Genomic DNA, 134,495 nt, shown 5'->3' on the forward strand with positions numbered 1-134,495 from the left:
GAAAAACCCCTACAAGCACAACAAACCCTTACAGAAGATGGCGCAAAAAACAATATCAATAACATCTCTCTATGTCAATGGTCTAAATTCAACAATTAAAAGACAGAGTGCCAAAATGGATTCAGAGACTGAACCCAACATTCTGCTACCTGCAAAGAACACATCTGAATAGCCATAACAAACAAAAACTCAAAGTAAAAGGATGAAAAACAATACTGCAAGCAAACAACTCCCTCAAAAAAGCTGGGATGGCATTACTAGTATCAGAAAACATAGATAACAGGATGAAAAAGATTAGAAGGGATAGTGAAAGGTATTTTTAATTAATCAAGGGATATATGCAGCAGGAAGAAATCACACTTCTAAAAGTATATGCACCCAATGAGGGACCAGCTAAATACCTACAACAACTGCTAACAAACCTTAAGAAGGACATTGTGAGCAACACAATAGTAGTTGAAGACTTCAACACCGCCCTATCGCCTGTGGATAGATCAAGAAGATTAAAACTCACCAAGGAAATACTGGGTTTGAAGGAAGAAGTAGAGGTGACAGGGCTAATAGAATTATACAGGGCATTATATCCCCCAAAAGAATACACATTCTTTTCCACTGCACTAGGAACATTTCCCAGAATAAACCATGTACTGGGCCACACAACATACCTCAACAGAATCAGGAAGATAGACATTGTATCAGCTATCTTTTCAGACCATGATGCACTGAAAATAGAAGTTAATCATGTACAGATGCAGAAAACCAAATCAAACACCTGGAAATTAAACAACTTGATGTTGAACAATGAGTGGGTCAGGAAGGAAATCAAGGAAGAAATCAAAAGATACCTGGAAACAAATGAAAATGAATACACGAGCTACCAAAACCTGTGAGACACAGCTAAAGGTGTGTTAAGGGGGAAATTTATAGCTCTGCAAGCATTTCTCAGGAAAGAAGAAAGGGCCCACATAAATAACTTGACTTAACAGCTCAGGATTTTAGAAAAAGACCTAAAAAAGAGCCCAAACCAGACTAAAGGAAAGAAATAATAAAATTTAGAGCAGAAATCAACGACATGGAAACCCAAAAGACAATCTGAAAGATCAATGAAACCAAGAGCTGGTTCTTTTTTTAAATTTTTTAAAATTTTATTGAATCAGGGGCTGGAGCGATAGCACAGCGGGTAGGGCGTTTGCCTTGCACACGGCCGACCCAGGTTCGATCCCCAGCATCCCATATAGTCCTCCAACACTGCCAGAAGTAATTCCTGAGTGCAGAGCCAGGAGTAACCCATGTGCACTGCTGGGTGTGACTCAAAAAAAAAAGCTTAAAAAATTTTATTGAATCACCGAAAGATAGTTACAAGCTTTCGTGTTTGTGTTACAATCTCACAATGATCAAACACCCATCCCTCCACCAATATCCCCAACACCTATATCCCTGGTATTCCCACCCTTTCCCACCCTCCCCAACCTCTAAGGCATACAATATTCCCCATACTCTCTCTCTACTTTTGGGCATTATAGCTTGCAACACAGACACTGAGAGGTCATCATGTTTGGTCCATTTTATCTACTTGTGGTATGCATCTCCAATCCCGACTAGTTCCTCCAGCCATCATTTTCTTAGTGATCCCTTCTCTATTCCATCTGCCTTTTCCCCTCCATTCATGAAGTAGTCTTCCAGCTATGGGGCAATCCCCCTAGTCCTTGTATCTACTCTCCTTGGGTATCAGCCACATGTGATGCTACCCTGCACTCCACAAATGAGTGCAGTCCCTCTATGTCTGTCCCTTTCTTTCTGACTCATTTCACTTAGCATGATATTCTCCATGTCTATCCATTTATAAGCAAGTTTCATGACTTCATCTCTCCTAACAGCTGCATAGTATTCCATTTCCTTAAATAAAATTTTACCAAAGTTTCCTTAACCAGTCATCTGTTTTAGGGCACTTGGGTTGTTTCCAGATATTGGCTATTGTGAACAGTGCTACAATGAATATATAGATACAGATGTCATTTCTACTGTGCTCTTTTGCATCCTCGGGATATATTCCCAGAAGTGGTATTGCAGGGTCATATAGAAGCTCAATTTCTAGTTTTTGAAGGACTGTCCATATTGTTTTCCAGAAAGGCTGGACCAGTTGGCATTCTCACCAACAGTTAAGGAGCATCTCTTTTTCCCCACATCCACACCAGCACTGGTTGCAAGAGCTGGTTCTTAGAGAAAATAATCAAGATTGATAAACCACTAGCAAAACTCACAAAGAAAGATAGAGACCACTTATGAACCGAATCAGAAATGAAAAGGGCGATATCACAACAGAAACCAAAGAAAATCAATAGATCATCAGACTACGTTGAAAATCTGTATGCCATAAAACAAGAGAACCTAGAAGAAATGGATAAATTCCTGGATTCCTATAATCTCCCAAGGTTGAATCAATAAGAACTGTAATACGTTAATAGTCCTATTAACATCAAGGAAATTGAAACTGTAATCAAAAGTCTTCCCAAAAACAAAAGCCCAGGTCAAGATGGATTCACTAGAGAATTCTTCCAAACATTCAAAGAGGACTTATTGCCAGTTCTTCTCGAGATTTTCCAGGAAATTGAAGAAACAGAAACCCTCCCAAACAGTAATCTTGAGGCTCATATCTCCCTAATATTAAAAGCAAACAAAGACACCACAAAAAAAACTACAGGCCAATATCCCTGATGAACACGGATGCAAAGATTCTCAACAAAATATTAGCAAACAGAATTCAACAACTACTCATCAAAAAGATCATACACCACGACCAAGAAGGATTCATCCTGGGGATGCAAAGATGGTTTAACATTCGGAAATCAATCAGCATAATCCATCATATAAACAAAAGAAAATATAAGAACCATATGATCATATCAGTAGATGCAGAGAAAGCATTTGACAAGATCTAGCACACGTTAATGATGAAAATTCTTGCCAAAATGGGTATAGAAGTGACTTTCCACAATATAGTCAAAGCCATCTACTACAAGCCTACGGCAAGCATCATCCTCAATAGAGAAAAACTAAGAGCCTTCCCTCTGAGATCATGGACAAGACAGGATGCCCACTCTCTCCACTTCTGTTCAATATAGTACTGAGAGTACTTGCAATAGTGGTTAGGCAAGAAAAAGATATTAAGGGCATCCAGATAGGAAAGGAAGAAATCAAGCTCTCACTATTTGCAGATGATATGATACTATACCTAGAGAATCCTAAAACCTCTACCAAGGAACGCTTAGAAACAATAGACTTGTATAGTAAGTTGGAGGCTATAAAATTAATAGTAAGTTGGAGGCTATAAAATTAATACCCGAAAGTCCATAGCTTTCCTATACGCAAATAACGAGAAAGAAGAAAGTGACATAAAAAAAGCAATCCCGTTCACAATCATGCCTCAGAAAATCAAGTACCACGGAATCAGCTTAACGAAGGAGATAGAAGACTTCTACAAAGACAACTACAAAATGCTACTTCAAGAAATAATAGAGGACACGAGGAAATTGAAAAATATCCCCGTCATGGATTGGGAGAATTAACATTGTCAAAATGGCAATACTTCCCAAAGCATTGTACACATTTAATGCGATCCCTATAAGGATACCCATGACATTCTTCAAATAAATGGAGCAAACACTCCTGAAATTCATGTGGAACAATAGGCCCCCACGAATAGCTAAAGCAACTCTTGGGAGAAAGAATATGGGAGGAATCACCCTCTCCAACCTCAGTCTCTACTACAAAGCTATAATAATTAAACCAACATGGTACTGGAACAAAGGAAGAGCCACAGACCAAGGGAACAGAGTTGAATATCCTGACACACACCCTCAAATTTATGATCATCGAATCTTTGATAAGGGAGCAAAAAAAAATGTGAATTGGAGCAAGGAAAGCCTCTTCATCAAATGGTGCTGGCAAAACTGGACATCAACGTGCAAAAAATGGGCTTAGATCTCTACTTAATGCCATGTACAAAAGTCAGGTCAAAGTGGGTTAAGGATCTCAACATCAGACCAGAATCCATAAGGTACATGGAAGACAAGGTTGGCAAAACCCTCTACAACACTGAAGCTAAAGGTATTTTCAAAGATGACACGCCACTGTCCAAGCAAGTGAAAACAGAGTTAAACAAATGGGATTACCTTAAACTAAGAATCTTCTGCACCTCAAAAGAAACAGTGACCAAAATGCAAAGACAGTCTACAGAATGGGAAAGGATGTTCACCCAATACCCATCTGATAAGGGGTTGATATCAAGGATATAGAAGGCACTGGTTGAACTCTATAATTAGAAAACTCCCAACCCCACCAAAAAATGGGGGATGGTGAGGCTGGAGCAATAGTACAGCGGGTAGGGCGTTTGTCTTGCACGCGGCCATCCCGGGTTTGATTCCCAGCATCCCATATGGTCGTGTGAGCACTGCCAGTGGTCATTCCTGAGTGCAGAGCAAGGAGTAACCCCTGTGCATTGCCAGGTGTGACACAAAAAGAGAAAAAAAGAAAACATGGGGGATGGAAATGAACAGAAATTTTCTCAAAGAAGAAATCCGAATGGCTAAAAGACACATGAGAAAATGCTCTACGTCACTAATCATCAGGGAGATGCAGATTAAAACAACAATGAGATACCATCTCACACAACAGAGACTGGCACACATCCAAAAGAACAAAAGCAACTGCTGTTGGCGTGGATGTGGGGAGAAAAGGACTCTCCTTCACTTCTGGTGGGAACATCGACTGGTTCAGCCCTTTTGGAAAACTATATGGACAATTCTGAAAAAATTAGAAATTGAGCTCCCATTTGACCCAGCAATACCACTCCTGGGAATATATCCTGGAGAGGCAAAAAGGTATAGTAGAAATGACCCCAGCATTTGTATGTTCATTGCAGCACTGTTTACAATAGCCAAAATCTAGAAAGAACTAGGGTGCCCAAAAACTTTGGCACATCTACATAATGGAATACTATGCAGCTGTTAGAAAAGATGAAATCATGACTTTTGCATATAAGTGGATCAACATGAGAAGTATCATGTTAAGTGAAATGAGTCAGAAAGAGAGAGACAGACATACAAAGTTTGCACTCATCTGTGGAATATAAAACAACAGAGTGGGAGACTAACACCCAAGAGTTGTAGAGATAAGGACCAGGAGGTCTGCCCCACAGCTTGGAAACTGGTCTCACATGCTGGGGGGAAAGGCAGCTCAGATAGAAAATGGAACACCAAGTGGAGGATGTTGGGAGGACCCATTCGGGTTGGAAGATGCGAACTAAAAGTAGACTATAGACCGAACATGAAGGCCACTCAATTCCTCTATTACAAACTACAACACCCAAAAGGAGAGAGAACAAAAGGGAGTGCCTTGCTTCAGAGGCAGGGAGGGGTACTGGGGGATGGGGTGGGGTGGTGTGAGCAATACTGTGATCATTGCTGGAAGTGAATGGGCACTGGTGGGGGATGGGTAAACGATCACTATATGAGTGTAATGAAACATATTGTTTTTAACTTATTGCCATAAGTTTATAACTGTACATCACAGTGATTCTCTAATAAAAAAAATTTAAATAAAATAAATAATGTGGAGTTCATGCCCAATTCAATCAGCTTAACCAGTGACTGAATAAATAACAGTACCTCTACATTATTAAAAAATTAAATAAAATATTTTAAGTCAATGCATGAATGGTGATTATGGTCTTTGGCAGCCTAAGACCTCTGGAACCCAGCCACAGCCATGCTCAATGCCCCTCTTCACACGTTCGGACAAGCCTCAAGCATGAAGGAACTGGCAGAGGAACCCAGGTGTGTGGGACCCGGGCTGAGATATCCAAGCCTGCTCAGAGCAGGACTGGGCCTCCTCCACCCAGATCCCCATTTTCCAGTAGCTTGGCATCCACACCCACAAACTGCCCCTGGTGCCATATAATCCCATCAATGGCCATCATCCAGAGACTGTAAAACAACGCTCCCGGAAGAGAGCAATGCAGAGTCTCTTGCCCCCGCGCCTGGCTTTCTTCAGCAGGGCCCCTCAGAGGGGGGCGGGTTGAGTTTCCCTCCCTGCCCCGAACAGAGCCCTGGCAGCCGAATACTTTTGGAACCCAGCCACAGCCATGCTCAAGGCCCCTTTCCATATGTTCCAATGAGCCTCACACATGAATGAACCGGCAGAGGACCCCAGGTGTGCAGGACCCGGGGCTGAGATCTCCAAACCTGCTCGGATCAGGACTGGAACTCCTCCACCCAGAACCCCCATTTTCCAGTAGTTTGGAAGCCACAGCCACACACTGTCCCCAGCACTGAGTAACCCCATCAATGGCCAACATCCAGAGACTACAAAACAATGCTCCTGGAAGCCGCAACCTCTTATAGCCTAGGTCTCCCTCTCAGAGAACCTGACAAGGTACCGAGAACATCCTGACCACAAGGCAAAGCCTGGCAAGCTCTCCGTGGCATATTCGATATGCCAAATAGAGTAACAATGATGGGTCTCATTCCCCTTACTCTGAGAGAGCCTCCAATGCAGCTCCGCTGTGAAGAACAAGTAAAGAGGCTGCTAAAATCTCAGGGATAGGACAAATGGAGACGTTACTGGTGCCCGCTCGAGCAAATCGATGATCAACTGGATGACAGTGACACAGTGATACAGTGATTTACAAAGTTATTCATAGTTGAGTCTTAAGCAAACAATATTCCAACATTATTCCTATCACCAATGTCAATTTCCCTCCACCAGTATTCCCATGCTCCTAACCACCACTGCCTGCAACATTTCACATAGTTTGGTGGTTGTGGGTTAGATCTCATGTTTTTAGTGTTTTTAAGTCTTTACATATATAGCTATACCACTCTCTCATGTTACTAATATAGCTGAGGACCCTGAATCCCACCCCCTCCATTACTTCCTTTTCTTATCTTCTTCTTCTCCCTTGATTTCTTTCCTTCACTGTCCTTCTCCTCCCTATATTCTGGGTTCAAAAGTGATCTAGGCATTCCCACTATACTATATTACACTTCCTTGCCCAGTTATTCTACCACAGATAAGTGAGATCGTCCTGTTTTTCCATCTTCTTCTAGCTAACTTCTCTCTAAACACGATATTTTCCAGTTGCAACCAGGTTGCAGCAAATTACATGATTCCATCATAGAATAATACATTTCTAAAGAATTCTGATGCTCAAAGGAGAAGAGATACAAGACTTTTATGGCAGCAGTGAAGACTTGTAATTGTGAGCTAGATCCATGAAGTCACTGGAGACCATAGAATTCATAAAAGCAGATGGCAACGACTGTTATTCTGCATTCCTGGCCCAGCCAACTGTCATTGTTATCACCATACTATCTTGACTAATTATGCAACATTTCTTCTGAAATTACTTATTTATTCTAAATGTATAGTTGTTAAATGTAAAATCAAATTCACCATCTTAATCCATTTTTGGCATATAGTTCAGTAGTGTTAAGTATATTCCTGATGTGTAACAAATTTTCAGAACTGAAACTCTACATCACTTCCCTTTCATTTCTTGGAACTACCATTCTATTGGTATCTGTTAATATGTAGAATAATACAAGTTTCAATATCACTTAACCCAGTCTGAACCTGACTTTTAATTTTTTCATAGGTTTTTAAATATTACCATTTTTGCTTTTTTTTCTGCTTTTTGGGTCACACCCAGCGATGCACAGGGACTCCTGGCTCTACACTTAGGAACTACTCCTGGCGGTGCTCGGGGGACCATATAGGATGCTGAGAATTGAACCCGGGTCGGCCGCGTGCAAGGCAAACGCCCTACCCGCTGTGCTATCACTCCAGCCCCATAAATATTACCATTTTTGCTTTAACTGAGTATTCTATTTTAGTTTAAATAGAATAACCGAAACACAATTCACGTATTGTCTAGATAAACTAAGAGCAGATGATGATACTTATTTATCAAATAATTTCCAAAATTTAATCATTGAATTTACATTTAGTTGTTCCCAACAGGATTCTAGCACTTCTCCAGAGAATAGATTTCCAAAGACCAAAGTTCTTGTGCTGAAGGCCCTCATAGATTGGGGGAGGGGGAGCGAGACAAATTTGTTCAATAGATGTAGACTTTTTAAGTGCTTACTTTATAGCAGGCAATGTTTAGATGTCTGAGATATAATAGTTCACAAGTCATGAAAGTAACCCTATCCCCCAAAGCTTCTATTTTCTCGGTAGCATTTGAAGCTAGGACAGCTCCTAACTCACTTTTTCACCACTATATTTACTATCTACTTATATTGAGAGTTCATCATTATTAATATTAATATTGCCCTGCCATTTCAATGATCCCATATCCACAGCTTCTAAACCTCTGATACCTGAAGTATTCTACCAAGTGAAATTAATCTCCAGTCTCCATACTCAACCACTGTCATTTCAGTGAACCCATATCCACAGCTCCTGAACTTCAGCTCCCTGCCACATCCTACAAGGTGAGATTAATCTCCAGCCTCAAGACACTACCTCTGTCATTTTAAATGAGCCCACATGCACAGCTCCTGACAGATTCTCATTAGATTTCTCATTTCTCACAGTAATATTTCCTATCACTTACTGAAGACAGAATGAAAAGAGTAACTACAAAAATAATTCTTCAAAGAGTTCTAGGAGGATAACTACAAAAATACACTCTCAGCACAGTAGAAGCACTGCAAACTCCACTGAGTTTGCAAAGGGGGGAAAGACATACAAAATCCCACCGAGTTCAATGAGTGAAAACAATAACACAAAAAGCTCAACAAGAACCAAGCAGTTCAGTAAATCCTTAATGACTTCAGTGACACCATGGTGAGGATGGCTAATGAGCTCAAAGAAACAATGACACAGGTGTTCTGCAAAGCACAAGAACGTATAAGAGCTAAAATAAAGAAAACTATAAGCAAAAATGAAGAGTACCATAGGTGCTATAAAAATTCAATATAACTTCTGAGTATCAGAATAACAGCACTGAGAAAAGATCGAGATGTGATGGGGGAAACTGCTAAAAAAAAAAAACAACCAGAAGGTGGGGAAAAGTCTGAAAAGAAATGAGCAGAAAACCAGAGAACTGCAGGTTGATATCCAAGACCTATAAAACTCACTAAACCTACCAACAAAAATCCAATGACTCCATCAATAAATGGGGTGAGAAGATGAACAGATACTTCTCCAAAGAAGATATTTGGATGGCTAACAAGCATATTAAAAAGTGCCCATTGTCACTCATAATTAGCATAATGCAAATCAAAACAATAATAAGATACTATATCACACCAATAAGAAGAACACATATCAAAAAAAACTGGAAATAGCCAGTGTTGACGGCATTGTGAGATAGGAACCAACCCTCATACACAGTTGGTGGGAATGTCATCTGGTTCCATCTCTATGGAAAGCAATATAGAGTTTTCTCAAAAAATAGAAAAAGAAATCCCATATGATACAGCAATATAACTTCTTGGTACTTCCAGAACACAAAAACTAATTCAAAAAGATGAGAGAGAATAAAGTGATGTGAAAAAACAGTCCTGTTCACAATCATGCCTCAGAAAATCAACTACCTCAAAATCAGCTTAACTAAGGAGGGAAAGGACCTGTACAAAGAAAACTACAAAACTCTACTTCAAGAAACAAAAGAGGACATGAGGAAATAAAAATACGTCCCTTGCTCATGGGTTTGGAGAATTAATATTGTCAAAATGGCAATAATCCCAGAGCATTATACAGATTCAGTGGAATCCCTATAAGGATGCCCATGATATTCTTCAAAGAAATTGATCAAACACTCCTGAAATCCATACGGAAAAACAAGCCTCCACGAACAGCTAAAGCAATTCTTGGGGGTAAAAAGACAGAAGGCATCACTATCCCAATCTCAAACTGTACTACAAAGAGTTAATAATTAAAACAGCATGGTATTGAAACAAAGAAGGATCCACAGACCAACGGAATAGGGTTGAATATCCTTACACACACCCTCAAATATATAATAATCTCATCTATGATAAGGGAGCAAAAAATATAAAGTGGAGCAAGAAAAGCCTCTTTAATAAATGGTGCTGACAAAACTGGACATGCAAAAAATGTGTTCAACCTCTATCTAACACTATGCACAAAATCAGATCAAAATGGATTAAAGACCTCAACATCAGGCCAGACTCCATTAGGCACAGTGAAGAAAAGATAGGCATAACCCTCCACAACATTGAAGCTAACGGTATCTTTAAAGATGAAACGTCACTGACCAAGCAAGTGGAAGCAGAGATTTAAAAAATGGGACTATCTTAAACTAAGAAGCTTCTGTACCTCAAAAGAAACAGTGACCAGTATTCTTAGACAGTCTACAGAATTGGAAAGGAAATTCACCCAATACCATTCTAATAAATAAGGGACTAATATGAAGGATATATAAGGCACTGGTTGGACTCTACAAGAAAATATATCCAATCCCATCAGAAAATGGGGCGATGAAATGAACAGAAAATTTCTCAAAAAAGAAATTCGAATGACCAAAATGCACATGAAAAAATGCTCTTCATCACTAATTATCAGGAAGATGCAGATCAAAACAACTATGAGGTATCATCTCACACCACAGAGTCCGGCAATATCCACAAGAACAAAAGCAACCGGTGTTGGCATGGATGTGGGGAGAAAAAGACTCTCCTTCACTGTTGGTGGGAATGACAACTGGTTCAGCCTTTTTGGAAAGCAATATGGACCTTTCTCAAAAAACTAGAAATTGAGCACCCACTTGACCCAGCAATACTTCTGGGAATATGCCCTAAGGGCCCAAAAACACACAGCAGAAACATCATCTGCACTCCTTTGTTCATTACAGCACTATTCACAATAACCAGAATCTGGAAAACAACCTGAGTGCCCAAGAACAGACGAATGTAAAAAGAAACTATGGCACATCTCCACAATGGAATACTATGCAGCCATTGGGAAAAAATGAAGTCATGAAATTTTCTTATAAATGTCTGCACATAGAGAGTATCATGCTGAGTGAAATGAGTCAGAAGGAGAGAGACAGAATTAAAATAACTGCATTTATTTGTGGAGCCATAGCACAGCAGTAGGGCGTTTGCCTTGCACTCAGCTGACCCGGGTTCGATTCCTCCACCCCTCTCGAGAGCCCAGCAAGCTACTGAGAGTGTTTCGCCCCCATGGCAGAGCCTGGCAAGCTACCCATGGCGTATTCGATATACCAAAAACAGTAACAACAAGTCTCAAAAAAATGGAGACGGTACTGGTGCCCACTCAAGCAAATCAGTGAGTATCGGGATGACAGTGATACAGTGATATAAAAAATATATGTAGAAGATTAATAGCCATGACCAGGAAAAACAGGGGCTAGAAGAACTGGTCAATGATTGCTATCTACCAGAAGTGTGTGTGGGTCTGAAGATAAGTAAGATAGAGAAGAGACTAGTATGACAATAATAGCTAGGAATGATCACACTGAACAAGATCTGAGTAAGTAGGTACAAGTGGAGGATGGGGGAGTGCAATTAGTATAGCAAAGAGACCACTATAAGAATGATAGTTGCGGGGCTGGAGTGATAGCACAGCTGGTAGGGTGTTTGCCTTGCATGCAGCCCACCCGGGTTCAACTCCCAGCATCCCATATGATACCCTGAGCACCGCCAGGGTAATTCCTGAGTTCAGAACCAGGAGTGATCCCTGTGCATTGCCAGGTGTGACCCAAAAGGCAAATAAAATGGGGGGAAAAAGAATGATAGTTGGAAATAATCACTCTGGACAAGAACTGAGTGCTGAAAGTAGGTAAAGGGGTATATATGATAACCATTCAGTACCTGCATTGCAAACCTAATGCCCAAAAGGACAGAGTGAGATAAAGGGAGGGAGAGAGAGAGAAGAGAGAGAGAAGAAAAGTGCCTGCCATAGAAGCAGACCAGTGGTGGAGGGGGGGAAGGGAACTGGGGACATTGTTGGGAGGAAATGTACACTGATGAAGGGATGGCTACAAAAGAAAGAAAAAGAAAAGGAAGGAAGGAAGGAAGGAAGGAAGGAAGGAAGGAAGGAAGGAAGGAAGGAAGGAAGGAAGGAAGGAAGGAAGGAAGGAAGGAAGGAAGGAAAAAGAGAGAGCAAGTGGGTACTTGATCATTTTATGACTGAAACGCAAGCACAAAAGTTTGTAAATTTGTAACTGTACCCCACAGTGATTCACTAATAAAAAATTTAAAATTTTTTTTTAATTTTAAAAGAGCAATGCCAAGATTCTCAGAATAATTATGAAATAATAAATGAATTGGGAAGAGAAAAAAACAGAAAACTGCCTGCCATAGAGGCAGGTGGGGAGAGGTGGCAGGATGGAAACTGGGGACATTGATGGTGAGAAATGTACATTGGTGAAGGAATGGGTGTTAGAACATTCTATCACTGAAAGTCAACCATGAACTGCTTTGCAACTGTGCATCTCATAGTGATTCAATCAAAAATAATAAAAATATCAACTTCCAACACCTGACCATGTCTTCTTTTTTCTGCTCTACCGTACTAGTTGAAAGTAAGCTCTATGAGGATGTAGTGGGTAAACGGAGCAGAAGCAGGAAACTAGATTCAGGACCTCTGAGTGACCACTTCTCTAAGAGCTGGGAAAAGATCAGTAAATGTATGACCAGAACAGAGCAGGTGAGCCAGACAGGTCCGGATGCTTGAGTAGCAACAGAGCAGTCACAGAAACAATAAATGTCTATATGAAAACTAAACCAATGTATTAATCACTGATTCTACCAAGCATTACATATGTTAGCAACTATTATTAATGAAAGAGGAGAGAATTGTTCATAGAGAATTGGTGAATCCTATATCTAACATATATAAACCATGAGAATTGCATTCAGGGTTCTACCCATTTTGGTCTAGTCCACATGTATAAATAAGACACGGCTGTCCCTCTACAGTCTCGAGTGCCTGCTTATGGTTATGGGTCAGATTTCTGTAACAGGGGCATACGTTTTGTTGTTTTCCACATGAATCTATTTCTAACACCTAGAATAACGCCTGACACAGAACTGGAAGAGAGTGAATGACAATGACTCCACGAATGCAGAGCAGTACCGAGAGGCTGTTCCACTCTGAAAAAGGGACTGGGCCCTGCTTCTGCGCACATCGGGAGTCACAAGCACGCAGCGCCCAGCACAAAGAAGGGGCCTGTGGGTCTCCCTGACAGCAAGGGGCACTCAGCGTGGGAGCCACTGCAGGGACCCGGGGCTTTGCATGCCCCCCCCCCGCCCTCCCGCGCAGGGAGCAGCAGGGCGCGTCCCCCGGTCACCGGCGAGGGGCGCTCGGGAGGGGCGGCGCGGCCGCCGGCTGCACGCACGGAGGCTCTCGGGCGGGCCCACCACTCCCGCAGCCGCCACCGGGGCTCGGGTGACCCCGTGTGCGTGACCACCGCGTGCCGCCCCACGTTGTCCCCAGCCGCGCTGTCCTCGCCTCTTGCAGCCCGAGCGCCCCGGCCCCGGCCACACGGGCCCGCGCAGCTGGGGGCCGCCCCGGGCCGAGACCCTTTCCCGGATGTGGGGAGCGGGGCCGAGGCCGCGGGGCGCCGATTGGCCGCCGGGAGACGGCGGGGTAAGCGCATCCGGGGTGCGGGGTGGCCCCGGATGGACGCCGGGCCGGCCCCGCCCCTCCCTCCCGCAACCTCGACCTCGGCCGTCCGGGGCGGCCGCTGCCGCGCGCGGGCTCAGGCTGGGCCGTGCCTGCGGCCCCGCACCCGGCGTCCTCCCGCGGACACTCGGCGCCCCGGCCGCCCCGCGCGGGCAGCGTGAGGGGCTGTGAGCCGGCTGCGGGGCCCGCCCGACGCTGGACGCGCGGTCCCGACCGCCTCCACGTGATCCCGTCGGTGTCAGCGGTCCCCGGCCCAGAGGGACGGTGGCGCCGCCCCCGCAGCCTCCCGCTGCCCGCACCCACCGGCTCGGGAGAGGGGCTGGAGCAGGGCGCTGCCCCGGCCCGCGGCAACCCCCCAGGAGCCTCGCAGCCTGCCTGTCGCTGGGTAACCGACTCAGGAGCGGTCGGGGACAGTGACAGCCCTGAGCCTGTGGGACTTGGCCGGTGAAGGGGTGTGTTCGCAGAGGGCGTTTGTCTCCGTGGGGTAAGATTCTTAGTGGCGTGTCCTGTGGACCTGCTTGTGCCTTTTCTAGTTGCGGGACTTCGTGCTGACTCTGCGCCAGTCTGTGCCCCGGGCCTGTTGCAATGTCTGAGTTGTGCGGGATTCCGGGACCCGATTGGGACTGTGGGAGTTGCTTGGGATGCAGTGGCGGGGCTGTGTTTTGCCTGAGGGTGTGAAGGACCCGAAGAGATCGAGGTTTGGGTTCAGGGGCCAGAGACTGGGATTTTTCTGGGGACCTTTTGTTGATGGTGAGAGGCTGAGCAGTTTCTTGGACTTGGTCCTTGTGTGCTCTGGGAAGCGTCTGTTCTGGGAAGTGTCCTGAAGGTTGGGAGCGGGTGTCTAGTCTGCCAAGTGTCTGAGCCGTTTTCATTTGATTCGTCCAGGAAGACTTCGTTCTTGGGTGGTGCTTGGCAAGGGCCTGTGTGGGAAGAGTGAGCCCCAGCCCGGAGTCCTGGGCGAGGACTCTTGTGAATCTCTTTAGGCTGTGTTCGGTGAGCCGGCGGGGCTCAATGTGTCAGGACTGCAATCTCTTCCATTTGGGGCGGGAGGTCTCTGTCCTGGGAGTAAGGGTGCAGGCAGACTGCAAGTGCACACCCCCAAGTCCAGATGAGGCTTGACCGGACAAGCCACATGTTTCTGGTGGCCAAGTGTTTCAAAATCTGGAAAGTTGGGCCAGTGTTTGTCTCCGCTGCGCATCGTACCATTATTGTCAAGGGTCTGCACCCAGCAGTTCTTCATCAAGAGTCTTGAAAGCATCTGTCAGGGAAAGAGCCTGATTTCATTTGGTGTGGCCACTAAATAGGTATCTAGTGCATCCAAGGGGGACATAGCGCCCCATTGAAAGATATGTGGACAGGGGGAAAAGGGTTTTTCTTTTCCCCTTCAGGTTTATTTCGGGGGATGTTGTCACAAGTTGATCTTGTAGCAACTTGCCTTCAAGTTGATCAGGAATGTCTCCCTGAAAAAGGTGATCGCTTCACAGAGACCAGGAAGAAGGGAGAAAGCCGCCATGGGATTACCTGAGGGAAGAACGTTTGGTGAGTTCTAAAGCTGGAGGCATCACGATGCTGCTGAAACTCTCATCACTTCCTACAGCACATAGTGCTCATTGAAGTGTGGTGTGCAGTCTCCGTGTGTCTGCAACCTGGGAGGGTGGTGGGGCCAGCCCCAGTTCACAGCAGGTGAGCAGCTCACCCCCAAAGTTGCTAACCTGAATTGCTATTCCATCCTGGAGATGGGGACTGAGAGTCAGAGATGCAAGGAGGATATATCCACACTAAGCATCAGCCAGGGAGCCAGATTCAGGAATCAAGCCCTGGAAACATGTGTGCTCTTGGTGGAGGGCAAGGCCACAGAGCTAAAAAGAGATGGGGCAGAAGAGCAGGAAGGGCGGCGGGCCTCGAGAAAAAGATTTGGCGTCATAATATTGCTTGTGTTCTGCCCACTTCACCTTGCCTAATTGATCCTATTATGAGCTAGCCCCTAGCCCCTTTCCTGCCTTGTCTTCCCTGTCCTTCTGTTTTGTGCCTTTGCTTTTCCCCAGATGGATTTCCCCGTGGCATATCAAGGGAAGTGTGTTGTGTAGGGCTCTTCAACTTGCAGGACAGCCCAGGCACAAGCATATGGCACAGCAGCAGTGGGTGACAGAGTTCAAGGGCTTTTTTCCCAGTGGTTTGGTGAGGCGTGGGGGTTGGGGAGGGAAGGGGAGGCTAACTGGCTCAAGGTTTCTAGGTGGAGGATTGAGTAGGTGTGGAGGCCAAGAGCGGGAGATGGTTCAATAGAGCATATGGGAAAGGCTTCTGCGTTCCAAACGTTTGTCTCATACGATAGAGTTCATCAACTGAATAAATGGTTAGAGACTCAAGAGTCCATTCCATCATGTTTGGAAAAGGGAGTTTCAGGTACAGAAGAGGAGAGAACCAGAAAAACCTCCAATGAGTAAAACTAGAACTGTAGGTCTCCTTAAGAATTATGGTTTTAAACATATTCGTTTATATATATGGAAAGACTGATAGATGTCAAGGTAACTCTGTATATGTGTGTTTAGTCCAAACATGTATTTCAAAGTCCCTGGAAATAGCAATATGATGATAGTCATAAGTACACCGAACCCTAAGATTTTGGCTTCTGAATATTGTTCTACAGTAAATGATTTGGTTCCAGGGTCCAGGAAGAATGGCTGATGGAGCTTGGCTCAAAGAGTGGCCTCAGTAATCAGGGTAAGTTGAAGGGTTGGTGGGGAGAAGGATGTCAGAAGGACACAGGAAATAGTGTGTAGGTACTCCTTGTGGATAATTGGGCGACAGTTTTGTTTTTCTAGCTTTATTGAGATGTTATTGAATTAGAATATATGTTAGTTTTAGCTGTTCAGTTAGATGATTTGATATAGGTCTATGATATAAAGTGCATACCACAATAAGGTTACTAATAACTCAACTCCCATAGTGAACATTTTGTGGGATAACATTTTAGATCTGAATCATATTTACCAGGCGTCTCCACCGGTACACATCCATCCTACTTGACACATTTTCTTCATTCATCCTTCAATCCATTGTTTCCTTGTATTAGCTATAACTGCATAATATATCCTAAATTCAGTGTGCTCTTCCAATATTGTTCTTTTTTTAAAATTTTATTGAATCACCATGAGATAGTTACATGCTTTCATGTTTGGGTTAGAGTCACACAATGATCAAACACTCATCCCTCCACCAGTGCACATTCCCCACCACCAATATTGTTCTCTAAAAAAAATATTTGAGGGGCTGGAGCAATAGCACAGCCAGTAGGGCGTTTGCCTTGCAATCAACCGACCTAGGTTCGATTCCCAGCATCCCACATGGTCCCCTGAGCACTGCCAGGAGTGCGGGTGTGATGCAAAAAAAAAGAACAAAAACTATTTGACCACATTTTTTCCATTTCCACATAAGTTTCATGGTCACATTTTCCCCCAAAAGAGTAAGTAAAAGGGGCTGGAGCGATAGCACAGCGGGTAGGGCGTTTTCCTTGCATGGGGTCAACCCGGTTTCGATTCCCAGTATCCCTTATGGTCCCCTGAGCACTGCCAGGAGTAACTCCTGAGTGCAGAGCCAGGAGTAACTCCTGTGCATTGCCAGGTGTGACCCAAAAAAGAAAAAAGAAAAAAAAGAGTGAGTAAAAGAGATATTGCTGGGAATAAAATTCTGGGAATAGGGTGTGGGGGCAGTCTGTGTGTGGGTTTCTGTGTGTGTGTATGCTCCTGGGGATTAACCATGAGCTACTTCATAACCAGTCAACTTTTATGAATTTATCAGCCCATAAACACAATATATAAGTCTTTTATTTCTGTCTTCACCGTCTTAAAATTTTCACCATAAAGATCCTGCCTATATTAAAAATGTTACCTGTGAATGGTTTCTTTAAATTTTTTAATTGCTCACTGCAGTTATATTTTAAAGTATTCTAAATTTTGTGTGTCTGTTGTAGTTATATTCAGCAACATTGCTTAATTTATTCCTGGAGATTTTTATTCCATTTTATTTTATTTGCCACACCCAACAGTTCTCAAGGATTACTCCTAGAGCAGTGCTCAGGGATCATCAATCAGGGAGATTCTTAGAGTATATCTAGGATTGAACCCAGGTCATGCCTGGGATTTAACCCAGGTCAGCTGTGTGACAACAAGAGCCCTACCCCTTTAACTGTCTTTTCACACTCTTTAGGAGGATTTTTAAAATATGTATAGATTTAATGGAATTTTTTATTTAGAAAATCATGTTATCTGTGAATGGTAGTTTTCTTCTTTCCCAGTCTGTAAGCCATTATTTTTCTTGTTCTTGCATTACTGATGTGGCTAAGATTCCAAGTACACTTTCAGATTGCCTGGCCTTGTTTTGTCTTAGGCAGAAGTTTGTAATTTTTCTCTGGTATGTAGAATGAAACGTGTGGATATTTGTGTAGAATCTCAGTTCACAAAGCTCTCTTTTACTCTTCATTGGCTGAATGCTTTTAATCAGAAATGGATGCTAAATTTAATCAATTGCTTTTTCTGCATCAATTGATCAGTCAATATGACACATTGTTCTTTTTCTTTCATGCTCTAATACAAGGATACCTTACTGATATTGTGTATACCATGCCAGATAAATACATCATATCTTACTGTTGTGGGTACTTTGCTCTAATACAGGCTTACCTTACTTGTGTGTGGGTGGTACTGTGCCACAATAAGCAAATAACAATATAGTAAGTCACAGATATTTTTGGTTTCCAATACATAAAAAAGTTATGTAAATAATTTAAATATGCTTACAGAGACATAGAAAAATGGTACCACAGACTTGTTCAATGTACAGTTGCCACAAACCTTTAAATGTATATAATTTTAAAAGAACAATAAAATGAAGTATGATGGTATGGTAAAGGATAAAATAGGACTTTATTATTTTTATTTTATGTTCATGATTTACAAACCTGTTGATAACTGCTTTAAATATTCTTATTTCAAGGGTTATGTAGTGATGGTAGAGTGGGCAGGGTGCTCTCCTTGTACGCGGACCACCCAGTCTTGATCCCCAGCACCCTATATGGTCCTTGAACTGGCCAGGAATTATCCCTGAGTTCAGAGTCAGGAATAAGCACTCAACACCACCCAGAGTGACCCAAAAACAAAAAAGAATTCGTCGACTTTGGGGTTATAGTCCACTACCACCCAACTAGCAGTGGTAGCCCCTATGTACTGCTGAGTGTGGTCCCAAAGCTCCCCTCCAAAATTGAAATTTCAGGCTTGCTCTTCAAGCCCCTGTTCTCCCTTGAAAACTTGTCACACTTGCTTGTCTCTTGTTACTTTGCTTGCTAATTTCCACTCTGGAGAACCTTGAACTCTCTCAAACACATTCTTTCTCTTTTCTCTTCTCTCTAAAGATGTTTCTCACATCTTTGTAAATAAGTTTCAATAAAAACTTTCTTGCTTCATAAAAAGAACATACAATTCCACGGCAACCACCAGTATCGGTGTCCCTCTACTAAAGATCCACACAGTTCCATTCATCTCCCTACCCTGCCTCCTTACCAAACTCTTTTCTCTTTCATTTATTTTCTATAGTTTGGGTTATATGCTTAATGTTACATGTTAACATTAGTGTTTATTCTTGTGGTTTTGATGTGATAGTTAATCACTTCCACGTCACTGAAATGTAGAATTGAACTAATAGTAGGCTTCATGTCATGTAAAGACATAATTCATTTTTAATTACACACACCTGAAACATATATAATTACATAATGCAATATTCAATAATTTTTTTACCTTTTGGTCCACACACAACTTTGCTCTGGGAATCACTCCTGGTGTGGTTCAGGGGATCATACACAATGCTAGGGATCAAAACCAGAGTGTCTCTATACAAAGAAAGCACCTTACCCTTGTTCTGTGTCTCTGACCACTTCAATAACATTTTTAATTAAATATAAAAGAAGTCATAAGTAAAATTATTTGAAAAATAGCCTAAATATTTCTCTTGTGTCCCAAGGTACAGGGTAGATTTTGGTTCTTGGAAGATAGTGTTCACTGCTGGGATGTATATGTACTTAGCTTGCAACCCCATCATTTCTTGCAGTACTTCTGAACTTTGGGGCTCATGAAGTCGAAGCACACTCATTCAGAAAAAGAGAGAGAACAGAGTCTGGTAATAAATGGCTCCCCTAATAAATCCACACATAGAATGTGAGATGTAGGACAGTTGTGTATTAACTAAAATACACAAAAGCTAGCACGTTTAGCTTGGTGACATGAAGTATTGTGGAAATGAAGGCAAATGTAGGGAAATGTATTCAAGGAGATTCACAGCTAGAATTCCATGGTCTAGCACAATATTTCTACAAATATGGTGTTTCATTATTGAGGAGAAAGGGCTCACTGGTCTGTGGTCTACAAGAGTCTGTGGTCTGCAAGAAATGTGGTCTGCTCATCTCTTCAGAGATGAGCCCCAGAGCACTTACTATGAGCTATGATAAGGTGGCACTGTTTGTGCAGAGAAGAAAGTTAACAGACCAAGAACTTATCTCTGCTAAGTATAGTGCCATGGCACCTTCAGAAGTTTGAAGTCAGCTCTAGAAGAACCACCAGTGATTTCCATTGTCCTAATGTGAGTTAGGGCGAGTCACTGCCCATAATATACTCAGTATTTTGTATAACTATGAAATTAACTGTGTGCGTATGTTTATATGTAGAATTTAATTATTTAACATTTCACCAAACTGATCATAATCTAAGCTCTGTGCTGGTTGCATGGTGTATAGAACGAAAACACACACACCCCCTGATCTTATGGATTTTATGTTAGAACATGAGAACAGTAAAGTTAATGATCGCACAGATAAATGTAAAAATTCTGTGAATGAGGTAAGATTCCTAAGTCAAGCTGCAGATACATAATAAAGACAAATTGTCTGGCATGTATGGATATGTATACTATCACTACTATCAAAGACATAGATGTAGCCATCACTCTCAGAATTTCCTCACACCTTCCTTAGTACTTATAATAGTAGCAGTAGTAGCAGCAATAGTAGCAAGAAGAGGAGTAATGGTATTGGTAGTAGTTTTGGTGGGAACCAAACATAACATTGTAGACAAAAGCATAAAAAATGACTTTGTTGTGCCCATGTCACCTTAGCAGTAAAAATAATAACAGTAAAGTAAGGTAACCTCTAAGGAAAAGTATCATCTATTCTATTGGTAACTACAGCCATAGTATAATATGTATGTCCATTTCTACTTGCCCCACCCCACAAATGGCAAGCATGTTTTACTCACAATGTGCTTCTAATATGCTTGTATGCATTGGATACTTAGCATCCACATAAATGAAACTGAAAAGCACTTCTAGTCCTGTGTCTAGTGGTTTTCAGTTAGTGTCATTTCCTTCAGGTGCCAATGACATGCTCCTATTCATTGACAATCTTATGATATGCCCAAAAAATTAGCACAAGCAAAGATTCAGTAGTATTGTCTTCATTTTCAAAAGATAATTTTCTTGGTGTCTGATTCATGGTTGTTAGTATTTTCCTTTAAGCCCTTGGAATTTGTTTTCCCCATTCCTTCTTACCTCCCTTGTTTCTGCTGAGTAAACCTACTGTTAATCTCACTCACTTTTTCTTATAAGTGAAGAGTCACATTGCTCTTCTCATTCTCGGCATTTTCACTTTGAGGTGGCCATGGATTACTTTTTGTGCACTTCTTTGGGCAGTGTTTCTTTGAACATGTTTCTGTTCCTTTTTCTCTCTCATCTCCTTCTGGTACTCTCCTTACATGTAAACTTAAGAGTTTCTCCCATTTCGGGGCTGGAGTGATAGCACAGCAGGTAGGGCATTTACCTTGCACGTGGCCGACCCGGGTTCGATTCCCAGCATCCCATATGGTCCCCCAGTACCGCCAGGAGTAATTCCTGAGTGCAGAGCCAGGAATAACCCCTGTGCATCGCTGGGTGTGACCCGAAAAGCAAAAAAAAAAAAAAAGAGTTTCTCCCATTTCTCAGAAGATCACTTTATTGGACTTCATTTGTTTTTCCTCTTTGTCTTAGAGTTTACACAGTCTGTATCAATCTGTTTTCAGGATTGCTCAGTCTTTCTCAAGTTATTAACTCAATCTTTCTCAGGTTATAACTACCTTATCATTTCTGAATCTTTCTCAGTCATTCATTATGAGCCTTCTGATTCTCAGCTACACCATGCAAGTTTTATAAGTATTCACCCTTTGTCATATGTTCAATCATTTGCTGGTTTGGGTGCTTATTTAAAATAAACTAGTGAAAACTTGAATGAATTTGATTGTTTATATGGTGATGGATTTTTATTATTATTTAAAATTTTTATAACCCCAGCCAGCCAACATATCTTTCTTAGTGTAGTAGGGGGCAACCATAAGCACCATGAATGAGTTCCATATTCCATGCCACGTACTGAGAAATTTTTCTTGTCCTTTAAAGAATCTCCCTTAATGCTTCTTGAAAAACTGTTATGTGTTCACTCTAACCATGGTTAGATTAAATGACTCTCATTAAGAAATTTTCCTTGTTACGGGGCTGGAGCAATAGCACAGCGGGTAGGGCGTTTGCCTTGCATGCAGCCGACCCGGGATCGATTCCCAGCATCCCATATGGTCCCCTGAGCACCGCTGGGAGTAATTCCTGAGTGTAAAGCCAGGAGTAACCCCTGTGCATCGCCAGGTGTGACCCAAAAAGCAAAAAAAAAAAAAAAGAAAAAAGAAATTTTCCTTGTTAAAGAGAGAGTTGGGGTGTGGAGAGGGAGAAGAGACAGATGAGAAGCTACAGGGGCCAGGACAGGGAAGCCAGGTACACAGGTGATGTTAAGGAATGATAGAGCCAAATATCCAAACCACAGAGTCAACAACACTGAAATCAAGAGACCCAAACTTTAACAACCAAACTTACAAAGGTGCCCGTCAAGAAAGCAGGCTGGAGGGTGGGGATGAAGAGGGGGCAATACGGGAGGGAACCTGGGAACATTAGTGGAGGGAAGTTGACACTGTTGGTGGGATCAATGCTGCAATATTGAATGTCTAAAGCTCAACTATGAATGACTGTACATCACAGTGCTTTAATTTAAAAATGTGGGAGAAATTGTCCTTGTTTTCTGGGGCTGGGAAGATAGTACAATGGGTAGAGCACTTACCTTGCATGCGGCTGACCCAAGTTCTATCTTTGGCACCCAATGTGGTCCTCTGAGCCCCATCATGATTGATCCTGAATGAAGATCCAGATATAAATCCTTAGAACTGCCAGTGGAGACCCCTCCAAATGTGATGGGGCCAGAGAGATAGATGAAAAGCAAAAATGAATGTTTTACATGAAGGAGGTTCGGGAATCATGCACAGTGGCACATGGTCCCATGAACATCTTCAGGAGTGCCCCCTGAGCATAGAGCTAGAAGTTGCCCTCACAACTGCCAACTGTGGACTGAAAACCCTTGGAATAAATTAATAAAATTGATTTTGCATATACAATTGGTATTACATTAACTAATAAATGTCAGTAGTACAGCTTCATGTGTCTGAACCTCATAAAAGTTCTAGCGACACTTCCTTTATGATCAGTTATATTGTGTAAAGTGCCTGATGTAGATATCTGTCCTATTATGTTTTTCAAATTACCAGGAAACTGCAAATAAATGCCCTTTAAATAATTTTATGTGAGGGGCCGGAGCGATAGCACAGCGGGTAGGGCGTTTGCCTTGCACGCGGCTGACCCGGGTTCGATCCCCGGCATCCCATATGGTCCCCCAAGCACCGCCAGGAGTAATTCCTGAGTGCAAAGCCAGGAGCAACCCCTGAGCATCGCTGGGTGACCCAAAAAGCAAATAAATAAATAAATAAATAAATAAATGAATAAATAAATAATTTTATGTGATTTCCTTCAGAATTGCATGAATAATATTTTTGTGTTTAGGGTTGTAGTTTTCATTCAGGAATTACGAATTTTCATGATGTCAACATTCTCAATTGTTATTTGGAATTGGGACCCAAATTACTCTTTTTTAAAAAAAAAACTATTAAGAGCTATAATTTACAAAGTTACTGATAGTTGCATTTTAGGCATACTATATTTCAATATCAATCTCTCCACCAGTGTCAATTTTCCTCCATCACTGTTCCCAGATACCTTCCCCATGCGAACCCCCACTGCACCTCCACCTGTCGACTTGACGGGAACATTACAAAGTTTTAGTGGATGACTCTTAGTTCCCATGTTTTCAGTTCTGTTAAATATATACTTGGAGTATATGGCTATACCCGTCACTGATATCATTGGTATAAGTGAAGCCCTGATGCCTGTCAACCCATTACTTATTTTTTTAATTTATTTATTTTTTAATTAGTGAGTCACAGTGAGGGTACAGTTACAGATTTATACATTTTTGTGCTCATGTTTCCCTCATACAAAGTTCGAGAACCCATCCCTTCACCAGTGCCCATTCTCCACAACAAATAAACCCAGCATCCCTCCCACCCCCCCAATCCCATCTCCCCCCACCCCACACTACCACTGTGGCAGGGTATTCCCTTTTGTTCTCTCTCTCTAATTAGGTGTTGTGGTTTGCAATAAAGGTGTTGAGTGGCCATTGTGTTCAGTCTCTAGTCTACATTCAGCACGCATCACCCTTCCCCCGCGTGGCCTCCAACCACATTTTACTTGGTGTTCCCTTCTCTTTATGAGTTGCCCTCAACCCAGAATGTGAGACCAGCTTCCAAGCCATGGAGTCAACCTCCTGGTACTTATTTCTACTATTCTTGGGTGTTAGTCTCCTACTCTGTTATTCTATATTCTACAGATGAATGCAATCTTTCTATGTCTGTCTCTCTATTTCTGACTCATTTCACTTAGCATGATACTTTCCAAGCTGATTCCACTTATATACAAAGTTCATGACCTCATTTTTTTTCTAACAGCTGCATAGTATTCCATTGTATAGATGTACCAAAGTTTCTTCAACCAGTCATCTGTTCTAGGGCACTCGGGTTTTTTCCAGATTCTGGCTTTTGTAAATTGTGCTGCGATGAACATATAAGTGCAGATGTCATTTCGACTATACTTTTTTGATTCTCTGGGATATATTCCCAGCAGTGGTATTGCTGGGTCAAATGGGAGCTCAATTTCTAATTATTTGAGAAGTGTCCATATTGTTTTCCAAAAGGGCTGAACTAGTCGGCATTCCCACCAGCAGTGTAGAAGGGTCCCTTTCTCCCCACATCCTCTCCAACAGTGGCTGCTTTTGTTCTTTTGGATGTGTGCCAGTCTCTGTGGTGTGAGGTGGTATCTCATGGTTGTTTTGATCTGCATCTCCCTGATGATTAGTGATGTAGAGCACTTTTTCATGTGCCTTTTGGCCATTTGTATCTTTTCCTTGGGAAAGTTTCTCTGTTCATTTCTTCGCCCCATTTTCTGCTGGGGTTGGATTTTTTCTTCTTGTAGAGTTCAACCAGTGCTTTATATACCCTTGATATCAACCCCTTATCTGATGGGTATTGGGTAAATATCCTTTCCCATTCTGTAGATTGTCTTTGTATTCTGGTCACTGTATCTTTTGCGGTGCAGAAGCTTTTTAGTTTAATGTAGTTCCATTTGTTGATCTCTGTTTCCACTTGGTTGGCCAGTTGCATGTCATCTTTGAAGATACCTTTATCTTCAATATCGTGGAGAGTTTTGCTGACCTTGTCTTCAGTGTACCTTATGGTTTGTGGTCTGATGTTGAGGTCTTTAATCCATTTTGATCTGACTTTTGTGCATGGTGTCAGGTCGAGGTCTAAGCCCATTCTTTTGCATGTGGTTGTCCAGTTGTGCCAGCACCATTTGTTAAAGAGGCTTTCCTTGCTCCACTTCACATCTCTTGCTCCCTTATCAAAGATTAGATGATCATACATTTGGGGTTGTGTGTAGGGATATTCCACCCTGTTCCATTGGTCTGTGGCTCTGCCTTTGTTCCAGTACCATGCTGTTTTAATTGTTACCGCTTTGTATAAAAGTTAGAGGTTGGGGAGGGTGATGCCTCCCATCGTCTTTTTCCCAAGAATTGTTTTAGCTATCCGTGGGCATTTGTTGTTCCATATGAATTTTAAGATTACTTGATCCGTTTCTTTGAAGGATGTCATGGGTATACTTATAGGGATCGCGTTGAATCTGTATAATGCTTTGGGGAGTATTGCCATTTTGACAATATTGATTCTCCCTTTCCATGAGCAGGGTATATGTTTCCATTTCCTCATGTCCTCTTTTATTTCATGGAGTAGCGTTTTATAGTCTTCTTTGTAGAGGTCATTTACTTCCTTGGTTAAGCTGATTCCGAGGTACTTGATTTTCTGAACCCATTACTTCTTGTTCTCATCTTCCCCCTTAATTTCTTTCTTCTGTCTATCTCCTCTCTAAACACTGGGGTCAGGGCTGGAGCGATAGCACAGTGGGTAGGGTGTTTGCCTTGCACATAGCCTACCCTGCTTCGATTCCCAGAATCCCTTATGGTCCCCTGAGCACTACCAGGAGTAATTCCTGAGTGCAGAGCCAGGAAAGCCAGGAATAACCCCTGTTTATTGCTGGGTGTGACCCAAAAAGCAAAAGGAAAAAAAACACTGGAGTCGAGGATTACCTAAGTATTCTCCTTTTACTGCATTTCCTCATCCAGTATTCTGTGTTCCACAGATAAGTGAGATCATCCTGTATTTGTCTTTCATTTCCTGGCTTACTTCACTCAACATGAATGATACATTCCAGTTCTGACCACGTTGCAGCAAATTGCATGATTTCATCATTCGTTGCCACTGCATAGTATTCCATTATATATATATGTATATATATACATATATATATGTGTGTGTATGTGTTTGTATATATAACATCTTCATAATCCATTCATCTGTCCTTTGACACCTAGGTTGATTCCATATCTTAGTTATTGTACTGAGTGCAGTGATGAGTACTGGTGTGCATATGTCCTTTTGAGAGAGTGTTTTATGTCCTGGGGATAGATGCCCCAAAGTGGAAATGATGGGTCATATGGCAGTTCAATTCTAAATTTACTGAGAACTCACTAGACTGTTTTTTCACTAAACAGCATTCCCAGCAGCAGTACATGAGAGTTACTTATTTAACACATCTTCACCAATATAAACTGTTCCTACTATTTTCATTATGTGCCATTATCACAGGTGTGTATTTCATTTTTGTCTTTATTTGGATTTTTCAGATGATAGTGATGCTGAACATTTTTTCACATGTCTATCGGCCCTCCGCCTGTCTTCTTCAACAAGCAGAACACGTTATAATTTATTAGTCTAATAATATATGTGCACTTAGAATGTTACTTCACTGGTCATACATTGCCATCTCTAATATATCTGTTTGTACATGTATTAAACTAGACATGCTTGAGAAAATATATAAAATTCAAGATCCCTTGAAGTTGATGGGAATGAATGGGTGGTGTGGTAGCATGGATGCATTAGTGTCTATGCAGTTTGGGGCTTGAGAGGACTTTGGGAGGGGCTTTGAGGGCCTGGGGGGTCCAGAAAGGGGTCACAGGCAGTGCAGGAACCACGGGGCAGGATCTGTTCTGTGTTTGTCTCTTAAGAAATATGAGAACTGTGGATATTTTGGTAGCTGCAATAACCAGTAAGATTCAGGATGTTGCTGTAGAATAAACATTGGGTTCCCCATCAACATTCCTGTTAAAAGCATATTTGGAGATGATGCCTTTAAATGGTGATTATGTCATGAGGTGGAGCCTTCATGAGTGGGATGGCTATGCTATTAAATCAAACTCAATAGAGGATCCTCATTACTTTTGCCTGGGAAGACACAGGAGATAGAACTCTATGGAAGAGCAAGTGAGCCCTCACCAGACTGCAAATCTCCTCATTTGGCCTCTCCTGCTTTTTTGGCCTCCTGTAAGGAATGAATCTCTCTACATAATCCACCCAGTCTATAGTATTTTTTCCACAGCAGACTAAGGACTAACACAGAAATCCCCTTCTCTATATATACCCAGAATGCTTTCTCTATATTTACCCAGAATGCTGAGTTTCAACCTAGGGACATTTCATCAGGGTTCTTTTGTTTTGCTTTATTTTGCTATGTTTTGTTTTGTTTGTTTTGTTTACATCTGTTGAGAAGGTCACACTTTTTTAAAAATTTTTTAAATTTTATTGAATCACCGTGAGATAGTTACAAGCTTTCATGTTTGGGTTACAATCACACAATGATCAAACACCCATACCTCCACCAGTGCACATTTCCCACCACCAATATCCCCGGTATACCCCCACTCCGTTTACCACTCTCCCCCTGACTCCATGGCAGACAATATTCCCCATACTCTCTCTCTACTTTGGGGCATTATGGCTTGCAACACAGACACTGAGAGGTCATCATGTTTGGTCCATTATCTACTTGTGGTATGCATCTCCAATCCTGACTAGTTCCTCCAGCCATCATTTTCTTAGTGATCCCTTCTCTATTCCATCTGCCTTCTCCCCTCCGCTCATGAAGCAGTCTTCCAGCTATGGGGCAATCCCACAGGCCCTTGTATCTACTGTCCTTGGGTGTCAGCCTCATGTGATGTTATTTTATACTCCACAAATGAGTGTGGTCCTTCTATGTCTGTCCCTCTTTTTCTGACTCATTTCACTTGGCATTATACTCTCCATGTCTATCCATTTATAAGCAAGTTTCATGACTTCATCTCTCCTAACAGCTGCTTAGTATTCCATTATGTAGATGTTCCAAAATTTCTTTAACCAGTCATCTGTTTTAGGGCACTCAGGTTGTTTCCAGACTTTGGCTATTGTGAACAGTGCTGCAATGAATATATAGGTACAGATGTCATTTCTACTGTGCTTTTTTGCATCCTTGGGATGTGTTCTCAGAAGTAGTATTGCGGGGTCATATGGAAGCTCAATTTCTAGTTTTTGAAGGACTGTCCATATTGTTTTCCAGAAAGGCTGGACCAGTCGGCATTCCCACCAACAGTGAAGGAGGAGACACTCACACTTTTTATAAGTTCTTTTGGTAAACTACAGTGATTGATTTTTATGATGAAGAATGTTTAGTGAGGGGAAGAAGTGATGGTACAGCAAGCAGGGCATTAGCTATGCATGCAACTAATCTGGGTTCAATCCCTGGCATACCATATGGTCCCTGGAGCGCGGCCAGGAGTGATTCCGGAGTGCAGAGCCAGGGGTAACCCCTGAGCATAACTGAGTGTGACCCAAAAACAATAACCACCAAAAAATGTTTAAGCAATCTTGAAGATAAAGAGTAAACCCATTTGGATCTAGAAGTCCATCTTTGTTATAAATTGCTGACTTCAAACTGAATTTCTCTGATTATTGCATATATATTTATGAGTTATATTTTTCATAATTTTGTTTACATAAGAAAAGTTTCTAGTTTTGCCATCAGGGTTTTGCTGATTACTAAGAGATAATTTAGGAAGTATGATATCTTCAATTATTCAACAACCTTTTTACAGAATTGCCATCACTTCTTAATTTTGGTTGCTCATTTATGATGGTGAAAGCATCGATTATAGATTTGACACCATTCATCTTGTCTGCTAAAATCATTTAATGAATAGACTATAGGTATATATTTCCTGTATTTTGAGGCAGCTGCACAATTTGTAGTTTTATCTTTTTAGTAGACATCATTCGTACATAACAGTCACTATGTCCCTGTTCAATATTCCTCCTTCTAAAATGTATCTGTGAAGTATTCATTTAGCCCCTCCAATCCACCTTCATATTTGCTGAATGTATCAGTCTTCTTCCATTGTTCGCTAAAACAAAAGACATGCCAAAGCAATAGTGTAGTAGATAAGGCACTTGCCTTGCACACAGCAACCCCTATGGTTGGGCCAGATCGCCAAGAGTGACCCCTGAGCTCAGAGCCAATAGTAAGCCCTGAGCACCCCTGGCTGTGGCTCTACGCACAAAAAATAATCCACAAAGACCACTGACTGGGGGGAATTATCAGCTATAGAAGTTTATTTCCCACACATCTGAAGTCTCTGCAGTCAGAGTTCCAACAGGATTGATTCTGGTATATGTTTCTGCTCCATTTCTAATTGTATTCCCCACATAGTGAAAAATAGGATGAAATAGAATTTTATTTGTTTAGAGGATTAAACTCTTGAGTGAAACTTCCATCCTATACCCTATTGCCACCTAGAAACCTCCATAATATTCCTCTCATTTTAGGGTTAGGATTAGGAATAGGAATAGGAATAGGAATGTTGAAATGGGCACATTCAGATCATAGAATGTTTTTTATTCCTTTACTTTTAAATTATTAGCCAATTGGTTTGGTTTAACATGGGGGAAAAATCAGAGAATTACTGAGGTTCTTCTACTTTTGGTTAACCTAACAAACTTGACCTTTTTTCCAGATTTTAAATCACACCCAGAAGTACATAGGGATTACTCCTAGCTCTGTACTTAAGAATTACCTGGGCATTGCTCATGGGCCGATATGGAATGCCAGTAAACAAACTGAAGATTCATACATTGAAAGCAAGCACCTTACCGGCAGTACTATCTCTCCAGTCCCAAATGTGACCATATAATTTATGTGTTTCCTTGAGATGTCTGAAAGGAATATTTCTAAGCCTGGCTCCCTAGCCCCTGTAAGGATGGCAGGATATTACAGCTGTTTGGATCATCTTTCCATATTTCAATCGACCTGATCAAGAGGAGGCTGTACAAAGTTGTGTGCTCCACCTCTCCCCTCAAAAACACAGATCTCTGAAAGCAGGATTCTGGGCCAAGGAGGAGTAGGCATCTCTACCTGCGTTCAAGATTAAGGAAAGATACAAAAGACATAATCCTCCCCTACAGGGAAGAGTATATGACCGAAGAGATGTCCAGTTAATTTCATTATCGTGTGTGACCTATACTCACAAGTGACGGATATAATTTTGAAATAGTTATTCTTTAGAGACAAAAGCACACTTGATGAAGATCATTCATGCCTTAAAGAAACATACTTAAAGCCCCACTTGGACACAATGTCTTACTTTACAGAGCCTGGAGACACACAAAGGTGATCTACCAGTACTTACCTGCCAGACTTTGTAAGACAAGAGCGGTGGAAGAGTTTGAATCATCAAGCACTGGGATACAGAGGCAGCCTCTTCACCCTACAACCAGGGATGTGTGTGTGAGAGTGTGTGATTTGTGGCTTAAGCACTTGAATTATCGAGTGTACAGACATGTATGTACGCTGAGCAGCGCAGCTAGAGCCTCATTTCGCTTTGCTCTCTATTGAGCTCCAAGCCACCTCTGGAGTTTGATCATCCCCAGAACTGTCATGCAGCCACTATAAATACTTAGTCTCCCTCATCTGGCCGGCCACTCATTTCTTAATATATATTAAATAGAATGATACTGGTGGGGATGTTATTAGGGGGAGAGGTCTGCTTACAGAAGTCTCTAATATGGCACAGTGCTTCCCAAAAGAGAGCCCAGAGAAATGAGAGCCCAGCTTGGCAGTTAGCTCTGAGACAAGCTCTTTGGTGCAAGAACTCCCAGTTTCCAGGTTACTGAGTAGACAGCCCTGCAAGTCAGACACTAGTTGTGGTTGCCAAGGAGAGATGAAGGTGACATGAACTAGGGAACTAAGTGTGATGATGGGAGGAAGGTACATGGCAGTATCTAACTTTAGAAGATGTACAGTTGAGACAAGCATGCCAGGTGATGGAGGTGGTATCAAGAGAGAGAGGCAGCAACCAAGGACTGCTGTGAGGGTCCCTGGCCTGAGCAGCTGGGGAGACAGCCTTTGACTGACTTGGGCAACACCAGAGGCACAGATGTGTGGGGATTGAGTGGATGGGTTCACCATTGGATTTGCTGCCTATTTCATGCCTGTAAGATTCAACCTCTATGACCGGAGTGACTTGAGGCAATAACATACACAGTCTAAGGTAGGCAAAAGCCTCATCTGGGACGCCAGAAATATAATTAGAGAGGAAATGATCACTGCTTAACCCACTCAGTCTATAAGAATGTTCTCCTTAAACTCAACTGTGCTGTTTTTCTGCTAGGCCCTCTAGGTAAAATGACATCCCTCCACTTCCCCTACTTCTCCTGTGCTCTATGTGTTTTTGCCAAGCAGCATGTAATGGTAGCAAAGAGAAATGGATGAACTGAAAGTAACATATCTTTATTATCACGTCAGTGCCCACCCCACCCACCTGACTCTCAGAGACACAGCCTGCCTTCAGATCCTCCAGGCTCCCCCCTGCAACCCCATATCCTTAGTCTCTAACCTTCAGAACCTGGTCTCTAACACGTTTCTTCTCTCTCAAAAATCATCTCCAGTGTCTCAGAGCTAGAATACAGTGTATGTGAGGACAGTCAGTTTTCCCAAAATCTGTCGTTTGGTACAAAGGATTGACCAGGTTGTGGACAGGGAAACCACTAGCTGTGACTGCACAGCAGGGAGAAGAGGAAGTCACACATAAGTACCATTGAATCAAGGGCCACCACTTCTGTGGTTGGCAGGTTACCTAATGCCTCTACAGCTATTTCTAGATGGTGAGAAGATGGCCATGATCAAATTTGTGAGTAAAACTTCAATTTACCACTACCATCATTTATAAATATCGGATATTTGGGGTCACACCCAGTGGTGCTAGAGGCTACTCCTGACTCATTCATTGCTGGGAGTCAGTCCAGCACTCCCTTATGGTGCCAGCTAGAACTCAGTCCTCATACATGCTTTGCCTGTGCTCCAGCTCTCTGATGACCTCCCCAGCCCCTTTATGTTCCAAAAATGGCTCCGCTTGGCACTTGGATAGGCTTACCACCACAGTTTGTCGTTTCTCCAGTAAGCTGTGCAATAGCTATTGGATCTCCAGGCCAGGAAGTCAAATACCTTGGCTGAACGACCAGAGAGCCCTCAACCCCAAACTAACTGAAATTTTCCTGTTCACTATTGGCCACACCCTGCACCACATAGGTGTATTCCAGCTCTATGAAATTACTCCTAGAGGTGAGAGAGTGGCTGATCTGGCCTTTTACTTCACAGGGAGGACTACTTGAATTATTCTGGGTTATGCTCTTAACCCCTTCATACCCTAAGGCTGTGCATCCTCCTGGGTCTGAAGGTTGACAGAAGCACTCTGGCTTAGGTATGACAAGGACCCTGGTCCATGGAAAAGACAGAGGGACTGAGATAGGCACTCTCTAGGTACCTTACCTCACTGCACCAGTTCCTTCTCTTGGGCAAAAGTAAGATACAACTTGAGATATTAGTTGTTTTTATTCAGAAATCCAGTTCCTCAAATATCAGAATGATGGTTTGACAATCCCTGTAGGAAGTATTTCTCCCTTTGCCTTTAGTCGGTGGTTCCCTGGTTAAAGTTGAGACAAATAGCACGGAACTTTCTATGATTATTGTCATATACCCAGGATATAATAGCACTGTAGCACTGTTGTCCCTTTGTTCATCGATTTGCTCAAGTGGGTACCAGTAAAGTCTCCGTTGTGAGACTTGTGACAGTGCTACAATAACATGATATACTAGAGGTAAAATATCTCTTCGACAGGTTCTGAATGTGTTTCTGTGGTATCATAGTCCTCTCATCACTTCCCACTTTGTTTTATTTTATTTTTTTAATTTTATTGCATCAGCTTTAAAATAATTTTATTAGTGAATCACTCTGAGGTACAGTTATAGACTTACAACTTTCTGTGCTTGTGTTTCAGTCATACAATGCTCGAGTACCCATCCCACCACCAGTGCCCATTCTCTACCCCCGATAATCCCAGTATCCCTCCCGCCCCCCCCATTGAATCCCCCCTCCCCAAACCACTTCTATGGCAGCACATTCCCTTTTGTTCTCTTTCTCCTTCTGGGTGTTGTGGTTTGCAATAGAGGTATTAAGTGGCCATCATGTTTGACCTATAGTCTACTTTCACCGCACATTGCCCAACCCAGTGGTACCTCAAACCACACTTTACCTGGTGTTCCCTTCTCTATCTCAGCTGCCTTTTCCCCCAGCATGTGAGGCCAGCTTCCAAGCCGTGGACCATACCTCCTGGTACTTATTTCTTCTGTGCTTGGGTGTTAGTCTCCCATTCTGTTGTTTAATATTCCGCAGATGAGTGAAATCTCTTTATGTCTGATTCTCTATTTCTTTTTTTTTCTTTTTGGATCACACCTGGCGATGCACAGGGGTTACTCCTGGCTCTGCACTCAGGAATCACCCCTGGCGGTGCTCAGGGGACCATATGGGATGCTGGGAATTGAACCCGGGTCGGCCGCGTGCAAGGCAAACACCCTACCCTCTGTGCAATTTCTCCAGCCCCATGATTCTCTCTTTCTGAATAATTTTACTTAGCATGATACTTTCCATGTTGATCCACTTATATGAAAAGGTTATGAATTCATCTTTTGTAACAGCTGCATAGTATTCCCTTGTGTAGATGCACCAAAGTTTCTTTAACCAGTCATCTGATCTCAGGCACTAGAGCTTTTTCCAGAATCTAAACAGTGCTGCAATGAACATTCGAGTGCAGATGTCGTTTCGACTATACTTTTTTGCCTCTCCGGGATATATTCCCAGGAGTGGTATTGCTGGGTGAAATGGGTGCTCAATTTCTAATTTCTTGAGAAGCACCCATATCGTTTTGCAAAAAGGCTGAACCAGTCGGCATTCCCACCAGTAGTGTAGGAGAGTCCCTTTCTCCCCACATCCATGCAAACAGCGGTTGCTTTTGTTCTTTTGGATGTGTGCAAGTCTGTGTGGTATGGGGTGGTATCTCATAGTTGTTTTGATCTGCATCTCTGATGATTAGTGATGAAGAGTATTTTTTCATGTGCCTCTTTGCCATTCGTATTTCTTCCTTGAGAAAGTTTTTGCTAATTTCGTCGCCCCATTTTTTGATGGGGTTGGATGTTTTCTTCTTGCAGATTCCAACATCACTTCCCACTTTATATCCAAGATTTGACAGAACCAGGCATGACCCAAATACCTCCCCCAAATAAATAAATAAATAACAAAATAACTAAACAAACAAACAAACACTGGACATGATTTCCAGGAAAAACATTTCCCCTGCAAAAACCACTGAGGACACATCCTCAGGAGATGTGAGAGAGGACAGAAACATGAGACATGGTCAGACTTACATTTATTAGGCAGTGGTTCCTTTTCAGGAGTATGTAATAATTAGAAAACTGTTACAGACCGCTTTACAATCTAAATTGCACAAACACTGAGGGAAGGTGGCGTCATTGTCCAGATGACAGGAGTAAAGCTGATTCTGGGGTGAGCCCTCTACTGCAATCAGATCTGCCCCGAAAATTAGTTACAGAATTGTGCTTACCTTTCCAATTTCATTATATTAACGGACTTTTTCTGGATGTATCAGGTTGTATGGTTGGGGTAAGATTGTGTGGGTTTAGGAATACATTCTGACACTAAGGTACATTTTCTTGTTTCATCAAAATCTGAAAAGTGAATCGCCAACCTTAACCAGAACTTCTCAGGGGACCTACTGAAGACAAAAATGATAAAAGGAAAGAATTTTTGTATTGAGGGACTTTTGACTGCACTTTTTTTTGGTAGTATCCTGGATCAGCTCCAAGGCCCCACATAAACAAAAGCAAATGCTCTACCACTGAGATACTTTCTAGTCTTTGATAACTTTATCTAGAGAGCAGTGACTTTGGCTGGTGTTGCAGTCTACAGACCCTGATTTTTTTGCTAGAACTGTGTGTGTCCCCTTCAACACTGCAGGAGTTATTCCTGAGAACAGAGCCAGTAGTGAAATCTGTGCACAGGCCAGGAGCAAACCCTGAGCAGGTGGTCCCAACCTGCCACCCTGCCAAAAAGAAGAAAAGCAATTCATTTTACCTAGATTTTCTTCGACTTTGAATTATTTGGTCTAAGTAATATTACCTGGAGAAAGTATTCCTTCCAACTAATTCCCTGGTTGAATATTGACTAACATCAAATATGAGAACCCAGGTGGTTTATTTTCTGTAACCAGCGGGAGAATGCAATCCAGACTTAACAAAATGTTTCATTTAAATTCAACCTACCTCCATCCCAAGGGAAGTTTTCCTCGAACCAGCTAAGAGATCCTGTGTTCTGAAGGAAACCGGAACTCTGGACTGAGAACTTTATAACTTTCCACATGGTGATTCAATAAAAAAAAACACAACCTGAACTCTGGAAAGCAGTTAACTGAAGAATTTCAGAGTCCGGAGAACCTGAGTTTTGTGGAAGCTGGTAAATGCAAAGCCAAACCAAGACAAAGAGTGAGACATATTGGCCTGAGGCCATTTGTATTTTACTGGTCACCACCACTACCCAACTGCATGACCTTGAATGAGTTGCTAGCACCCCCATCCCCCCGCCCCGTGATCCTCAGAGATCTAATTTGAAGATAGGGAGAATAATATATATAATATATAATATATTATATAATATATTATATATAATATATATGTTAGAGCTCACTGGGGAGAAACTACTCTGTGTTCTCTGTTTTGAGGAATGCTACCCCATGAAACATTTCTGAAACACTAAGTTTTGGGAAGCACAAGGCCTGGAGCCAGCACCCCATGGGTGCTCAGCCCATGTTTTCTTGGGAGTGAGGACAACAGCCGGGCACCCGGATCCAGAGAGAATAGTATAGGGGATAAGGTGCTTGCCTTCCAAATGACTGACACCAAATTGATTCCGGGTACCACATATGGTCCCCAGAAAGTGCTTGTATGACTCTGAAACACAGAGCCAGGACTAAATCCTGAGCACAACCAAGCATAACCTGAATACCTCCCACAAATCAATCAATCAATCAATCAATCAATAAAAGCTAGCAGATGCCCTTCTAGAACCTCCTTTCACTCATGGATTAAAGGTTATGAATCACGTGTTCTGTACTCACTCAATCTGGACTGTCTACTGTCCATGCTTTTCTCGGATGATCCTGAACTTCACCAGATGTGGATCTGAACTTGTTGGAACTGCATCCTGTAATTCTCTTAAGGGAACCATGAGCAAATATGGGTCCTTGGTCTTTCTTTCTTTCTTTCTTTCTTTCTTTCTTTCTTTCTTTTTTTCTTTCTTTCTTTCTTTCTTTCTTTCTTTCTTTCTTTCTTTCTTTCCTTCTTTCTTTCTTTCTTTCTTTCTTTCTTTCTTTCTTTCTTTCTTTCTTTCTTTCTTTCTTTCTTTCTTTCTAATTTCCTCTGTGTGTAAGTGTAGTTGAGATAACATGGCTATAATAATGTTCACCTTTTTGTGTTTGTTGTTGTGGGCACACCCAGCTGTACTCAGGGTGTACTCCTGGTGCAACACCCAGGGATCACTCCTGCCAGAATCACGGGACCACATGTAGTGGCCACGATAGAACCCTGGGTGATTTCGTGCAGGGCAAGAACCTACATGCTGTACTATATCTCCAGCTCAGTAATGTTTGTTTTTATGTTGTCCTCATCTTATTGCTTCACTTCACAGAACACTTTCCAATTCCAACCAAATTATAGCAAGAGGTGAGGTGTCATCTTGACATTCATAGTATTGCATTCCGTTTATATACCACAGCTTCTTTGGGGGGTCTCACACACATGGTTTAATCCTGGCTCCATGTTTAGGGTCACTCCGTTGGAATTCCAGGAATCATATTCCTAGCAAGCAATCAAAATGAAGTGTGTTGCATGCAATGCAGATATCTTAATACATGTGCTCTCTTTGGTGTCATCGTCAATCTTCTCAATCTCCTTCACCTTCTCCTTCTTTCTCCTTCTTTTCCTTCCCCTTATCCTCCTTTTCCTTCTCCTCCTTCTCCTTCCTCTTCCTCCTCCACCTCCTCTCATTCTACTTGTTCCTCCTCTTCCTTCTACTTCCTCCTCCTCATCATCCTTCTACTTCCTCCTCCTCATTCTCCTCCTCTTCCTCCACCATTTTCTCCATCCTCCTCCCACTCCTCCTCCTCCTTTTATTTTTTTCTTGGTGCTGGTGATCAAGTTCAAGTCCCCATAAATATCAGGCATGTGAAGCGTGTATCCCACCACTGAACTTCATTCCTCGCCCTCCCCAAGCTACTCTCTTTCTCTCTTTCATTTTGAGCTTTGTGGTTTGCAATAAATGTATTGACAGGCTATCATATATATATATATATATGTATATATATGTATATGTATACATATAGCACTGCACTGTAGCACTGTAGTCACATTCATCAATTTTCTTGAGCGGGCACCAGTAACTTTTCCATTGTGAGAACTGTTATTACTGTTTTTGGCATATTAAATATGCCACAGGTAGCTTGCCAGGCTCTGCTGTGCGGGCAAGATACTCTCAGTAATTTGCCGGGCTCTCAGAGAGGGACGGAGGAATTGAACCCAGGTTGGCTGTGTGCAAGAAAAACTCCCTACCCACTGTGCTATCGCTCCAGTCCAGTATCTACCTATCTATCTATCTATCTATCTATCTATCTATCTATCTATCTATCTATCAAATCTATCTATGCATATATATAACACTGTAGGACTGTTGTCCTGTTACTCATTGATTTGTTCGAGCAGGCACCAGTAATGTCTCCATTCTGAGACTTGTTGTTACTGTTTTTGGCATATTGAATAGGCCATGGGTTTCTTGCCATGCTCTGCCGTGCGAGAATATATATATCTTTACCTATTTTCAGCACTCAGTTCTTGTGCAGAATGATCATTTCCAGCTATCCTAGTCACCGTTCTTCCTTCTCTGTCCTAACTATCCTCAACACACCTAACTTTGCCACAGTTTATTCATTCATCTGCTGTTGCACACTTAGGTTGTTTCCATATCTTGGCTGTTATATTCAGCCCCCAAATGAACCTGGGTATGCAGCTCGCTTTTCACATTAGTATTTGTGCTCTTTGTTAAGATGGCAAAGAATGAACACTGGGCTATGCAGAAACTCTGTTTTTAGTTATTTCATAAGTCTGCATACTGTTTTCCATAGAGGTTGAGCCAAAGGACATTCCCACCAGCAGCAAATGAGTGTTCCTTCTCCACTGCAAACCGATTGAACAATAAATTCTTCTTGTCTGTATCCAGCAACCAGACCCTTTTATCTTCCAGGGAACAGGTGTAGAAGTGGCTCCAGAGTCCAAAAAGGACAAGTTCACCTTCTGATTGGTGAGTCTCTGTGACCTCTGTCACTCTCAGGACACTGTCCTTCTCCTCCTCTTGCACCTTGAACCACTTGAACCTCCTCAAAACTTGCACACCCAGAGTTGCCATTACTCTCTTTGCATACATACCCTTGGCTACCTTCAGACATACCTTGAAAAATAGCCCCATGTTTCAACCATCTCCGTATTTTTCTTTTTCACAGTCTAAAGGGGCACCTGTCAGATGTGAGCAACTTACCGTCTGTGTGTAAGGCTGCTGCAGAGAATCTCCCTTCATTGGAGACCTAGTAGGATAGAGAGCTCTAGCACCACAAATATAGAATCCTGTGTTCCAGAGACAAGACCAAAGTCTTTTCTTGCCCTGGACGATTTGTGAGGTTGGAACCAGGACTCGTAGTCCTGTGCATTGCACATGGCTCGGGGGGACTTGTAGTGGCCACACATGCTCCTTATTCCATTGCCTAGAGATCCGGAAATGCCCACTATCCCTGACGTATCAGTTCCTAGCTACTGAGGGAGACAGACATCAGCCACCTCTGACATGACAGCCCAGTGAGCAGGAGCTGGGATGAGAAATTATGGGTGTGATATGCAGTGACTGTTTTGTCGCCTGTCTGGGTTGCCATGAAGAAGCTGGAGATAATTTCTGGGGAGGAAGTGCCACCTGAGCGGAGTCCTAGTGGGTGATTTAAGGGGACACTGGAGTCTCTTTCAACTTCACCAAGCAGACTCCCCAGCTTTTCGTCATTCTGAAGGACCTCTCACCAGAAAGCTGGTTTCCACTCTGGGTCTCCCAGATGGGGTCACAAATGCAGGCATTGAGATATTGGATGCATCTCTTCAGTTCAGTTCCAGTTCTGAACAAACACAATCAGTACAGCACGCCTGGTGCAGGGGTCTCTCTGGGGTGGTGTGAAAACAAGGTTCCTTTGGTCCTGCATAGTGCCTGCTTACTTACTAGCGCCATGAGATTCCTGTGCAAGACATTGGGTTTTACTTGGTAGATGAGCCTGAGATATTTGAAGGGGCCATTTTATTTCTTCCTCTCTGCATGGAGGCTAAGGCTTTTCTGAACGCTGGCTCTGGACTTCGCCCTTGCTGTTAAAGCACAGAGGGGAGAATGGTCATCCTTGCTTCTTGTTTGCAGTCTTAGGAAACATTGCATCTTTTACCAGTTTGGAGGCGGTTATTTTGTAGGTTTTGGTGCCTTCTGAGACAGCTCAGGAGTCTCTCCTGGTGAGCCTCGGCCAACCAGGCTGGACCTCTATGCGTGAGACCCTGAAGATGCAGTGCTGCTCAGACTCTGTGAGATCAGAGTCTCCCGCACCACAGCTAGAGTTGCTTGGGAGACACAAGGGCCATACCTGGTGCTGCTGGTGGCAGGGAGTGCAGTGCCAGGGACAGAATCAGCGCCTGCTTTATCCACCGTCCCACTGTGTCATCTCCCCAGACCCTGAACGTGCCCTTCCTCACGGTCTGAAATTTGTCTCTTTCTGATTTGTGAAAGTTATTTTATCATCGGTGGGTTTTCTGTTTTGCCAAAAAATCTTCCCTGCATCTGTTGCTATGGTGCTGCCACTTCCCATCATTCTATTTGTATTATCTATTCTTTTTTTTTTTTTGCTTTTTGGGACAGGGGTCACTCCTGGCTCTGCACTCAGGAATTACCCATGGTGGTGCTCAGGGGACCATGGGATGCTGGGAACCAAACCCAGGTCGGCCGCGTGCAAGGCAAACGTCCTACCCGCTGTGCTATCGCTCCAGCCCCTGTACTATCTATCTTAATTAATTGTGCACAGCTTGGAACTGTGGATGTCTTATTGAAACACAGAAGCCGTAACATATCCTTCAAAGTATATCATTGAACATATTCATTCGTACATAAGAATACACATGTCATAGCATTATCACACTCAAGGAAATAAACATATCTCTCACCTCCAAAATATTTAGGTTTTTTCTTAACTATTCCTTCCTTTCCTTTTCTCTTTCTTTCATTCTTTCTTCCTTCTTTTCTTTTCTTTATTCTCTTCCTTTCTTCCTTCCTTCTTTCTTTTTGTTGAATCACCACGAAAAAGATTCCATCGATATACTTTTTCTATTTGTGTGTGTGTTTTCTACAAATATTTGATAAGAAATTGGCACTCCTAGCAATTTATTAGTGGATTTATAGGTGAAAACCTGGGTGTCATAATATGAGGGATATGTCCTGCCACTGAGTCATATGCTTGATCCCATTCCCAACAATGCAGAAAGCTGTATCATTAGCTACAGTCAGTCACTCTCTTTTAGAGCTATGAACACCTTCCTCCCCACTCACCTGTACTCATTTGAGGGGTGGAGGGAGTCCATACTGTGAAGTGCTCAGGGCTTATTCCTGTAAACCCAGATATATGTGACACTTATTCCTGTCTCTCTGATACGGGATCACTCCGCATAATGCTCAGTGGAACACATGTGGTACCAGGGATGGCACCCGGCAGCTGCACGCAAGGTAAGTGCCTTGCCCTCTAAACTAATTCTCTGGCCCTACATGTGCACATTATACACATCAAAAAATTCCTTGTGTCCCCTTTCCTTATCCCTGGCCTAAGGGTTACTCCTGGCTCTGCACTCAGGAATTACCCCTGGCGGTGCTCAGGGGGCCATATGGGATGCTGGGAATCGAACCCGGGTCGGCCGCGTGCAAGGCAAATGCCATACCCGCTGTACTATCACTCCAGCCCCAGAAATCTTTTTTTTTATTTTAATTTTTTTTCTTGCATCACCATGAAAAAAATCACAAAGCTTTCAGGTTCAAGTTTCAGTCACGTAATGATCAGACCCCCATCCCTTCAACAGTGCACATGTTGCTCCACCGAGAACCCCACTTTACCCCCTCCCCCTCACCTGTGTGGCTAATAATCTTCACTTTATTCACTCTATACTTTGAATACATTCAATATTTCAACAGGAAACTATTATTATTTAGAATTTTCCCCCAACAATCAAACCTGCTGTAAAGGTATCATTTAATAATTTGTTTTCCATTGCTGAGAATGAAGATTATATGAGCTTGTGCGGCCAATGTTGCACCCCTGCGGTTTTGCATTTCTGATATTTTAGCACAGTTCATAGTTTTGTTGTGCGCTGCTCCAGATCTCGTCTGGGCGGAGACCGTGCCGGTAACACAACCATCCCAAGATCTCCTGCGCAACATGTCACTGCAAGCTCGAACCTCTGGGTAGTGGGTTCTAGAGGATGGCGGTCATCACGTGGATGGCACCCGGCAGCTGCATGCAAAGCAAGCTCCTTGCCCACTATACAATTTCTCTGGCCCTACATGTGCACGTTATAGACATCAAAAAACTCCTTGTGTCCCCTTTCCTTACCCCTGGCCTAGGGATATTGAACCACTATTCTGTTTATCTGTAACACTCACTGTCTCAGAAATCTTGCAGCATTTGCTTTTCTGTATCTGACATCTTTCATTTTGCGTCATGCCGCCAGACTGACCCATGTTGTCACGAAGAGTTGGAATTACTTCCGTTGTCTAGGCTGCATACTGCCGCATGGTATACAGACATTGTCTTGATCCAGTTGTCTGTCAGGAGACAATCAAGCTGCTTCATGACCTTGGTTACTCTGCAGTCAGTCACATGTTCTAGCGCTGAGCCATGCCCTGGGATGGTAGTTACTGTGGAAATGCTTCAGTGACTTGGGAGTGCAGAGCTCTTGGAGACTCTCACCTCAACTCCTTGCATTCCAGCTCAGTGGAGTGACCATGTCATAGGGAAGGAGTCCTTTGCTCTTCGTATTGCATGCCAAAGGGATGCAGTCAGTCCACAGACCTCCTTTCTCTTGAAATGCGTGACATCTGGTAACTCACTAAGCAACCTGAGAAGGAGGTGGCATTACTATTTGCATGTGCCAGCTAGGAAATGGGCATACCGGGTAAGTCAGACGAATAATAATAGATTCCTTTCATCTCTTCTCACTGTCTGTTGCAGTTAAGGTTCTTCTGGCCAAACACAGTCCGTGAAGCCTTCTGGCTCTTTGAAAACCTTCACCTTCACCCTAGACATCTGGACCCAGAGGCCAACAGGAGCTTCAGACACAGAGTGGACCACCATGGACCCCCACCAGAAGCACAGCCCATCATTGGTTTCTGAACCCTCCACCATGACCTGCGAAGAGACTTCTCAGGAAGTCCCGCCGACCCCTCAAGTCTCCTTCTCAGAAATGCTAATGATGGGTCTCAGCGACCTGAACCTCAGTCCTGATGCAAACTCACCTGCTGCTCTACCAGAGAGGCTGCTCCAGCAGCGGTACCGAGATGAGAAAAGCCTGCAGGAGAGGTGGTGGGAAAGGCCAGTGTCCCCTCGAAGGAAGATGACAAAGATGACATTCTTGGGACACCCGAGACAGAGGAACATGGATCTCGTGGCACCTTACCGCGTTAAGAGGGAAGCCAGGGTCTTTTCCTCTAGCCATGGAGACCAGAATACCTTCCGATGTGAATGTCGATACTGCCAGAGCCATAAGCCCAGTGCTTCGGTGCTGCCTGCCGAGAGGAGCCGGGCCCCACCCGCTTCTTCCTGGGACACACTGGTTCAGGGCCTCAATGGCCTGACCCTCAGCCTGGGCACCAGCGGGACCAGCCTTGTGCAGGAAGCGGCACGCCAACAGCAGGACACAGAGGAGAAGCTACAGGTAGATATGGAGCAGGAAAGCAAGGAGATGTTTCAGAGGCTCCTGAAGCAGTGGTTGAAAGAAAACTAGGCTGACCAGACAAACTACAGGTATGAAGGTGCTTGCCTTCTAGAGGGCTGATCCCTGCCCTTTGCCTCCACCCCCAAGCACTGCCAGGAGTGGCCTCTGGCATAGAGCCAGCGTTTGTGTCAGAGCACTGCAGTATGTATCCCCAAACCCAAGAGCCGAAAAAGAAAAAAAAATGAAAAAACTGAGGTGCATGTTCCCATGTGACCGAGTCCTAAACACAGTCAGCTTTGGAACCTGCTGCTGCAGAATCCCTGTGTGCACCCTCATGCAGCAAGCAGTAAGCAGTAATCTGAGGAGGATCAGAACCAGAGCCATGACTGGATATGCTGTCAGCGTGAGACTGGCTCTGCTCCCGGAGAGGTCCTGGACCTCCCTGGGAATTTCTGGATCAGTCGGGCCCATTCTGGGGCAGGGAGTCTCTATGCCGGTGGTCCAGAACCCTGGTAGTGTAGCTGTCGTGATGCATGTTGTCACTTTGCCACCCTGGACCTTGGCTCTCCCTCCCTCCTTTGTTATCAACAGAGAAAACAGTTCCCTCGTGTGGAAGGCTCCTCGGTGTCCCTGAACTATTGAGCAATTTTAGGAACTGCCACCAGCAAGCACCACTCTGTCTCAGGCAATGCCACAAGGTGCTCGGACAGTGGTTTCCAGATTGCCCTGAACAGCCTGGAAAAGTCAGGTGACGTGTGAACTTGCGAGTGTGCCATGAGTTCTCTGAGAAAGTTATTCTGAAAGAAATGCACTATGTTTGCCCGATTCACTACAACTCCCACTTGAAGGAGCTTCACTCGAACTCCCACTGGCAAGAGCTTCCACTGGTTCCTCAGCACTGATACCAAATAAATAAGTGAACAAAAGGAAATGAACTTTAGGATTTGGGTTTCTTTGCCTGTATTCCTGATACATCACAGATCACTACACGTGGGTCCGGGCCAGCATGTGCAACTTCATGGAAAGGAATTCAGTGCAGACTTGAACAGACAGGGCGGAAGGGCAGGCTGACACATAGCACCTAGCTACTGTTTGGGCCCCTGAGGCAGGACCGGCCTTCTGATGAGCCCCTGAGCAAGTGGGAGACAGAGATGCTGTCCACAGACTTGGAAGCAAAGTCTGTTGCCTACAGCAGGGGATCCTGCGGGCTGCTGCCGCCCCTTCCAGCTCTGCAGAGGCCATGCTCAGGGTCTGCCGCCCAGTTGGTGGCCAGGAACAGCTGTTGCGTGCCGAGCTGATGGGATTGGAACAACACTGGGTGACCACTGCACTGTTAGTTTAGATTTCAGACATGGACCTTTCCATCACTGGAGGCAGCAATGATTAAGCCTACCACTCTGTGCCACCACAGTACCAGCTCACATGTTCCTAGATCGAGACCACTGTGGCATGAAGGAAAACTCGGCTTTCTGCCAGTCTGCGTCTGTAGGTTGTCCCTGGGGCTCGGTGGCTGCAAATGTCTACCTCTGATGACAGAAGTGGCTTGTCCACAGATCTCCTTGTGCAGTTTCATTCTAATCACGGGGTTTCATCAGACAACTGGGGCTCGACTGAAGCTACTGGGCAGTTTGAAAGCATTTAATCTCCACCGTGTGAGTTAGTAAAGCAAAGAACAGAGAAGTTGGACATTTTCTCAGAGTGCCACAGCAAAGAGATGAGGAGAGACAGCACATCGCAGGCTGGCTTCAGGACCTGACCCCAAACCACGTCACCGTCCCGTCACCTCCATGAGTCTGTGTAGAACGTGAGAGACGTGGCATTTCAGTGACATGGAGCAGATGGGATCAGTCCCCAAGTCTGAGGAAGGGGCATGTTGTTTCTCTTCACAAGTGCACCGGGGGCGCTCTGCCCCTCCTCCAGCTTGGCTGTTGGCACAGGTATCTGAGGACAAAAGACACAGACATATCTGTGTCCTGAACTGAGCCTGTGATCTGCCAAACGTGCCTACACGTTTCAGTGTGGTAGAGAAACATGACATGCACACGCTGTGTTGCTCGGTGCGGCTGCAAGAGGTGAGAGCTGTGAGAAAGATGAGTTGTGGCTGGGGCTTGGGGTAGCCGAGAGAGGGGCTGCCTGGAGAGGCCAGGTCTTCAGGAGGGTGCAAGGACAAGGGGTGGGAGGGTGCCCTGAGGGACTGAGTGGGCGCCCCGCTACCACCTCATCGGCTCTGTCCCCAGCCCCTCTGCCTGGGCGTTTGGAAGGGGTTAGATGGCACTCTGGCAGTTCAGAGGATCCCAGCTACACACCCAGAGATAGCAACCCGAGGACTGGGGATGACTGACTCTTTTCACCCTATCATATCTCGGAGGCCCCAGGAGACTTAAAATCTGGGGACGATCACATTAAAATGTAATGCACACATGGCAAATCCAGACAATTAGAGTCATGGATTTATGAAGGGAACATCCTTGCAACAAAAGAAAACCTGGCCCTACAGCCTTCTCCACGGAATTCTAACAGACAGAGGACAATGGTGCCCACCCTTCACAGAAGCTTAATAGAACAGGGGGAAGTAACTATTGCCTAACTCATACTCTGTGTACAATACCACCCTTGTCACCATGCAAGATATGAAAGGAGGAGAAAACTAGTGTCAAATATTTATCTTGAAACCCATGCACAAATCTGCAAAAAATAATAGCAGACCAATTCAGCAACACAGGAAATGTACACGTAAAACAAAAGCATCATTCAGCACAATCAACCGGGAATTAAAATGCTTAGTAACCACGCAATGTATACCTACCAATATGCAGTATGGACTACCCAATGACATAATGCAGCATATATACAACCTATTCTCAATGCACGATGTATCCCCAAGTTGCAGGATTGCTTTGAAACACAAACTTTATGAAGAAAAAGAAGCCATTCATGTAAAACAGAAACCATTTGACCCCAATGATACTCACAAAGAGCCTTTTTCAAAGTCAAGGCCCATTCATCTTTTTAAAATTTATGTCTGTTTATTTTAAATTGAATCACAGTGAGATACACAGTTACACAGTTGACCATGTTTGGGTTTCAGTCATAACATTTTCCAACACCCGTCTCATTACCAGGGTACATTCCGAACCACAAAAAGGCCCCAATTTTCCTCCCACCCACCCCCTGTCTCTATGGCAGGGCAGGCACTTTTCTTCTCTTTCTCTTCTATTTCTCTCTCTCTCTGCACTATGGTTTGTAATACAGATACTGAGAAGTTATCAGGTATATCGCTTTAAGGTCCATTCATCTTGATGAGATTCGCTGAGCTATAGACAGAGGAAATGAACATCCTCTATGGATCAAGGCTCTCTTCCCAAAGCCTACTGCTCATCCCGTGAAGTTGTTTTCCCCGGAGAGCGAGAGTAGGCAAGCAGGTATGCTCCCACCACTTCTGTGCAACGTTATGCTGATACTTGTGTCACTTCTGTAGCACCATCATTCACAGAAAGAAAGGCAAATACGGAGTTAGTAGAAATGAAAGTAAAGGTATACTTTATACTTTATACCTCGCGAAGAGGTATACTCCGGTGTTTATAGCAGCATAGTTCTCCTAATTGTTAAACCCGGGAGATATCCTAAAAGAATGTCATCTGATGGCGGGATAGATGCACGGTGCACTACCTATGTGATAGACACTGCCATTGGTCGATGTGCTGCAAGATCTATGAAACTCCCAAGTGTTATGCTAAATGAAGGAAAGCAGACTTGAAAGACCGCTTACTGCATGAGTCAGGTGTTTTTGGAAGACCACGCACGGCAGCTATTCAGAGCCGGAAATTAGATTGGAGGTCACTTGGGCCTGGAGAGAGAGGCTGGTGGGCAAAGGCCAGTGGGTACCCCTGCTGTGGGGGGTTGATGGAAATTGTCTGGAACTGAAGAGTAGAAATGGTTGAACAACTCTGTAGCCTTGAGGAGAGCCTCTGCATTGAGTCTGCTGCCTACAACTAGGGATCCTGCAGGCTCATGCCCCGGCTCCCCTTCAAACTCTCAGGGCCCTCCTGGGTTTCTGGTATCTTTGAACCGTATGGATTTTGTGAGACATCATTCATGTAATTATAACGATATCTAGAAACTATACTGCAAGTGTCCAGAAAAATCAAGCGGTAAGAGGTATGCCGTGGGTGTTTTAACAGTAAGGAACACAGTCACACAACCGCCCAAGGTTTTGTATTATTACAATGAGGAGCACAGATTCTGGCTTCTGCCTGCCCTGCCTCCTCCTCAAAGTGCACTACCTGCTCCCAACAGGTGAGGTCACTCTGTGCGTCTGTACAGACAGGAACTGGTGAGACCACACCCCTTCCCTGTAGGCTTTTGGGTTAGGGGTGTGTGTGTGTGTGTGTGTGTGTGTGTGTGTGTGTGTGTGTGTGTGTGTGTGTGTGTGTGTGTGTGTGTGTGTGTGTGTGTGTGTTCGCCTGTGCGCGCACATATTGCACACACATGTGTGAACTGCAGGCGGGCACGTGTGCGTGATCAATAACAGTCACTTTTGTCTCAGCTTTGTGTGTACGTGTGTGGGTGTGTGATCAAGAGATAGAAACAATAAGGTTGACTCATAACCACTTCCAGTGTGTGGGCTGTGGGTGGGCTTTCATCATCCACCTGCCCTGAATTTCCACTTCTGTGTTTTTCCATTCTCTGCAGATCCTAAGGAGCTGCCTTCTGTTTCCCTGGTAACGAGCCTCAGCCCAGGCTTCAAACCTCTTGTCACAGGGACACACAAAGAGGGCTGAGGACTGCCCACCCCTCCTCCCTCCAGCCCATCCAACCAGCCTCTGAGGCTCCCCTGTGTGCTCAGCCACCTGTGGGGTGAGAAGCAGAGCAGTAACCAAGACAACAGAACTCCAGCTGCCTCTCCTCCTGGGAGCCTCCTCCCTCCCCTCTGCCTGCCTGCCCTTCTGCTAAGCCAGGAAACCTTGTGCTTGGAAGCACAGCCTGAGGACCTGCAGCTGCTCTTCACAGAGCTGTCCGATGCCCGAGTCAGAAGGGGGCTGAGGAAGATTCGTGTCTGCTCCAATGGTCTGTGACAATTACCCGAACCACTGTATTTTGTTAGAACCTCCGGTATCAATATACACTACACAAAATGCATATTAACAGGTATCTGTAAAGTTGTAATCCCCGAGCATAACCAGCTGTGGCCTAAACTCTCAAATTAGAATGTTCATTTTGGGGGGCCGCGTTGACGGGCTCAGGGATCATTCCTGGTGGGCTCAGGGGCACAATATGGGGTGCTGGTGATCGAACCTGGTTGGCCGCGTGCAAAGCAAATGCCCTACCCTCTGTAACGCCCTCTGCCTGGCCCCTCAAATTAAACTATTCCAGTTAATTAGCACTAGCCATCCTACACGTGAGGGGGAAAGTGTTTTCATTATAATCATAACAAGCATGGCTCCAGAGCCCAAGGTTGTACTTCCTTTGTTGTTGCAATTGTTGCAATTGTTGGTTTGGGGTCACACCCAGTGGTGCTCAGGACCATACCTGACTCTGCCCTCAAGGATCACTCCTGGTGGGCTCCGGGGACCCTATGGAATGCAGGGATCTAAGGCGGGTCAGCCAAATGCGAGGCAAGAGCCCTACCTGCTGTACTATTTCTCCAGTCCCCCGAGATGATATAGCAGACTAGATGGTTAACGCTTATGTGCATCTCTTCTTTCTCAGCATCTCCCGAGCTTCTGGTCTGTCTGTCTGTCTGGCATTCGTTTGTCAACAACAGTCAGCAGTGTGCGTAGGGCTTAAAACTGGCTCTGTGCTCAGGGATCGGGGGGTCAGGGGTCACTCCTGGCTCAGGGCTGGAGAGACCATCGAGGGTGCTGGGGATTGAACGTGGGTGGGCCACGGGCCAGACAAGTACCTTACTTTCTGTACTATCTCTCCAGCCCTCCGATCTGAGCTTCTGGAAGAAAGCAGGTGCTGCAGACCTTCCCCAGGACTGAGAAGCCTCTGCCTGGAATGTGGCTCATCTTCCAGGCAAACTCACAGGCCTTGTCGAGACCTAGAGAACGTACTGTCACAAAAGCCACCTGGACAGAAAGAGAACTCGAACAGTACGAGTCTGAACTGAAGGGCTCCTCTCTAAGCAGCCCGAGAGGTTGCCTCAGAGGAGCCTAGAGAGCTGGGGGTGGGGGGCGTGACAGGCAACAGCCTTGAGAGGGGGCCTCACAAGAGCAATGGAATGATAGGGCCTAAAGTCCTAGTGAAGTGATGGAGTAGGAATTATCCAACAAGATGCCCCCCTTTCACATGTAAGGACAAGAGGAATGTACCAGTGTCAGCTGAATGGCATGTGAGCATGGGGCAGGTTTTCCTGTTTGTTGGGGGAGTTCCCACAACATAGTGGGGGGGGGATGGCGCTGGGCAGAGGACTCAAGTCTCTGAGAGCTGGGACAGGTATTTGGGCGGGGAGGGGGAGCTGGGCAGGAGAGCTCAAGTCTCTTAGAGTGGGGAGGCATGGCACCCTGACAGGGAGGGCTGAGAGCAGCCCGGGGGCCTGCAGGGTCCGCCAGACACAGGTAGGTTGGGACTGGGAAGCTCTAAGAATTCCCACCCGATTCCTTCTGTCTTCTCCATGAACTGTCAGAGGAGATCACTGCGGGCAAAGAGGCTGTGGCAAGGAGAGGGAGCGTCCTGGAAGAGGATGAGAGGGAGAAGCAATTCTCTCCTGCTTAGGGATTTCCAAGGAAACAACTCACAGAGTCAGAATGGTTCCTTCTCAGGGCTGGGGCGGATCCCGAGCAGGAGCACACGGTGCTCAATGCATAACCAGGTGAGTGTCTGCCACCACGTTTCAGCTGCTGAGACAGAGGCACAGGACTATGGCCTAGACTGGGGCATCCTGGACTAGGGAGAAAGGACAAAAGGTGCCTTGGAGGGGGAGAGTTGATGGTCTTTGGTAACCTGGGTAGCAGGAGCCTGGCTCAAAACTAGGAAGGTTTCGGCCTGGAGGCGGCCCGGGAGGGAAGCAGGGCTGGAGAGGGTTCAAGGGTTGCCGAGCCTAGGTTGATGCTGGGCCTGCACTGGAGCCTCAGCATGGCACGGGTTCCCCGGGAGCAACACCCCTCTGCACCCGCCCCTCCCCCAGCACACAGGGCAGGGAGTGGTGACCCCCAAAGCAGAAACAGAGAGAAGACATTAGATGCATGTGCGGATCAGAGAGCTCGCGCCTGGCAGGCCTAGGGCCCAGGCTTCCATCCCCGGCCCGCAGGGTCTCAGGGGCAAGAGGGTCTCAGCAACAGTACTTGCCTCACTCCCACCCCGCTCAATGTGGAATCTGGGGCACTTGAGGGGGGCTGGGAGGGGATCACAGAGGGCCGGGCTCCAAAGGGACATACATCACCGAGGGCTGGGATTTCCCTGACGCCCATCCAAGAGGTCCTAATGTCTCCTCAGTGTAAGTCATGCTGCTGTGGTCTGAGGGGACCCGAACTGTGGGTGCTGAGGGGCAGGAAGGCACCGTTCAGAGGGATGTGGAGCCACCTCTGAGGGCTGGGAGCACCGTACCCTGGGGCTGCCTAGGACCACCTCTGCTTGGTCCTAGTCCTGTCCAACAGTTTAACAGGCTCTGTTTCCTGAGCAGAAGCACCCAGCAAAACCCAGAGCAGGGGCGGAGCGATGGCACAGCGGGTGGAGCGTGTGCCTTGCACGCGGCAGATTGGGGTTCGATCCCCGCATCCCATATGGTCCCCGGAACAGGCCAGGAGTCCTTCCTGAGTGCAGAGCCAGGAGTAACCCCTGAGCAACGCAGGGTGAGACCCAAAAGAAAAAAAAAAGAAGCCGGAGTAGCTCAGAGCAAGCACGCCCGCAGCCCTTTTCCCCGTCACCTGACTCCCAGCCCGGTTGCCATGGTTCCGGGGGCGGTGCCTGAGAAGGCTTTGGAGCCCCGGAGGGTAGCAAAGGAACATCTCGGCGGTCCCTTCGGAACTTTTTCTAGTGCTTTCCCGTTAGTTTCTGTGGGCGTCATTCCAGATCTTCAGACCTCAGCGAGGAAACTGGCTGAATTTACGGCTTTTCCTTCATGGAGGTTCTATTTTGTCCTGCAGGTGGCAGTGTTGTCGCGTCATCCCAAGCCCGCTCTTTCGCCCCTCCCTTCCTGCTTAAAAAAAATCGCGGAAGGCATTTTATGAAAAAGAAAACCAATTTTCTGTTGCAATTTAGCCGTCTGACCAGCACTTCATTTCCTGTTTGTTATGAAGTACTTGTTTTCGCATTTTTAAGGTCTGGGTTGGGCTTTAATAAGAGAAATTGCCTTTCCATCTTTGGTAACAAGTTTTCATTTAACTTAGTTTCTTATATATTTAATTTGTAAGGGGGAACATTTTGTTTTGCCTTAATAGACTTTTAAATATTGATTTACCTATTCACTAGTATTCTGTGCAGTACTCTAAAATTGTATGGAAAAATGGAGAATAAAGTCGTAAATATAATTAGTACAAGGTCCTAAAAACAATCCGTGGGCTGAGATCCCAAAACCTCTTCCAGTCTGTAATTTATCAAAAGATTATTTTGTATTGTTAGGGTAGAGCAGACCTCTACCCAGGGGAGGCAGATGAAGGAGACCAAGACAACTCTTTCTGCAAAGACATTGTGTTTATTTCGGCCAGCAAGCTGGGGCTCTGCAGTGTACCTAAAAGCAGGCAGGGGCTGAGAGCCCCGAGCTCAAGAAGCAAGCAGTTTTTATACAGTATTGGAACAAAGATCACACCGTTTGGAACAAAGATCACACAGATTGTCAAATTCTTGTGGTCTTTTCTAATGCAGCTAGACCTGGTTACACATTTATGGTTCCTGGAGCCCTTTGCTTATCTAAGATGGCTGCAGCCTGTTTACCTAGCAGCATCCTGGCCTGTTTACCTAGCAGCATCCTGGCCTGTTTACCTAGCAGCATCCTGGCCTGTTTACCTAGCAGCATCCTGGCCTGTTTACCTAGCAGCATCCTGGCCTGTTTACCTAGCAGCATCCTGGCCTGTTTACCTAGCAGCATCCTGGCCTGTTTACCTAGCAGTATCCTGGCCTGTTTACCTAGCAATATCATGGCCTGTTTACCTAGCAATATCATGGCCTGTTTACCTAGCAATATCATGGCCTGTTTTCCTGGCTCTGGGCTACCTGGTGGGTTCAGCGCATTGTTCCAACCTCAAAGCTGTTGAGCTGTTACAGAAAGCAATTTAGCAGGTTAGCAGAAGCATTTTTCAAACTTCTTTAACCCTTGGGGTGCCGACCCTTTCAGTATAATAAATATTAATTTAAAATGAAAGAATAAGCCTGTTTCCCCTAGCCAACAAGATATGGGAGTCTACCGTTTCTTTGCCAGTCATTCCAGTTTTCTTCATGGACTGAGCACACCTCATCACCAAAGCCCTATCTTTTATAGCACCCCAGGATCCTACTCTTCTGTCCCAGAACTAGGAGTCACAAGGCTAACATAATGAACCCAAGGCAGGTGAGCAGAAAGACAAACTAGCCAACCACCCTGTAGATTCCCTGCTTTGTCTGTCACACAAAGACCCAGTTTTCCTATAAAAAATCTCACAAAAAGAGCCATATTTAACTTAGTCTTATACTAAGCTCCTCCCCATTTGGGAAGCAGCTTTTCTTCTCATACTTTCCAAATCTTGAGTGTGAGCATATTTATTAAGTGGGAATCACGAAAGCATACATAGACCGGCGGCCACCGCTTCTGCCTCACCTGAGAGAGGGAAAAGCCCCTGCCAAAAGGGCGTGTTGGCGGGGGGAAGGGAACCTGGGGACAATCCTGCTGGGGAATGTACCCTGGTGGAGGGATGGGTATTGGACTACTGTATGACTGAAATCCAATCATGAACGGCTCTGTAATGCTCTAAACAAGTTTAAAGATCTTAATAAGAAAATTCTTGGAAAAAAAGCATTTGTGGTTGCAGGGTGGAGCGTTGTGACACACCCAGTTTTCAGGAATGACTCCTGGCTAGACTCAGGGTACCATATCTAGAATCAGACTAGGCCACACACAAAGCAGGTACCTACAATCTTGTACTATTCTTTCTGTCCCTAAAGCAATGTGGTTTTTGTCAAGTGAAAGTGATGTCGGTGGGCCCCACTGGTGAAGCATGAGAAGTGGGGAGCCCAAAGACGGTCACTTTCTCCTGATCCACCTCTACCACCCGGGATCCAGGGTTACTAGGTTCTTGTATTGCCTCCTAGAAAAGAATTTCAGGAGTGGACAAGCAGTGAAGTAAAACAGATTTTATGTGGAGGTTTTGGAGGGAAGGAGGAAGAGAAAGTGGGAGAGTGGAGAGTATCATGCTCAAGAGAGAACCGGGGCTTCTCCAAGGGTGGAGAGAGCCCCTACACAAATCCCAGCGTCAGATGAATTTCCTTCATGGGAAGGGGTCCAGTCTCCTCAGGTCCCTTACTTGCACCAGGTGAGGGTCTTATCAGGGTCTTATCCGGCCTTAGTTCCTGTTTTCTGCAATGTAGGCCTTTGCAACTCAGCTATTAACTCCCAGGAAATTTACTGCCATTGCCTGGGGAGGGGGCCTTCCCTATCTGCCTGCCTGCCTATATATCAAAAGCAGGAGTGGAAGAGCTCTTGCAAGGAGATAGAAAGGTAAGCAATGTTAATGGACTGCCTGGCAATGGGATTCAAGCTAAGGTGCCAGTTGGAATTTTTGGTAGTGTTGCAGGTCCTAGATATGTGTGTTTTCCAAGGACAGTAGATACAAGGGCCAGGGGGATTGCCCCATAGCTGGAAGACTGCTTCATGAGCGGAGGGGAGAAGGCAGACGGAATAGAGAAGGGTGATCACTAAGAAAATGATGGCTGATGAATCAGTCGGGATAGGAGATGCATGCTGAAAGTAGATAACGGATCAAACATGATGACCTCTCAGTGTCTGTGTTGCAAGCCATAATGCCCAAAAGTAGAGAGAGTATGGGGAATATTATCTGCCATGGAGGCAGGGAGAAGGTGGGAAAGGGGGGGGGGGTATACCCGGGATACCGGTGGTGGGGAATGTGCACTGGTGGAGGACTGGGTGTTTGATCATTGTGTGATTGTAACCCAAACAGGAAAGCTTCTAACTATCTCACAGTGATTCAATAAAATTAAGAAGAAAGAAAGAAAGAAAGAAAGAAAGAAAGAAAGAAAGAAAGAAAGAAAGAAAGAAAGAAAGAAAGAAAGAAAGAAAGAAAGCAGAAAGGAGGGAGGGAGGAAAGAAAGAAAGAAAGAAAGAAAGGAAGGAAGGAAGGAAGGAAGGAAGGAAGGAAGGAAGGAAGGAAGGAAGGAAGGAAGGAAGGAAGGAAGGAAGGAAGAAAACGAGAAAGAGAGAGAGAGAGGGAGGGAGGCAGGAAAGAAAGAAAGAAAGAAAGAAAGAAAGAAAGAAAGAAAGAAAGAAAGAAAGAAAGAAAGAAAGAAAGAAAGAAAGAAAGAAAGAAAGAAAGAAAGAAAGAAGGAAAGAAAGAAAGAAAGAAAGCAGAAAGGAGGGAGGGAGGAAAGAAAGAAAGAAAGGAAGGAAGGAAGGAAGGAAGGAAGGAAGGAAGGAAGAAAACGAGAAAGAGAGAGAGAGAGGGAGGGAGGCAGGAAAGAAAGAAAGAAAGAAAGAAAGAAAGAAAGAAAGAAAGAAAGAAAGAAAGAAAGAAAGAAAGAAAGAAAGAAAGAAGGAAGGAAGGAAGGAAGGAAAGAAAGAAAGAAAGAAAGAAAGAAAGAAAGAAAGAAAGAAAGAAAGAAAGAAAGAAAGAAAGAAAGAAAGAAGGAAAGAAGTGTTTTTGATGTAGGTGCGATAGGGAAGGCCCCTCCAAAGGCAATGGCAAAATTTCCTGGGAAGAAATGGCCTGAATTTGCTGCTGATAAGACCCTCAGAAGAAAACAGGAAAAAAACAGGAATTGAGGCCTTAAAAGACCCTCACCCATCTACAGCAACAGTCCAGAGAAGCTCCTCCAGAGACAAAAGGCCAGGAAAGGAATTTCAAAAAAAGATCATCACTACTCCCAAACTCCTTAGCAATAAACTTAGACCTAGGTAGGAGCCGCACATGGGGACAGGTTGGAGAAACCCTATAAAGACCACCTTGAACAAGGGAAGGGCGCACATATGCTGCTGAAGCCCTTGTGCTGCTTGCGCCCATGTGGCGGAGCACATCTGGTCGCCCGCATCTCCCTGCTGTATGACTGAAATCCAATCATGAAGGGATTGCTTTCATGTTATGCTGGGATGTGTGTAGGGGCTCTCTCCGCCCTTGGAGAAGCCCAGATTCTCTCTTGAGCATGATACTCTCCACTCTCTGCTACTTTCTCTCCCTCCTTCCCTTCAAAACCTCCAAATATAAACTTTAATTTCACTGCTTCTCTACTCCTGAAATTCCTTTCTGCAAGTCGAGATAAGAACACCCTGGGTCCTGGGTGGCTGAGGTGGATTGGGAGAAAGTGACCCTCTTTCTGCTCCCCACTTCACATAAGTCACCTGTGGGGCCCACTGACATCATTTTGGGGAAAAGAGCCTTTGAAACCTGAACTAACCATAAGGCATTGAGGCTTTTTGATATCCACGGACCCCAGGGGTGGCTTATGTGAGGCGGAAGGAAAGAGGTCACTTTCTGCCCATCTACCTTTGTTACTCTGGAACCCACGGTTACTGGGTTCTTGTCTCACCTCGGAGAGAAGAATTTGTAGACAGCAATGAAAGAAAAACAGATTTTATTTGGAGGTTTTTAGGAAGAGGAAGGAGGAAGGGAGGGAGGAGGGGGAGAGAGAGAGAGAGAGAGAGAGAGAGAGAGAGAGAGAGAGAGAGAGAGAGGTGCTCAACAGAGAACACGGGCTTCTCCAAAGGCTGAGAAGCCACGACACACACCCCAGCATTAGAGATGAAAGTACACATGTTGAGGGGAGTTGCAGGCACCCCGTGTGCTGGACTGTCTAGGCACAAGCAGCACATGGGCTCCAGCAACATATGTATGTCCTTCCTTTTCTCAAGGTGGCTTTTATAGGGTTTATATTTATGTATTTATTTATTTATTTATTTATTTTTGCTTTTTGGGTCACACCCAGCGATGCTCAGGGGTTACTCCTGGCTCTGCAATCAGCAATCACTCCTGGCAGTGTTTGTGGGACCATGTGGGATGTTGGGAATCAAACCCGGGTTGTCTGTGTGCAAGGTAATCGCCCTACCTGCTGTACTATCACTCCAGCCCCCTTTATAGAGTTTTTCAAACCTGCCCCCAGGTGGGGCTTCTACCTGGTAAAGTTCATTGCTAAGGAGCTAGCCAAGGGGGACAGAGTAGGGAGTGGTCTATGCGATCTTTGACATTCCTTTCCTGGCATTTTTGTTCCTGCTGGAGCTTTTCTAGGAAGGGGTGGTAAGGGGTGGTGGTCCAGCCTTCTCTGGGTCTGTTGCAGGCTCCAGGTGAAAGTCCTACTGCAACTTCAGAGCTATTGATATTATTTCCCAGGAAATTCATTGCCATTGCCTCGGATGGGGGGTGGGGGGAGGGCTTCCCTATCTACCTCACTGCCTGCTTACATCACTTTGACACAAAGGACCTTTCTCAGGAGCCTGGAAAGCCAATAAGATGCAGAATTCCAGGCCTAGTGCTGAAGGGTTCCTGAGAGACAAGGTGGCAGTTAAGTTGGTGGGCCCCCACGGCTGGCTTATGTGAGGTGGAGAGGAGAGAGAAAGTCACTTTCTCCTGATCCACCTCTGCCACCCTGGGATCTACTGGGAAGATTAGGACTCAGGATGGAATGAGATTTGCTCTTTGCAGGAAAGGAGAGTCAGCCCTGGGCCTCACCCAGGGTTTATAGGCTCTTGTCTGCCTCACAGAAAGGAATTTCAAGAGTAGATGAGCACTTAAGTAAAAACAGATTTTATTGGGGGGGGGGGAAGGAATGCAAGGAATGCTTCTCCAAAGGTAGAGAGAGGCTCAGTACACATCTCAAGAAGGGAGATGTGGGCGACACATGTGCTCAGGCACCACATGTGCTCTGCCATGTGGGCACAAGCAACACATGGGCTTAGGCAGTATATGCGTGCCCTTCCTTTGTTCAAGGTGCCCCTACATGGAGATTTCTAGCTAGGCATTGATTTGACTCCTGAATGCATCAACGGGACTCTTGGATCACATAGGGTGGGGGGAAATAAGCTATGGTACAGATGGGTTAGGAAGGGCCTTTTCAGCTTTGTAGCCATGCAGAAAAAAAATGTTAGAGATAGATCACTACATTCAAATATCTGGTCTGCAGTATGACAATAATAGCATGAAATGATCACTCTGGACAAGAACTGAGTATTGAAGGTAGGTAAAGGGATATACATGATAACATTTAAGTATCTATATTGCAAACTACAATGCCCAAAAGGAGGGAGGGAGGGAGGGAGGGAGGGAGGGAGGAAGGGAGGGAGGGAGGGGGAGGGAAGGAGAGGGAGGGAGAGAGAGAGAGAGAGAGAGAGGGAGAGAGAGAAGAAAAGTGCCTGTCAAACTATCATAGAGGCAGGTGGTGGGGTGTGTGGGAGGGAAACTGGGGACATTGGTGGTGGGAAATGTACACTGGTGAAGTGAATATATGAGGTGTTGGAACCTTATATGAGTGAAACTCAGCCGGAGCGATAGTACAGCGGGTAGGGCATTTGCCTTACATGCGACCGACCCGGGTTGGATTCCTGGCATCCCATATGGTCCCACAGGAACCCCCAGGAGTAATTCCTGAGTGCAGAGTCAGGAGTAACCCCTGAGCATTGCTGGGTGTGACCCCCCAAAAAATAATTTAAAGAGGCCAGAGAGATAGAACAGCGGGTAGGGTGTTTGATCTGCACACTGCCGACCCAGGTTCTATCCCCGGCATCCCATATGGTTCCCCGAGCATTGCTAGGAGTGATTCCTGAGTACAGAGCCAGGAGTAACCTCTGAGCACCACTGGGTGTGACCCAAAATGCAAAAAAAAAAAAAAGAAAGAAAAGAAAACAGAAAAAACCAGAAGAAGAAACTCAATCCTGAACAACTTCGGAACTGTTGGTATCTCACTGTGATTTAATTAAAAAAAACTCTGATCTGAGGAAATACCTCAAAGTGCTACAGTCTACAGTGCATGCTTTGCATGTTAGAGACCTAAATTGGATCCCTGGCACCGCTGAGCCCTTGAGCACAACTGGCAGTGACTCCTAAACAATGGGCTGGAAATATAGCCCAAGCACTGCCAGCTGTGGGCCCCAAATCCAAATTATTGGTTAATTAAATTGTCTATGCATCTAAAACCACAAGCATGATTAAAAGACAAAAAATAAGAAAAGTAGTTGCATTATATTTGTCTGGGTAGGGCTATATTTCCTCTCATACAACTATTAAAATCTATATGCATATTATTTGAAGATAGTAAAAAATGCTAAGGAGGGTATGAAAAATAATTTTTAATGTGCTTCTAGATTCTTAAAAGTTTGTCTTTCAATCCAGTATGCCTGGTAATCTTTCATAGACCACCACAGATGGTAAAAAGATCTATGTATAGGGGCTGGAGTGATAGTACAGGTAGGGGGCTTGCCTCGCATATCGTTGACTGGGTTTGATCCCTGGCACTCTATATAGTTCCCTAAGTCATGCCACGAGTGATCCCTAAGGACAGAGCTAGGAATAAGCTCTGAGCACTGCTGGGTGTGTCCCTCCCCCCCCCAAAAAAGATGTATGTATATAAATATTATTTGTGGGACTGGAGTGATAGTACAGCAGGTAGGGCATTTGCCTTGCATTCAGCCAATCCAAGTTTGATCCCCGTAATCTCATATGGTCCCCTGCACACCTTCAGGAATGATTTCTGGGTGAAGAGCCAGGAGTAACCCTTGAGCATCGCTGGGTGTGACCAAGCCAAAAATAATAAAAAAAGAAATAATATTATTTGTGAAGAGAAACGATCGTACAGTGGGCAGGGCTGCTGCTGCTGCTGCCCCAGGTTCCATCTCCGGCATCCCATAATGTCCCTCGAGCATTGCCAGAAGTGATTCCTGACTGCAGAGCCAGGAGTTACTCCTGAGCATCCCTGGATGTGCTCCCCCTACCAGAAAAAGAAAAGAAATATTCTTTGCAATTCTGGAGGAATAATCTTTAATGAATTATCAATATGTTTTTCCTGCATATTATCTTTGCTCAGGTTTGCAATTTATTAAGTAAAGAAATTTGTGACATGTACAAAAGGGAAAATTCTGTTCCATTGGGCAGCATAGAGTCAATGGGTCACTTGTCCGGTGTGAAGAATACCTACTAGGCTTCTTGCTGCCAGATGCATGGGTTGGGGGTGGCCTCCACACCATCCTGAGGTCAGATAAGCACCACGGAGGCATCTTTGAATACCACCAGCTGGCTGGGATCCTGTATGACTTGTGGATTGGTCTTCAGGGTCTCTCAAGACAGATTGAGGAGTCACCTTTCAGGATTGCACTGACTTTCCTGGGCCCCTGAACTTCACCCAGATTATCTTGTCCTGTGTGTGAACAGGTCCATGCTATTCTCTTCTTTTTTTTTTTTTTTTTTTTTTGCTTTTTGGTGGCGATGCACAGGGGTCACTCCTGGCTCATGCACTCAGGAATCACCCCTGGCGGTACTCAGGGGACCATATAGGATGCTGGGATTCGAACCCGGGTCGGCCGCGTGCAAGGCAAACGCCCTACCCGCTGTGCCATCGCTCCAGCCCCTGCTATTCTCTTCTTGTCTTTGGAGGATGCAGAGCTCTTGAAGCTGAGGACCAAGACTTTTTGCAAAACAACCAAACCCTAAACCAACAAAGAAGCTAAGATATATTGACTTGAGGCTTACAGTTTGGAGCATTTGAAAACGCTCTCAGGGAGAAGTCACCTTGCTACATTGTTTTGGCTTTCATTGCTGCGGACAGAACCTCAAGGGTACCTTTGGTCTAATAAGGGACTCAGACCCCTGGCAGGACGATATGATCAGTGGAGACTGTTTCATGGAACTCTGACCTACAGCCATCTTTCTCCTCATTACTATACTAAAAAAACCCCAATAATGTTTTTTCACCATTTTCTCTTCACCTGATGTCCGTCCGCGTACGTTCCTCAATAGCACATCTCACTGTTTCCACTCATAAACATGCATGCGTTTCCTGAAAAACAACCAAATACACAGAAACTGTTAAGTCACCTTAACTCCATCAGTTATTAAAAACCAGACCCCCCTCCTTCCTCTCTTTGCTCTGTAGCCTGTGCTGATAGACATCCTTCCCAAGTTAAGTTGTTTCTTGGAAATAAATCCCCTCTTGTCTACTCAGCTATCCTGTGCTTTTTTGATGACCAGTCTAAAGCAAGGTCAGCAATACACCCTTCTATTCATGCTCTGCCTCAGTCAGACCTCAGTGAGATCTCTCACTGTCCTCATACATTGTTTTTTATTTTTTGACTGAATGTCTCCTATAATGACTGACATGAATGTTCTATCAGAAAAAGTGATGCAGACAGGCAGGTAGATAGGTACGGCCCCTTTCCACCTAGGCAGTGGCAATGAATTTCCTGGGAATTAATACTATCAATAGCCCTGAAGTTGCAAAAAACCACTTTGCAGAAAACAGGAACTAAGGCCTGACAAGACTTTCACCTGGAGCCTGCAACAGATCCAGAGAAGGCTGGACACCCCCCCCCACATATATATAGTATGGATATATAGTATGTGCACTTGCCTTGCCTTACAACCCGGTTTATGGGGGGTACCCCATATTGTCCCATGAGTACTACCAAGAATGATCCCAGAACAGACTGCAGAGCCAGGAGTAAGCCTAGTAGAGCCAGGAGTAACCCAAACCAAAAAAAAAAAACAAGCAAAACAAACGAACAAACAAAAAAATACCAACAACAATAAACAACAAAAACCAACACAAAACAAATAAAACTTGCCTTCCCCTTTTGGGATTGGGCTGTTCAAAATGGAAAGAACATTTAGTTTCTTGAGCCCTTTTACCAAAAGTCTATCCAAGGGACAGACATAAAGGCTGAAACCTCCATCAGAAATTTTTCTTTAGATTTAGGTATACTCCGGATGATTGAACCATGCCTCAGAGAACCAGTCCACATGGGAATTTATTGGTCACTCGGACTATCAGTTTGCAAGCAACCTGTCTTTCTAAAAACAGACTTATGTGGCTAAGAGAGATAGTTACACAGGCTGGAGCACATGTATGCAGTGGCCAGGGTTCAATCCCTGCACCAAGTATGACTAGCGTGCCTCCCCTGACCCCTACCCCCTGTAACCAAAACCAAGAAGAACAGTGAAAGTACTGTAAAAGTCAGGCACCTGTAAAAAAAAGTCAGTTACTTGATTAGCAAAGATACTGAGAACATACTGGGGGTATTATATTCTTTTCTAAAAATAATGTGCTAAAACTAAAATGGTGAGCGAAAATGGAGTACAATAGCCTTACTGCTCAAAAATTAAGACTTAAATTCCCTTAAGACCCAGAGATTCCACTCCTTGGCATCTACTCTAACAGCACAAGAAATTAATTGGTAAAGATAGTTGCATTTCTATGCTCATTGCAATGCTATTCCTTGTAGCCAAGATCTGGAAACACCCAGTGCCCAAGAACAGATGAGTGGATAAAGAATGAAGAAACTGGTACATACACACAGAGGAATACTACTCAACCATAAGAAAAGATGAAATCATGCGGTTACCCTAGACATGAATGGAACAGGAGGATATCTTTCTGATCAAGGTGAGTCAGAAGGACAAGAGTCAGAGAGACAAGGAACTAATAATGATCCCTTCTATGGACAAAAGAACTTAGGAAGGGCCTGAAATGGCCAATGGTAAAATAAAACAAACCCTGAGAGTCCCTAATAAACTGAGTTTATTAAGGTCAGGGAGAGGAACTGAGACTTATAGAGAGCAACTCAAAGATTCTGAGGTGGGTGTGGTATTGGACCATTAGATGCCTCTACCATTACTGTTAAAACCATCCTAAATCAGGGCTGAAGAGACAGTACAACAGGTAAAGAACATGCCTTTCATGCAGGTTCCATCCCAGCACCAGGCCTCAGTCCAGCCAGTAGTGATGCCTAAGCACACAGATCCAGGAGTAAGCCCTATTCCCCACCGCCAAATATCCTAAACCAAATTGTTTCACACACACAAAAAAGAAAATCCACTTTCCAAATGCAGGCTTCTCTGTGGTCACCTGATTACCTCTTGGGATACAAAATTCCATTCTTTTACATAATGGAATTCCCTATTCTCCATTCTATTTCCTTAATAAATGGGTTTCATTAAAAACTAAACAAATAATTAAATAAATAACGGGGACAGTGTCCTTCCTTTGCTAGCTTCAAACCCTGATTAGATTCTCCCACCACCACCAGGTCAACCATGCAACACCAGCAACCCCAAGCAGAGTCAGGAACAGGCACAGCTATTGTGCACATCACACCCCCCCACCCCCGCCAAGCCCATTTCAGGTACCCAAAAGAAACAGAACAAAAGGGCTGGAAAGAAGGCATCAAGGAGGGCTCCCATCTCTGTATACTAGCCCTGCCACAACCCAGCAGCCCCAGGAAGCAGGAACCACTGTGAACATTTCTAATGGGAGAACCTAGTTTCTGCAGCTCCTAGTTTAGTGAAATTGAATTGTGATACTTTCCCTTTAAGAGCCTGACTAGTGGTATTTTTTTAACTTTTCATTTCAGTGACAGAATATACACTTTCTTAAACCAGAATTTGTTTTTCCAACTGAAGCAAATTAAAAAGTATCTCCACAAAGAGGAGGACTTGCACAGGTTTAGTCGCCTCCCAGACAGGAAGAACTCCCTTTCAAAGGGAAAAGAAAAAAAAAAAACGCGAGGCAATTTTTTTGAAACGCAAAGGGAGGGGGGAGAGTGCTGCGGAGGTGCTGAGCGCGGCGCTACTGCCATCTAGAGGAAGATAAAAGGAACGGTGACCATTTCTAGTGGCAGAAACTATTTTCCGCCGGTTTTCCTCGCTGAGGTCGGAAGATCTGGACTGACTCTGACAGAAAATAACGGGAAAGCACTAGAAAAAGTTCCGAAAGCACCGCTGAGGAGCGCCGAGATGTTCCGAACATTGCACCGCCGTGGAGCCCTGGCAAAGGGGCGGGGGACAGGTGATCCGGGAACGTGGCGGCGGGCGGGATCTGTCCGAGCTGGGCCGGCTTTTTTTTCTTTTGATTTTTTTGAAGCAGGAAGGGAGGGGGAGAAGAGCGGCCCTGGGAGGAACGGGACAACACTGCCCCCTGCAGGACAAAATATCCACCACGACAACTCGATGAAGGAAAAGCTATAAATGCACCCAGTTTTCCTCGCTGGCATTTGAACATCTGAAATGACGACGAAAGAAAATACCGGGAAAGCACTAGAAAAAGTTCCGAGAGGGGGCTGGAGCGATAGCAGAGCCGGTAGGGCGGTTCCATTCCCAGCGGCCCATATGGTCCCGGGAGCACCGCCAGGAGTAATTTCAAAGTGCAGAGCCAGGGGTAACCCCTGTGCATTGCTGTGTGTGACGCAAAAAGCAAAAAAAAAAAAAAAATTTCCGAAAGGACCGCCCAGAGGTTGCTTTGCTACCTTCCGGGCTCTGAAGACTCCGCCGGCACCGCCCCCGGAACCTTGGCAACGGGGCTGGGAGTCAGGCGGTCCAGGAAAATACCGGCGTGCCTGGGCCTTCAGAGCTCCGTCGGCATTTTTTTTTTTTTTGCTATTGATTTTTTTTAAGCAGGGAGGGAGGGGGGAAGAGAGGGCCTGGGAGCAACGGGACAACACTGCCGTCTGCAGGAAAAAATATCGACCCCGGAAATTAATTGAACAAAAAATCGTAAATTCAGCCAGTTTCCTCGCTGAGGTCTGAAGATCTGGAATGACGCCGACAGAAAATAACGGGAAAGCACTAGAAAAACTTCCGAAAGGACCGCCGAGATGTTCCTTTGCTACACTTTCCCGGGCTCAAAAGACTTCTGGGGCACCGCCCCCGGAACCATGGCAACCGGGCTGGAGTCAGGTGACAGGGAACAGGGCAGCGGGCCTGGCAGCTCTGAGCTACTGCGGCTTTTTTTTTTTTTGCTATTGATTTTTTATAAGCACGAAGGGAGGGGGGAAGAGCGGGCCTGGGAGGAACGGGACAACACTGACACCTGCAGGACAAAATATCCACCACGAAACCTCGATGACGGAAACGCCGTAAATTCAGCCAGTTTCCTCGCTGAGGTCTGAAGATCTGGAATGACGCCGACAGAAACTAACAGGAAAGCACTAGAAAAAGTTCCGAAGGGACCGCCGAGATGTTCCTTTGCTACCCTCCGGGGCTCCAAAGCCTTCTCGGGCACCGCCCCCGGAACCATGGCAACCGGGCTGGGAGTCAGGTGACGGGGAAAAGGGCTGCGGGCGTGCTTGCTCTGAGCTACTCCGGATTCTTTTTTTTTCTTTTGGGTCTCACCCTGCGTTGCTCAGGGGTTACTCCTGGCTCTGCACTCAGGAAGGACTCCTGGCCTGTTTCGGGGACCATATGGGATGCGGGGATCGAACCCCAATCTGCCGCGTGCAAGGCACACGCCCCACCCGCTGTGCCATCGCTCCGCCCCTGCTCTGGGTTTTGCTGGGTGCTTCTGCTCAGGAAACAGAGCCTGTTAAACTGTTGGACAGGACTAGGACCAAGCAGAGGTGGTCCTAGGCAGCCCCAGGGTACGGTGCTCCCAGCCCTCAGAGGTGGCTCCACATCCCTCTGAACGGTGCCTTCCTGCCCCTCAGCACCCACAGTTCGGGTCCCCTCAGACCACAGCAGCATGACTTACACTGAGGAGACATTAGGACCTCTTGGATGGGCGTCAGGGAAATCCCAGCCCTCGGTGATGTATGTCCCTTTGGAGCCCGGCCCTCTGTGATCCCCTCCCAGCCCCCCTCAAGTGCCCCAGATTCCACATTCAGCGGGGTGGGAGTGAGGCAAGTACTGTTGCTGAGACCCTCTTGCCCCTGAGACCCTGCGGGCCGGGGATGGAAGCCTGGGCCCTAGGCCTGCCAGGCGCGAGCTCTCTTATCCGCACATGCATCTAATGTCTTCTCTCTGTTTCTGCTTTGGGGGTCACCACTCCCTGCCCTGTGTGCTGGGGGAGGGGCGGGTGCAGAGGGGTGTTGCTCCCGGGGAACCCGTGCCATGCTGAGGCTCCAGTGCAGGCGCAGCATCAACCTAGGCTCGCCAACCCTTGAACCCTCTCCAGCCCTGCTTCCCTTCCGGGCCGCCTCCAGGCCGAAACCTTCCTAGTTTTGAGCCAGGCTCCTGCTACCCAGGTTACCAAAGACCATCAACTCTCCCCCTCCAAGGCACCTTTTGTCCTTTCTCCCTAGTCCAGGATGCCCCAGTCCAGGGCATAGTCCTGTGCCTCTGTCTCAGCAGCTGAAACGTGGTGGCAGACACTCACCTGGTTATGCATTGAGCACCGTGTGCTCGTGCTCGGGATCCGCCCCCGCCCTGAGAAGGAACCATTCTGACTCTGTGAGTTGTTTCCTTGGAAATCCCTAAGCAGGAGAGAATTGCTTCTCCCTCTCATCCTCTTCCAGGACGCTCCCTCTCCTTGCCACAGCCTCTTTGCCCGCAGTGATCTCCTCTGACAGTTCATGGAGAAGACAGAAGGAATCGGGTGGGAATTCTTAGAGCTTCCCAGTCCCAACCTACCTGTGTCTGGCGGACCCTGCAGGCCCCCGGGCTGCTCTCAGCCCTCCCTGTCAGGGTGCCATGCCTCCCCACTCTAAGAGACTTGAGCTCTCCTGCCCAGCTCCCCCTCCCCGCCCAAATACCTGTCCCAGCTCTCAGAGACTTGAGTCCTCTGCCCAGCGCCATCCCCCCCCCCCCACTATGTTGTGGGAACTCCCCCAACAAACAGGAAAACCTGCCCCATGCTCACATGTCATTCAGCAGCCACTGGCACATTCCTCTTGTCCTTACATGTGAAAGGGGGGCATCTTGTTGGATAATTCCTACTCCATCACTTCACTAGGACTTTAGGCCCTATCACTCCATTGCTCTTGTGGGGCCCCCTCTCAAGGCTGTTGCCTGTCACGCCCCCCACCCCCAGCTCTCTAGGCTCCTCTGAGGCAACCTCTCGGGCTGCTTAGAGAGGAGCCCTTCAGTTCAGACTCGTACTGGTACTGTTCAAGTTCTCTTTCTGTCCAGGTGGCTTTTGTGACAGTACGTTCTCTAGGTCTCGACAAGGCCTGTGAGTTTGCCTGGAAGATGAGCCACATTCCAGGCAGAGGCTTCTCAGTCCTGGGGAAGGTCTGCAGCACCTGCTTTCTTCCAGAAGCTCAGATCGGAGGGCTGGAGAGATAGTACAGAAAGTAAGGTACTTGTCTGGCCCGTGGCCCACCCACGTTCAATCCCCAGCACCCTCGATGGTCTCTCCAGCCCTGAGCCAGGAGTGATCCCTGACCCCCCGATCCCTGAGCACAGAGCCAGTTTTTAGCCCTACGCACACTGCTGACTGTTGTCACCAAACGAATGTCAGACAGACAGACCAGAAGTTCAGGAGCTGCTGAGAAAGAAGAGACACAAATAAGCGTTAACCATCTAGTCTGCTATATCATCTTGGGGGACTGGAGAAATAGTACAGCAGGTAGGGCTCTTGCCTCGCACTTGGCTGACCCGCCTTAGATCCCTGCATCCCATAGGGTCCCCGGAGCCCACCAGGAGTGATCCTTGAGGGCAGAGTCAGGTATGGTCCTGAGCACCACTGGGTGTGACCCCAAACCAACAACAACAATAATTGCAGCAACAAAGGAAGTACAACCTTAGGCTCTGGAGCGATGCTTGTTATGATTATAATGAAAACATTTTCCCACTCACATGTAGGATGGCTAGTGCTAATTAACTGGAATAGTTTAATTTGAGGGGCCAGGCAGAGGGCGTGTACAGAGGGCAGGGCATTTGCTTTGCACGCGGCCAACCAGGTTCGATCGCCAGCACCCCATTGGTGCCCCTGAGCCCACCAGGAATGATCCCTGAGCCCGTCAACGCGGCCCCCCAAAATGAACATTCTAATTTGAGAGTTTAGGCCATAGCTGGTTATGCTCGGGGATTACAACTTTACAGATACCTGTTAATATGCATTTTGTGTAGTGTATATTGATACCGGAGGTTCTAACAAAATACAGTGGTTCGGGTAATTGTCACAGACCATTGGAGCAGACACGAATCTTCCTCAGCCCCCTTCTGACTCGGGCATCGGACAGCTCTGTGAAGAGCAGCTGCAGGTCCTCAGGCTGTGCTTCCAAGCACAAGGTTTCCTGGCTTAGCAGAAGGGCAGGCAGGCAGAGGGGAGGGAGGAGGCTCCCAGGAGGAGAGGCAGCTGGAGTTCTGTTGTCTTGGTTACTGCTCTGCTTCTCACCCCACAGGTGGCTGAGCACACAGGGGAGCCTCAGAGGCTGGTTGGATGGGCTGGAGGGAGGAGGGGTGGGCAGTCCTCAGCCCTCTTTGTGTGTCCCTGTGACAAGAGGTTTGAAGCCTGGGCTGAGGCTCGTTACCAGGGAAACAGAAGGCAGCTCCTTAGGATCTGCAGAGAATGGAAAAACACAGAAGTGGAAATTCAGGGCAGGTGGATGATGAAAGCCCACCCACAGCCCACACACTGGAAGTGGTTATGAGTCAACCTTATTGTTTCTATCTCTTGATCACACACCCACACACGTACACACAAAGCTGAGACAAAAGTGACTGTTATTGATCACGCACACGTGCCCGCCTGCAGTTCACACGTGTGTGTGCAATGTGTGCACACGCAGGCGAACACACACACACACACACACACACACACACACACCCCTAACCCAAAAGCCTACAGGGAAGGGGTGTGGTCTCACCAGTTCCTGTCTGTACAGACGCACAGAGTGACCTCACCTGTTGGGAGCAGGTAGTGCACTTTGAGGAGGAGGCAGGGCAGGCAGAAGCCAGAATCTGTGCTCCTCATTGTAATAATACAAAACCTTGGGCGGTTGTGTGACTGTGTTCCTTACTGTTATAACACCCACGGCATACCTCTTACCGCTTGATTTTTCTGGACACTTGCAGTATAGTTTCTAAATATCGTTATAATTACATGAATGATGTCTCACAAAATCCATACGGTTCAAAGATACCAGAAACCCAGGAGGGCCCTGAGAGTTTGAAGGGGAGCCGGGGCATGAGCCTGCAGGATCCCTAGTTGTAGGCAGCAGACTCAATGCAGAGGCTCTCCTCAAGGCTACAGAGTTGTTCAACCATTTCTACTCTTCAGTTCCAGACAATTTCCATCAACCCCCCACAGCAGGGGTACCCACTGGCCTTTGCCCACCAGCCTCTCTCTCCAGGCCCAAATGACCTCCAATCTAATTTCCGGCTCTGAATAGCTGCCGTGCGTGGTCTTCCAAAAACACCTGACTCATGCAGTAAGCGGTCTTTCAAGTCTGCTTTCCTTCATTTAGCATAACACTTGGGAGTTTCATAGATCTTGCAGCAGATCGACCAATGGCAGTGTCTATCACATAGGTAGTGCACCGTGCATCTATCCCACCATCAGATGACATTCTTTTAGGATATCTCCAGGGTTTAACAATTAGGAGAACTATGCTGCTATAAACACCGGAGTATACCTCTTCGCGAGGTATAAAGTATAAAGTATACCTTTACTTTCATTTCTACTAACTCCGTATTTGCCTTTCTTTCTGTGAATGATGGTGCTACAGAAGTGACACAAGTATCAGCATAACGTTGCACAGAAGTGGTGGGAGCATACCTGCTTGCCTACTCTCGCTCTCCGGGGAAAACAACTTCACGGGATGAGCAGTAGGCTTTGGGAAGATAGCCTTGATCCATAGAGGATGTTCATTTCCTCTGTCTATAGCTCAGCGAATCTCATCAAGATGAATGGACCTTAAAGCGATATACCTGATAACTTCTCAGTATCTGTATTACAAACCATAGTGCAGAGAGAGAGAAATAGAAGAGAAAGAGAAGAAAAGTGCCTGCCCTGCCATAGAGACAGGGGGTGGGTGGGAGGGAAATTGGGGCCTTTGGTGGTGGGGAATGTACCCTGGTGATGAGACGGGTGTTGGAAAATGTTATGACTGAAACCCAAACATGGTCAACTGTGTAACTGTGTATCTCACTGTGAGTCAATTAAAAATAAATAGACATAAATTTTAAAAAGATGAATGGGCTTTGACTTTAAAAGGCTCTTTGTGAGTATCATTGGGGTCAAATAGTTTCTGTTTTACATGAATGGCTTCTTTTTCTTCATAAAGTTTCTGTTTCAAAGCAATCCTGCAACTTGGGGATATATCTTGCATTACTAATATGTCGTATATGTGCTACATTATGTCATTCGGTAGTCCATAGCTGCATATTGTAGGTATACATTGCGTGGTTACTAAGCATTTTAATTTCTGGTTGATCGTGCTGAATGTTGCTTTTGTTTTACGTGTACATTTCCTGTGTTGCTGAATTGGTCTGCTATTATTTTTTGCAGATTTGTGCATGGGTTTCAAGATAAATATTTGACACTAGTTTTCTGCTCCTATCATATCCTGCATGGTAGCAGGGTGGTATTGTACACAGAGTATGACTTAGGCAATAGTTACTTCTCCCTGTTCTATTAAGCTTCTGTGAAGGGTGGGCACCATTGTCCTCTGTCTGTTAGAATTCCATGGAAAAGGCTGTAGGGGCAGGTTTCCTTTTGCTGCAAGGATGTTCCCTTCATAAATCCATGACTCTAATTGTCTGGATTTGCCATGTGTGCATTACATTTTAATGTGATCGTCCCCAGATTTTAAGTCTCCTGGGGCCTCCGAGATATGATAGGGTGAAAAGAGTCAGTCATCCCCAGTCCTCGGGTTGCTATCTCTGGGTGTGTAGCTGGAATCCTCTGAACTGCCAGAGTGCCATCTAACCCCTTCCAAACGCCCAGGCAGAGGGGCTGGGGACAGAGCCGATGAGGTGGTAGCGGGGCGCCCACTCAGTCCCTCAGGGCACCCTCCCACCCCTTGTCCTTGCACCCTCCTGAAGACCTGGCCTCTCCAGGCAGCCCCTCTCTCGGCTACCCCAAGCCCCAGCCACAACTCATCTTTCTCACAGCTCTCACCTCTTGCAGCCGCACCGAGCAACACAGCGTGTGCATGTCATGTTTCTCTACCACACTGAAACGTGTAGGCACGTTTGGCAGATCACAGGCTCAGTTCAGGACACAGATATGTCTGTGTCTTTTGTCCTCAGATACCTGTGCCAACAGCCAAGCTGGAGGAGGGGCAGAGCGCCCCCGGTGCACTTGTGAAGAGAAACAACATGCCCCTTCCTCAGACTTGGGTACTGATCCCATCTGCTCCATGTCACTGAAATGCCACGTCTCTCACGTTCTACACAGACTCTTGGAGGTGACGGGACGGTGACGTGGTTTGGGGTCAGGTCCTGAAGCCAGCCTGCGATGTGCTGTCTCTCCTCATCTCTTTGCTGTGGCACTCTGAGAAAATGTCCAACTTCTCTGTTCTTTGCTTTACTAACTCACACGGTGGAGATTAAATGCTTTCAAACTGCCCAGTAGCTTCAGTCGAGCCCCAGTTGTCTGATGAAACCCCGTGATTAGAATGAAACTGCACAAGGAGATCTGTGGACAAGCCACTTCTGTCATCAGAGGTAGACATTTGCAGCCACCGAGCCCCGGGGACAACCTACAGACGCAGACTGGCAGAAAGCCGAGTTTTCCTTCATGCCACAGTGGTCTCGATCTAGGAACATGTGAGCTGGTACTGTGGTGGCACAGAGTGGTAGGCTTAATCATTGCTGCCTCCAGTGATGGAAAGGTCCATGTCTGAAATCTAAACTAACAGTGCAGTGGTCACCCAGTGTTGTTCCAATCCCATCAGCTCGGCACGCAACAGCTGTTCCTGGCCACCAACTGGGCGGCAGACCCTGAGCATGGTCTCTGCAGAGCTGGAAGGGGCGGCAGCAGCCCGCAGGATCCCCTGCTGTAGGCAACAGACTTTGCTTCCAAGTCTGTGGACAGCATCTCTGTCTCCCACTTGCTCAGGGGCTCATCAGAAGGCCGGTCCTGCCTCAGGGGCCCAAACAGTAGCTAGGTGCTATGTGTCAGCCTGCCCTTCCGCCCTGTCTGTTCAAGTCTGCACTGAATTCCTTTCCATGAAGTTGCACATGCTGGCCCGGACCCACGTGTAGTGATCTGTGATGTATCAGGAATACAGGCAAAGAAACCCAAATCCTGAAGTTCATTTCCTTTTGTTCACTTATTTATTTGGTATCAGTGCTGAGGAACCAGTGGAAGCTCTTGCCAGTGGGATTTCAATTGAAGCTCCTTCAAGTGGGAGTTGTAGTGAATCGGGCAAACAGTGCATTTCTTTCAGAATAACTTTCTCAGAGAACTCATGGCACACTCGCAAGTTCACACGTCACCTGACTTTTCCAGGCTGTTCAGGGCAATCTGGAAACCACTGTCCGAGCACCTTGTGGCATTGCCTGAGACAGAGTGGTGCTTGCTGGTGGCAGTTCCTAAAATAGCTCAATAGTTCAGGGACACCGAGGAGCCTTCCACAGGAGGGAACCGTTTTCTCTGTTGATAACAAAGGAGGGAGGGAGAGCCGAGGTCCAGGGTGGCAAAGTGACAACATGCATCACGACAGCTACACTACCAGGGTTCTGGACCACCGGCATAGAGACTCCCTGCCCCAGAATGGGCCCGACTGATCCAGAAATTCCCAGGGAGGTCCAGGACCTCTCCGGGAGCAGAGCCAGTCTCACGCTGACAGCATATCCAGTCATGGCTCTGGTTCTGATCCTCCTCAGATTACTGCTTACTGCTTACTGCACGAGGGTGCACACAGCGATTCTGCAGCAGCAGGTTCCAAAGCTGACTGTGTTTAGGACTCGGTCACATGGGAACATGCACCTCAGTTTTTTCATTTTTTTTCTTTTTTGGCTCTTGGGTTTGGGGATACATACTGCAGTGCTCTGACACAAACGCTGGCTCTATGCCAGAGGCCACTCCTGGCGGTGCTTGGGGGTGGAGGCAAAGGGCAGGGATCAGCCCTCTAGAAGGCAAGCACCTTCATACCTGTAGTTTGTCTGGTCAGCCTAGTTTTCTTTCAACCACTGCTTCAGGAGCCTCTGAAACATCTCCTTGCTTTCCTGCTCCATATCTACCTGTAGCTTCTCCTCTGTGTCCTGCTGTTGGCGTGCCGCTTCCTGCACAAGGCTGGTCCCGCTGGTGCCCAGGCTGAGGGTCAGGCCATTGAGGCCCTGAACCAGTGTGTCCCAGGAAGAAGCGGGTGGGGCCCGGCTCCTCTCGGCAGGCAGCACCAAAGCACTGGGCTTATGGGTCTGGCAGTATCGACATTCACATCGGAAGGTATTCTGGTCTCCATGGCTAGAGGAAAAGACCCTGGCTTCCCTCTTAACGCGGTAAGGTGCCACGAGATCCATGTTCCTCTGTCTCGGGTGTCCCAAGAATGTCATCTTTGTCATCTTCCTTCGAGGGGACACTGGCCTTTCCCACCACCTCTCCTGCAGGCTTTTCTCATCTCGGTACCGCTGCTGGAGCAGCCTCTCTGGTAGAGCAGCAGGTGAGTTTGCATCAGGACTGAGGTTCAGGTCGCTGAGACCCATCATTAGCATTTCTGAGAAGGAGACTTGAGGGGTCGGCGGGACTTCCTGAGAAGTCTCTTCGCAGGTCATGGTGGAGGGTTCAGAAACCAATGATGGGCTGTGCTTCTGGTGGGGGTCCATGGTGGTCCACTCTGTGTCTGAAGCTCCTGTTGGCCTCTGGGTCCAGATGTCTAGGGTGAAGGTGAAGGTTTTCAAAGAGCCAGAAGGCTTCACGGACTGTGTTTGGCCAGAAGAACCTTAACTGCAACAGACAGTGAGAAGAGATGAAAGGAATCTATTATTATTCGTCTGACTTACCCGGTATGCCCATTTCCTAGCTGGCACATGCAAATAGTAATGCCACCTCCTTCTCAGGTTGCTTAGTGAGTTACCAGATGTCACGCATTTCAAGAGTAAGGACATCTGTGGACAGACTGCATCCCTTTGGCATGCAATACGAAGAGCAAAGGACTCCTTCCCTATGACATGGTCACTCCACTGAGCTGGAATGCAAGGAGTTGAGGTGAGAGTCTCCAAGAGCTCTGTACTCCCAAGTCACTGAAGCATTTCCACAGTAACTACCATCCCAGGGCATGGCTCAGCGCTAGAACATGTGACTGACTGCAGAGTAACCAAGGTCATGAAGCAGCTTGATTGTCTCCTGACAGACAACTGGATCAAGACAATGTCTGTATACCATGCGGCAGTATGCAGCCTAGACAACGGAAGTAATTCCAACTCTTCGTGACAACATGGGTCAGTCTGGCGTCATGACGCAAAATGAAAGATGTCAGATACAGAAAAGCAAATGCTGCAAGATTTCTGAGACAGTGAGTGTTACAGATAAACAGAATAGTGGTTCAATATCCCTAGGCCAAGGGTAAGGAAAGGGGACACAAGGAGTTTTTTGATGTCTATAACGTGCACATGTAGGGCCAGAGAAATTGTATAGTGGGCAAGGAGCTTGCTTTGCATGCAGCTGCCGGGTGACATCCACGTGGTGACCGCCATCCTCTAGAACCCACTACCCAGAGGTTCGAACTTGCAGTGATGTGGTGCGTAGGAGATCTTGGGATTGGGGTCTTACTCATATGCTCTCCGCCCAGACAAGATCCAGAGCAGCCGCACACGAAACTGTGAACTGAGCTAAAATATCAGAAATGCAAAACCGCACGGCTGCAACAGTGGCCGCAGGAGCTCATATATTCTTCATTCTCAGCAATGGAAAACAAATTACCAAATGATACCTTTACAGCAGGTTTAATTGTTGGGGGAAAATTCTAAATAATAAAAGTTTTCTGTTGAAATATCGAATGTATTCAAAGTATAGAGTGAATAAAGTGAAGATTATTAGCCACACAGGTGAGGGGGAGGGGGGTAAAGTTGGGTTCTCGGTGGAGGAACATGTGCACTGTTGAAGGGATGGGGGTCTGATCATTAAGTGACTGAAACTTGAACTGAAAACTTTGTAACTTTTTTCATTGTGATTCAATAAAAAAAAATAAAATTTTTTTAAAAAGATTTCTGAGACAGTGAGTGTTACATATAAATAGAATGGTGGTTCAATATCCCTACGCCAGGGGTAAGGAAAGGGGACACGAGAAGTTTTTTGATGTGTATAAAGTGCACTTGTTGGGCCAGAGAATTAGTTTAGTGGGCAAGGCGCTTGCCTTGCTTCAGATGCAGGGTGCCATCCCTGGTACCACATGTGTTCCACTGAGCATTACCAGGAGTGATCCCGTATCAGAGAGACAGGAATAACCCCACATATATCTGGTGTGCAGGAATAAGCCCTGAGCACTTCACAGTATGGACTCCCTTCACTCCTCAAATGAGTAAAGGTGAGTGGGGAGGAAGCTGTTCAGAGCTGTGAAAGAGAGTGACTGACTGTAGCTAATGATACAGCTTTGTGCAGTTAAAACTTTGTTGGGAATGGGATCAAGCATATGGCTCAGTGGCAGGACAAATCCCTCATACTATGACACCAGCGTTTCAATAATAATTGAACCTATAAATTGAACCTATAAATCCAGGAATAAGTTGCTAGGAGGGCCAATTTCTTATCATATATTTGTAGAAAACACACACACAAATAGAAAAAGGATATCGACAGAATCTTTTTCGTGGTGATTAAACAGAAAGGAAGGAAGGAATGAAGGCAGGGATGAAGGCAGGAAGAAGGAAGGAAGGAAGGAAGGAAGGAAGGAAGGAAGGAAGGAAGGAAGGAAGGAAGGAAGGAAGGAAGGAAGGAAGGAAGGAAGGGAGGGAGGGAGGGAGGGAGGGAGGGAGGGAGGGAGGGAGGGAGGAAGGAAGGAAGGAAGGAAGGAAGGAAGGAAGGAAGAGAAAGAAAAAGGAAGGAAGGAAGGAAGAAAGAAAGAAAGAAAGGAATGAAGGAAGGAAGGAAGGAAGGAAGGAATAGAGAGAGAGAAAAAGAAAGAAAGAAAGAAAGAAAGAAAGAAAGAAAGAAAGAAAGAAAGAAAGAAAGAAAGAAAGAAAGAAAGAAAGAAAGGAAGAAAGGAAGGAAGGAAGGAAGGAAGGAAGGAAGGAGGAAAGAAAGAAAGGAAGGAAGAAAAGAAAGAGAAAGAAAGAAAGAAAGAAAGAAAGAAAGAAAGAAAGAAAGAAAGAAAGAAAGAAAGAAAGAAAGAAAGAAAGAAAGAAAGAAAGGAAAAGTTAACAAAAAAACCCAAATCTTTTGGAGGTGAGAGATATGTTTATTTCCTTGAGTGTGACAATGGTATGACAAGGGTATTCTTATGTATGAATATGTCCTATTATACACTTTTAAGGATATGTTACAGCTTCTGTGTTTCAATAAGACATCCACAGCTCTAAGCTGTACATAATTAATTAAGAACAGATAATACAGGGGCTGGAGAGATAGCACAGCGGGTAGGGCGTTTGCCTTGCACGCGGCCGACCTGGGTTCGGTTCCCAGCATCCCATATGGTCCCCTGAGCACCGCCAGGAGTAATTCCTGAGTGCAAGCCAGGAGTGACCCCTGTGTATCTCCAGGTATGATCCAAGAAGAAAAAAAATAGATAATACAAATAGAATGATGGGAAGGGGCAGCACCATAGCAACAGATGCAGGGAAGATTTTTTGGCAAAACAGAAAACCCATCGATGATAAAAGAACTCTCACAAATCAGGAAGAGAGGAATTTCGGACCATGAGGAAGGGCACGTTCAGGGTCTGGGGAGATGACACAGTGGGATGGTGGATACACCAGGCGCTGATTCTGTCCCTGGGACTGCACTCCCTGCCACTAGCAGCACCAGGTATGGCCCTAGTGTCCCTTGAGCGCCTCAAGGTGTGGTGCGGGAGGCTCCGATCTCACAGAGTCTGAGCAGCACTGCATCTTCCGGGTCTCGCGCATAGAGGTCCAGCTTGGTTGGCCGAGGCTCACCAGGAGAGACTCCTGAGCTGTCTCAGAAGGCACCACAACCTACAAAATAACCGCCTCCAAACTGGTGAAAGATGTAATGTTTCCTAAGACTGCAAACAAGAAGCAAGGATGACCATTCTCCCCTCTGTGCTTTAACAGCAAGGGCGAAGTCCAGAGCCAGCGTTCAGAAAAGCCTTAGCCTCCATGCAGAGAGGAAGAAATAAAATGGCCCCTTCAAATATCTCAGGCTCATCTACCAAAGTAAAACCCAATGTCTTGCACAGGAATCTCATGGCGCTAGTAAGTAAGCAGGCACTATGCAGGACCAAAGGAACCCTTGTTTTCACACCACCCCAGAGAGACCCCTGCACCAGGCGTGCTGTACTGATTGTGTTTGATCAGAACTGGAACTGAACTGAAGAGAAGCATCCAATATCTCAATGCCTGCATTTGTGACCCCATCTGGGAGACCCAGAGTGGAAACCAGCTTTCTGGTGAGAGGTCCTTCAGAATGACGAAAAGCTGGGAAGTCTGCTTGGTGAAGCTGAAAGAGACTCCAGTGTCCCCTTAAATCACCCACTAAGACTCCGCTCAGGTGGCACTTCCTCCCCAGAAATTATCTCCAGCTTCATGGCAACCCAGACAGGCGACAAAACAGTCACTGCATATCACACCCATAATTTCTCATCCCAGTTCCTGCTCCACTGGGCTGTCATGTCAGAGGTGGCTGATGTCTGTCTCCCTCAGTAGCTAGGAACTGATACGTCAGGGATAGTGGGCATTTCCGGATCTCTAGGCAATGGAATAAGGAGCATGTGTGGCCACTACAAGCCCCCCTGAGCCATGTGCAATGCACAGGACTAAGAGTCCTGGTTCCAACCTCACAAATCGTCCAGGGCAAGAAAAGACTTTGGTCTTGTCTCTGGAACACAGGATCCTGTATTTGTGGTGCTAGAGCTCTCCATCCTACTAGGTCTCCAATGAAGGGAGATTCTCTGCAGCAGCCTTACACACAGACGGTAAGTTGCTCACATCTGACAGGTGCCCCTTTAGACTGTGAAAAAGAAAAATACGGAGATGGTTGAAACATGGGGCTATTTTTCAAGGTATGTCTGAAGGTAGCCAAGGGTATGTATGCAAAGAGAGTAATGGCAACTCTGGGTGTGCAAGGTTTGAGGAGGTTCAAGTGGTTCAAGGTGCAAGAGGAAGAGAAGGACAGTGTCCTGAGAGTGACAGAGGTCACAGAGACTCACCAAATCAGAAGGTGAACTTGTCCTTTTTGGACTCTGGAGCTACTTCTACACCTGTCCCCTGGAAGATAAAAGGGTCTGGTTGCTGGATACAGACAAGAAGAATTTACCAATCGGTTTGCAGTGGAGAAGGAACACTCATTTGCTGCTGGTGGGAATGTCCTTTGGCTCAACCTCTATGGAAAACGGTATGCAGACTTGTGAAATAACTAAAAACAGAGTTTCTGCATAACCCAGTGTTCATTCTCTGCCATCTTAACAAAGAGCACAAATACTAATGTGAAAAGCGAGCTGCATACCCAGGTTCATTTGGGGGCTGAATATAACAGCCAAGATATGGAAACAACCTAAGTGTGCAACAGCAGATGAATGAATAAACTCTGGCAAAGTTGGGTGTGTTGAGGATAGTTAGGACAGAGAAGGAAGAACGGTGACTAGGATAGCTGGAAATGATCATTCTGCACAAGAACTGAGTGCTGAAAAGAGGTAAAGATATATATATTCTCGCACGGCAGAGCATGGCAAGAAACCCATGGCCTATTCAATATGCCAAAAACAGTAACAACAAGTCTCAGAATGGAGACATTACTGGTGCCCGCTCGAACAAATCAATGAGTAACAGGACGACAGTCCTACAGTGTTATATATATGCATAGATAGATAGATAGATAGATAGATAGATAGATAGATAGATAGATAGATAGATAGATAGATAGATAGATACTGGACTGGAGTGATAGCACAGTGGGTAGGGCGTTTTTCTTGCACACAGCCAACCTGGGTTCAATTCCTCAGTCTCTCTCTGAGAGCCCGGCAAGTTACTGAGAGTATCTTGCCTGCACAGCAGAGCCTGGCAAGCTATCTGTGGCATATTTGATATGCCAAAAGCAGTAATAACAGTTCTCACAATGGAAAAGTTACTGGTGCCCGCTCAAGAAAATTGATGAATGTGACTACAGTGCTACAGTGCAGTGCTATATGTATACATATATATACATATATATGATAGCCTGTCAATACATTTATTGCAAACCACAAAGCTCAAAATGAAAGAGAGAAAGAGAGTAGCTTGGGGAGGGCGAGGAATGAAGTTCAGTGGTGGGATACACGCTTCACATGCCTGATATTTATGGGGACTTGAACTTGATCGCCAGCACCAAGAAAAAAATAAAAGGAGGAGGAGGAGTGGGAGGAGGATGGAGAAAATGGTGGAGGAAGAGGAGGAGAATGAGGAGGAGGAAGTAGAAGGATGATGAGGAGGAGGAAGTAGAAGGAAGAGGAGGAACAAGTAGAATGAGAGGAGGTGGAGGAGGAAGAGGAAGGAGAAGGAGGAGAAGGAAAAGGAGGAGAAGGGGAAGGAAAAGAAGGAGAAAGAAGAAGAAGGTGAAGGAGATTGAGAAGATTGACGATGACACCAAAGAGAGCACATGTATTAAGATATCTGCATTGCATGCAACACACTTCATTTTGATTGCTTGCTAGGAATATGATTCCTGGAATTCCAACGGAGTGACCCTAAACATGGAGCCAGGATTAAACCATGTGTGTGAGACCCCCCAAAGAAGCTGTGGTATATAAACGGAATGCAATACTATGAATGTCAAGATGACACCTCACCTCTTGCTATAATTTGGTTGGAATTGGAAAGTGTTCTGTGAAGTGAAGCAATAAGATGAGGACAACATAAAAACAAACATTACTGAGCTGGAGATATAGTACAGCATGTAGGTTCTTGCCCTGCACGAAATCACCCAGGGTTCTATCGTGGCCACTACATGTGGTCCCGTGATTCTGGCAGGAGTGATCCCTGGGTGTTGCACCAGGAGCACACCATGAGTACAGCTGGGTGTGCCCACAACAACAAACACAAAAAGGTGAACATTATTATAGCCATGTTATCTCAACTATACTTACACACAGAGGAAATTGAAAGAAAGAAAGAAAGAAAGAAAGAAAGAAAGAAAGAAAGAAAGAAAGAAAGAAAGAAAGAAAGAAAGAAAGAAAGAAAGAAAGAAAGAAAGAAAGAAAGAAAGAAAGAAAGAAAGAAAGACCAAGGACCCATATTTGCTCATGGTTCCCTTAAGAGAATTACAGGATGCAGTTCCAACAAGTTCAGATCCACATCTGGTGAAGTTCAAGATCATCCGAGAAAAGCATGGACAGTAGACAGTCCAGATTGAGTGAGTACAGAACACGTGATTCATAACCTTTAATCCATGAATGAAAGGAGGTTCTAGAAGGGCATCTGCTAGCTTTTATTGATTGATTGATTGATTGATTTGCGGGAGGTATTCGGGTTATGCTTGGTTGTGCTCAGGATTTAGTCCTGGCTGTGTTTCAGAGTCATACAAGCACTCTCTGGGGACCATATGTGGTACCCGGAATCAATTTGGTGTCAGTCATTTGGAAGGCAAGCACCTTATCCTCTATACTATTCTCTCTGGATCCGGGTGCCCGGCTGTTGTCCTCACTCCCAAGAAAACATGGGGTGCTGGCTCCAGGCTTTGTGCTTCCCAAAACTTAGTGTTTCAGAAATCTTTCATGGGGTAGCATTCCTCAAAACACAGAACACAGAGTAGTTTCTCCCCAGTGATCTCTAACAGATATATTATATATATTATATATAAATTATATATTACATAATATATTATATAATATATATATTATTCTCCCTATCTTCAAATTAGATCTCTGAGGATCACGAGGCGGGGGGATGGGGGTGCTAGCAAATCATTCAAGGTCATGCAGTTGGGTAGTGGTGGTGACCAGTAAAATACAAATGGCCTCAGGCCAATATGTCTCACTCTTTGTCTTGATTTGGCTTTGCATTTACCAGCTTCCACAAAACTCAGGTTCTCCGGACTCTGAAATTCTTCAGTTATCTGCTTTCCAGAGTTCATGTTGTGTTTTTTTTTATTGAATCACCATGTGGAAAGTTATAAAGTTCTCAGTCCAGAGTTCCGGTTTCCTTCAGAACACTGGATCTCTTAGCTGGTTCGAGGAAAACTTCCCTTGGGATGTAGGTAGGTTGAATTTAAATGAAACATTTTGTTAAGTCTGGATTGCATCCTCCCGTTGGTTACAGAAAATAAACCACCTGGGTTCTCATATTTGATGTTAGTCAATATTCAACCAGGGAATTAGTTGGAAGGAATACTTTCTCCAGGTATAACTTAGACCAAACAATTCAAAGGCTAAGACAATCTAGGTAAAATGAATTGTTTTTCTTCTTTTTGGCAGGGTGGCAGGTTGGGACCACCTGCTCAGGGTTTGCTCCTGGCCTGTGCACAGATTTCACTACTGGCTCTGTTCTCAGGAATAACTCCTGGCAGTGCTGAAGGGAACACACACAGTTCTAGCAAGAAAATCAGGCCCTGTAGACTGCAACACCAGCCAAAGTCACTGCTCTCTAGATAAAGTTATCAAAGACTAGAAAGTAACTCAGTGGTAGAGCATTTGCCTTTGCTTATGTTGGGCCTTGGAGCTGATCCAGGATACTACAAAAAAAAAAGTGCAGTCCCTCAATACAAAAATTCTTTCCTTTTATCCTTTTTCTCTTCGGTAGGTCCCCTGAAAGGTTCTGCATAAGGTTGGCCATTCACTTTTCAGATTTTGATGAAACAAGAAAATGTACCTTAGTGTCAGAATGTATTCCTAAACCCACACAATCTTACCCCAACCATACAACCTGATACATCCAGAAAAAGTCCGTTGATATAATGAAATTGGAAAGGTAAGCACAATTCTGTAACTAATTTTCGGGCCAGATCTGATTGCAGTAGAGGGCTCACCCCAGAATCTGCTTTACTCCTGTCATCTGGACAATGACGCCACCTTCCCTCAGTGTTTGTGCAATTTAGATTGTAAAGCGGTCTGTAACAGTTTTCTAATTACTACATACTCCTGAAAAGGAACCACTGCCTAATAAATGTAAGTCTGACCATGTCTCATGTTTCTGTCCTCTCTCACATCTCCTGAGGATGTGTCCCCAGTGGTTTTTGCAGGGGAAAAGTGTTTTTCCTGGAAATCATGCTTTCTTTCTTTCTTTCTTTCTTTCTTTCTTTCTTTCTTTCTTTCTTTCTTTCTTTCTTTCTTTCTTTCTTTCTTTCTTTCTTTCTTTCCTTTCTTTCTTTCATTATTTATTTATTTATTTGGGGGAGGTATTTGGGTCATGCCTGGTTCTGTCAAATTTTGGATATAAAAATTGGTGGCTCAGCCCTTTTGGAAAACAGTATGAGTGCTTCTCAAAAATTAGAAATTGAGCACCCTGGGGCCGGAGCGATAGCACAGCGGGTAGAGCATTTGCCTTGCATGAGGCAGACCCGGGTTCGATTCCCGGCATCCCATATGGTCCCCCAAGCACCGCCAGGAGTAATTCCTGAGTGCAAAGCCAGGAGTAACCCCTGAGCATCGCTGGGTATGACCCAAAAAGCAAAAAAAAAAAAAGAAATTGAGCACACATTTCACCCAGCAATACCACTCCTGGGAATATATCCCGGAGAGGCAAAAAAGTATAGTCAAAATAACATTTGCACTCGAATATTCATTGCAGCACTGTTTACAATAGCCAGAATCTGGAGAAAACCCGAGTGCCTGAGATCCGATAACTGGCTAAAGAAACTTTGGTACATAGTTTCTTATGTACCAAATGGAATACTATGCAGCTGTTACAAAAGATTAAGTCATGACCTTTGCATATAAGTGGATCAACATGGAAAGTATCATGCTAGTTGTAGCAATGGGATGCGCTTGAGATATCAGGACAGGGGCATTACCGGCGCCGCTCTACGCTGAGATGTGACCCAAGTGGCCACATGGGTGCGGTCTCTCTGTTGCTGTATGACCATGATCCCGGAGGCCAGCTAAACTACTTTTGGTACGAGCAGCTTCTTGCAGAAATGTCTCTAGATTGTGAACTAAGCCATGGCCCCACACCACCCCAGGAGGAGAAAGGTTTTTCTCTCTCGGCTTTTTCCTTTTGGGGGAAGGGGGGGAAACATGGTGACCGCCATCTTATAAGGACCACTAGACAGAGGTACGAGCTTGCAATGATGCAATTACTGGCAGAAATTTCCCAGGACTTAGTTACTAAAATACTAAAATACAGAAATCCAAAACCTCATATCTCTTCATTCTCATCAATGGAAAACAAATTATTAAATGCTTCCTTTTCAGCAGGTCGATTTTGGGGGGGATACTCCAAACAACAATAATAGTAAGTTTTTTTGTGGAAATATTGAATGTAATCAAAGTAAAGAGAAAGTAAAGTGAAAATTATCAGCTACACAGGCTGGGGAGTGGGGGTGGGAGGGGAGGTATACTGGGGTTCTTGGTGGTGGAATATGTGCACTGGTGAAGGGATGGGTATTCGATCATTGTGTAACTGAGACTTAAGCCTGAATGCTTTGTAAGTTTCCACATCGCGATTCAATTAAAAATAAATAAATAAAATAATAATAATAAAAACATAATGACTATGAATATTAATTCTAAATTTAGAATTATTTACCTGTTTTTACAGTAAAAATAGAAAGTATCATGCTAAGGGAAATGAGTCAAAAAGAGAGACAGACATAGAAAGATTGCACTCATCTGTGGAATATAAAGTAACAGAATGGGAGACTAGCACCCAAGAATAGTATAGATAAGTACCAGGAGGTTGGCTCCATGGCTTGGACTGGCCTCACATGCTGGAGGAAAAGGCAGCTCTGATAGAGGAGGGAACACTAGGTAAAGTTGGTTTGAGGATCCGCTGGGGATGGGAGATGCACGCTGAAAGTAGACTGTATCAAACATGATACAAGCATGATCAAACATAATACCTCTATTGCAACCACAACACCCAAAAGGAGAGAGAGAAAAAAAGGGAATGCCCTGTCACAGAGGTGGGATGGGGTGGGGGGATTGGATGGGGAGTGGGAGGGATACTGGGATCATCAGGGTTGGAGAATGGGCACTGGTGGAGGGATGGGTACTCGAGCACTGTATGACTGAAACACAAGCACGGAAAGTTGTAAGTCTGTAACTGTAACTCATGGTGATTCACTAATAAAATTTTTTTTAAAGTTGGTGCAATAAAATTTTAAAAAATAAAATAAAACAAAGTGGGAAGTGATGAGAGGACTATAAAACCACAGAAACACATTCAGAACCTGTCGAAGAGATATTTTACCTCTAGTATATCATGTTATCGAAGCACTGTCACACGTCCTACAATGGAGACTTTACTGGTGCCCACTTGAGCAAATCGATGAACAAAGGGATGACAGTGCTACAGTGCTATCATATCCTGGGTATATGACAATAATCATAGAAAGTTCTGTGCTATTTGTCTCAGCTTTAACCAGGGAACCACCAACTAAAGGCAAAGGGAGAAATACTTCCTGCAGGGATTGTCAAACCATCATTCTGATATTTGAGGAACTGGATTTCTGAAGAAAAACAACTAATATCTCAAATTGCATCTTACTTTTGCCCAAGAGAAGGAACTGGTGCAATGAGGTAAGGTACCTAGAGAGTGCCTATCTCAGTCCCTCTGTCTTTTCCATGGACCAGGGTCCTTGTCATACCTAAGCCAGAGTGCTTCTGTCAACCTTCAGACCCAGGAGGAAGCACAGCCTTAGGGAATGAAGGGGTTAAGAGCATAACCCAGAATAATTCAAGTAGTCCTCCCTGTGAAGTAAAAGGCCAGATCAGCCACTCTCTCACCTCTAGGAGTAATTTCATAGAGCTGGAATACACCTATGTGGTGCAGGGTGTGGCCAATAGTGAACAGGAAAATTTCAGTTAGTTTGGGGTTGAGGGCTCTCTGGCCCTTCAGCCAAGGGAGAGAAGGTATTTGACTTCCTGGCCTGGAGATCTAATAGCTATTGCACAGCTTACTGGAGAAACGACAAACTGTGGTGGCAAGCCTATCCAAGTGCCAAGCGGAGCCATTTTTGGAACATAAAGTCTGGTCCAAATGTCTTTATTGAGGGTCTTTAGGGGTTCAGGGCCCTTAGGGGTTTAGAGGTTGAGGGTCTTTTGGGGTACAACATTATTAACATAGCAAAACTGACAAGATGGCACCTTTTGAAACTGTCCAAACTCATTCCCAATGAAAATAGATTTGCTTTTAATCTGCAGGTAATGAAAACTTGCACAGCAATGGATGCTTTTGTGAAGTGAGCGAAGGAAGCAAAGGGGCTGGGGAAGTCATCAGAGAGCTGGAGCACAGGCAAAGCATGTGGGAGGACTGAGTTCTAGCTGGCACCATAAGGGAGTGCTGGACTGACTCCCAGCAATGAATGAGTCAGGAGTAGCCTCTAACACCACTGGGTGTGACCCCCAAATATCCGATATTTATAAATGAAGGTAGTGGTAAATTGATCTGTTACTCACAAATGTGATCATCTTCTCACCATCTAGAAATAGCCGCAGAGGCATTAGGTACACTGGAGATGATTTTTGAGAGAGAAGAAACGTGTTAGAGACCAGGTTCTGAAGGTTAGAGACTAAGGATATGGGGTTGCAGGGGGGAGCCTGGAGGATCTGAAGGCAGGCTGTGTCTCTGAGAGTCAGGTGGGTGGGGTGGGCACTGACGTGATAATAAAGATATGTTACTTTCAGTTCATCCATTTCTCTTTGCTACCATTACATGCTGCTTGGCAAAAACACATAGAGCACAGGAGAAGTAGGGGAAGTGGAGGGATGTCATTTTACCTAGAGGGCCGAGCAGAAAAACAGCACAGTTGAGTTTAAGGAGAACATTCTTATAGACTGAGTGGGTTAAGCAGTGATCATTTCCTCTCTAATTATATTTCTGGCGTCCCAGATGAGGCTTTTGCCTACCTTAGACTGTGTATGTTATTGCCTCAAGTCACTCCGGTCGTAGAGGTTGAATCTTACAGGCATGAAATACGCAGCAAATCCAATGGTGAACCCATCCACCTCACTCCCCACACATCTGTGCCTCTGGTGTTGCCCAAGTCAGTCAAAGGCTGTCTCCCCAGCTGCTCAGGCCAGAGACCCTCACAGCAGTCCTTGGTTGCTGCCTCTCTCTCTTGATACCACCTCCATCACCTGGCATGCTTGTCTCAACTGTACATCTTCTAAAGTTAGATACTGCCATGTACCTTCCTCCCATCATCACACTTAGTTCCCTAGTTCATGTCACCTTCATCTCTCCTTGGCAACCACAACTAGTGTCTGACTTGCAGGGCTGTCTACTCAGCAACCTGGAAACTGGGAGTTCTTGCACCAAAGAGCTTGTCTCAGAGCTAACTGCCAAGCTGGGCTCTCATTTCTCAGGGCTCTCTTTTGGGAAGCACTGTGCCATATTAGAGACTTCTGTAAGCAGACCTCTCCCCCTAATAACATCCCCACCAGTATCATTCTATTTAATATATATTAAGAAATGAGTGGCCGGCCAGATGAGGAAGACTAAGTATTTATAGTGGCTGCATGACAGTTCTGGGGATGATCAAACTCCAGAGGTGGCTTGGAGCTCAATAGAGAGCAAAGCGAAATGAGGCTCTAGCTGCGATGCTCAGCGTACATGCCTGTACACTCGATAATTCAAGTGCTTAAGCCACAAATCACACACTCTCACACACACACATCCCTGGGTGTAGGGTGAAGAGGCTGCCTCTGTATCCCAGTGCTTGATGATTCAAACTCTTCCACCGCTCTTGTCTTACAAAGTCTGGCAGGTAAGTACTGGTAGATCACCTTTGTGTGTCTCCAGGCTCTGTAAAGTAAGACATTGTGTCCAAGTGGGGCTTTAAGTATGTTTCTTTAAGGCATGAATGATCTTCATCAAGTGTCCTTTTGTCTCTGAAGAATAACTGTTTCAAAATTATTCAGTCACTTGTGAGTACAGGTCACACATGATAATGAAATTAACTGGACATCTCTTCGGTCATATACTCTTCCCTGTAGGGGAGGATTACGTCTTTTGTATCTTTCCTTAATCTTGAATCCAGGTAGAGATGGTCTTTGCTTGAATGCCTACCCCTCCTTGGCCCAGAATCGTGCTTTCAGAGATCTGTTTGTTTAAGGTAAGAGATGGAGCACACAACTTTGTACAGCTTCCTCTTGGTCAGGTCGATTTAAATATGGAAAGATGATCCAAACTGCTATAACATCCTGCCATCCTTGCAGGGGGTAGGGAACCAGGCTTAGAAATATTCCTTCCAGATATCTCAAAATTAGTATAAAAATAGTATGAAGCAAATGCATAAATTTAAACGTCAAGTTTATTTGGTTAGCTAAAATAGAAGAAACTCTAATTCCTTCTCCAAAATTTTGACATTAAAAGTAACCAATTGAGGGGCTGGATCAATAGCACAGCAGGTAGGGCATTTGCCTTGTATGCAGTCAACCTGGGCTTGATTTCCAGCATCCCATATGTTCCCCTGAGCACTTCCAGGATTGATTCCTGAGTGCAGAGCCAGGAGCAACCCCTGGGCATTGCCGGGTATGACCCCTCACCCCGTCCAATATGTAACCAATTGGTTCAGTAACTTAAAATGAAAATAAATTAAAACTCTCTCTGTGGTCTGAATGTGTCCATTTCAAAATGCATATTTGTAACACTAACTCTAAAGTTTAATGGATTGCAAGGTTGGGTTTTAGAAGGTGAGAATGTACAGGATGTTGGCCTCACTCAAGAGGTCAACGCCACGCCACTTCTCATAGCGGTCGTCATGTGAACTCACCTACTAGCCTTGCTCTTTGAATTTATGAAGCAATTTGAGGATATGCAAGCCAAACTGCTAAAATTAATGGACACACCAGTCTTCCAGCTGAAAATCCTTGGCACTAGGGCAGGCTTCCAGCCACACCCACACTCCACTGCTGCCACCATGCCAACTGACCAACTCTGTTGCTTCACTGATAATCTCTGCAGAGACACCAAATTGTGAAAATCCCAGGTACTTTGGTGTCAGAATGAGAACACTGAGGTCCTCTCAAAGTGACAGAGGAATGCCATTCTCACTCTCTGGCCCTATTGCTTTGAGGCCCTGACAGCCACACTCACCTACCACAACTGCTGCCATGTCAACTTTTTGATTCAATTCTACAGATCCTGAAGTTTCTCGACAGTGCAACTCTGTACTGTACTCTGTACAGTGCAGCCCTTCAACACCTCCAAATTCCACAATACTGAAATTCCAGTAGCAGCACACCAAATTCGATGGGAAAGTAACATAGAAGCTAATTAAACTCAACGAACTAAAACAGGAACAGAGAAGGCTCAACTTGCAACAAACAGCATAGCAAATTCTCAGACAAGGACTTAACAACCTAGTGGTGTGAAATAACTATTTTCACAAAATTTATTTTACTGAAACATTTTTAAATAATTCTCTTTTCCTTTTAGTTGTAACAAGCAATATAAAATAAATTACTAAATGCCTGTTATGGGGTAGGCTTGGGAGGTGGTTTGGAAAGTGGGGACAATAGTGGAGGGAAGGTAACTCTCATAGTGGGATTGGTGTTGAAACACTGAAAGCCCATAACAAGTATATTATGAACAACCTTGTAAACCATGGTTTTCAAAGAAAGTATTAAAAGTGATAAGAGTTTTAACCCCCTCAACAAAGAAACTCCTGGAACATCCTTTTCTTTCTCACTATGTGAAGATACAAACAGAAATGGGTGACAACAGAAAGATCATCGGAACTCTGATTGCAGAGCCTCCAGAAGTGTAGCAAATAAAATTTCTGTGGCTGATACACTGTATAGTTAGTGGCCTTCTGCATTTTTTCTTTCGGAGTGGGGGCCACATCTGTGGTTTTCAGGACTTTGGCTCTCAGCTCAGGGATCACACTTGGCAGACTTGGGGGACCATATGGAGTGCTGGGGATTGAACCCAGGCTTGTTGTGTGCAAGGTGCCCAAACCACTGTACTATGACTCTTGCCGAGCTTTTTGTTTTAGTGACCACCGGAATAAGAATGATACACTCAGCAAACATGAATCCAAGGTATAGTAGAGGGGTTAACTTAACATCTCACAGATACATTTTAGAAGTAGGATTATTACCAGGAACAAAGTCACTCCTGTGTACTCCAGATGTTTATTGAAATGATAGAATCACAAATTGTGCAAATGTTTCAAAATATAGGGCAGACTACACCTACATATTACTCAATAAGACAAGATGAATGACTTCAAATCAATAATCAATGCTTTCAGCCTCATAAATGAGGAAACAAAATTAAGAAATAACAATTCTGTACAAATGCTTTCAGATATCTCAAGAGGTCATACTTTCTAAAGTATCTTATAGAATAAGCAAAACCCTGAAAAAAACTAGAAAAAGACCTTTAAGGAAATAAAATTAAGGAACAATATAACTCATAAATATACATACAATAGTCCAACATTAAAATTTTGTTTGAAATCAGCAATTCATAACAAAGATAGAATTATCAACTCAAATAGGCTTATTCTTCTGCTTCAAGATTGGTTAAATTGTTTCTCGTTTTGTTTGGGGGTGATTCCTGGTAATACTCAAGGGTTGGCTGCATGTAGAGCGAGTGCCCTATGCTCTGGACTATCTTTTTAGCCAAACATTCTTTTTCAGAAAATCAATTACTGTAATTTTCTGTAACAACAGGTTATTGGAAGTGTGAGCATCTCAATAGATGAAAAAAGATATTTAATAAATATTTACTTTATATTTAATATGTATTTTTTATTTCACCAATATTTATTTTTCAATATTTGTTTATTAAATGTTTATTAAATATAAAAATTTGTTATAGAATGGGTGGATTATGTACAGAGATTCAGACTTTACACTTATTGAATGTAGGAGGCCAAATGAAGCAATTAGGAGATTTTCAGTCTGGTGAGGGCTCACTGGCTCCTTCTCAAAGTTCTATCTCCTATGTCCTCCCACGCTAAAGGAACAAGGGTCCTCTCTGAGTTTGTTTCATAAGAACAACTATTCCACTCATGAAGGCTCCACCTCACTAATTAATCACCATTTAAAGCTATCACCTCCAAATATGTTCTCAACAGGAATGTTGAGCAATAAAACAGTATACAGCAATATCCTTAACCTGACTAGTTATTTCAGCTACAAAGGTATATAATTTTCATGAGACGAACACTGAACATTTCCCCTCTAATATAGGGATCAAGGCAGGGATGTGTGCTTTAATCAAAGCAAAGAAGCAGAATTAAAAGCAATCATACATAGACAACACATGCATCTGTTTTAAACTCACAACAAAAATCCTCCTTGAACTGAAAATTTAAAATAATGAAAGCAAGGATTGGTTGGAAACATACTTCAATAAGCTGGAGCATAAACTTTGCATGCAGGTGGTCTGGGTTCAATCCCTGAAACTAGATAGTGCTCTGGGCTTCGCCAGAACAATCTCTGAGGAATGGAGATGGGAGCAGTTCCTGAGCATGGTAAGTACAGCCCTCCAAACAAAAACAAAAACAAACCCTCTACCCCCCCAAAAAAAGTAGCAAAATATAGGATTGGTTTTGGGGGGAGGTTCAAATATTTTTTTTTATTTTATTTTTTTTGATTCTCCACCACCAATGATCCCGGTATCCCTCCCACTACTCCCACCCATCCCCCCTCCCCCACCCCGCCTTTCTGGCAGGGTAATCCCTTTTTGCTGTCTCTCCTTACGAGTGTTGTGGTTTGCAATAGAGGTATTGAATTGCTGTAATTCAGTCTGTAGTCTATTTTCAGCATGCATCTCCCCTCCTGAGCGGACCCTCCAAGCACCCCATACTTGATGTTCCCTTCTTTATCTGAGCTGCCCTTCCCCACTACATGTGAGGCTGGCTTCCAAGCCGTGGAGCAATCCTCCTGGTATTCACCTCTACTATTCTTAGGCATAAGTCTCCAATTCTCTTTATTTGTATTCCACAAATGAGTGCAATATTTCTATGTCTGTCCCTCTCTTTCTGACTCAGTTCATATAACACGTTGCTCTCCATGCAGATCCACTTATATGCAAATTTCATGATTTTATCCTCTCTAACAGCTGCATAATATTCCATTGTGTAGATGTACCGAAGTTTCTTTAACCAGTCATCTGTTTTCGGGCACTCGGATTTTTACCGAATTCTGGCTATTGTAAACAGTGCTACAATGAACATACATCTGCAGGTGTCATTTCTACTATGCAAAACATAGGTTTTTAACATAACAGATTTCAGTAAAATACTGTCAGGTTGGACTAGGGCAATAGCACAGCAGGTAGAGCGTTTGCCTTGCACGCGGCTGACCCGGGTGTGATTCCTCCGCCCCTCTCAGAGAGCCCAGCAAGCTACCGAGAGTATCTCGCCCACACAGCAGAGCATGGCAAGTCACCTGTGGCCTATTTGATATGCCAAAAACAGTAACAAGTCTCACAATGGTGATGTTACTGGTGCCTGCTCGAGCAAATCAATGAGCAACAGGATGACACTGACAGTGACTGTCAAGTTACAAGATCAATATTCAAAAGTCATTTTTTCTCATATACAGCCACAATAATTTTTTTTCACAAATAGTTTTAAACTTGGGTTCAGGGAGATAGTACAGCAGGTAAAGCATTTACCTTGCACGCGACAGACCTGGGGTTCGACCCCTGGCACCCCATATAGTTCCCCAAGGCCACCAGGAGTGAGCCCTGAGTACAGAGTAGGGGTAAGCCCCGAGCATAATCGCACGTGGCCCCAAAACAAAAGAAGTTTTTTTTAAAAAAATTTATTGAATCACCGTGAGATAGTTACAAGCTTTCATGTTTGGGTACAATCTCACAATGGTCAAACACCCATCATCCACCAGTGCACATTCCCCACCACCGATATCCCGGGTATACCCCCCACTTCCCCGCCTCCCCCTGCCTCCATGGCAGACAATATTCCCCATACTCTCTCTCTACTTTTTGTCATTATGGCTTGCAGCACAGACACTGAGAGGTCATCATGTTTGGTCCAATATCTACTTGTGGTATGCATCTCCCATCCCGACTAGTTCCTCCAGCCATCATTTTCTTAGTGATTCATTCTCTATTCCATCTGCCTTCTCTCCTCCGCTCATGAAGCAGTCTTCCAGCTATGGGGCAATCCCACTGGCCCTTGTATCTACTGTCCTTGGGTGTCAGCCTCATGTGATGTTATTTTATACTCCACAAATGAGTGCGGTTCTTCTATATCTGTCCCTCTCTTTCTGACTCATTTCACTTAGCATGATATTCTCCATGTCTATCCATTAATAAGCAAATTTCATGACTTCATCTCTCCTAACAGCTGCATAGTATTCCATTGTGTAGATATACCAAAGTTTCTTTAACCAGTCATCTGTTTTAGGGCACTCGAGTTGTTTCCATATTTTGGCTATTGTGAACAGTGCTGCAATGAATACATAGGTACAGATATCATTTCTACTGTGCTTTTTTGCATCCTAGGGATATATTCCCAGAAGTGGCATTGTTGGGTCATATGGAAGCTCAATTTCTAGTTTTTGAAGGACTGTCCATATTGTTTTCCAGAAAGGCTGGACCAGTCGGCATTCCCACCAACAGTGAAGGAGAGACATTTTTTCCCCCCACAGTCATGCCAGCACTGGTTGCTTTTGTTCTTTTGAATGTGTGCCAGTCTCTGTGGTGTAAGATGATATCTCATTGTGCTTTGATTTGCATCTCCCTAATGACTAGCGATGTGGAGCATTTTTTCATGTGCCTTTTGGCCATTTGTGTTTCTTATTTGATGACTCTTCTGTTCATTTCTTCTCCCCATTTTTTGATGGGGTTGGAAGTTTTCATCTTGTACAATTCTACTAGTGTCTTGTATATCCTGGATATTAATCCCTTATCTGATGGGTATTGGGTAAATATTTTTTCCCATTCTGTGGGCTCTTTCTGTATTTTGGTCACTTTTTCTTTTGAAGTACAGAAGCTTCTTAGTTTGATGTAATCCCATTTGTTTATGTTTGCTTCCACTTGCATGATCAATGCTGTTTCTTCCTTAAAGATGCTTTTAGCGTCAATGTCATGGAGAGTTAGTTCTGCCTACATTTTCTTCTATGAACCTTATAGATTCATGTCTGATTTTGAGGTCTTTAATTCATTTTGATCTGACTTTTGTGCCTGGCATTAGACAGAGGTCAGAGTTCATTTTTTTCAGGTAACTATCCAGTTTCCCCAGCACCACTTGTTGAAGAGGCTTTCCTTGTTCTACTTTGTATTTCTTGCTCCTTTGTCAAAGATTAAGTGGTCATATATTTGGGGGTCTGTGACAGTATATTCAACTCTGTTCCATTGGTCTGCAGGTCTGTTTTTATCCCAATACCATACTGTTTTAATTACTACTGCTTTGTAGTACAGTTTGAAGTTGGGGAAGGTGATGCCACCCATTTTCTTTTTCCCAAGGATTGCTTTAGCTATTTGTGGGGGTTTATTGTTCCATATTAATTTCAAGAGTGTTTTGTCTATTTCTTTCAAAAATGTCATGAGTATCCTGATAGGGACCGCATTAAATTTGTATAGTGCTTTGGGCAGTATTGCCATTATCAAAAGAAGTTTTAAACTTTATTATAGCTTAGGTAAGGTGTTTAAAATAGTATGAGAGTTTGGAGCTGGAGTGATAGCACAGCGTATAGGGCATTTGCCTTGCACGCGGCCGACCCAGGTTCAATTCCCAGCATCCCATATGGTCCCCTGAGCACCGCCAGGGGTAATTCCTGAGTAAGAGCCAGGAGTGACCCCTGTGCATCGCTGGGTGTGACCCAAAAAGCAAAAAAAAAGTGTGAGAGTTTATGGTATAGATTTAAAGTTTACTGCATCCAATAACTAGGAATGTACTTATGACTCTACTATCATTCTTATGTTATTTATATTCTGGTCATCATAATACCTTTGGGCATCCCATCTGTGCTTGGGAATCACGTTTTTAGCCAAGAACTGCTCAATGTTGTCTATTGTCTTGTTTTGTCCATAAATTCCAAGTGAGATCATCAGGTATTTTTCTTTTTTCCTCTGACTCATAATTTTTAAAAATTTTAAGTAACACCAAACTGTGGGAGTATGATGTGAACAGGTGGAAATGTATATGAAACCTTTCCCCTAATAAAAACTCCAAAGTTTATCCCTATTGTCTTTCCCTGTAGAAGGGATTCTGGATGAGCTAAGTTGGTGATGATAGCCTTGTTCCTATTCTAGGATATTTCCTTACTCTCAGGTGCTCCTCCTGTTTTATGTGGGGCCTCTCACGAAGGCTTAAGTCTACGCTCTCTTTAGGCAGGGTTTGTGCAGGTTGAAATAACTCCGACCAGGTAAGTAGCCAAGCTTGTAGCGGCGCTCTGGCAGGAGGCCACGCCCCCTTTAAGCCACGCCCCCAAGATACAGGCCCAGCTCCCTTTTGGGATGTGGTGTGGTGCGATTTCACACCTGGTGGGGAGAGGCGGGTCTTGGGCAGTGGGCAGGGATGATGGGTGCTCAGGCGGGGCGATCAGCGGGCGGGCCAAACTACCATTTTAAGTGGAAAATATATATCACAATATTTTCAGCTTTCAAAAGTACAGATGTACCAAACACTCTCGAGGAATTTTGATACATGAAATATATGACAAGGATGGACCTCTGCACAGTGGTGGCCTAAAATAGCTGAACTTCTTAATGCTTCTTTTTAAAACTTTTTACTTTATTATATTGAATCACAATGAGAAACACAGTTACAAATTTATTCATGTTTGGATTTCATAACATAACAATGTCCATAACTGTCCCTTCACCAATGTACATTTTCCACCACTAATGTCCTCAGTTTCCCTTCCACCTCCCCCAATACTGCCTCCAGCAGAAAGTTTTTTTCTCTGTCTCTCTTGCTCTCTTTCGTTTGGGGCATCATGGTTTGCAATACAGGCACTGAAAGGTTATCATGTTTGTTCCTCTACCTCCTTTCAGCACTCAGTTCTTGTCCAGAGGTTTCACTTACTTCTTGAGCTAACAGCTTAATTTTTTTTAAATTTTATTTTAATAAATCACTATGAGATAGTTATAGACTTACAAACTTTCATGATTATGTTTCAGTTATACAATGTTCAAGTACCCATCCCTTCACAGTGCTCAATCTCCACCACCAATGTTCCCAGTATCCCTTCCGCCACCCCCACCCTTTCTCTCCCACTGCCTCTGTGGCAGGCTTATTCTCTTTTATTCTCTCTCCTTTTGGGTGTTATGGTTTACAATACAGTTACTAAGCGGCCATCATGTTTGGTCCATAGTCTACTTTCAGCACACGTCTCCCATCCCGAGCGAGCCCTCCAATCATCATTTACTTAGTGGTCCCTTCTCTAACCCAGCTGCCTTTTCCCCCAGCACGTGAGACCGGCTTCCAAGCCATGGAGTGATCCTACTGGCCCTTATCTCTACTATCGTTAGGTGTTAGTCTCCTATTATGCTACTTTATATCTTTATATTCCACATATGAATGCAGTCATTCTCTGTCTGGCCCTCTCTTTCAGACTCATTTCACTTAGCATGATTCTTTCCACGTCCATCCAATGTTTCTTTAACTAGTCATTTGTTCTCGGGCACTCGGGGTTTTTCCAGATTCTGGCTATTGTAAATAGTTACAGCCTATTTTTTTTTTTTTTTTTGCTTTTTAGGTCACACCTGGCGATGCACAGGGGTCACTCCTGGCTCTGCACTCAGGAATTACTCCTGGCGGTACTCAGAGGACCATATGGGATGCTCGGAATTGAACCCAGGTCAGCCGCGTGCAAGGCAAATGGCCTACCCGCTGTACCTACTCAGCCCCTAAAAATGTAGATCTTTTTGTTTTGTTTTTTACAACCTAAATTTTTGTCAGGTAAATTTCTTAGTGAGTTTGGTCCTGAGGTGATGGAGCATGGCTGGAGGCATGGTGGCAAGTTTGGAATGTGGGAGCGAGCAAGCTACTGTTAGGGCTCTGTTTGGGTGGGCACTGGACTGACCCACCCCCTTTAGAGGTGCCCTGGAACATTCAGCCATGAGCAGATGTTCCATCAAAATTATGTAGAGTTTCTGTGCCACAGCACCCTACAGCTCAGAGCTCTGAGAGCCTCCAGTGTTCACCGGTCCTGATGTCTGGGGCCACGCTGCCGCTATCTTTGCTCTTTCCAGCAGTTTAAATCTTAACTTTACTGTTCTTTAATTTAAATTTGTTCTTTTTTCTATCTGTATAACATTTGATTAAAAAATATCACATGATTATTCAGTTTCTGTGTCACCACACCCTGCAGCTCAGAATTCCAAGAGTCACCACCACTCCATCCACCCATCCTGGCACCTGGCACCACCATCTTCCCACTTCTCTTAATGTTTTTTTTAATATTTGTTCTTTATAATGTTTAATTATTCAAAACATTAAACTGTTACTAATGAACAGGAAAATATTATTGAACAGCTGTAGCTTCAGCCCAGCTAAATATGCTGGATTTGATAAGATATATTGTACCCCATTTTTGTTATCACCATTTAGGATATAAATTGTCAAACATAAGGACAATTTCTCCATTTTTTATTCTGCTTTTCTTTTTCACTGTTAATTTTATTTGTACATGCTTTACTTAAACACCATGGTATATAAAGTTGTTCATAATAAAATTGTTACTTTTGCTGTTCCAACATCAATTCGATTACCTGAGTGGCCTTCCCTCCAATATTGTCCCCCTTTTCCCAACCACCTACCAAGCCTGCTCCCTTAGCAGGCATGTAATAATTTGTTTTATTCATTTATTAATTGTTACAACCAAATGGCTAAAGGAATTATCAAAAAGACTTCAGAAAAAATTGTGAAAATTGTTATATGTCACCATGGGGCTCTTAAGTTCAAAAACAAGGACAATACCTTTTTCTTTTATTTTAATTGAACCATCATGAGATACACAGTTACAGAGTTATTCATGGTTGGGTTTCAGTCATACAATGTTATACCACCCATCCCATCAGCAGTGTGCTTTTCCCTCCACCTGTGGTCCCAGTTTCCCTTCCCACCGCCAGCCTGTGTCTATGGCCGACACTTAACTTCTCTCTCTCTTTCTCTCTCTCTCGCTCTCTTTATTTCCCCCACCCCCTTTTAGGCACTGCGGTTTACAATACTGTTACTGAAAGAGTATCATGCATATAAGTTTACCTCCTTTCAGAACTCAGTTGTTGTCCAGAGTGGTCATTTCTAATTATCATTTTCATACCGGTCCCTTCTCTAACTGCACTCCCCCCAACTTGTGGTAAGCTTTCTACCATGGACTGGTCTACCTGATCTTCATTTCTACTGCCTTTGGGTATTATTCTCAAACTATGTTTTTTTTTAACATCTTGCAAATAAATGGAATCATTCTAGTCTGTCCATTTCCCTTTGCCTCATTTCAGTCAGATGAAATGATACTCTCCATGAAAACAGTATTGTTTGGTTGTGTTTGGGGGCTACACCTTGTGATGTTCAGGAATTAATCCTGGTGGTGCTTGGGGGACCATATTAGATTTTGGGGATTGGACCTGGGTTGGCCAAGTGCAAGGCAAACTCCCTGTCTGCTGTTCTATCTCTCCAGTACAGAGCAATTTCTTGAAGCCTATTTATATTCTCTTATGGCTGGAAAGGACCCTTTAATAATTTTTACCATATAACTAGTCAACCTGGAGTTTTTCACTAGTCTACTTTAGATAAGGACCCAAACCAGTAAATATTTGAACATAAGACAAATGGTGAATATTTACAAATATTCACTCTTGCATCCTGCAGCTGAGAATCATAAGGCAGCTACTCATACTGAATGACTATGTATTCTAATAGCTCTGATCGAAGTCTGTCACACCATCTTTAATGAAGGTTTTAAGCACAACACATAAAAAGCCCAGGACCAGTAACAACATTTTTATTTTCTTACAATTTTAAGACTAGGAGACATCCACAGGTCAGCAGTGTTAACTTTTCCCAAGGCTAGCGATGTTCTGCGGTCACTCCTAGCTGTGCTTGGGGGACCACATAGGATGTCAGGGACTGAATACAGGTCTGCCGTGTGCAAGGCAAGTGCCCTACCCACTGTACGATCACTTCTGACCCTAGTGACCTCATTTGTAACAGTCACTTTGGGGATTTTAGGCTATATGGATTGTGGTCCACAGTAATACACAATGGAATACTACTTGGTCATAAGAAAAGATGAAGTCATACAATTTGCTGATACATGGATGGATCTGGAAAGTCTCAAACTGAGTAAAATAAGTAAGAGGGAGAAAGACACAAAATTATATCACTTATATTCAGGATATAAAGATACATAGTAGTGGAATAACTAAATCACAGAAGGAATAGAAAAAAAACAGGAGAACTGTTCTTTGGTAGGAAGCTTGCCACTGGGTGGGGGAGGTGGGATAGGTCAGGGAAGGGACCACACAACAATGACGGAAGGAAGCGGACACTCTGGATCAGGACTAAGTGCTGAAAGGAGGTAAAGTGATGTGCATGATATCCTATTAGTAACAATATTGTAAACCATAGTGCCTAAAATAGAGCAGAAGAAAAAAAGAAAAAAGCACCTGTCCTAGAGGAAGGGTGGGAGTGGTGGCAGTGGAAGCGAAACTGGGCACACTGGTGGAGGAAAGTGGATACTGGTGAAGGGATGAAGGGATTGGTGTTAGAACATTGTAAGTCTGAAACTCAATCATAAATAACTTTGTAATTCATGGTGATTTCATTAAAAAATTAAACAAAAGAAGAAAGACTTTGTCATTTATAATAACAAAAGTGGGCTTTGGGGGAACTACAGTAGGCACAAAAGGACAGAAAAAGACAAATACCATGTGACCATACTCATATTCAAAATCTAAAATAAGTAAAACTACAATAACAGTATGAACTCAGAGAAACATATTAGTATTTGTCAGAAGTAAGGGTTGAAGGATGGTAGAATGGGGGAAGGCGATCAAAAGGTACAGATTTCTAACTCTTTATATTCTGATATTGAATCTCAGTAGAAATAAATACCAATATGCAATGCCACAGACCTAATATATAACTTGTATATCATTATTTTAAAAACACTACATACTATAAAACTAAAAATCAGAAAAGAGAAGTATACCATTGTCCTTACTCCCTTGTGACAGAGCTCTGAGGTTTAGTAGTACTTAGCTCCAAACTACTTCCCTTCCCTGAGGAAGTGACATCATTTTCAATGAAACATTGAAAAGTTAAGGCTACATGCACTTACAAACCAGTGTGACTGTGATAAGCAATAATTAGTAGAAGACTGCTGGAATAGTTGTCCTACAGGCTGGTCTGTAGGCTAGTTAGATTACCCATGACAAGAAAGTAGAACCTAGGGCCCTAGAGACAGACAGTATAGTGGGTAGGGCATTTGCCTTGCTCACTGAAGACTCAGGTTCAATCCCCAGCACCCTATATGGTCCAAGCACCACCAGGAGTGAATGAGCCCTGAGCGCTGTCCAGGTATAGCCCCAAAAAAGACAGAACCCGCCTGGGATGAAAACCCACATCCATCACTGACCTTAACAAGGGCCGTAGGGGGCTTATTGGGGTGAAAAATAGAATCTATTAAAAGAAACACACTGGATTCTAAGGAATTCAAATAACACACTCAGCAGAGAGATGGAACAGTACTCAGAATTGCTACAATCCATTATCTCTTTAGGTAGCCCACTTTCCAAGAGAACATTAAAATGATGACATATGCAACGATAGCAGAAAAGAATGAAAAGCAGGTGACAGACTGTGATTGCAACCAATCTCAGATTTAACACAATTTCAAGTATCCTAATAAATAAGTTTAAATGAGTTTAAAGAATGAAAGGAAACCACAAAGAAAACAAGGCTTGGTGAAAATACTATGCCCCATAGAGAATAGTCATAAGTGAATAATACTGAATGGAAATTCTGGAGTTAGAAAACTACAATAATTGAAGTGAAAATATCATTAGAGAAGCTTAATGAAAAGATCTAACAGAGGAGATTGAGCAATTCTGAAGACAGACCAATATAAACTGTGTAAACTCTAAGATATAGAGAAAAACAAATGAAGTACAATAAAGTGAGCTTCTGAGAAATGGGGGGCATGCTTACACACACCAACATAGATGTAAGGAGAGTACCAGAACAAAATGAGAGAGAAAAAAGAGTACTATACATGTTCAAAGAAACACAGCCCAAAGAAGTTCACAAGAAGTGATCCATGGCCACCTCAAAGTAAAAATGCTGAGAACGAGAAGAGCAATGCAACTCTTCACTTACAAGAAAAAGTCAGTGAAATTAACAGCAGGTTTTTCAGCAGAAAAAAGGAGGTCAGAAGGGATGGGGATAATAAATTCCAAGCCCTTAAAGGAAAATACTAATCACCAAGGATCAACAAATTGCCTTTATTTTGGGGGGGTCACACCCGCGATGCACAGGGGTTACTCCTGGCTCATGCACTCAGGAATTCCTGCTGGCGGTGCTCAGGGGACCATATGGGATGCTGGGAATTGAACCCAGTCAGCCGCGTGCAAGGCAAACGCCCTACCCGCTGTGCTATCGCTCCAACCCCAACAAATTGCCTTTTGTAAATGAAGACAACACACAACACTACTGAATCTTTTCTCAGCACTGACAATATTTTTGGCAGATAATAGAATTTTCAATGAATAAGGACATATCATTAGCACCTAAAAGAAATGACTATTAACTGAAAACCACCAGACATGGGAAGAGAAGTTTCATTTATGTGGATGTTTCATTTTCATTGTGGATGTTTCAGTTTCATTTATGTGCATATTAAGTGTCCAATGCATACAAGCATATTAGAAGCACATAATAATTAGGACATGCTTCTTGCCAGGGGTGGAGTAGGGTAAGCAAAACTGGAGAACTCTACAACATAGTGGCTGGAGCTACCAATAGTATAGATGAAGCTTTTCCTTAGGTTACCATACTTTACTGTTATTATTACTATAGAGGTGACATGGCACAATAGTGTTAATATCCATGTTTCTGTGTACAATATTATGTGTGGTTTCCACAAAAACTACTATCAATACTATTACTCCTCTTCCTGCTACTATTGCTGCTACTTCTGATACTATTACAAATACTAAGAAGGGTATGAGGAAACTTTGGGAAGTTATGCCTATATCTATGTCCTTGCTAGTGGTTATGGTATACATATTCATACATGCCTGACAAGTTGTGTTCATTATGTCCAGATAGACCTTAGATTATTACCTCAATCACAATAAAATGTTTATATCTATTCATGTGATCCTTAACTTTACTGCTGTCTCATGTTTTGACATAAAATCCATGAGGTTGCACAAAAGTCACATCAAAATGGATTAAAGACCTCAACATCAGACCAGAATCCATAAGGTACATTGAAGAAAAGTTCAGCAAAACCCTCCACGACACTGAAGCTAAAGGTATGTTCAAAGATGACCTGCCAAGCAAGTGGAAACAGATAAACAAATGGGACTATCTTAAACTAAGAAGCTTCTGTACCTCAAAAGAAACAGTGACCAGAATACAAAGACAGTCTATAGAATGGGAAAGAATATTCACCCAATACCCATCTGATAAGGGGTTGATATCAAGGATATACAAGTCACTGGTTGGACTCTACAAGAAGAAAACAGCCAATCCCATCAGAAAATGGGGCGATGAAATGAAGAGAAACTTTCTTAAAGAAGAAACTCAAATGGCCAAAAGGCACATGAGAAAATGCTCTTCATCACCAAGCATCAGGGAGATGCAGATCACAACAACAATGAGATATCATCTCACACCACAGAGACTGGCCCACATCCAAAAGAACAAAAGCAACCGGTTTTAGCACGGATTTGTGGAGAAAGGGACTCTCTTTCACTGCTGGTGGGAATGCCAACTGGTTCAACCCTTTTGGAAAACCATATGGAGGCTTCTCAAAAAATTAGAAATTGAGATCCCATTTGACCCAGCAATAACATTTCTGGGAATATATCCCGGAAATGCAAAAAAGTACAGTAGAAATGACATCTGCACTTGTATATTCATTCCAGCACTGTTTACAATAGCCAGAATCTGGAAAAAACCTGAGTGCCCGAGAACGGATGACTGGGTAAAGAAACTTTGGTGCATCTACACAGTGGAATACTTTGCAGCTGTTAGAAAAGATGAAGAATGGAAATTTGCATATAAGTGGATCAACATGGAGCGTATCATGCTAAGTAAAATGAGTCAGAAAGAGAGGGACAGACATAAAAGGACTGCACTCATTTGTGGAATGTAAAGTAACAGAATGGGAGACAAACACCCAAGGATAGTATAGATAAGGACCAAGAGGGGTGGTCCACAGCTTGGAAGCCTGCCTCACATGCTGGGGTAAAAGGCAGATCAGATAGAGATAGGACCACCAAGTAAAGGATGCTTGGAGGGCCGCTCGAGATGGGAGATGTGTGCTAATAATTAACTATAGACTGAACATGATGGCCAGTTAAATACCTGTATTGCAAACCACAACACCCAAAAGGAGAGAGAGTAAAAGGGAATGTGTCTGCCACAGAGGTGGGGGTGGTGGGAGAGATACTGGGAATATTGGTAGTGGTGGAGGGGTGGGTGCTTGATCGCTGTATGACTGAAACTTAAGCACGAAAGTTTGTAAGTCTGTAACTGTACCTCACAGTGATTCATCAATTAAAATAAATAAATAAATAAATAAAATCCACAAGGTCAGGCAGGGATGTGTATTTTCTTTCTATACCCCAGGCATCCAGAATTCCTTAAATTCTATATTTCCTTGTTTGTTAAATGCATGCCTACGCACAGAGTTAAAATCAGTTATCCAGATCATTGAGTGTTGTCTGGGCAGTAACTCACCCTGACCCACATTAGGATTATGAAAATCACTGGTAGTTTTTCTAGAGGTGGCTTCAAGCTTCCTAAAATATCATGGAACTACCCTTAGCAAGGCTAAAATTTTTCTTTGTCTGTTAATGGGAAAGACTGAAACTTTCTTCTACACATGGTGTCTTTCTGTCATAGCTCATAGTGTGTCCTCTTAGGCTCATTTCTGAAGGGCAGTTATTCTCTTACAGACCATCGACCAAAGAGCCCTCTCCCTTCAATGATCAAACACTATACTCATAGAAACCCGAGTCAAAACCACATGATTTTACCTGTTTATCTTCTCTAAATGCATTTTCTTCCATTTGTATTCATTTCCAAGTTGGTTTTTGAGTCACTTGTTAGCACCCAACTGATTAATACACAATGGCACCTGCATCTGATCTGTGGATTTATTAGGGGAGGGCTGGACTGCCGACTGGACTCTGCAGTTTCTCTTTTTTCTGAATTAGTGTGCTTTAACTTCATGGGCTGTAGGGTTCAAAACAGAGGAGTTCAGCAGGTGAAGCTTCGGCTCTTAATCCACATGAGTCCCAGAAGTGAGCACTACCTCCCAAGAACCAAAATCTACCCCTGCATCTTGGGAGACAAAGCACATAGTCTTCAAAAAATACTTATTTTTAATTTATGACTTCTTTTACATTTAATTAAAGTCATATTTAAGTAACATACATATGATTCCCCAAGCACCATCAGGAACTGAGAACTGTACTAATCCTGAGTATAGAGTCAAGAAGATTCCCTCCACACTGCGAGTATGGTCCCAAAATCCTCAAAAAATAATTATGGTTGTAGAGTATATTGGAGTCTCCTATTGTAAAGTCAAATTCTACATTTTGGTGATGTAGAGGCAAAGTAATCGTATTCAAAAGAACAAAAGCAATCAGTGCTGGCGTGGATGTGGGGAAAAAGGGACGCTCTTTCATTGTTGGTGGGAATACTGACTGGTCCAGCCTTTTTGGAAACCAATATGGACAATCCTTCAAAAACTAGAAATTGAGCTTCCGTATGACCCCACAATATCACTTCTGGGAATATATCCCAAGAATGCAAAAAAGCACAGTAGAAATGACATCTGTACCTATATAGTCATTGCAGCACTGTTCACAATAGCCAAAATATGGAAACAATCAAAATGAACAGATGACTGGTTAAAGAAACATCTACACAATGGAATACTATGCAGCTGTTAGGAGAGATGAAGTCATGAAGTTTGCTTATAAATGGATAGACATGGAGAGTATCATGCTAAGAGAAATGAGTCAGAAAGAGAGGGACAGACATAGAAGGACTGCACTCATTTGTGGAGTACAGAATAACATAACATGAGGTTGACACTCAAGGACAGAAGATACAAGGGCCAGGAGGATCGCCCAATAGCTGGAATACTGTTTCATGAGCCGAGAGGAGAAGGCAGATGGAATAGAGAAGGGATCACTAAGAAAATGATGGTTGGAGGAATCAGTCGGGATGGGAGATGTGTGCCAAAATTAGATAATGGACCAAACATGATGACCTCTCAGTGTCTGTGTTGCAAGCCATAATGACAAAAAGTAGAGAGAGAGAGAGTATGGGGAATATTGTCTGCCATGGAGGCAGGGGGAAGGTGGGAAAGGGGGTATACCGGGGATATTGGTGGTGGCGAATGTGCACTGGTGGAGAGATGGGTGTTTGATCATTGTGTGATTTTAACCCAAACATGGAAGCTTGCAACTATCTCACAGTGATTCAAAACATTTTAAAAATTTTAAAAAATTTTTAAAAATCACAAAAGTCAAAACTAGTATAAGCAATAATAAGATTTTTTTTTAAAAAAAGGAGATTGCTATTGAGACAGGAGACAGAAAGGAACAGGCAGATAAATTACTTGACCTTTCTTCCTCCCCAGTTCAACCTGGTATTTCAAAGAAAGCATTCCCACACATCCTTTCTGAAGACATCCTACATGATCAATTAAGCCAGTTTTTCTCATAGCTGTGCACAATTTGGTATCAAGCCACCATATATTAACTTTTGTTCTTCTCTGAAATGAATTTTCCTTATTCTTAGTTCACTATGCTTTTCTTCTGCTTCAAAAGCAAACATATAAATTCTGTATCATGTCCTCAAACTGGTTTTCTAAAGAGCTATATATAAAGGAAAACATGGAAGACCATGCCTTTTCCTGCGTGTATTAAATTCTTCTAAATACATATGGAATTTGGGCGTTTGCTTTGAGCTTTAACTAGCAAATGAATAACGTCTGTAATATTTAGGAATGACTGCTATTACATGGGGCATGTTATAATTTTTTATGTTGCTGAGGTACCACTGTGAATGTCTCATGCTTTGAGACCATGGCTTAGGGTCACCTAAGTAGAGAAGGAAAGCAGTTTGCCTACAGCAAAGTCTTGCAAAGATGGAGACAATGAGCAGTTTGGGCAATATGCTCTATGTGGGAGATTTTTTTGTGCTTATAAAGCAAAAGGAATTTTTTTGACTGATCCACTGTAATGAAAAATTTTTATTATAACAGTCTATGAATATGTAAATGTAATCCTAAGAATGAACTCCTTATGGTGTTATCCCTTATATAATTATAAAACAAAAATGAAAATTTGAGTTTACTATATCACATAACCAATACAATTTAAATAAACATTAATTTTATGTAGTAAAAAAAAAAGGAGATTGCTCCCGTCGTGGGGTAAATAAGGACAAATACAAGATGATTTTACTTATTTGTGGTATATAGAATAGTAGGACAAGGGAAGACAAGGTATCAAAGGCGGAGGTACCTATATTACCTTTGATCCTAGATTATAGTAATGGGAAGCAAAGAGAAGAAAAGCTATCAAGAAGGAAAGTAACATGAGGTGGACAGGAGATACCAGAGCCAGAGCTAGGGGCCTCAGGCATTTCAATAGTATATAGGCATCGTATATGTATATATCTTAACCACTGAGCCTGCAACATTAAAAGTATGAGATTCAAATGAAAATGACTTAACTTAAAACTACACTTGTTGAGGAAATAGGCTGTTTGGTGAAAGGGAACCTAGGATACTGATTGTGGGAGATTTACACTGGTGGTAGGATTGGTGTTAGAACATTCTATGCCTGAAACTATTGTGAACAACTTTGTAAATCACAGTGCCTTACTAAAATTTAAAAATAAATTGCGGGCCGGAGTGATAGCACAGCAGGTAGGGCGTTTGCCTTGCACGCGGCCGACCTGGGTTCGATCCCCGGCATCCCATATGGTCCCCCAAGCACCGCCAGGAGTAATTCCTGAGTGCAAAGCCAGGAGTAACCCCTGAGCATAGCTGGGTGTGACCCAAAAAGCAAAAAATAAATAAATAAATAAAAATAAAAATAAATTGCTAGGATTATAGTCTTAAAATGAGTAAACTTGTGACTGTGTGCCATTTTCAAACTTTCAATGAAAACTTATATTTTGCTTTTCAGAATGAATCAAGATCATATCTCTTATTTGAATAAAACAATAAAAAAAGAAAAAAGAGATTGCTGACAAAGTGGGGTGGGGAGGAAGGAGAGAATCTGGGTCATTGGTGGAAGGACCCTTACACTGGTGGTGGGTTTAGAGTTGGAATATTTTGGGGGCCTACTAAGATTTGGGTGGGACCCGGGGCTGAGATCTCCAAGCCTGCTCATATTGGGACTGGGTCTCATCCACCCAGATCCCCCATTTTCCAGTAGCTAGGAAGTCACACTCACAAACTGCCCCTGGTGCCATGTAATCCCATCAAGGGATCCAGAGACTATAAAACAAAGCTCCTGGAATTGCACAGCCACATTTGAGGCTGTGCAACCTCTTATAGTCTACTTCTCCTTCTCGGAGAACCAGGCAAGCTACTGAGAGTATCCTGCCTGCACAGCAGAACCAGGCAAGCTCCCCATGGCATATTTGATATGCCAAAAACAGTAACAATGATGGGTCTCATTTCCCTGACCTTGAAAGAGCCTCCAATATGGCACCATTGGGAAGGACTAGTAAATAAAGGCTGCTAAAATCTCAGGGCTAGGAAGAATGGAGACGTTACTGGTGCCTGCTCAAGCAAATTGATGAACAACAGGATGACAGTGATACAGTGATACTAATGTTTGGGCAACACCCTGTTGTGTTCAGGCTTATTCCCTGTTCTGTACTCAGGAGTCACCAGGGAAACCATATGTGGTATGGGGAACAGGACTGAGATTGTCTGCATGCAAGGCACTTACCTCTTGTTCTATCTCAGAGGCCCCTGAAGTTGGAGTATTGAGTGCCCGAAACTCTATTTTTTTATTTTGCTTATTGCTGTCATTCTTTATTTTTTTTTAATTTTATTGAATCACGTGAGATAGTTACAAGCTTTCATGTTTGGGTTACAATCACACAATGATCAAACACCCATCCCTCCACCAGTGCACATTCCCCACCACCAATATCCCCGGTATACCCCCCTTTCCCACCCTCCCCCTGCCTCCATGGCAGACAATATTCCCCATACTCTCTCTCTACTTTTTGTCATTATGACAAAAACATGATGACTGAGAAGTCATCATGTTTGGTCCACTATCTACTTTCGGAGTGCCCCAAACTCTTACCAATAGCTTTGTATATCACAATGTATATCACAATTAATAAATAATAAAGTGAATAATAAGCCCATTCTATCTTTATCATACTTTGGCACTTCAAAGCACTTTCCTTTTTAATATATATATATAATACTGAGCCAGAGCCATAACACAGCAGCTAGGGCACTTGCTTGTATGCAGGGAACCTAGGTTTGATGCCCAGCATACTATATTATTGGGTGCTGCAGTGGACGATTGGTTGAACAGCTGGGGCCAAGGATGAGCTCCTGAGACTTGACCCAAGTGCACAGGTGATAGGCAGCCCCTCCCCATACAGGGCCCCCTTGACTTCCCAGCAGTGACTCCTCCCTCCCTCCCTCCTCAAAAAGCCAGATGCAATGTCCTGTCACTGTGCCTAAAACAAAGTGTCAGGGACCATTGAGCAAGCTAGCCAGCCAGGGAAAGTGAGAAACCAGAACACCCTGTTCAACTGCTTGTGGGCTTGTGTGGGAATCTCCCTCCGAAAGGTGTTAATCCATTGTTCTCCCTTTTCTCTTAAGGTATATAATCCTAAACCTGATGCAATAAAGTGAGTCTTCTCCCTGCAGAGGCTCCTGGTTCCATGTCTTGTCCTTGTATGTTGTCTTTGTCTGTCTTATCTTTTCATATGGCTGCACTTACTCATCCTCCTTCTAGGGGCTGTCCTCCTTCCCTGTCCAGGGCAGAATGGGTGGGGTTGGGTGGATTGCCTAAACTGGCTCTCTCGCCGGTTCCATGGACCCAACATGTCAGAACTACACTACCTGGTCCCCCAACCACTACCAGCAGTAATTTCTGAGGCAGAGTCAGGAGTAATCCCTGAGCATCGCCAGCTGTGGCCCAAAACGCAACAAAAAATTGTATAATCAGGGGCTGGAGCAATAGCACAGCGGGTAGGGCATTCGCCCTGCACGCGGCCGACCCGGGTTCGATTCCCAGCATCCCATGTGGTCCCCTGAGCACCGCCAGGGGTCAGGGATAATTCCTGAGTGCAGAACCAGGAGTGACCCCTGTGCATCATTGGGTGTGACCCAAAAAGCAAAAAAAAATTGTATAATCAAAGGTTTGTGGCAAACATTCATTGAACAAGTCTTGTAGCACCACTTTCTAACAGCATATACTTAATGTCCCTGTGGCTTACTTAAGTTATTTTCACTTTTAAGACACAGCGCTTTTGTACACTTACTACACTGGAGTTGAGTGTAAACAAAGCTTCTCTATGCACAAGGAAACAGAAACTACCTGTGATATTGCAATATTCCCCTTATTGTGGTGTGTGGCACAGTACTCACAGTATTGGTAAGGTATGCCTGTATTTGAGCACCAAAGAAAAAGAATGTGACTGATGCAGGAAAAGCAACTGATAAAATTCAGTAGCCATTCTTCATAAAAATAATTTAGTAAAAAGTAAATGGGGCTTTCTGAACTGATACACAACAAATATGGGACAAATATCTACATCTTCCATCCTATGTATGAAAGAAAAAATATACACTTCTGGTTAAGACGAAGACAAGGCCAGGATATCCACTCTCACCTTCATATCTTAAAGTGTACTGGGAATCTTAGCCACTCTAGAAATGGAAGAACAAGAATTAAATGGATTACAGATTGGCAAGGAAAGAAGAAGATAGCTATAAACAGATTACATGATTAAATAGAAAATCCCATAGAATCTATATGTATTTTAAAAATCCCACTAGAAGGGATGGAGAGGTAGTACAGTGAGTAAGGCCCTTGCCTTGGACACAAATGACCCAGGTTTGATCCCATGGACCACCTATGGTCCCTCAAGAACTGCCAGAAGTGATCTCTGGGCACAGAGTCAGATGCAAGCCCAGAGTAACACCAAATTTGTCCCCCAAAAAACTAAAAATAGATTCCCTTCCCTTCTGACTAGGCCCAGAGGCCTCCACACCCAAACTCTACCATTTCAACGAACCCAGTTTTGTTGAAATGGGTTCCTGAAGTTTGTGGCCCCGACAGCTTCTCAAAATTTCACAGTACTGACAGCACAGAAGGAGCACAGCAAACCCAATGGGAAGCCAAAATGTAGAAGCCAATCAAACTCAGCTCAGTGAGTGAAAACAAAAACACGGAGCACAAAACAGCACAGTCAATCCTCAGGTAATGACTTTAGTGACACCATTGTGAGTATGACTAATGAGATCAAAGAAACAATGGCACAGGTCATCAGGAAAGCCAGAAGTGCAGAAGAAAGAACAAGTGCTGTGTATGCAAAGCAAGTGCCCTATCTGCTGTATGATACCTCTAGCCCTACTTTTGATCTTGGGGGTGGGGAGCACACTCAGCTGTGCTCAGGGATTACTCCTGGTGGTGCTGAGGAAACATATATGGTGTTGGGGGGGCGGGAATCAAACCTAGGTCAGCCACAGGCAAAGCAGCCTGTCACTGCAAAATGTCACAATCAAAAGGATATGTCTTCACTGAATTTTGTCTTTAAGACAGTAAAAATGTTATGTACACTTTAGAGAATCTGGCCAGTCTTAGCAAGTTTAACAAAATAAGAGGAAAAGCTTAATTGGCTTAGTATGGACTTCAATCATTGGGAAAGATTGGGAAGATGATTCAGATGAAGACATGTCTAATTTTGATTGTTTCTCTGAAACTTCATAAGACAGTGATGATGGGAAAAAAGCCTGATCTGGAGTAAGGAATGTCATCATCACTGGAATTTGAGAAAGAAAAATAACTTCTCTTCAAGATTTCATATGTAAGAGAATTTCTGAGTTTGTAGCTCTAAAGGCAGAAGTGTATTTTCCTCCTTAACCCAGTTTTCAACCTGTTTGCTTTTTCAAAAGGGTTCATTAAGGGTGGATATGTACCATTGTATTGGGGGCAATTTTATGGCAGATAAAGCAATAACCTTATGCGTGAACCCAGATTTCTATGACATTGTTGAGGTCCTAGACAATTGATATAGAGTGGTACGACAAATAAAACATTCTACCTAAGCCCCCTTTACTTCATAACATAAATAATTGGCATGGTAGGAAGCTTTTGACATAGGGAAAGATAACTAGATTTTATAACATGGATTCAAAGTGGCTGAAACAAATTGGTTGATATATTGGGGGCTGGAGTGATAGCACAGTGGGTAGGGCATTTGCCTTGCACACGGCCGACCCAGGTTCGATTCCCAGCATCCCATATGGTCCCCTGAGCACCACCAGGAGTAATTCCTGAGTGCAGAGCCAGGAGTAACCCCTGTGCATCTCCAGGTGTGACCCAAAAAGAAAAAAAAACAAATTGGTTGATATCATAAACTGGCAACCTTGCTCCTTTGGTATATCCTTCAGGATTGTTTCACTAAAGTTTTACTTTTTTTTTGCTTTTTTTGGGGGGGTCACACCCGGCGATGCACAGGGGTCACTCCTGGCTCTTCACTTAGGAATTAACCCTGGCAGTGCTCAGGGGACCATATGAGATGCTGGGAATTGAACCTGGGTTGGCCTCCTGCAAGGCAAATGCCCTACCCACTGTGCTATTGCTCCATCCCAAAAGTTTTACTTGTTTTAAAAAAATTACTTCACATTATTGTATATAAGTAATCACTTGTCTGTTAGTGATCCAGATGTATCTTAGCTAAAACTAATGATTACCCTACTTAGATGATTTTTGAATATGATTTTTTCTATATCATATTTGGTATTGTTAGACCCTTAAACTTTTACATCTCTTAGCATGTAGGACAAGGATAAGATGTACATTGTTGCTTGAGAAACTGTATATATAGACCAAGCTTGTACCTGTATTTGCATTTTTCAGTATGGCAAAAGAGTAAACAAATATAAGTATACTATTGGATTTTTTAATATTTTTTAAAAATTCAGCTTAAACCAGGGCTGAAAACCTCAAATTATGTTCATTGTGGGTATTTTTTAGTTTTATTTTATTTTTTATTAATGAATCACCATGAGGTACAATTACAGACTTACAAATTTACATGCTTGCATTTCAGTCATACAATGTCGAGTATCCATCCCTCCACCAGTGCCCATTTTCCAACTACCAACGGTCCCTGATCCCTCCCACCACCTCCAACCTGTCCCCCCGCCACTCCGCCTCTGTGGTGGGGCATTCTCTTTTGCTCTTTCTCTCTCTCCTTTTGGGTGTTGTGGTTTGCAATGGAGGTATTAAGTGGCCATCATGTTTGGTCTATAGTCTACTTTCAGCGTGCGACTTCTATCCCGAGTGGATCCTCCTAGCACCCTTTACTTGGTGGTCCCTTCTCTATCTGGACTGCCTTCTCCCCCATCATGTGAGGCCAGTTTCTAAGCTTGGAGTAATCCTCCTGGTACTTATCTCTACTATTCTTGAATGTCAGTCTCCCATTCTGTTACTTTATATTCCACAAATGAGTGCAATATTTCTATGTCTGTCCCTCTATTTCTGACTCACTTCACCTAACATGATACTTTCCATGTTGATTCACCTATATGCAAATTTCATGACTTCGTCTTTTCTAACAGCTGTATAGGATTCCATTGTGTAGCTGTACCAGAGTTTCTTTAGCCATCATCTGTTCTCGGGCACTCAGGTTTTCTCCAGATTCTGGCTATTGTAAACAGTGCTGCAATGAACATACAAGTGCAGATGTTATTTCAACTGTACTTTTTTGCCTCACCAAGATATATTCCCAGAAGTGGTATTGCTGGGTCAAATGGGAGCTCAATTTCTAATTTTTTGAGAAGTGTTCATACTATTTCCCAGAAGGGCTGAACCAGTCAGCATTCCTACCAACTGTGTAGGAGAGTCCCTTTCTCCTCACATCCACACCAACACCAGTTGCATTTGTTCTTTTGGATGTGTGCCAGTCTCTATGGTGTGAGGCGGTATCTCATAGTTGATTTGATCTGCATCTCCCTGATGATTAGTGATAAAGAGAATTTTTTCATGTGCCTTTTGCCATTCATATTTCTTCTTTGGGAAAGATTCTGCTCATTTCATTGCCCCATTTTCTGATGGGGTTTGATGTCTTCTTTTTGTAGAGTTCAACCAGTGCCTTGTAAATCCTTGATATCAACCCCTTATCCAATGGGTATTGGGTGAATATCCTTTCCCATTCTCTAGATTGTCTTTGAATTCTGTTCACTGTGTCTTTTGAGGCACAAAAGTTTCTCAGTTTAAGGTAGTCCTATCTGTTTATCTCTGTTTCCACTTGTTTGGCCAGTGAAGTGTCTTTTTTTTTTTAACAGAAAACACTCTACTACTATTTGGAATTTCCCCCCAACAATCAGACCTGCTGAAAAGGCATCATTTGATAATTTGTTTTCTATTGCTGAGAATAAAGAGCATATGAGGTTTTGGATTTCTGGTATCTTAGTAATTAAGTCCAGAAAAAAATTCTGCCAGAAGTCGCGTCACTGCAAGCTCGTACCTCTGTTTAGAGGGCTCTAAAAAGATGGCGGTCCTCACGCCACTGCCACCACCGCCAAAAGGAAAGGCCGAGAGAGAAAAACCTTTCCCCTCCGGGACCCATGCTGCCTTAGCTTAGTTCACAGTCTAGAGACATTTCTGCAAGAAGCCGCTGGGTTCCAAAATTAGTTAGCAGGCCTCCGGGATCATGGTCGTTCAGAAGCTGAGGAGGCGTTAGGCCGCTCGGGGTTTCATCTGGGACGGAAAGTCATGAAATGTCCTCTTTAAAGATATATTTAGCTTCAATGTCATGGAGGGTTTTGCCAACCATGTCTTCAATGTACCTGATAGACTCTGGTCTGATGTTGAGGTCTTTAATCCATTTTGATCTGACTATGTGCATGGTGTTATGTAGAGGTCTGTGCCCATTTTTTTTTTTTGCATGTAGCTGTCCAGTTTTCCAGCACCATTTGTTAAAGAGGCTTTCCTTGCTACACTTCACATTTCTTGTTCCCTTATCAAAGATTAGATGATTAAGGGCATCCAGATAGGAAAGGAAGAAATCAAACTCTCACTATTCGCAGATGATATGATACTATGTTTAGAGAACTCTAAAGCCTCTTTCAAGAAACTCCTAGAAACAATAGACTTGTATAGTAAAGTCGCAGGCTATAAAATCAATACCCACAATTCCATGGCTTTCCTATATGCAAATAATGAGAGAGAAGAAAGTGACATGAAAAAAGCAATCCCATTCACAATCATGCCTCAGAAAATCAAGTACCTCAGAATCAGCTTAACTAAGGAGGTAAAGGACGTGTAAAATGAAAATTACAAAACGCTACTTTACGAGATAAAAGAGGACATGAGAAAATGGAAACATCCCTATTTATTCATGTATTGGAAGAAAACATTGTCAAAATGGCAATACTCCCCAAAGCATTACACAGATTCACGCGATCCTTATAAGGATACCCATGACATTCTTCAAAGAAATGGATCAAACACTCCTGAAATTCATATGGAACAACAAAACCTCACAAACAGCTAAAGCTTGTAAAAAAAAAAAAGCTTCTTGGGAAAAAGAAGATGGGAGACATCACCTTCCCCGACCTTAAACTCTACTACAAAGCAGTTATAATTAAAACAGCATGGTACTGGAACAAAGGCAGAGCTGCAGACCAGTGGAAGAGGGTGGAATACCCTTACACACACCCTGAAGTATACGATCATTGTGTTTTTGACTGGGAATTTTTTTAAATGCCTACATTCTTTCAAACTTGAGAAGGAGGTGGTGCTGAAAAGGTGATGAAATATTATGTATGAAATCCAATTGTCAACAGTACAATGCAAAAACATATATATATATACATATATATATATAATTTTAAAGTGGCCTTCATAGATGCAGACTGGTAGTTGGGAGACAAAGTGGGGGAGGCAGAAAATTGGTGGAGGGAAGTGGGCTCTGGTGAAGGGATTGGTGTTGAAACAATGTATGCCTGAAAATCAATCATGAATAATTTGTAATTTCATGGTGACTTATAAAAAAGAAACAATAGGAGGTGGAAAATAGTCTGAAAAGATATGAACAGCAGGCTGGAGAGATAGTACAGTGGGTAGGGTGTTTGCCTTGCATATGGCCGACTCAGGTTCAATCTTTGCCATTCTGTATGGTCCCAAGCACTGCTAGGAGTAAGCACTGAGCATCGCTGGTTGTGGCCCCTTCCCCAAAGAAATAAATGGCATACTAGATAACAATGGGATGAGTTCAGGAGTAACAATATAAGAATTATCAGTCTCTGAAGAATAGAAAGGAAATTTTAAGAAACAACATTTAAAGAAATCAGAGAGGAATTTCCTACTTGAGGATTATAGGCATTGAAATCCAAGACAAGTAGGAAAATGCCAAGACACTGTGTACACAAAATGACAAATTATAAAGATAGGGACAGAATATTGGAAGTAGTAAAAGCAAAAAGGAATTTGCGTACAAAGGAGATCACATAAGTTTCACAGCATATCTATCAATAAGACTCTATGACCCAGAAGAGAATGGAGGGATATAATTGAACAAAATAAACACCTCACCAAAAATTCTCTATCCAGCTACGTTATCATTCAGATCTGAAGGAATGATATCAAGTTTGAGGAATAGGCAACAGCTTAGGGAATTCATAGCCCTGAAACCAGTTTGACAAGTAGCTTTAAAGGATCTGCTCCTTCTCTTTCTCCCTTCTTCCTACTCCTCTTCTTCCACCTCCTCTTTCCTTCTCCTTCTTTCTTTTCCTTCTCCCACTCTTTCCCTCTTTCTCCTCTTTCTTCCTTCTTGTTCCTCGTCCTATTCCCCCTTCCTTCCTTCTTTCCTTCCTTCCTTCTTTCTTTCCTTCCTTCCTTCCTTCCTTCCTTCCTTCCTTCCTTCCTTCCTTCCTTCCTTCTTTCCTTCCTTCCTTCCTTCCTTCCTTCCTTCCTTCCTTCCTTCCTTCCTTCCTTCCTTCCTTCCTTCCTCTTCATCCTCCTCCTCCTTTCCCTTCCTTCTTTTGACTTTTGTTTCTGTTTTTAGGCCTCACCCAGCAGTGCTCAGGGGTAAATCCTGCCTCTGCACTCAGGAATTACTCTTGGAAGTGTTCAGGGGACCATATGGGATGCTGAGGATCAAACTCAGGTCAGCAGGTGCAAGCAAGAGTCCTACCTGTTGTACTAGCTCTCTAGTCATAATGGAGTTTCTTTAAAAGACAGGACAAACTTCTCAGTATGTGTCATTGAGTATGGCACTTGCTCATGGTGCTTATGTGCCCCTTTACTAGATTACGGAATGCATATTTCTAGCTTGCTAAGGGATTTTATACATTTTCAATAATAAATTCATGTCTCATTTATATTGAATGTTCTATGTTTTTATCAGACATTTTTTACATCCATAGAGATTTTTATTCCAATATTTTGTTTACACTGTCTAAAAATAAAATATTTTCTAATACAAAATCAATATTCCCTTTCATAGGATAAAACACTACTTTCGCAGGCCTTTAGATTTTAATTTTTTTCTCTTCATTCTTACTAAATTACACAGTTGTAAGCTATATGTATTTTATGTAAACTCTAAAATATATTAGTGAAGATTTTTTTAAAAGTTTAATTATGACAGGAAAGACAAAATTATTACCATGAGACCCAAATCCAAAACGAAAGTTGATGTAATATATTTTAGATACCAGAGTTGAAAACTTAGTTGTGTAAATGAGATTAGGCATTATACTATACTGCTGGATAATTTTAATTTATTTACATAGGTTAAAATTATATAGTATTCAATTGTTACAAATTGACTTATTGATTTATTTTCTGATAATTTCATTTTCTTAGAGTAAGAAATATAAAAAAATTTTTATGTGCCTGTTAAGAGGTAGGTTTGGGGTCACTGGTGGAGTGACAGTCCTAATGGTGGTGGAACTGGTATTGGAACATTCTATGCCAGAAAAAAACTAATTAATAACCTTATAAAACACATTGTTTTAATAAAAATAAATTTTAAAACGCTAAAAATAGAATAAAGATCTCTATAATAAGTAATAAATGAATTAAGTGACGTTACTGAATTCAAGCCCAACAGATACAAAAACTGATGTACTTTTTTCTATATACTAGCAGTGAACAATTATATATCTGTAAAGGAACCATTCACACATAATATTTCAAATATAAAAAGGATCTTTACACTAAAAACTTTAAGAAGCTGAGAAAATAAATGAAAAACCTAAATAGAGATACCATTGTATACAGAGATTGATCAATTAATAACAAGGGACTGGTTAATAAGTTCAGTGTTCAATTCTAGGAATACACACAAATACACACGTCCAATAAGGTTACTAACACACTCCACTTTCATAATGTATATTTTGGCACAAATAGCATTTTATATCTAAATCATATTTACTTGTGTGTGTCCACACAGCATAAATCCATCTTACATGTTACATTTTCCTTATTTATTAATCCTCAATCCACAATTAGATTCTTTCCCTGTTTCCACTATAACTGCTTGACATATCCTAAAATGCAGTTTTACCTCTTCAATATTGTTGTTTTTAAAAACGATTTGACCTGTTTCTTTCCATTTTCACATAAGTTTGGTAGTCATATTTTCCAGAAAATAAATGGAAGGACAGAGAGATGTTGTGGGGATAACCTTATTGGTTATTGACTACGTCACAACATAAACCTTTATAAAGTTGCTTCATTGAACAGATTAAACTGACATATTCTGGTGGTCAGATTGCTGTTAAAATATTATATGACTAAAACTAAAATATTATGACTAAAACTAAAGTATCAATTTTGCAAATCACAGTACTTTTATAAAAATTATTTTGAAAACTTACACATACTCTAATTCAATCACAACTCAATAAAGCAGAAAAAAACAAAACTGTCCCCCAATTATCCACAAGGAGTACCTTCAAGCTATTTCCTGTGTCCTTCTGACATCCTTCTCCCCACCAACCCTTCAACTTACCCTGATTACTGAGGCCACTCTTTGAGCCAAGCTCCATCAGCCATTCTTCCTGGACCCTGGAACCAAATCATTTACTGTAGAACAATATTCAGAAGCCAAAATCTTGGGGTTTGGTGTACTTATGACTATCATCATATTGCTATTTCCAGGAACTTTGAAATACATGTTTGGACTAAACACACATATACAGAGTTACCTTGACATCTATCAGTCTTTCCATATATATAAACGAACATGTTTAAAACCATAATTCTTAAGGAGACCTACAGTTCTAGTTTTACTCATTGGATGTTTTTCTGGTTCTCTCCTCTTCTGTACCTGAAACTCCCTTTTCCAAACATGATGGAATGGACTCTTGAGTCTAACCATTTACTCAGTTGATGAACCCTACCATATGAGACAAACGTTTGGAACGCAGAAGCCTTTCCCACATGCTCTATTGAACCATCTCCTGCTCTTGGCCTCCACACCTACTCAATCCTCCACCTAGAAACCTTGATCCAGTTAGCCTCCCCTTCCCTCCCCAACCCCCGCGCCTCACCAAACCACTGGGACAAAAGCCCTTGAACTCTGTCACCCACTGCTGCTGCGCCATATGCTTGTGCCTGGGCTGTCCTGCAAGTTGAAGAGCCCTACACAACACACTTTCCTTGATATGCCACGGGGAAATCCATCTGGGGAAAAGCAAAGGCACAAAACAGAAGGACAGGGAAGACAGGGCAGGAAAGGGGATAGGGGCTAGCTCGTAACAGGATCAATTAGGCAAGGTGAAGTGGGCGGAACATAGGCAATATTATGACGCCAAATCTTTTTCTCAAGGTCCGACACCCTTCCTGCTCTTCTGCCCCATCTCTTCTTAGCTCTGTGGCCTTGCCATCCACCAAGAGCACACACGTTTCCAGGGCTGGATTCCTGAATCTGGCTCCCTGGCTGATGCTTAGTGTGGATATATCCTCCTTGCATCTCTGACTCTCAGTCCCCATCTCCAGGATGGAGTAGCAATTCAGGTTAGCAACTTTGGGGGTGAGCCGCTCACCTGCTGCTGTACATGTGAACTGGGGCTGGCCCCACCACCCTCCCAGGTTGCAGACACAACAGAGACTGCACACCACACTTCAATGAGCACTATGTGCTGTAGGAAGTGATGAGAGTTTCAGCAGCATCGTGATGCCTCCAGCTTTAGAACTCACCAAACGTTTTTCCCTCAGGTGGCTCACCAAACGTTTTTCCCTCAGGTGGCTCACCAAACGTTTTTCCCTATGGCGGCTTTCTCCCTTCTTCCTGGTCTCTGTGAAGCGATCACCTTTTTCAGGGAGACATTCCTGATCAACTTGAAGGCAAGTTGCTACAAGATCAACTTGTGACAACATCCCCCAAAATAAACCTGAAGGGGAAAAGAAAAACCCTTTTCCCCCTGTCCACATATCTTTCAATGGGGCGCTATGTCCCCCTTGGATGCACTAGATACCTATTTAGTGGCCACACCAAATGAAATCAGGCTCTTTCCCTGACAGATGCTTTCAAGACTCTTGATGCTGAACTGCTGGGTGCAGACCCTTGACAATAATGGTACGATGCACAGCGGAGACAAACACTGGCCCAACTTTCCAGATTTTGAAACACTTGGCCACCAGAAACATGTGGCTTGTCCGGTCAAGCCTCATCTGGACTTGGGGGTGTGCACTTGCAGTCTGCCTGCACCCTTACTCCCAGGACAGAGACCTCCCGCCCCAAATGGAAGAGATTGCAGTCCTGACACATTGACCCCCGCCGGCTCACCGAACACAGTCTAAAGAGATTCACAAGAGTCCTCGCCCAGGACTCCGGGCTGGGGCTCACTCTTCCCACACAGGCCCTTGCCAAGCACCACCCAAGAACGAAGTCTTCCTGGACGAATCAAATGAAAACGACTCAGACACTTGGCAGACTAGACACCCGCTCCCAACCTTCAGGACACTTCCCAGAACAGACGCTTCCCAGAGCACACAAGGACCAAGTCCAAGAAACTGCTCAGCCTCTCACCATCAACAAAAGGTCCCCAGAAAAATCCCAGTCTCTGGCCCCTGAACCCAGACCTCGATCTCTTCAGGTCCTTCACACCCTCAGGCAAAACATGGCCCCACCACTGCATCCCAAGCAACTCCCACAGTCCCAATCGGGTCCCGGAATCCCGAACAACTCAGACATTGCAACAGGCCCGGGGCACAGACTGGCGCAGAGTCAGCACGAAGTCCCGCAACTAGAAAAGGCACAAGCAGGTCCACAGGACACGCCACTAAGAATCTTACCCCACGGAGACAAACGCCCTCTGCGAACACACCCCTTCACCGGCCAAGTCCCACAGGCTCAGGGCTGTCACTGTCCCCGACCGCTCCTGAGTCGGTTACCCAGCGACAGGCAGGCTGCGAGGGTCCTGGGGGGTTGCCGCGGGCCGGGGCAGCGCCCTGCTCCAGCCCCTCTCCCGAGCCGGTGGGTGCGGGCAGCGGGAGGCTGCGGGGGCGGCGCCACCGTCCCTCTGGGCCGGGGACCGCTGACACCGACGGGATCACGTGGAGGCGGTCGGGACCGCGCGTCCAGCGTCGGGCGGGCCCCGCAGCCGGCTCACAGCCCCTCACGCTGCCCGCGCGGGGCGGCCGGGGCGCCGAGTGTCCGCGGGAGGACGCCGGGTGCGGGGCCGCAGGCACGGCCCAGCCTGAGCCCGCGCGCGGCAGCGGCCGCCCCGGACGGCCGAGGTCGAGGTTGCGGGAGGGAGGGGCGGGGCCGGCCCGGCGTCCATCCGGGGCCACCCCGCACCCCGGATGCGCTTACCCCGCCGTCTCCCGGCGGCCAATCGGCGCCCCGCGGCCTCGGCCCCGCTCCCCACATCCGGGAAAGGGTCTCGGCCCGGGGCGGCCCCCAGCTGCGCGGGCCCGTGTGGCCGGGGCCGGGGCGCTCGGGCTGCAAGAGGCGAGGACAGCGCGGCTGGGGACAACGTGGGGCGGCACGCGGTGGTCACGCACACGGGGTCACCCGAGCCCCGGTGGCGGCTGCGGGAGTGGTGGGCCCGCCCGAGAGCCTCCGTGCGTGCAGCCGGCGGCCGCGCCGCCCCTCCCGAGCGCCCCTCGCCGGTGACCGGGGGACGCGCCCTGCTGCTCCCTGCGCGGGAGGGCGGGGGGGGGGATGCAAAGCCCCGGGTCCCTGCAGTGGCTCCCACGCTGAGTGCCCCTTGCTGTCAGGGAGACCCACAGGCCCCTTCTTTGTGCTGGGCGCTGCGTGCTTGTGACTCCCGATGTGCGCAGAAGCAGGGCCCAGTCCCTTTTTCAGAGTGGAACAGCCTCTCGGTACTGCTCTGCATTCGTGGAGTCATTGTCATTCACTCTCTTCCAGTTCTGTGTCAGGCGTTATTCTAGGTGTTAGAAATAGATTCATGTGGAAAACATGGGGGCCGGAGCGATAGCACAGCGGGTAGGGCGTTTGCCTTGCACGCGGCCGACCCGGGTTCGATCCCCGGCATCCCATATGGTCCCCCAAGCACCGCCAGGAGTAATTCCTGAGTGCAAAGCCAGGAGTAACGCCTGAGCATTGCTGGGTGTGACCCAAAAAGCAAAAAAAAAAAAAAAAAAAAGAAATAGATTCATGTGGAAAACAACAAAACGTATGCGCCTGTTACAGAAATCTGACCCATAACCATAAGCAGGCACTCGAGACTGTAGAGGGACAGCCGTGTCTTATTTATACATGTGGACTAGACCAAAATGGGTAGAACCCTGAATGCAATTCTCATGGTTTATATACGTTGGATATAGGATTCACCAATTCTCTATGAACAATTCTCTCCTCTTTCATTAATAATAGTTGCTAACATATGTAATGCTTGGTAGAATCAGTGATTAATACATTGGTTTAGTTTTCATATAGACATTTATTGTTTCTGTGACTGCTCTGTTGCTACTCAAGCATCCGGATCTGTCTGGCTCACCTGCTCTGTTCTGGTCATACATTTACTGATCTTTTCCCAGCTCTTAGAGAAGTGGTCACTCAGAGGTCCTGAATCTAGTTTCCTGCTTCTGCTCCGTTTACCCACTACATCCTCATAGAGCTTACTTTCAACTAGTACGGTAGAGCAGAAAAAGAAGACATGGTCAGGTGTTGGAAGTTGATATTTTTATTATTTTTAATTGAATCACTACAAGATGCACAGTTGCAAAGCAGCTCATGGTTGACTTTCAGTGATAGAATGTTCTAACACCCATTCCTTCACCAATGTACATTTCTCACCATCAATATCCCCAGTTTCCATCCTGCCACCTCTCCCCACCTGCCTCTATGGCAGGCAGTTTTCTTCTGTTTTTTCTCTTCCCAATTTATTCATTATTTCATGATTATTCTGATAATCTTGGCATTGCTTTTAAAATTTTTTTTAATTCTTTAAATTTTTTAGTAGTGAATCACCTTGGGGTACAGTAATAGATCTATAAACTTTCGTGCTTGCGTTTCAGTTATACAGTGATCAAGTACCCATCCCTCCCTTGCTCTCTCTGTTTCCTTCTGGGTATTAGGGTTTGCAATAATGTACTGAAAGGTTATGTATGCAATTGCTATTTTAAAATTTTAAATATCTTGGAGAAAGTTACATGTCTAGAAGAGTGATTAAGATGTTTCTAGGTATTTAATATTTGAGTGGATACCTACAAGAGATGAATATATGGGAGAATTATATCTTGGATATAATTCTTACGAAGGTAAGGGCCAGTATAAATGTACTGGACGGTAGCTCACTCTAGTGTGTATGAGGCACAGTGAATGAAACCCACTTAGAATGTAGTAAGTGGTTGCGTCTAGGGAGAGCTCAAAGGTCTGAGTAATGAAAAGAAAAGCTTCCACTCTCATTGACCCTGCCACTATTCCAGCTGTGGTTAGAGTCTTTGATTTTTCTGTTTGTTTTGGGCCACACCTGGTGATGCTCAGGTCTTACTCCTAGCTCTGCACGCAGGGGTCAGTCCTGGCATACTCAGGGGACCACATGGGGTGCTGCAACTAAAATGTGGATTTGGAAGGCAAGCAACTTACAAGGCTTTGCTATCTCTCTGCCCAACTAGGGTCTGTATCTTCCCTCCCTCCCTCCCTCCCTTCCTTTCCTTTCCTTTTTCTTTTTTTCTTTTGTAGCCATCCCTTCATCAGTGTAGTTTCCCACCAACAATGTCCCCAGTTCCCTTCCCCCCCTCCACCACTGGTCTGCTTCTGTGGCAGGCTCTTTGCTTCTCTCTCTCTTCTCTCTCTCCCTCCTTTTCTCTCATTCTGTCTTTTTGAGCATTATGGTATGCAATACAGGTACTGAATGGTTATCATGTATACCCCTTTACTTAATTTCAGCACTCAGTTCTTGTCGAGAGTGATCATTTCCAGCTATCATTCTTTTGTTTTTGTTTTTGTTTTTTGCTTTTTGGGTCACAGCCGGCAATACACAGGGGTTACCTCCTGGCTTTGCACTCAGGAATTACTCCTGGCGGTGCTCAGGAGACCATATGGGATGCTGGGAATCGAACCCATGTCAGCCGCGTGCAAGGCAAACGCCCTACCCGCTATGCTATTGGTCCAGCCCTTCCAACTATCATTCTTATAGTGATCTATTTGCCCTCCCCCATCCTCCACTTGTGGCAAGCTTCCAGCAAGGACAAATCTTGGGTCTATGATTTCTTATTCCCAGTTACCTTTGTTTGTTTTTGTGGGAATAGGTGATTAGGGCTAGGGTTAATTTAGTGTTAGCATGGTAAGGTTGGAGGGAACCAAGCCACTCTGGGTGAGTTCAGTGCAGCAGTCCAACGTATTTCCTATGGGATATGAAAGAGGGAAGAAGATAGTAGTCACATACTTCTGGGAGAGGGGAGAGATGGTGGTTCCTGGCTTCAGGGTCTTTGTGCCACCACAGAAAATTTTGCATTGCTTTAGAAATATTTGTCACTTTGAAAAATGGGTAAAGAATCATTTTCTAGTATATGTGCAATGTTTTGGCACATTAAATGTCCTTGAGAAAACATAATTAAAATAAAATTATAAGAAAAAAATTGCAGTTAGTCAGAAAGTATAAGGAGGAGCTGGTGGTACAGCTTTCCTTACCTGTGTAATGAATGAACTTTTATTTTTTAATTTTTTAATAACTTTTTAAATTGAATCACTGTGAGATAGACACTTACAAAGCTATTCATAATTGGATTTCAATCGTGCAGTATTCCAACACCCATCCCTCCACCAGTGTACATTTCCCGGCACCAGTGTCCCCAGGTTCCCTCCCATCAACCTCCACCCCCACCCCCTGCCTGCCTCTATGGCAGATGTTTTTTTTCTTCATCTTTTTTCCCCCTCTGTCCCTCTCTCCCTCTTTCTCTCCCTTCCTCTCTCTCTCTCATTTTGGACATTATGTTTCTCAATACAGGTACTGAAAGGTTATCATGTATGTCCCATTACATCCTTTCAGCAATTAGTTCTTCTTCAGAGTGATTATTTCTAACTATCATTTTCATAGTGGTCTCTTCTCTGTCCTAACTGCGTCCCCCAACCCCTGCTACTTGTGGCCAGCTTCCAACCATGGACCAGTCCTCCTGGCACTTGTTTCTACTGTCCTTGGATAGTCTCCGACTATGTTCTTTTTTCATCTCCTACGGATGAATGCAATCATTCTATGTCTGTTCCTCTCTTTCTGACTCATTTCACTCAGCACGATACTCTCCAGGTCCATCCATTTATAGGTATAATTCATGACTTCATTCTTCTGAGTGGCTGCGTAGTATCCTGTTGTATGGACTATATGTACCATAGTTTCTTTTTCCAATCTTCTGTTCACCAGACACTCATATAATATATAATATATTTTTCAAAAGGGCTACTTAAGATTAATATGCTGAACGTCTTCAAAGGGAAACTAAGGGGTGTCTATTTGTGTATATATGTAAATTGTGCACCTTTTCCCCTCACTTGAGTTTTGTTTCCAGAAGGAATTATTATGAAAATTGACCCAAAGTCAATTGAACTAACATCAATGATCTAGGAGAATTTTTGGCAAGTGAAAACTAATTTAACATAAGGGTTTATATATTACCAGGTGTAATGCTTTTTTTTCTGACAATATTTATGGGCCATAGATTAACTCTTATTGTCTAACAAGAGAAATCATAGTCTTTGTTTTGACTGAACTAAATGGAGATTCATTAAATTCTTGAGTCATTTTTCCAATAGATTCATTACTGTATTTTGGTGTACTTTCAAAATTAGCACTTTAGATCCTTACTTTAGGGCAGTACTTGTTCAGAAAACTATAAATGTATACTTAGGGTTTCTGATATAAAAGATGCTAGTTAAATTCTGTTTTTTAATTATGTTTTTACAACAACTTTTGATTTTGAAAACAGGAAATTAAGACTTTCAGCATTAAAATTTTCTTTAATTTCTTTAATCAAACTTAATAGAAATAAGATAAATAATGGAGTGTAAAGAGAACAAATTTTATAATTTTAGTAAAGAAATGTATAAAAATAAGATGTTTTGATAAAAGATTCTCAAGTAACACTAGTTATTTCTGTACTAGCTTCAAAATGATATAAGACAAAATGGCAATTAAAGGAATTTTTGACCTACAATATAAACTCAGAAATCCTAAGAATTTTCCACTCTTTCCCCTAAATTGAATGTTCTCAAAAGTTACTTTTAGGGTTGGGTATGCAAAGTGGCAAAAAGCACCTTCTTGTAAGTATAGATTTCTTTTTTTTTCTTCTTGTGCCACACCCAGCTATGCTCAGGGGTTTTTCCTGACACTTCACTCAGGAATTATTCCTGGCAGTGCTCAGGTGACATATGGGATGCCAGGTATTGAACCCAGGTCAGTCACCTGCAAGGCAAATGCCCTGCATGTTGTACTATAGCTCTGACTCCAGCATAAGATTTATTGATCCTTAATGCTACCCACATGCACAATGTAGTTCTGACTGGCAGCTGTATTCTCTGGAAACCCCTGCATCACAACTAAATTATATTAATGCCCCCATAGTGAGCACTCAAACTAAGTATGTGTGAGCACTTGGCCAAGGGTGCAACCCACAGCAAGAATGAATGAGCACATAACCCTCAGTGGTGAGTTCTACAAACAGAACATGCACAAGTGCCACAACTGAATTATTTCAACCCCTTGTGAGCATGTGTGCAATCCCACAACTAAAGTGAATATAGGAAAAGGCACTATAAAACTTTAATGCTTGGTAGAATTAATATTAAAAAATGAATTTCGCATCTGCCCAAGATAAAACCTCAGAAATAAATGGCCCTGATCATCTTTGAGGGTTGACCTTAGCTGTGGCAATTTACTAACCATGAAAGTCTGGTTAGGGATTGAAATGTATGATTAAAGAAATTCTCCCTGGTACTGCTGGAAATAAAACAAATGGGTTTTTTTGGTTCTTTGAAGTTGTAAGTTTAATTCATGTTTGAATTGCAGATACCCAGAAGAAAACCAAAATCCTATCTGTACAGAGTGAATGAGTAAGAAATGAGAGCAGCGTCATTTTAAGATACAAGTTACTAGAAATTATCCATTTTAGTGTTTGTTGATAATCAAGAATTTTTTTAATTAAGAAAATGAATGCATATGAAAATTAAGTGAGAAGAAATAGGAAGAAGGGCTGTAGATTGTGGATTTAAAAGGGTAAAGCCTGTGGGCTTTCTTTGAATAAAGAAAAGGCAATGAAATTCTTTACTCAAAAAATGGAACAAAGCTAAATGAACCCAGTCAATTCATGGTCTGTGTAAGTGGCAGGAAGTTTATGGAAATGAATCTTAAGGTAGTTACTCTATTTTTCAAACTGAATCTATTCCTCTATTTTTCAAACTGAATCTATTCCATGTAAACTAATAATTGCACCATGGCTTGGAAGCCAGCCTCGAATGCAGAGGGAAAAGGCAGCTGGTGTAGAGAAGGGACCACTAAGTAACTGATGGTTGATGGGAGATGTGTGCTGAAAGTAGACTATGGAACAAACATGTTGCCCTCTTAGTACCGTAATTGCAAACCATAACACCCAAAAGGAGAGAAAGTTAAGAGGGAATGTGCCTGCCACAGAGGCAGGGGTTGGGAAGGGGTGGGTGTGGTAGGAGGAATACTGGGAACATTGGTGGTGGAAAATGGGCACTGGTGGAGGAATGGATGCTTGATCATTGTATGACTGAGATGTAATCATGAAAGTTTTGTAAGTCTGTAACTGTATCTCACGGTGATTCAATAAAAAAAAATAATAAAAAATAAAATGTGTGAATTTGTGTGTGGGGGGGGGAGGGAATGCTTCCCAAACAATGCTTAGGGAGCCCTGTGGCCACTTATGGTGCTAAGAAGATAACAGGACCAGATGACTATTCTGCAACCCAGCAGTACTAGTTTTCACAACAGATTGTAAATTATGTAAGTAGTTCTGCCTAGAAAGACTAGAGGACATTGTGTATTTCTAAACAATTTCATATGATTCTTGCAAGTTTATCATCAGATCCCTCATTATTTTAAGCAATACAAGTCTTAGTTTTAAAAGAATCAAGCTTTATTTATAAAAATGGACATTTTTATATGGCTTTTAAAATATTTCTCACTTCGTTTATTTGGGTAAAGTATCATTTCCTAGTAATCTGTGTAAGTATTTTTGGATCATTTAATATCCTTGAGAAAAATTTTCCCAAAAATAATTCTAAGAAAAAACTTTCAGTTAATTAAAAAGGAAAAGAAGAGATAGTTAGTACAGTGGGTAGGGAGCTTACCTTGCCTATGTGGCGAACAATGTTGGTTCTGTTCCCCCCAAGCACCGCTCAGGCGTTACTCCTTAGCACAGAACCAGGATAGCTGCTGAGTACCGCAGGGTGTGGCACAGTAACTTAAAAGGCACTCCCTCAAATAAACAAATTAAAGAAAATAAATAATAGAAAATCTTAGAAGAGCTATTAATGAATCGCCTATCGTGATAGTCCTTTGTAGAGAGAGAAATTTCAAAGGGCTTATTTTAATTGTTATGTTAAAATTTCATGGAAGCATTGTCACATAAGGAGAAATGTTTAGTCTTCTTCTTTTTTTTTTTTTTTGCTTTTTGGATCACACCCGGCGATGCACAGGGGTTACTCCTGGCTCTGAACTCAGGAATTACCCCTGGCGGTGCTCAGGGGACCATATGGGATGCTGGGAATCGAACCCGGGTCGGCCGAGTGCAAAGCAAACGCCCTACCCACTATGCTCTTGCTCCAGCCCCTAGTCTTCTTATAACACATGAGAATATGGGTGCTCTAAAGTTATTTAAAGTTCATAAAGATCAAGTCCTGATCAATTTTCGGTATTATTCTGGGTTATTAGATGTCATAAGGTTGAGCAAATTCCCTTATCAGTGGAAACTTTGTCATAGTTATTTTGTGTTCTTTCCACTTGCAGATTCTTTTTATTTTAATGCTTTGCATTCAGAAGGATACACAGGTAGGGACTTAAAATACTCTCTAATATATATTTATCATGGCACTGAATTTAAAAAGGATAGATAAAGACCAAGATGCTGCTGGCAAGATTTTCTACATTGGAATAAACAATCAATTATTAAAAAATGTAATTTTGCACAATTTTTTGTCTGAAACAAGATGTTTATTTTCTCTTTTCTTTTTGGGTCACACCCAGCGATGCACAGGGGTTACTCCTGGCTCTGCTATTCAGGAGTTACTCCTGGCGGTGCTCAGGGAACCATATGGGATGCTGAGGGTTGAACCTGCTTTGGTTACGTGCAAGGCAAATGCCCTACCCGCTGTGCGATTGCTCCAGCCCCAGATGTTTGCTTTGTAATGATTTAAATTTTTTTCCTTTATTTGAGCTGACTGTGAACAGAAGAAACAAGTGGATTGAATCTCTTTGTGAAAAAAATTTTCTTTTTTCTCTCCGTGACATCATCAGATATGAAAACTTTCAATAAGTACTACTACTATTACGACAATGACGACAGTTGATGATGATGATAAAGATGATTATACTGGATTTTTGGCAACACCTGGAAATTCTCAGGGCTTAGTCCTGATTTTGCATTTATGTATATTATTTCTAGCAATTCTTGGGGGTCCATTTGGTATGCCAGAGATCAAACTCAGGTTGATTGCGTACAAGGCAAGCATCCTATCCACTGTACTATTTCTTTCTTTTTTTTTTTTTGGTTTTTGGGTCACACCTGGCAATGCTCAGGGGCTACTCCTGGCTCTGCACTCAGGAATTACTCCTGGCGGGTGCTCAGGGGACCATATGGGATGCTGGGATTTGAACCCGGGTCGGCCGCGTGCAAGGCAAACGCCCTACCCGCTGTGCTATCACTCCAGCCCCCACTGTACTATTTCTACAGTCCCAGTACTGTAATTTTTGTCTCAGTGTGTTTGTTTTAATACAGGAAAAATGTTCTACTTCTATAGTGATTTGGAATCTGGCGCATTACCTAGGCTTTAACTATAATATCAGAGGCCACACACCTTCAAGAATTAAGATTGATCTCAAATCTAACAAAAAGAAAACTACCTGAATCTCTGTTTACACAGGTTTAGTCTTCTAAGAGGGCAAGGAATGAAGTCCCTTGGCAAGATCAGAAAGCCTGGGACATTTCGGGAGCCTCAAGATAACATGGTTGTTCCCCTCTAACTTAATTTCTTAAAATTAAATACCATGATTTACAAAGTTACTGAAAGTTGCATTTTAGGCAAATAGTAATTCAGCACCAACCCCAGTATCAATTTCTCTCCACTGGTGTTCCCCAGATTTTCTTCCCATCCCAATCCCTACTCTACCCCACCTGTTACTTTGACAGGCAGTTACAAAGTTTCAGTGGTTGCCCTTAGGTCTCATGTTTTCAGTTCTGATGAAGCTTTGTTTTGGGCATTCAGCTATACACCTCACTAGTTTAATTGAAATCCTGATGCCTATTACCCTGTTATTTCTTGCTTTCTTCTTTTATGCTTGATTTCTTCCCTTCTCTGTCTGTCAAGGAGACAAAATTTTACAGAGAGTAACATTGACTCCTAATGAGGAGTAGTAACACATCTCTGAGTCCTGAAGAACCATTAATGAACTTAGTATCAGTTTACTAATAAACATTCCAGCAAGGCAAATTTTTGAAATGTATGATGATCTCTTTTCTTTCTGTGCCTGTGCATGCAACAGGCCAAGTTTATTAAAACCAAATTTAGTTTTTCACTCAAATGAATCTTACTGTACTTCTTTAGTGGAACAGGGGTGAAGGTTAAAAATGTGTTTCAATGACATGTATTTTTGTGAACATCAGAGAAATCACCACATGACAAAAGATTGTGGAAATGAGCAACTATTCATGGGGATCTGTTATTTTTTTAATATAGATCCCATTTTTACTGGACATAACAAAGACTTTTCAGATGCACTTCATATATAGTCTTAGTCCTCTTCTGTTGGATAACATTGGTTTGTCCTTTCCACCTTGCCACAGGGAGCTTAAGTTTATTGTGTTACCCCCACCACAGTGCTCCCATTCCTCTGTGTTTATTTGTAACTTCTTTCTTTGTTCTCTGTTAACTTGTAAATATTGCTTTTCTCTTCTCCTTAAAAACTTTGCATAGTTAATTCAGAGCAATGTCCTTTTTGTATAGACACAGGAAGACAGTTAATGCTATGCTTTTGTAACTTGGGGGTTAATTGACTCTGAATAATATTCACCCCTGGGCATCTGTTCTCTGACTTAAGCCTCAGTTGCCCTTACTTCCGAGCACCCCCAAAGCAGGGTCCTGATGAGGGACTGGATGGATCCAGGGCAAGCAGTGAGTTACCTTGGCATCGAAATAGACCAGGCCAAAGTGCCATAATATTTAATTATAAGTCATGGTCATGGGGACTGGAGCGATAGCATAGTGGGTAGGGCATTTGCCTTGCATGCGGCCAACCCAGGTTCGAATCCCAGCATCCCATATGGTCCCCTGAGCACCGCCAGGAGTAATTCCTGAGTGCAAAGCCAGGAGTGACCCCTGTGCATCGCCGGGTGTGACCCAAAAAGCAAAAAAAAAAAAGAGCATGGTCATGGACAAATTCTGTCATGATCCAAAAAGTAATAAATGGAGTAGGATCTTGCTAGGGTTAGGAAAGATTAATCTGACCTGAGCACTATAGTTTGAGATCTATAGCAAGAAGTCCCCAGGAGAGACACCCTACAAGCTCAATGTATCTCTTACTGTGTCCATACAAAATAACTTATACTAAGAAGTAGAATTAAGATGTTAATTGTTAATTAAGTTTTTGGACTAAGGAAAGGAGAAACACCCCTAGGTGGTATTTCCCTCTCTTGAGCCTGATCAGCGATCAGGAAGGGCTTTTGATATGTTGAATGTGTTATTGGAAGAGGACAGAGGACAGGGTGTGCCGTCTATCCCCGATGTCAGGAGTTGGAGAGAGACTAGAGAGAGACCAGGGCAGCAAGATGAAGTGCAGAGAGACTAGCAAGGGGGGCAGAGGGAGAAGAATGTAGGGAAAGAATACAGGAGCAGGCGTGTGGAGAGATGAGAGATGCGGCTGCGAAAGGGAGTGCGGAGAGATGAGTAGGAGAGACAGGAGGAGACGGGAGAGGGGCAGTGTAAGACTAACATAAGGAGTTTAGTGAGATTGGAACAGGAGTGTGGAGAGAATAGAATAAACGGCAACTGATCACCAACCAGCCTGGCGGCCTTGTTTCCTCCATCGTCCACCTATGGCATCGGACGTCTTGGGTAGGTGAGTGGCCGAGTCCACCGAATGCAGGCAGCAAGGGACAGCCACAGGGCTCTCCTTAGCTGCCCCAGAGATTACATAGCTGGAATCCGTGGGTGGGCATGAACCACCAACAAAAGGTAAGAAAAGCGTTTGGTGGGCCCCCACTCTAGAAAGTGAGTGGAAGAACAGGATTTTTTAAGGTGCTGGGAGTTAGAATCCTAGCAGCAGCCTCTACTAAGATGGGACAGATTCTGGGCCTTCCCAGAATCTTTCATAATTTATTGAGCCAGATTGAATGGGCCAATCCATTTATGAATTTGATCCGGAACACTGCATTTCCAGAGACCAGCTCCGGTCCTACTTTAAAGTAGCTTATGAAATAAACCCATGGTTCCCAGACGAAGGGACTCTAGATACCAAGATTTGGAAAGAAATTAAGAAAAATGTCTATAAGGCATCTAAGGAAGGGACTAAGATCCCCATGGAATTCTGGGTTACATGGGAGATTGTTAACCCTATTCTTTTGTTCTCCCTGATACAAATACTTCTGCTAATACAGCTCCTCTTCCGTCACCTCTATTATTTATCCCTCCTCTATCGTCTATTCCCCATGAAGTTATTTATTTTCCTTTACTTTTTAAGTTTTCTGATTATTCTTTACTATGAATATATAGTTGTTTAAGAAGAAGTTTCTAAATGAGAACATGCCAAGCTACCTATCTATCTATCTATATGAACTGCAGACATAGTACAGTAGGTAGGGCACTTGTCTTGGATACCAGCATATCTTCCAAACAAAAAATAAAAAAGCATAAAATAAAACAAAAAATCGTTCTCTGACTATTATCTTGTCTCTCGAGTGATAAATCACATTTAGTGGCAGGTGCATTCATGGTTATATGAGAAAATTGGCTTGAAAGATAGGTGAGGAAGTCATAAAGATAAAGAAGCCAGATCACGTAGGTCCTTAAGAACCACTTTTAGACTTTTACCTAACTCTGAGTGAGCCATAGAGAGGTTTTAACAAAAAGCCCCTATACCTCTGTCTTTCACAGACAAAAGGTTCAGGTCACTCAACTGATGGAACAAAGCTCCTGGTTTTCTTTAAAGAAGATCTTCATGCTCAGCTCTATTACAGCTAAATATGATTTTCCTGGTCAAACTTATGAACTTGCTATCCAATACCACTTACTGCTCCTCACAAAAATACATGTCGCAAGATGATAGTGATGAAGGAGCGGTGATGGAGGGTCTCTGTGTTTGTCCATGGTTCCTCAAGTTCTTCAATATTTTTAAGAATGAGGGCTGTAGTGATAGCACAGCGGGTAAGGCCTTGCACGTGAATGACCCAGCTTCAATTCCCAGCATCCCATATTGTCCCCGGAGCACCACCAGAAGTGAATTCTGAGTGCATGGGCCGGGAGTAACCCTGTGCATCGCCGGGTGTGAGCCAAAAAGCAAAAAAAAGTATTCTTAAGTAATTAAAATATTGAATAATAAAAAGTCTCAGATTCAGCATTATAAATCAGAAAAGTTTATTGGAAAGTTGAGAGAAAGAAACCCTCAGCAGGGGAGGAACTTAGTAAGGGCTAAATTAAGTATGGCTCATTTGGGGGTATAGAAAAATGGGTCTTCATGCAAGTGGAAGCAAACATAAACAAATGGGACTACATCAAACTAAGAAACTTCTGCATTTCAAAAGAAACAGTGACCAAAATATAGAAAGAGCCCACAGAATATGAAAGAATATTTACCCAATACCTAACAGATAAGAGATTAAGGTCCAGGATATACAATACACTACTAGAATTGTATAAGAAAAAACCTCCAACCCCATAAAAAAACAGGGAGAAGAAATCAACAGAAATTTCCTCAAAAAAAGAGATACAAATGGCCAAAAAGCACATGAAGAAATGCTCCACGTCGCTAGTCATCAGTGAGATGCAAATCAAAATTACAATGAGATATCATCTCACATCACAGAGCCTGGCACACATTCAAAAGAACAAAAGCAGCCAGTACTGGTGTGGATATGGGGAAAAAGGGATGCTCTTTCACTGTTGGTGGGAATGCCGACTGGTCCAGCCTTTCTGGAAAGCAATATGGACAGTCCTTCAAAAACTAGAAATTGAACTTCCATATGACCCCGCAATACCACTTCTGGGAATATATACCGGGGATGCAAAAAAGCACAGTAGAAATGACATCTGTACATATATATTCATTGCAACACTGTTCACAATAGCCAAAATATGGAAACAACCCAAGCGCCCTAAAACAGATGACTGGTTAAAGAACCTTTGGTACATCTACACTATGGAATACTATGCAGCTGCTAGGAGAGATGAAGTCATGAAATTTGCTTATAAATGGATAGACATGGACTGTATCATGCTAAGTGTAATGAGTCATAAAGAGAGGGACAGACAGAAGGACTGCATTCACTTGTGGAGTATAGAATAACATCACATAAGGCTGACACCCAAGGACAGTAGATACAAGGGCTAGGAGGATTGCCTCATAGCTGGAAGACTGCTTCATGAGCAGAAGGGAGAAGGCAGATGGAATAGAGAAGGGATCACTAAGAAAATGATGGCTGGAGGAACTAGTTGAAATGGGAGATGCATGCCGAAAGTAGATGATGGACCAAACATGATGACCTCTCAGTGTCTGTGTTGCAAGCCATAATGCCCCAAAGTAGAGAGAGAGTATGGGGAATATTGTCTTCCATGGAGGCAGGGGAGGGTGAGAAAGGACGGGTATACCTGGGATATCGGTGGTGGGGAATGTGCACTGGTGGACGGATGGGTGTTTGATCATTGTGAGATTGTAACCCAAGCATGAAAGCCTGTAACTATCTCATGGTGATTCAATAAAATTAAAAAACAACCTGGGTCTTTATATGCAAGCCAATATTCATAGCTGCACTAAGTGCAATAGCTAAGCTATGGAATCAACCTAGGTGTCCAATGCCAGATGATTGGATTATGAAGATATGGTGTATAACACAATGGAATACTATGCAGCTGCAAGCAATCATGAGATCACATGATTTGCTGCAACTTGGTTGGAACTGGAAGATATAATGTTGAGTGAAGTCAGAAGAAGAAAGACAAACACAAAATGATCTAATTTGTCTGTGGTATATAGAATTCTGGATAAAGAAATGAACTGTGGTAAATCGAGGATGCCTAGATCACCTTTGACCCCACTGTTTAGAGAGAAGGCCAAAAAAGGAAAGAAATCAAGAGGGGGAGAAAGAGGTAATGGGTGAACAGGCATTAAGGCTTCAGTTATACTGATGATATGCATGAATGGTGTAGCCATCAACAAAACTGAAAACATGAGATCTAAGATGCAACCACTGAAACTATGTAATGAACCTATTAAGTTGACAGGTGGGGATAGGGTGGGGATTTGGGATGGGGAGGGAATCTGGGAAAACGGACACTGGTAGAGGGATTGGTGTTGAATTATTGTATGCCTAAAACTCAACTAGCAGTAACTTTGTAAATCACAGTTCTTAAATGAACAAATAGATTAATTAAAGGAATAGAAAAACTGGGCCTTTGGTGTAACTTACCAAACACAGTATCAGAGGATTCCCATT

At 43.8% G+C, this 134,495-nt stretch overlaps 2 protein-coding genes across 19 annotated transcripts; one reads left to right on the forward strand and one right to left on the reverse strand.

Annotated features, from left to right (window-relative positions):
• Positions 1 to 13,353: 13,353 nt before the first annotated feature.
• On the forward strand, positions 13,354 to 52,031 carry FAM156B (family with sequence similarity 156 member B). 10 transcript variants are annotated; one of them, XM_055120462.1, is made up of 6 exons: positions 13,659 to 14,164; positions 15,069 to 15,219; positions 16,346 to 16,401; positions 38,807 to 38,863; positions 42,849 to 45,623; positions 48,244 to 49,322. In XM_055120462.1, exon 5 carries the CDS (start codon positions 42,970 to 42,972, stop codon positions 43,618 to 43,620), a length of 651 nt encoding a protein of 216 aa, XP_054976437.1. In that variant the 5' UTR covers positions 13,659 to 14,164; positions 15,069 to 15,219; positions 16,346 to 16,401; positions 38,807 to 38,863; positions 42,849 to 42,969; the 3' UTR covers positions 43,621 to 45,623; positions 48,244 to 49,322. The 10 variants fall into 10 exon arrangements, 9 of the variants coding, with proteins under 9 accessions (XP_054976441.1, XP_054976437.1, XP_054976436.1 ...); XM_055120461.1 differs by lacking the exon at positions 38,807 to 38,863; XM_055120465.1 differs by lacking the exon at positions 38,807 to 38,863 and having other exon boundaries at positions 15,150 to 15,219.
• A 779-nt stretch (positions 52,032 to 52,810) lies between these two features.
• LOC101539144 (protein FAM156A/FAM156B) lies at positions 52,811 to 120,263 on the reverse strand. 9 transcript variants are annotated; one of them, XR_008627238.1, is made up of 5 exons: positions 70,666 to 72,669; positions 66,460 to 68,103; positions 65,977 to 66,162; positions 60,602 to 60,672; positions 52,811 to 60,322 (listed from the first exon to the last, which is right to left on the reverse strand). XR_008627238.1 is itself a non-coding variant. In XM_055120454.1 (4 exons), the coding sequence occupies exon 3, from the start codon at positions 73,314 to 73,316 to the stop codon at positions 72,666 to 72,668; it is 651 nt and encodes a 216-aa protein (XP_054976429.1). In that variant the 5' UTR covers positions 73,317 to 73,437; positions 102,933 to 103,131; positions 119,445 to 119,942; the 3' UTR covers positions 67,349 to 68,103; positions 70,666 to 72,665. The 9 variants fall into 9 exon arrangements, 6 of the variants coding, with proteins under 6 accessions (XP_054976429.1, XP_054976431.1, XP_054976433.1 ...); XR_008627237.1 differs by having other exon boundaries at positions 52,811 to 66,162; positions 66,460 to 66,872; positions 67,028 to 68,103; XR_008627236.1 differs by having other exon boundaries at positions 60,602 to 66,162.
• Between the last annotated feature and the right edge of the window lie 14,232 nt (positions 120,264 to 134,495).

Source organism: Sorex araneus, chromosome X, assembly GCF_027595985.1.
Source record: "Sorex araneus isolate mSorAra2 chromosome X, mSorAra2.pri, whole genome shotgun sequence".
NCBI classification, from domain to species: Eukaryota; Metazoa; Chordata; class Mammalia; order Eulipotyphla; family Soricidae; genus Sorex; species Sorex araneus.

Excerpts from the sequence above, each read along its gene's own strand:
- FAM156B (XM_055120466.1), top strand. The coding sequence starts at position 42,970 with ATGGACCCCCACCAGAAGCACAGCCCATCATTGGTTTCTGAACCCTCC.
- LOC101539144 (XM_055120456.1), bottom strand. The coding sequence starts at position 73,316 with ATGGACCCCCACCAGAAGCACAGCCCATCATTGGTTTCTGAACCCTCC.